The sequence below is a fragment of the Balaenoptera musculus genome, chromosome 4 (genome assembly GCF_009873245.2).
Source record: "Balaenoptera musculus isolate JJ_BM4_2016_0621 chromosome 4, mBalMus1.pri.v3, whole genome shotgun sequence".
In the NCBI taxonomy this organism is placed as follows: domain Eukaryota; kingdom Metazoa; phylum Chordata; class Mammalia; order Artiodactyla; family Balaenopteridae; genus Balaenoptera; species Balaenoptera musculus.
The window spans coordinates 108901660-109045838 of record NC_045788.1 but is presented as its reverse complement, the minus strand read 5'-3'; positions in this window follow the sequence as shown (position 1 = coordinate 109045838).

Sequence of the window (144179 nt, the reverse complement as noted above, 5' to 3'; positions counted from 1 at the left end):
AGATGAAAATAAGAGCACTACAAGTCATTTGGGGAAGACTGTAAAAATCCTTAACTAAAAATCATTTGTAAAGACTATATAAGGTTTTCATCAAGCTTCCCTGCATAAGGCCCACAGCCAGTGGCAAATTATACTAAAGAGATGGCCATGTGGTGTAGTCCTTCACCATATTTGAAGTATTATAAATATCCCTAGAAATAAATTAGAGCTGCAGTCTAAATTTTCACATAAGCAACCATCCTCTGAGTTAAACTTGCTTGGTCAAATGGTATAATTACAAGAAATGGCAGTGCTAGCTTCTCGTAAACAGCATACTTTAGACATTTTACCAAGGTCAACAGGGTTAAGATAGATTTAATTCCTTAGGGAAAAAAAGTCTTACTAACCAAATTCAAGTTACACATCAATAAATAGCAAGCATGAGGCATATTTATCAGTAGCAGCATCTTTAATTTTTGTCTTCAGTGTAGAATTAAAACTTCTCAGAATATAAAGGTATTTATTTCAGGCAGCTGAATAAGTTCATTTGTTTGTAATTCCAGAGCAGGTAAAAATAAAGTACTATCTAAGCAAAGATGCTGAACAGCATGGGATGCTAAGCATATGAAGAGTGATGGCAGAAATATTCAGAAGCACAGTCTCATCACAGCTATTTCTTCTAACCGCTTACTGGGTTTGCTTAATGCATTTTTTCTCTGAGCAACATTTACTAAAAACACATTTCACATTTACAAGGAATTACTATGTGCATAACAGGAATATTGACACATGCTGTTCCATATACTAAGCAGAAAGTAACCCTTCTCTGTGAGGCATGCACCAATGGCAATAAAAATTGTATTTGAGAATGAATGTATGTACTGTTTTCCTTTTTATGATTTAGTATGTAATCATTTTAATAATACCATAATTTTAATGACTAACATACTTAAGTAAAAACAATAAAAAAGATGAAAACTATTTTGTGAAAAAATTTAATCTCCAAAATATCACCATGCAGATGTAAACATTTTAAAATCATAGAAACATCATTGCCTCAAACTGATTTCCCAGTGCTATGCAGCAGTTTCTCACTAGCCATCCATTTTACATTTGCTATATGGCTGACAGGGTCTTGGTGTTCCGGCCGGGTGTCAGGCCTGAGCCTCTGAGGTGAGAGAGCCGAGTTCAGGACATTGGGCCACCAGAGACCTCCCAGCTCAATGTAACATCAATTGGTGAAAGCTCTCCCAGAGATCTCTGTTTCAATGCTAAGACCAGCTCCACTCAGTGACCAGCAAGCTCCAGTGCTAGCCACCCCATGCCAAACAACTAGCAAGACAGGAACACAACCCCACCCAATAGCAGAGAGGCTTCCTAAAATAAGTTCAGAGACACACCAAAACACACCACTGGATGAGGTCCTGCCCAACAGAAAGACAAGATCCAGCCTCATCCACCAGAACACCAGTCCCCTCCAGCAGGAAGCCTACATGAGCCACTGAACCAACCTTATCCACTGGGGGCAGACACCTAAAACAATGGGAACTATGAACATGTGGCCTGTAAAAAGAAGACCCCAAACACAGTAAATTAAGGAAAATGAGAAGACAGAGAAATACACAGCAGATGAAGGAGTAAGGTAAAAACCCACCAGACCAAACAAATGAAGAAGACATAAGAGTCTACCTGAAAAAGAATTCAGGGTAATGATAGCAAAGATGATCCAAAATCTTGAAAATAGAATGGAGAAAACACAAGAAATGTTTAATAAGGACCTAGAAGAACTAAAGAGCAAACAAACAGTGATGAACAACACAATAAATGAAATTAAAAATTCTCTAGAAGGAATCAATAGCAGAATAACTGAGGCAGAAGAACGGATAAGTGACCTGGAAGATAAAATAGTGGAAATAACTACCACAGAACAGAATAAAGAAAAATGAATGAAAAGAATTTAGTACAATTTCAGAGACTTCTGGGACAACATTAAATGCACCACCATTCGAATTATAGGGCTCCCAGAAGAAGAAGAGAAAAAGAAAGGGACTGAGAAAATATTTGAAGAGATAATAGTTGAAAACTTCCCTAACATGGGAAAGCAAATGATCAATCAAGTCCGGGGAGCACAGAGAGTCCCATACAGGACAAATCCTAGGAGAAAGACCAAGACACGTATTAATCAAACTATCAAAAATTAAATACAAAGAAAAAAATATTAAAAGCAGCAAGGGAAAAGCAACAAATAACATACAAGGGAATCCCCATAAGGTAAACAGCTGAACTTTCAGCAGAAACTCTGAAAGCCAGAATGGAGTGGCAGGATATATTTAAAGTGATGAAAGGGAAAAACCTACAACCAAGGTTATTCTACGTAGCAAGGATCTCATTCAGATTCAATAGAGAAATTCAGACCTTTACAGACAAGCAAAAGCTAAGAGAATTCAACATCACCAAACCAGCTTTATAACAAATGCTAAAGGAACTTCTCTAGGCAGGAAACACAAGAGAAGGAAAAGACCTACAATAACAAACCCAAAACAAGTAAGAAAATGGTAATAGGAACATACATATAAATAATTACCTTAAATGTAAATGGATTAAATGCTCCAACCAAAAGACACAGACTGGCTGAATGAATACAAAAACAAGAACCATATATATGCTGTCTACAAGAGACCCACTTCTGACCTAGGGACACATACAGACTGAAAGTGAGGGGATGGAAAAAATATTCCATGAAAATGGAAATCAAAAGAAAGCTGGAGTAGCATTTCTCATATCAGACAAAATAGAGTTTAAAATAAATACTATTACAAGAGACAAAGAAGGAGACTACATAATGATCAAGGGATCAATCCAGGAAGAAGATATAACAATTCTACATATTTATGCACCCAACATAGGAGCACCTGAATACATAAGGCAACTGCTAACAGCCATAAAATGGGAAATCAACAGTAACAGAATCATAATAGGGGACTTCAACACCCCACTTTCACCAATGGACAGATCAACCAAAATGGAAATAAATAAGGAAACACAAGCTTTAAATGACACAAAATCAGCAGAATACACTTTCTTCTGAAGTACTCTTGGAACATTCTTCAGGATAGATCATATCTTGGGTCACAAATCAAGCCTTCGTAAATTTAAGAAAATTGAAATCATATCAAGTATCTTTTCTGACCACAACGCCATGAGAATAGATATCAATTACAGGAAAATAACTGTAAAAAATACAAACACAAGGAGGCTACACAATACACTGCTAAAAAACCAAGAGATCACTGAAGAAATCAAAGAGGGAATAAAAAAATACCTAGAAACAAATGACAATGAAATCACGATGACCCAAAACCTATGGGATGCAGCAAATCAGTTCTAAGAGGGAAGTTTATAGCAATACAAACCTAATTCAAATAACAAGAAACATCACAAAAAAACAACCTAACCTTACACCTAAAGCAATTAGAGAAAGAAGAACAAAAAAACTGTAAAGTTAGCAGAGGGAAAGAAATAATAAAATCAGATCAGAAATAAATGAAAAAGAAATGAAGGCAATGATAGCAAAGATCAATAAAACTAAAAGCTGGTTCTTTGAGAAGATAAACAAAGTTGATAAACCATTAGCCAGACTCATGAAGAAAAAAAGAGAGAAGATTCAAATTAACAGAATTAGAAATGAAAAAGAAGTAACAACTTACACTGCAGAAGTATGAAAAATAATGAGAGATTACTACCAGCAACTATATGCCAGTAAAATGGACAACCTGGAAGAAATGGACAAATTCTTAGAAAAACACAACCTTCGGAGACTGAATCAGGAAGAAATAGAAAATATAAACAGAACAATCACAAGCACTGCAATTGAGACTGTGATTAAAAATCTTCCAACAAACAAAAGCCCAGGACCAGATGGCTTCACAGGCAAATTCTATCAAACATTTAGAGAAGAACTAACTCCTGTCCTTCTCAAACTCCTCCAAAATATACCAGAGGGAGGAACACTCCCAAACTCATTCTACGAGGCCACCATCACCCTGATACCAAAACCAGACAAAGATGTCCCCAAAAAAGAAAACTATAAGCCAATATCACTGATGAACATAGATTCAAAAATCCTCAACAAAATACTAGCAAACAGAATCCAACAACATATTAAATGGATCATACACCATGATCAAGTGGGGTTTATCCCAGGAATGCAAAGATTCTTCAATATACGCAAATCAAACAGTGTGATAAACCATATTAACAAATTGAAGGATAAAAATGATATGATCATCTCAATAGGTGCAGAAAAAGCTTTTGAGAAAATTCAACACCCATTTATGATAAAAACTCTCCAGAAAGTAGGCATAGAGGGAACTGACCTCAACATAATATAGGCCATATATGACAAACCCAGAGCTAACATTGTTCTCAATGGTGAAAAACTGAAAACTTTTCCACTAAGATCAGGAACAAGACAAGGTTGCCCACTCTCACCACTGTTATTTAACATAGTTTTGGAAGTTTTAGCCACAGCAATCAGAGAAGAAAAAGAAATAAAAGGAATTCAAATCAGAAAAGAAGAAATAAAACTTTCACTGTTTGCACATGACATGATACTATACATAGAGATTCCTAAAGCTGCTACCAGAAAACTAGTAGAGCTAATCAATGAATTTGGAAAAGTAGCAGGATACAAAATTAATGCACAGAAATCTCTTGCATTCCTATACTGTAATGATGAAAAATCTGAAAGAGAAATTAAGGAATCACTCCCATTTACCATTGCAACAAAAAGAATAAAATGCCTAGGAATAAACCTACCTAAGAAGACAAACGACCTGTATTCAGAAAACTATAAGACACTGATGAAAGAAATTAAAGATGATACAAACAGATGGAGAGATATACCATGTTCTTGGATTGGAAGAATCAACACTGTGAAAATGTGTTGGGTTGGAAGAATCAGCACTGTGACTATACTTCCCAAAGCAATCTACAGATTCAATGCAATCCCTATCAAACTACCAATGGCATTTTTCACAGAATTAGAACAAAAAATTTCACCATTTGTATGGAAACACAAAAGACCCCAAATAGCCAAAGCAATCTTGAGAAAGAAAAATAGAGCTGGAGGAATCAGGCTCCCTGGCTTCAGACTATACTACAAAGCTACAGTAACCAAGACAATATGGTACTGGCACAGAAACAGAAATATAGATCAATGCAACAGGATAGAAAGCCCAGAGATAAACCTATGCACATATGGTCACCTTATCTTTGGTAAAGGAGGGAAGAATATACAATGGAGAAAAGACAGCCTCTTCCATAAGTGGTGCTGGGAAAACTGGACAACTAGATATAAAAAAATGAAATTAGAACACTCCCTAACACCATACACAAAAATGAACTCAAAATGGATTAAAGACCTAAAGGTAAGGCCCAACACTATAAAACTCTTAGAGGAAAATATAAGCAGAACACTCCATGACATAAATCACAGCAAGATCCTTTTTGACCCACTTCCTAGAGAAATGGAAGTAAAAACAAAAATAAACAAATGGGACCTAATGAAACTTAAAAGGTTTTGCACAGCAAAGGAAACCATAAAAAAGATGAAAAGACAACCCTCAAAATGGGAGAAAATATTTGCAAACGAAGCAACTGACAAGGGTTTAATGTCGACAATATACAAGCAGTTCATGCAGCTCAATATCAATAAAACAAACAACCCAATCCAAAAATGGGCCAAAGACCTAAATAGACATTTCTCTAAAGAAGATATACAGATTGCCAACAAACACATGAAAGGATGCTCAATATCACTAATCATTAGAGAAATGCAAATCAAAACTATAATGAGGTATCACCTCACACTGTTCAGAATGGCCATCATCAAAAAATCTACAAACAATAAATGCTGGAGAGATTGTGGAGAAAAGGGAACTGTCTTGTACTGTTTGTAGGAATGTAAATTGATACAGTCACTATGGAGAACAGTATGGAGGTGCCTCAAAAAACTAAAAATAGAACTACCATATGACCCAGCAATCCCACTCCTGGGTATACACCCTGAGAAAACCATAATTCAAAAAAAGTCATGTACCACAATGTTCATTGCAGCAGTATTTGCAATAGCCAGGATATGGAAGCAACCTAAGTGTCCATCGACAGATTAATGGATAAAGATGTGGCACATATAACAATGGAATATTACTGAGCCATAAAAAGAAACGAAATTGAGTTATTTTTAGTGAGGTAGATGGACTTAGAGTCTGTCATACAGAATGAAGTAAGTCACAAAGAGAAAAACAAATACCATATGCTGACACATATATATGGAACCTAAAAAAAAAAAAAATTGTTCTGAAGAACCTAGGGGCAGGACAAGAATAAAGATGCAGACATAGAGTATGGACTTGAGGACAAGGGAGGGGGAAGGTTAAGCTTGAGATGAAGTGAGAGAGTGGCATTGAAATACATAGACTACCAAATGTAAAATAGATAGCTAGTGGGAAGCAGCTACATAGCACAGGGAGATCAGCTTGGTGCTTTGTGACCACTTAGAGGGGTGGGATAGGGAGGGTAAGGTGGAGGTGCAAGAGGGAGGGGATATGGGGATACATGTATACGTATAGGTGATTCACTTTGTTATGCAGCAGAAACTAACACAAATATGTAAAGCAATTATACTCCAATAAAGATGTTAATAAAATAAATAAAAATAAAAATAGAAAAATAATGAAAAAAATCATTGCAGATTCATATATATATATATGTGTATATATATATCTTTTTATAGTTGTATGGATATACAGCTAGAGGAATGAATACAAATGTGGATGAATGAGTGGAAGTGATAGAAAAATAAACAGTTATACAAAGCTGGATGGATATATATAGACAGAGAGAGAAAGAGGAATATACAGGCAGACAGATGAAATGGTTTTAGATGAATACTATGCATATATACTGGGATACGTAAGATATATATAATTTAACTTAAATGTAAAAAATATAATCACATGTATTAAAATATTCTATATTTAAATATTTAAAAATAATTATGAAAACATTACCTGATAGAGTATTTTTTGCACTGCAGTCTCCAAGTGAATATATTTTCTCTGTGTATTAAAAATAAAGAGCACAAATTTTTATCACCCATGTCCTACATGTTTTATCTCCAGTATTGTTCATATGTGTTTTTTTACTTTTTTACTTTTTGTTCTTCTTTATAATGTATCTTTTCTTATGAGAAATCTGCTCTGTTCTTACCTTTTGATTCCCTTACCTATTGTAAGGAATCAAACAGCTCCCCACACTGTTGTTTTTTTCTTTAAGTTACTTATCTTCAGTAATTTTACCATTATAGGCCTTGATGTCATGTTTCTTGTGGTTATCTTGTTTGGTCTTTATTGAAATTCCTGGATTTCTGGGCTTACAGTTTTTATGAAATTGGGAAAAAAATTTTGTCATTATTTATTCACGTATTTTTCTTACTCCCCCTCTGCCACTCCAATTACATGTACTTCTCTAGGATCACTGAGACTTTTTTCTGGTTATTTTTTTCATATGTGCTTCCGTTTGTATATATAAGCATTCATCCCTTCTGCATGTGCCTAATCTGGTGTTAGGCTCATTTAATTATTTTTTTTTAACAGTACATATTCAATTTTCACCTCTAGATTTTCTATTTTTATATCTTCTGCTTCTCTCCACATTTTGTTCATGTTTTCTCTTAAATCTTTCAGCTATGTACAATAGTGGCTTTAAAAAGCTTTGTCAGAGAACATCTTTCTTGTCATTTCTAGGTCTATCTTTTCCTAATGATAGATATTTCTACTGTCTGTGGATGAGTTTTTTCAGTTTCTTTGCATGTCGAGTAATCTTTGACTTGTTATTGGATATTAGGGAAGTTTCACTGTTGAGTATTTGATTTTGTTATCTTCCTTTAACCAAATGTTGAAATTTGTTTTGAGGCAGGTATATAAGAAACTTGCACATCAGCTTTCTTTTCTTTTCTTTTTTTTTTAATTTTGGGTTTATTTATTTATTTATTTTTATGGCTGTGTTGAGTCTTCCTTTCTGTGCGAGGGCTTTCTCTAGTTGCGGCAAGTGGGGGTCATTCTTCATCGCGGTGCGCGGGCCTCTCACTATCGCGGCCTCTCTTGTTGCGGAGCACAGGCTCCAGACGCGCAGGCTCAGTAATTGTGGCTCACGGGCCCAGTTGCTCCGAGGCATATGGGATCTTCCCAGACCAGGGCTCGAACCCATAGCTTCTGCATTGGCAGGCAGATTCTCAACCACTGAGCCACCAGGGAAGCCCCATCAGCTTTATTTTCAATTCCCTTTTAAAAGTTTTCTTAAGGTGGCACTTTATTGCCCTATAAAGCTAGTTTAGCCCAGTTATTGATGCACGAACATTTCGTAGTTTCTACTGAACACCCTGGATATTAAATCAGGACTCTTGACTCTGGCTTGTTGGAGTTTGAATTTTGATTGTAACGTGTGAAATCTGGAAATTGCTTAGTTTATAACTTCCTAGTACATCCCTACAAAGTCTTATGGAGTTTCATCAAGCCCATGATCAGCTTGTATTCAGCAAAGGCACTAGGATATTTCATGCCTATTTCTGGAGCTCTGTTTCTGCATAATTTCCTCCTGTTGTTTCTCTGCTCCACCAATTCCAGCTAACTAAGCCTTAACACATTCTATTCCCTTCCTTCTCAACTCAGCAAGACCACTATGCTTTATTTGGGTTCCTTTCTCCTGTGCTTAATTCTGGAAGATGACACCAGGAAAATACTGAGACAATCATTGGACGCAGCTCATTTGCTTCCCTTCTTCCATGCGTCACATTCACGTACTGCCTGCAGTCCAGGTAAGAAAATAACAGTTTCATGTGTCTCATCCAATTTTTTAGTGGAGAAAATAATTAGTAAAAGTAACAGCAATATTGCCAGAATTTGAAGTAAGGGTTTTTTTTCTAAACTCTTCTTTTTCCTATAAGCATTTAAACCCATAAATTTACTTTTCCCTGGTTAACTCTGTCTCACAAATTTTGATATACTATGTTGTAATACCATTCAATTTACAATATATGTCTACTGTGACTTATTTTTTGACCTTTGGTTATTTAGGAGTATGTTTTCTTAACTCCCCCAAATTTGAGAGCTTTATAAAATACCTTAATGTTACTGGATTGAATTATCTGTGGTAGATAATATGCTTTGCATAATTTCAACCTTCTAAAATTTGTATTGATGCATTTTTATGGTCCCCAAAATGGTCTATCTTGGTGAAAATTCCATGTGCACTTGAAAAGAATGCACATTCTGAAGTTGTTGTATGTACTATTATTCTGTCAATTATATAAAAATCATGTGATGGCATTACTTGCATTCTATAGCATTAATTATTAATTAATTTATTTGTTTGGTAATTTACTCTCAGTGTTATCAAAATCTACAATTATAATTTTGTCTATTTCTCTTTTCAGTTTGCTCAGTTTGGGTTTGTGTATTTTCAGCACTCTAGCACCTCTATTTCCTCTCACACCCATGACATCTGCATCTGATTTGCCTCATGATGTCTTGCCATTTGCATTCATAACCAAACCCTTAGCCAGAGACCCATAAGGTGCTGCCACACAGACTTGTAAAGCCTACATTTATGAGTTTTCCTCTCCTCTAATATCATGCCTCACAAATTCCAGTTGATTTAGAACTCCCACACTCTGATATCTGACTCTTCAGTTAAAAAAAAAAAAAACCAGAAATGCTTTACTTGTACCCAACTTCCCTCTACTGCAGTTGGAAAATTGTCCCAGACAGTGCTGAACTGTCTTAAGGCACTTACTTTAGACATGTCAGTCACGTATTAACAGCCAATGTCTATGAAATGTTATCTCATGTAATTATTATAATTGTTTATACAAAAAAGCTATCATTTACTCTTGTATTACTTATTCTGTCATGACCTGAATCAAAGTTCCCTTGTATTATGTTTGATGTTGAATAATTTTGCCTGGTATTAATAGATTTCATCAATTCTTTCAACTTGAAGATAATTTCTTCTTTTGGTTAAGAAACGATTTCTCCATTTAAAAAAGAAAAATCTGTTCTATTTCCAAGTTCTCTAACACAGTAAAAGTCTACTTTTCATTTATTGAATTATTTGTGTTACCTTTCATATTTACAAACTTCTCTATTTTTTCTCTAAATTTATAAGGCAATTTGAACTATTTTCTCCATGTTATTAATTTGATTTTCAGCTATGTTTGGTTAATTTTTATTATTTATATTTTCTTTAATAATTCTATATTGTTGCCCTTTGGATACCTTTTGTGTTTTTGACCTTAAAATCTCCATTGAATCTCTATTCAGTTGTCTTAACATTTATGTTTTACTTTATTTATTTATTTTGTCATTTAAGAATTTCTATGGTGAAAAAGAGTTTTGGAAAATTTCTCTTTTATTGTGTGTGTGTGTGTGTGTGTGTGTGTGTGTGTGTGTATGCGTATTCACATCATTTGCTGATCTCTCTTACCCTCAGTAGTTCACGTTTACCATATTTGTTTTTACTTTTACTCATATTTAACAAGAAGCCCTCTCTCTTGACTTACACTGATCTAAAGTTGGAGAATTCCTTTAGAACACATGTCCAACGTATCTAAAATTTGCTATTTTCCCCTTCAGCTCTTTACTTGAGAGCAGAGTACTGATTTCTGATTTGTTTTTCTGTTGTCCAACAGCACAGATAAAAAAGCTAATTCACTGGATTCTTGATAGATAAATATTTTTGATGTGAGAGGAAATATGTGGATAGTCATTTTTGTTAGATAGGAATGTTATTCTCTTTTATGCAATTTTGTTTAAATTCCTATACCAGGTTTTACTCCATGTATTCAGGGATATTTTATATCTATATTCAGTTAGATTATTTTCCTACTTCACTGGGAATTCCTGGTATCTCTGATTTAGAAATACTGTCAATTTCAATGAATTATCTTTCCTTTATCACTAAGTCTCTCCCTAGGAACTATACCCCACTTAAAAGCACAGCAGGTAAATGATGACTAACACTTTGGTTTGGGGCCACTGTCTATTAAGCCATAATGGAGCAAGGAAATGACAGCTTTCTTTTTCCTCAGGCTATCACCTTTCCTATTAGATACGTCATATTTATTTTTCCTTTAGGTTTTAGTTCTTATAAATCTATTTATTATTGAAAGTAATAGAATTTTGATTCATAAGGATAAATTGGAGCACTGACCTTTAAAAAGTACCTTTTTTCTAGAAAAATAGAAAATTTGGTGGGTATTAAGTGCTGCATTTTTTCCCTAGAATGTTGTATATTTTCCTAGCAACCATGTTAAGAACATAAGGCATCAAAGTATTTTGCCACTTCCTTTCTTTAATAGTTCTATTCATTTGTTTATATGTGTGTGATTTTTTTTGCTTTATTTATTTTTTTCTTTTATCAAGAGGTCTACTATCTAACTTTGCTTTGATATTTTATAAACTCAAAGTGTCATCTTTATAAATATACTCCTAGAGCCAGTTTATTAATTTTAAAAACTCATAACTTAATTCAGAGCATTTATTTAATTACTTTTGAAATTTTCATTCAAGTTACAAAAATATTTAAAATGATATGAATTCACCTATTTATAATTTAGTTGATTGAGTTTCCTCTTTGAAAGCATAAGCCACATTTCATAGAATGTTTTCCAATTATCAGTTCAAGGTCTTTTTAAACCATATTTTTAATATATTGGAAATGTCAAAAACCAAAGACTTATTTTTACTTATGTAATACTGATAATGCATTGAAAATTGTATTATGTCTTTGCAAATAAAATGTATTCTAATACCATACTATAGGTAGATCATCAAACAAAATTAAAACTACTTATTTGTGATTTTATAATTGTCTCATTATATAGGCCTCATATAAAATACAGAAGACTTATTTACTGAAATAATTTGATTTCTTTGTTCATGATTTATTATCTTGTCTTTTCAGAGAAATCAGAAAAGAAAGGTTGAAAGAATAATATATTTCTCCTGTGATAGACAGACTGCTAAGATGAATCCTGATCCCTGATTTCCTTGTGTATTCCTTTTCCCTTAGATGAATGTGGAACCCATGAATATGATGGGATATCACTCTCATGATTATGTTACATTATATGGTAAAATAGTATTTTTCAGAGGTAGTTAAATTCTCTGATCAGTGGGCTTTGTGTTAATCAAAAGGGAGATAATCCTAGATAGGCTTGATTTAATCAGATAAACCCTTAAAGTGGAAAGGAGCATCAGCAGAGCTCTGCTGTTGTCCTTGAAGAAGGAAATTCCCATGCTGTAGAGAGGGTCTTATGGCAGGGCAACCTCTAGTTATGAGATTCCCAGTTCTATGGATTTAAGGAATGGAATTCAACAGACAACCACTAAGCATGGAATAGGACTCCAACCTCAGTTCAGACTGCAGCCCTGGCCAATAACTTTAGTTCAGCGTGGTGATACCCTGATCATAAGACTCAATTAAACTCATACTCAGAATCCTGATCCAGGAAACTTTGAGATAATAAATGAGCATTTTTTTTAATACCATAAAGCTTGTGGAAATTTATTCCACAGCAATAGAAAACAAATAAAGGTTTTGACAAATATATTCTAGTTATACACTGATGCCTTCAAATCCATCTCCAGTCTCAACCTCTCCAAGAAGCTCCAGTCATATTTTGCAAGCATCTCAAATTAAAGTTCCTTTAAACTACATATGTGTGCCCCTATATTTTATTTTATTATTTATTTATTTTTATTTTTATTGAAGTATAGTTGATTTACAATGCTGTGCTAGTTTCTGATGTACAGCAAAGTGATTCAGTTATACATATATAAGAAATGTTCTTTTTTGTATTCTTATCCATTATGGTTTATTATAGGATATTAAATATAGACCTTGTTGTTTATCTATTTTATATATAGTACTTTGTATCTGCTAATCCCAAACTCCTAATTTATCCCTCCCCCACCCCTCTTCCTCTTTGGTAGCCATACGTTTGTCTTCTATGTCTGTGAGTCAGTTTCTATTTCGTAAGTAAGTTCATTTGTGTCATACATTAGATTCTGCGAATAAGTGATATCATATAGTGTTTGTCTTTCTCTTTCTGACTTACTTCATCTATTAGGCTAATCTCCAGGTCCATCAATGTTTCTGTAAATGGCATTTCCTTCTTTTTTAAGGCTGAGTCATATTCCATTGTGTATATAGACAACATATTTATCCATTCATCTGTTGATGGACATTTAGGTTGCTTCCATGTCTTGGCTGTTGTAAATAGCTCCACTATGAAAAATGGGGTGCATGTGTCTTTTCTAATTAGAATTTTCTTCAGATATATACCCAGGAGTGGGTTTGCTGGATAATATAGCAACTCTATTTTTAGTTTTTTGAAGAACCTCCATACTGTTTTCCATAGTGGCTGCACCATATTGGCTTGTAATTTCCTTTTTTGGTATTGTCTTTATCTGCTTTTGGTATCTGGGTGATGGTGGCTCATAGTATGACTTTGGGAGTGTTCCCTCCTCTTCAGTCTTTTGGAAAAGTTTGAGAAGGACTGGTATAATTTCTTCTTTTGCCCTGTATTTTAAATTGTCCAATATAGTAGCTCTTCGTGACTTTTTTCTCTTTTAGTTTTCTCTTTTTGTTAGTGGCACAAAGTTTTTTCCTGTCTACTGCACTAAAACTGTATGTTTCCTCTGCTTCAACACAATCTTTATAATCAATTCAGTATTTATTAAGATTATATATTTTAAACACTGTGGCAAAAGTAGGATGATCCAAAGAAAACACAAGACTCTTTTTATTAAACTTTGTTTTTTATAAAACACTTTACACTTATATCATCATATTTTGATTCTCAAGAGACCAAGTCTTGTTCCTAGTGTACAGATTAAGAAAATTGAAGCAGAGAGATTAAGTGATCTGATAAAGATCAAGAGACAGTAATTAGCAGAATTAAGAACAGAAATTAAGTGTTCTAACTCTAGGCTCAGTGATCTTTCTGTCACACCGTGTTCTATATCAAGGAGGAGATATAGCCTAAGGGTTTTAAAAGATAGACTTGGGAGACAGGGGATCTAATTTTGAACTCAGACTGAACGATTTGCTACCTCTGTTTAGCTGATCAACTTATCGAACTTCCTTGTGCCTCAATGTCTTCTGCTGAAGGTGACTAATAATAAAAATTGATTTATAGATTTTTTTGTGAAAATTAAATTAACTTTATATGCCAAACTCTCATATGTAACTCATTACATAGTATCAAGTGGTTCAATATTAGCTCCTATTATCATTGCAGTGTCTCCAGGAGTCATTTTTAAACCCTCATGAACCCCTTAGGAGATCTGAGACTTGTTGAAATCACCCACACTTGCAGAATTGTACTTCATGCTAAGAAGCAACATTTGTTGCTACTTATTTTTATCCAAACAATACTCAGAAAAACACAAGTAAGAGATTTGGAGCAAACCCTGCTTTAAGATCAAATGTCAGATACATTTCTTGTATGTTTGATAGAACAATTCACTTGTTCTGTTTATTAATCACTGTTCTCAGCTTCACTGGAAAATATATTCACTGTCTATACTGTCAAATTATAATCTATTGTATATTCCTGGCTAATTGGATGGATTTAGGAATATTAAATTTATTATTCTACATTCTGTATTTAGGATAAATTCATTTTTATCCTCAAATTAAGACAACGAAGACATATTTTTCTGTACTAATTGAAAGTTTGAATAAAGACTCTTTTGGTTGCAAGTATGATAAGCCCACTGCAAATAGCCCCAAGCAGAGATGAACATCTACCAAAGGGTAGCTTTCTTAAGGATCCAAATTAAGAAAAAGGGGGAAATTTAGCTAGACCTTGAAAGGACTGAAACTTGGGACAGGAAGATTGTCAGGAATCAGGCAGCCTCTTTTCTTCAGTTTCTCTCAGATCTGCTTCTCTCCACACAGGAGAATTTCAGCTTCCGAATTCTGTGTTCACTGGCTGTTTGTTGTTATTCCTGTTATTATGTGTTTGTATGCACATGGTTACAATAGAGTTTATGACTTAGACTTCTGTCCAAGCATGCTGAGTACATGGGTTCATATCACTCTTGTAATCATAGGTTGGTGAAGGTAATGGCCTTCTGGAATATACACTTCAAAGATATCACTGTAGTTTTGTACCAGTCAAGATTGCTAATTCTACACATTTTTGTAACTGATACAGTTTGGTGTGTGTGTGTGTGTGTACTAGTGCTAAATTTGTGGCTATAAAGAGCCAACTTCTCTTTAGCACTGCCAAAAATCTATTCCTTTATCTCCATCTACAGAAAGCCAATACCTTTAAAACTGTTGCTTGCTACTCTGGTTTTCAGATCCATCACACCTTAGAGCAACTCCCAATCATTCCTGTTATACAAATAAATACATTTTAATTGACACTTTCCTAAATAGTGTAATATGACTTTCTCTTTCTTTCATTGATTTTGCTAATTTGGTATTACTTGCTAAACTAATTATACCCTATTATTTCTTAGCATAGGAGTCCCTATTAAGAATATTTCCTTATGAAAAACTAATTATCTTTTTACCAAATGGAAGTTCTTTGTTATAAATTTTTTTCCAATCCATTTTGTCTGCTTCAAATTCTAGTTCAAAGACATTTTCTTTCATAAAATATAAACATTTATATTTTAATTTATCTTAAAAAAGTTAGTTCTAGATACTCATGAAAAATTGGTAATAAACTAAATGATTAATGATATATTTAAATATATGGTAAAATGCTCACTGCATGTTATTAAGTTTAAAAGGCCAGAAATAAACCTGCACTCAACTTATCATTTATTTTTTTCAAAGTCTTTCAGTCTTCCCTATCTAATTCTCTATATAAAAATACGACACAAAACCACACTACAAAAATCTACATATTAATATATTGGCAGTGTGTACATGTACAAATGATATGTTTTCATAATTTTATAGTAAGAAATAAAGAAATTTTATTACATTGTCAATTCCCTTTCCTGGGATATTGAGAGTTGTGCCAGTTGCTTGATGAGAAACACAGGTATACATTATGTAAAATATTTGAAACTAACAAGCAGGAATCATTGATGCATCATAAATTATGCATAAATGGTGTCTTATTAAAACAATGTATTATAATCAAAGTTTGTATTCAAACTTTCTTTCAAAATATTGTTTTGTATTTGTTTCCAAAGTCAAAAGATGGGCATTATTTTAGCTTTACTAATGCCCCATATAAAATAATTTAAATATATTTTATTATTAATTTTTATTTCCCTCATCCCCCATCCACCTCCCCTCTGGAAACAAGTTTTAAGTTCTCTATATCTATGACTCTGTTTCTGGTTTGTTCAGTTTTTTTGTTTTGTTTCTTTTATTGAGGTATAATTGGTTAACAGTATTATATTAGTTTCAGGTGTACAACATAGTCATTCAATATTTTTATAGATTATAGTCCATTTAAAGTTATTATAAAATACAGACTATATTCCCTGTGCTGTATAATATATACTTATATCTTATTTATTTTATACATAGTAGTTTGTACCTCTTAATCCCCTACCACTCTCCCTGCTGGTAACAAACCACTAGTTTGTTCTCTGTATGTGTGAGTCTGTTTCTGACAAGGGATTAACCTCCAAAATAGAAACAGCTCATGCATCTCAATATCAAAACAAAAAACAAACAAAAAAAAACAACAAACAACCCAATCAAAAAATGGGTGGAAGATCTAAATAAACATTTCTCCAAAGAAGACACACAGATGGCCAAAAAACACATGAAAAGATGCTCAACATCACTAATTATTAGAGAAATGCAAATCAAAACTTTGATGAGGTATCACCTCACACCAGTCAGAATGGCCACCATCAAAAAATCTACAAACAGTAAATGCTGGAGAGCGTGTGGAGAAAAGGGAACCCTCTTACACTGTTGGTGGGAATGTAAATTGATAGAGCTACTATGGAGAACAGTATAGAGGTACCTTAAAAAACTAAAAATAGAGATACCATATGATGCAACAAAACCACTCCTGGGCATATATCTGGAGAAAACCATAATTTTTTGTTACATTCATTTGTTTGTTTTGCTTCTTGGATTCCACATAAAAATGATAACATACTGTTATCTTTCTCTGTCTGACTTATTTCACTAAGAATTATATCCTCCACGTCCATCCATATTGTTGTAAATGACAGAATTTCATTCTTTTTTTACAGATGAACTGCTATTGCATTGTGTGTATGTGTGTGTGTGTGTGTGTGTGTGTGTGTATATATATATATATATATATATATATATATATATATATATATATATATATATATATATACCACATCTTCTTTATCCATTCATCTGTTGATAAACACTCAGTTGTTTTCCTACCTTGGCAGTTGTAAGTAATGCTGCTATGAATACTGAGGTACATGTATTTGTTCAAATTAATATTTTTGTATTCTTTAGATCTATACCCAAGGATTGAACTGTTGGATTATATTTCTATTTTTAGTTTTTAAAGGAACCTCCATACTATTTTCCTTAAGTTCACCAATTTACATTCACACCAACAATGTACAGGGATTCCCCTTTTTCCACATCCTTGCCAATATTTTTTATTTGTAGTCTTTTTGATGATAGCCATTCTGACAGATGTGAGATGATATTTCATTGTGGTTTCAACCTGCATTTCCCTAATAATTAATGGTGCTGAGCATTTATCATGTGCTTGTTGGCCATCTGTATATCTTCTTAAGAAAATTGTCTCTTTATGTCTTCTGCCCATTTTTTAACTGTTTGTTTTTTTTTGGTATTGAGTTACATGAACTGTATATATATTTTGAATATTAATCTCTTATTGGTCATGTCATTTGCAAATATTTTCTACCATTCAGTATGTTATCTTTTCATTTGTTGATGGATTTCTTTGCTGTGTCATTTAAGTTTAATTACATCCCATTTGTTCATTTTTCTCTTTTGTTTCCTTTGCCTTAGGAGACAGATACAAAAAAAATATTGCTACTTTTTCTGTCAAAGAGTGTTCTGCCTATGTTTTCTTCTAGGAGCTTTATGATTTTTTTGTCTTATAATTAGGTCTTTAGTCCATTTTGAGTTTATTTTTGTATATGGTGTGAGAAAATGTTCTAATTTTGTTGTTTTATATGTAGCTCTCCAGTTTTCCCACCACCATTTATTGAAGAGATTGCCTTTTCCCCATTGTATATTCTTGTCCCCTTTGTCATAATTAATTTACCATAACTGTATGGGTTTATTTCTGGGCTCCCTATTCTATTCTATTGATATGTTTCTGTTTTGGTGCCAGTACCATACAGTTTTGATTACTTTAGTTTTGTAGTATAGTGTAAAGTCAGGGAGTGTGAAACCTCCAGCTCTGTGTTTCTTTCTCAAGATTGCTTTGGTTATTCGTGGTATTTTGTGTTTCCAAACAAATTTTAGAACTATTTTTTCTGATTGTGAGAAAAATGCATTCAGTATTTTGAGAGGAATTGCATTGAATCCTTAGATAGCCTTGAGTAGTATGGTCATTTTAACAATATTAATTCTTCCAATCCAGGAACATGATATATCTTTCTATGTGTTTGTGTCATCTTCAGTTTCTTTCAGCATTGTCTTATATTTTTCCAAGTACACATCTTTTACCTCATTAGTTAGATTTATTCCCAGGTATTTTATTCTTTTTGATGAGATGATAAGTGTGATTGTTTTCTAAATTCCTTTTTCTCATAGTTTGTTATTAGCGTATAGAAATGAAACACACTTCTGTATATTAATTTTGTATCCTACAGCTTTACCAAATTCATTGATGAACTCTAGTAGTTTTTTTGTGGCATCTTTAGGATTTTCTAAGTGTAATATCATGTCTTCTGCAAATAGTGACAGTTTTACTTCTTCCTTTCCAATCTGGATTCCTTTTATTTCTTTTTGTTGTCTGATTGCTGTGTGTAGGACTACCAATATTGTGTCAGTGAAAGTAATGAGAGTGTCTTGTTCCTGACCTTACAGTATATGCTTTCAGCTTTTCACCACTGAGTATGTTGTTAGTTTTGGGCTTGTCATATATGGCCTTTATTATGTTGAGGCATGTTCCTCTATGCCTACCTTCTGAAGAGTTTTTAATGATAAATGGATGTTGAATTTTGTCAAAAGTTTTTTTCATCTATTGAGTTCATCATATGGTTTTTCTCATTTTGTTAATGTAGGGTATCACATTGATTGATTTTCAAATATTGAACAATCCTTGCATCTCTAGGATAAATTACACTTCTTCATGGTGTATGATCCTTTATATGTATTGTTGAATTCAGTTTGCTCATATGTTGTTGAGGAATTTTGCCTCTATGTTCATCAGTGATAATGGCCTGTAATTTTCTCTTTTTTTGTAGTATCTTTGTCTGATTTAGGTATTAGGGTGATGTTGGCCTTGTAGAATGAGTTCTGAAGTGTTGCTTCCTCTGCAATTTTTTGGAATCATTAGAGAAGAATAGGTGTTACTTATTCTCTAAATGTTTGATAGAATTCACCTGTGAAGCCATCTATTCCAAAATTTTTGTTTGTTGGGAAGATTTAAGGTTATTATTTAAATTTTATTACTGGTAATTGGTCTATTTATATTTTCTATTTCTTCCTGGTTCAGTCCTAGAAGTTTGTACATTTCTATATTGTTATGAATATGTCCATTTCTCCTAGGTTGTCCATTTTATTGATATATAGCTGTTCATATGATAGTCTCTTATGATAAGTCTCTCATAAGTCTCTTATGATACTTTGTATTTCTGTAGTGTCAATTGTAACTTCTCCTTCTTCATTACTGATATTATTGATTTAGTCCCTCTCTCTTTTTCCTTCTGGAGTCTTCTTGAGTCTAAAGGATTATCAGTTGTGCTTATATTTTCAAAGAAACAACTGTTTCATTAATGTTTTCTATTGTTTCTTAATCTCTCATTTATTTCTGCTCTGATCTTTATGATTTCTTTCCTTCTACAAACTTTGGGTTTTGCTTGTTTTTTCTAATTCCTTTAGGTGCTGGCTTAGGTTGTTTGAGATTTATATGGCTATAAACTCTCTTAGAACTGCTTTTGCTGTTTACCCATAGATTTTTGATCATTGTGTTTTCGTTTTCATTCATCTCCAGGTATTTTTTAATTTTGTCTTTGATTTCTTAAGTGATCCATTAGTTGTTTAGTAGCATACTGTTTAGCTTCCACGTTTGTGTTTTTTGCAGCTTTTTTTCCTGTAGTTGATTTCTAATCTATAGCATTATGGTCGGAAAAAATAGTTGATATGATTTCACTTTTTAAAAAATTTCCTGAGACTTGTTTTTTGGCCTAACATTTGATCTATCCTAGAGAATGGTCCATGTGCACATGAACAGAATGTGTATTCTGCTGCTTTTGGATGGAATCTTCTATATATTTGTATTAAGTCTATTTGTTCTAATGTGTTACTTTGACCAGTAATTCCTTATTGATTTACTATCTGGATGTTCCATTTATTAATGTAAGTGATGTGTTAAAGTCCACTATTATTGTTGTGTTACTCAGTTTCTCCCTTTATGTCTTTTAATATTAGCTTTATGTTCTTAGGGGCTCCTATGTTATGTACATATATATTTACAGTTGTTACATCTTCTTTGATTGATCACTTGAACATTATGTAACATCATTTGTCTCTTATTACAGTCTTTGTTTTAAAGTCTACTTTTTGATATGAGTATTGCTACCCCAGCTTTCTTTGATTTCCTTTTGCATGGAATACGTTTTCCATCCCTCACTTTCAGTCTGTGTGTGTCTTTAGATCTGATGTGAGTCTCTTGTAAGCCACATAGATATGGGTCTTATTTTTGTATCTATTCACCCACTCTTTTGACTGATCATTTAGTCCATTTACATTTAAAGTAATTATTGATAAGTATGTACTTACTGTCATTTTGTTACATTGTTTTGAGGTTGTTTTTGTAATTCTTTTTTGTTCCTTTCTTCTTTTGTTCTCCTTTCATGTGATTTGATGACTCTCTTCAGTGTTATGTTTGGATTCCTTTCTCTTTGTGTGTATGTACCTAGAATAGATTTTCTTTTGTGGTTACCACGAGGTTTGTATGTAGCGATATATATCTATGAGTATGTATATATGAGTATATATATGTATGTGTGTGTGTATATATATATATATATATATATACACACACACACACACACACACACACATGATTATTTTAAGTTGTTGATTTCTTTATTTCAAGTATGTTTTAATAACCCTGATTTTTACTCCCCTCCCCCATGATAACTGTTTTTGATATCATATTTTACATCCTTTTGTTTTATGTGTCCCTTAACTAATTATTTCTGATATAGATAATTTTACTACTTTTGTCTATTAATCTTTCTTCAAACTTTGTACATGGTTATCTACTACCTTTACTGTATGTTTGGCTTTACCAATTAGTGTGCTTTTTTTCACAATTTTTATGTTTCTAGTTGTGGCCTTTTCTTTTTTGCTTAGAGAATTCCTTTTAACCTTTCTTGTAAAGCTAGTGCGGTGGTGTAAAACTCATTTATCATTTGCTTGTCTTAAATCTTTTGATCTTTCCACAAAATCTGAATGAAAGCTTTGCTAAGAAGAATATTCTTTGTTGTAGGTTTTTCCCTTTCATCACTTTAAGTTTATTGTGCTACTCCTTTCTCACCTCTAGAATTTCTACTGAAAAGTCAGCTGATGGCCTTATGGGATTTCCCTTGTATGTAACTTGTTTTTCTCTTGCTGATTTTAATATTTTTTTTTATCTTTAATTTGTTCCATTTTAATTACAGTGTGTCTTTGTATAGTCCTCTTTGGGTTGATCCTGTTTGGGACTCTCTGCACTTTCTGTACCTGTATATCTGTTTCCTTTCCCAGGTTAGGGAAGTTTTCAGCTATTACGTTTTCAAATATATTTTCTGCCACTTTATCTGTCTTTCTTCTCCTTTTGGGAGCTTCATAATGCAAATATAGTATGCTTGATGTTGTCACAGAGATCTCTTGAACTGTCTTAATTTCTTTTTTTTTTTTTCTTTTATCTGTTCGGCTTCAGTGATTTCCATGACTCTTTTTTCCAACTCATTGAACTGTTCCTCTGTATCTTTTAACTACTGTTGTTTCCTACTAGTATATTTTCATTTCAGTTATTTTATTCTTCAGTTCTATTTGGTTTTTCTTCATATTTTCCAACTCTTTGTTAAAAATGTTATCTTCTCACCCTCTTCATCCTTTCTTCTCCTGAGTTCTTCAGTCATCTTTATGATCGTTACCTTGAATTCTTTATTGGGTAGATTGCCTATTTCCACTTCATTAGTTCTTCTGGGATTTTATCTTCTTCCTTCATTTGGAGTATATCCCTCTGTTGCCTCATTTTACCTAATTTGCTGTTTTTATTTCTATGTATCAGGTAGGTTGATTAAGTTTCCCAGTCTTGGAGAACTGACTTTTTGTAAGAAATGTCCTATGTTTCCAAGTGCATGATTCCCTCTAGTCACCAAAGCTAGAGGTGTACCATATATGGACTGCATGTGTCCTTTTATTGTGGCTGGCTGATTACTGTAGGCAATCTGGCAGGCATGACTGGCCCCTGGTTTGTTTGGTTGCCAGGCCCTGAATTTTGTGGAGGTTGCTGGCTGCTGATTGGTGGGGCCAGGTCATAATACAAATAGCTGGGGAACCCCAGTGGGTCCCAGGGCCAGTGCCAGCTCAATGGTAGGCAGAGCCTCATCCTGGGGTTGCTGGCTACAGGGCCTTGGGGATCCTGAATCTCTTGTTAGCCTTTTGGTGTGCAGGGCTGGATCCCACAGCCATTGGCTTTGGGGCCCAAGGTGTCCCTGAGCTGTCATGGCTTGCTGGTGGGCAGGGCCTGGGCCCAGGTAGTCCCAGGGCTGATGCCAGCTTGCTGGTGTGTTGGCTGGGGTCTGACAAGGCAGGCTTTGGGACTGTAGTGTCCTGGTTATGGAGTCCACCTGCTGGAGGGTGGAGCCAAGGTCCAGGGGGTCCTGGGCCTAGTGCCAGCTCACCAATGGGCAGAGCCATGTCCCAGGATCTCTGGTTGCACTGCCCTGGGTAATCTGTAGTTGGTGTGTCTGCTCACTGGTAGAAGGGCTGGAGCCTCGGTTTTCTTGGGACTTGTGCCTGTCCACTGCTGAGCAGAGCTGGGCCTCAGGGTCTCCTGCTACAGGGCCCTGGGGGTCCTAAGACTAGTGTCTGCTTATTGGTGTGTGGTGCTTGGTTCTGGGACCACTTGTGGACAGTGCCATGTCCTAGGGCAGCTGTGGGCTCAGGGGCAGCATGACTGCTCATGGGTGGAGATGTGTCACCATCCAGATTGTTGCTTGGCCTGAAGTGTCCAAGTACTAGTGCAGACAAGCTGGAGGGTGGGGATGAGTTCAGTTGCTAATAAGCTAGAGGGAAGATTCCAAAATGCCACTTTCTATCATCAGTGTTCTTGTGGTAGAATGAGTTCCTCAAAAGGGATGCCACAAATCTATGTGTCTTTGGGGTGAGCTCCAGTTGTTTCCTGCCTCTCCAGTGAGTCTCCAAGATGAGGAGGTGGGTCTGACTCAGGCTCCTTTTAAATTACTGCTTCTGCTCTGGGTCCCAGAGCATATGAAATTTTGTGTGTGCCCTTTAAGAAAGGAATCTATCTCCCACAGACCCTGGGGCTCCTGAAAGTTAGCCCTGCTGGCCTTTAAATCCAAATTTCTGGGGGCTCAACTTCCCAGTGAAGGACTTCTAGGCTAAGTAGCCTGATGTGGGACTCAGACACGTTGTTCCTTGGGGAGAATATTTTGTTCTTTAGATCCCACATATAAGTGGAATCATTTTTTCTATTTGCCTTTTTATGAGTAATTTCATTTAGCATAATACATAACATAGGTCCATCCATGTTATCACAAATGGCAAAATTTCACTCTTATCTATGGCTGATTAATATTCCATTGTGTGTATGTGTGTGATATATGTATGCCACATCTTCTTTATTCATTCTTCTATCAATTGGCAGATATAGTTCGCTTCCATATCTTGGCTATTGTGAATAATTCTGTAATGAACATATGGGTGCATATATCTTTGAAAATTAGCATTTTGGGTTTTTTTTTTTTTGAAGAATACCCAGAAGTAGAATTGCTTAATTATATGGTAGTGTTCTTTTTAATTTTTGAGGAAACTCCATAGAGGCTGCACCAATTTACGTTCTCACCAACAGTGCATAAGGATTCCCTTTTCTCCACATCCTTGCCAACACTTGTTATTTCTTGTCTTTTTGATAATAACCATTCTGAGAGGTGTGAGGTGGTATCTCATTGAGGTTTTGATTTTATTTCCCTGATGATTAGTGATGTTGAGAATCTTTTCATGTATTTGTTGGCTATCTGTATCTCTTCTTTGGAAAAATGTCCAAGTGCATGATTCCCTCTAGTCACCAAAGGGACCTGAATGGTCCTCTGCCCATTTTTTAATCAAGTTGTTTCTTTTTTTTGATGTTGAGTTGCATGAATTATTTGTATATTTTAGATATTATCCCCTTATCAGATATATTGTTTGTAAAAAATTTTCCCATCTACTAGGCAGCCTTTTCGTTTTGTTAGTAGTTTTCTTTGATGTGCAAACACTTTTTAGTTTGATATCCTCTTTATTTACTTTTTCTTTTGCATCTGTTTTTCTTGTTTGCCTGAGGAAACATATCCAAAAAATATTGCTAAGACTTATATCAAAGAGCTTACTGCCTATGTTTTCTTCTAGGAGTTGTATTGTTTCACATCCTACATTTAATCCATTTTGAGTTTATTTCTGTATCTGATATGAGAAATTAGTCCAGTTTGATTCTTTGCATGTAGCTATCCAGTTTTCCCAACACCATTTATTGAAGAAGTTGTCTTTTACCCACTGAATATTCTTGCCTCCTTTGTTGTAGATTAATTGACCATATAAATGTTGGTTCATTTCTGGGATCTCTCTTCTGTTTCATTGATCTATGTATCTGCTTTTCTGCCAGTACCATGCTTTGTAGTATAGTTTGAATTAGGGGGCACATTACCTCTATCTTTGTTCTTCTTTCTCAAGATTGTTTATATTTTATTTATTTTAAAGTAATTTTAGGAGATTTAAAAATCTCATACCCAGAAAATTATTTTTCAATTATGACTCCAATGACTGTTTATTTAGAATCATTCATTGTTTCACTAAATATTAATTTAGAATTTTAACTTAAATCCTTTTGGAACACTCAGTGTAATATATTTTTCATGTTTTATTGTTTGGATACTGCTATCACTTTTTAAAATGGCTTTCTTTATATCAACTTTCCCACAATAAAAATGGTTGCTTCCCTCTCTGTTTTTGCTTTTAAGCTTCACTTTAGCTTTAAAAAAGTAAACAAGCTGCTCAGTTTCATGCCTCCTTGGGCTAGTACGACTAAGCAAAAGCAATCAAATACAAAGGTTGAAATAAAAGAAACTGATCCAGAATGGAGTCAGATTTTTTCTTCCCGATTACACATTGAGTTTCTGTGATGGATCAGGCATTGTAATAGGCACTAGAGAAACAAGGATGTTCCCTGTTCTCAAGGATCTTCCCTTCTATTTTGCGAGGAAACGTTCTGGAGGCTGGGAAGTCTAAGATGAAAAGTAAGTTAAGGAAAATAAGAAGACACAGAAAAATGCAGCAGATGAAGGAGCAAGGTAAAAATGCACCAGAACAAACAAATGAAGTTGAAATAGGCCGTCTACCTGAAAAAGAATTCAGAGTAATGAGTGTAAAGATGTTCCAAAATCTTGGAAATAGAATGGAGAAAATACAGGAAACATTTAACAAGGACCGAGAAGAACTAAAGAGCAAAAAAACAGTGATGAACAAAACAATAAATGAAATTAAAAATTCTCTAGAAGGAATCAATAGCAGAATAACTGAGGCAGAAGAATGGATAAGTGACCTGGAAGATAAAATAGTGGAAATAACTACTGCAGAGCAGAATAAAGAAAAAAGAATGAAAAGAATTGAGGAAGGTCTCAGAGACCTCTGGGACAACATTAAACGCACCAACATTCGAATTACAGGGCTCCCAGAAGAAGAAGAGAAACAGAAAGGGACTAAGAAAATATTTGAAGAGATTATAGTTGAAAACTTCCCTAACATGGGAAAGGAAATGGTCAATCAACTCCAGGAAGCAAAAAGAGTCCCATACACGATAAATCCTAGGAGAAACACACCAAGACATATATTATTCAAACTATAGAAAGTTAAATACAAAGAAAAAACATTGAAAGCAGCAAGGGAAAAGCAACATATAACTTGCAAAGGAATCCCCATAAGGTTAACATCTGATCTTTCAGCAGAAACTCTGCAAGCCAGAAGGCAGTGGCAGGACATATTTAAAGTGATGAAAGGGAAAAATCTAAAACCAAGGTTACTTTACCCAGCAAGGATCTCATTCAGATTCCACAGAGAAATTAACATTTTACAGACAAGCAAAACTTAAGAGAATTCAGCACCACCAAACCAGTTTTACAAAAAATGCTAAAGGAACTTCTCTAGGAAGGAAACACAAGAGAAGGAAAAGACCTACAAAAACAAACCCAAAGCAATTAAGAAAAAGGTAATAGAAACATACATATCGATGATAACCTTAAATGTAAATGGATTAAATGCTCCAACCAAAAGATATAGACTGGCTGAATGGATAGAAAAACAAGACCCATACATATGCTGTCTACAAGAGACGCACTTCAGATCTAGGGACACATACAGATTGAAAGTGAGGGAATGGAAAAAGATATTCCACGCAAATGGAAATCAAAAGAAAGATGGAGTAGCAATTCTCATATGAGACAAAATAGACTTTAAAATAAAGACTATTACAAGAGAAAAAGAAGGACATTACATAATGATCAAGGGATCGATCCAAGAAGAAGATATAACAATTGTAAATATATATGCACCCAACATAGGAGCACCTCAGTACATAAGGCAAATGTTAACATCCATAAAATGGGAAATTGACAGTAACACAATAACAGTACCCCACCCCACTTTCAGCAATGGACAGATCAATCAAAATGAAAATAAACAAGGAAAGACAAGCTTTAAATGACACATTAAACAAGATGGACTTAATTGATATTTATAGGACATTCCATCCAAAAACAACAGAATATACTTTCTTCTCAAGTGCTCATGGAACATTCTCCAAGATAGATCATATCTTGAGTCAAAAATCAAGACTTGGGAAATTTAAGAAAATTAAAACCATATCATGTATCTTTTCCAACTACAATGCTATGAGACTAGATAGCAATTACAGGAAAAAAACTGTAAAAAATACAAACACAGGGAAGCTAAACAATATGCTACTAAATAACCAAGAGATCACTGAAGAAATCAAAGAAGAAATCTAAAAATGCCTAGACACAAATGACAATGAAAACACGATGACCCAAAATCTATGGGATGCAGCAAAAGTAGTTCTAAGAGGGAAGTTTATAACAATACATTCCTACCTCATGAGAAAAGAAAAATCTCAAATAAAAAACCTAACTTTACACCTAAAGCAATTAGAGAAAGGGAAAAAAAAATACTCCATAGTTAGCAGAAGGAAAGAAATCATAAAGATCAGAAATAAATGAAATAGAAATTAAGGAAACAATAACAAAGGTCAATAAAAGTAAAAGTTGGTTCTTTGAGAAGATAAAGAAAATTGCTAAACCAATAGGCAGACTCATCAAGAAAGAGAAGGAGAAGACTCAAATCAACAGGATTAGAAATGAAAAAGAAGTAACAACTGACCCTGCAGAAACACAAAGGATCATGAGAGATTACTACCAGCAACTATGTGCCAGTAAAATGGACAACCTGGAAGAAATGGATAAATTCTTAGAAAAGCACAACCTTCCGAGACTGAATCAGGAAGAAATAGAAAATATAAACAGACCAATCACAAGCACTGAAATTGAGACTGTGATTAAAAATATTCCAACAAATGAAAGCCCAGGACCAGATGGCTTCACAGGCAAATTCTATCAAACATTTAGAGAAGAGTTAACACCGATCCTTCTCAAAATCTTCCAAATATAGCAGAGGGAGGAACACTCCCAAACTCATTCTATGAGGCCACCATCACCCTGACACCAAAACCAGACAAAGATGTCACAAAGAAAGAAAACTACAGGCCAATATCACTGATGAAAATAGATGCAAAAATCCTCACCAAAATACTAGCAAACAGAATCCAACAGCACATTAAACAGATCATACACCATGACCAAGTGGGGTTTATTCCAGGAATGCAAGGATTCTTCAATACACGCAAATCAATCAATGTGATACACCGTATTAACAAACTGAAGGATAAAATAATATGATAATCTCAATAGATGCAGAAAAAATGTTTTGACAAAATTCAACACCCATTTATGATAAAAGCTCTCCAGAAAGTAGGCATAGAGGGAACTTACCTCAACATAATAAAGCCCATATATGACAAACCCACAGCCAACATCATTCTCAATGATGAAAATTTGAAACCATTTCCACTAAGATCAGGAACAAGACAAGGTTACCCACTCTCACCACTATTATTCAACATAGTTTTGGAAGTTTGAGCCAAAGCAATCAGAGAAGAAAAAGAAATAAAAGGAATCCAAATCAGAAAGAAGAAGTTAAGCTGTCACTCTTTGCAGATGACATGATACTACACATAGAGAATCCTAAAGATGCTACCAGAAAACTACTAGAGCTAATCAATGAATTTGGTAACATAGCAGGATACGAAATTAGTGCACAGAAATCTCTTGCATGCCTATACACTAATGATGAAAAATCTGAAAGAGAAATTAAGGAAACAGTCCCATTTGACATTGCAACAAACAGAGTAAAATACCTAGGAATAAACCTAAGGAGACAAAAGACCTGTATGCAGAATACTCTAAGACACTGATGAATGTAATTAAATATGATACAACCAGATGGAGAGATATACCATGTTCTTGGATAGAAAGAATCAACATTGTGAAAATGACTATACTACCCAAAGCAATCTACAGATTCAATGCAATCCTATCAAACAACCAATGGCATTTTTCACAGAAGTAGAACAGAAAATTTTACAATTTGTTCGGAAACACAAAAGAACCCAAATAGCCAAAGCAGTCTTGAGAAAGAGAAACAAAGGTGGAGGAATCAGGCTCCCGGACTTCAGACTATACTATAAAGATACAGTAATCAAGACAGTATGGTAGTGGCACAAAAACAGAAATATAGATCAATGGAACAGGATAGAAAGCCCAAAGATAAACCCATGCACATATGGTCACCTTGTCTTTGATAAAGGAGGCAAGAGTATTCAATGGAGAAAAGACAGCCTCTTCAATAAGTGGTGCTGGGAAAACTGGACAGCTATATGTAAAAGAATGAAATTAGAACACTCCCTAACAGCATACACAAAAATAAACTGAAACTGGATTAAAGACCTAAATGTAAGGCCGGACACTAGAAAACTGTTAGAGGAAAACATAGGCAGAATACTCTATGACCCTATGACATAAATCGCAGCAAGATCCTTTTTGACCCACCTCCTAGAGAAATGGAAATAAAACAAAAATAAACAAATGAGACCTAATGAAACTTAAAAGCTTTTGCATAGCAAAGAATCCATAAACAAGACTAAAAGGCAACCCTCAGAATTGGACAAAATATTTGCAAATGAAGCAACTGACAAAGGATTAATCTCCAAAATATACAAGCAGTCCATGCAGCTCAATGTCAAAAAAACAAAAAACCCAATCCAAAAAGGGGCAGAAGACCTAAATAGATGTTTCTCCAAAGAAGATATACAGATTGCCAACAAATACATGAAAGGATGCTCAACATCACTAATCATTAGAGAAATGCAAAGCAAAACTATAGTGAGGTATCACCTCACACCAGTCAGAATGGCCATCATCAAAAAATCTACAAACAATATATGCTGGAGAGGATGTGGAGAAAAGGGAACTGTCTTGCACTATTGGTGAGTATGTAAATTGATACAGTCACTATGGAGAACAGTATGGAGTTTCCTTAAAAAACAAAAAATAGTATTACCATATGACCCAGCAATCCCACTGCAGGGCATATACCCTGAGAAAACCATAATTCAAAGAGTCATGTACTACAATGTTCATTGCAGCACTATTTACAATAGCCAGGACATGGAAGCAACCTAAGTGCCCATCAACAGATGAAGGGGTACAGAAGATGTGGCACATATATACAATGGAATATTACTCAGCCATAAAAAGATATGAAATTGATTTATTTGTAGTGAGGTGGATGGACCTAAAGTCTGTCATACAAAGTGAAGTAAGTCAGAAAGAGAAAAACAAATACCGTATGCTAACACATATATATGGAATCTAAAAGAAAAAAGAAAAAAAATGGTTTTGAAGAACCTAGGGGCAGGACAGGAATAAACATGCAGAAGTAGGAATGGACTTGAGGACACGGGGAGTGGGAAGGGTAAGCTGGGACGAAGTGAGAGAGTTGCATTGACATATATACACTACCAAATGTAAAATAGATAGCTAGTGGGAAGCAATCGCATAGCACGGGGAGACCACCTCAGTGCTTTGTGTCCACCTAGAGGCGTGGGATAAGGAGGGTAGGAGGGAGATGCAAGAGGGAGCAGTTATGGGGATATATGTATACTTACAGCTGATTCACTTTGTTATACAGCAGAAACTAACACAACAGTGTAAAGCAATTATACTCCAATCAAGGTGTTAAAAAACAAAAAGCAAAAAACAAATATTTTATTCCAGATGCTATTGACATCGTCTTAGAGTCTAAGTTATTTTCTTTTCAAACTTTCTTGAAACAGCTTCTAAGGTCTTAATTTAGGAGTTGTCATTTTCTAGTTCTTTTTGTGCTTAAACTCTCTTCCATTTATGTATAAAGTTCAATGAAGTTGATTTTTTTTCCTGCAGAAATTTTGAACTAGGTGATCACAGAATTGTCTCATTGTCTAATTTAAGTAACTTATTCACATTATTATCTATCCTTTAAAGAGTTGGAAATACGTCATGTAACTGCCAGGGGAAAAAATGACTATTCAAGGTTAAAATTAGGCAATGATATGTTGGTTTCCTTGTTTCTTTGCATTTTATTTTGATAGCCAGTAAATTTAGTGTCTCTCAGAAGTATGGTTGAATACCTCAAAACTGATTATACCTAAAAATCTTACCAGCTCATTTTGAAATATAAGCTTTAAAAATCTGTGATTACAATTTAATATTATACCTATAAGATTATAATGTTGCTTTACAGAGAGGGTAGTTATATATTTGTAATGTTTTCAACTTTATTTTGTTTGCATGATTTAACTTAATGTCTTTTTTATCCAGCTATTCAAAAAAATTATCATAGCATTACTTGTATTTTGTGGGATTTCAGTTTTAGCAGTTAGACTGTATTTTTCTTCAAGGAACCAGCTCAGTTATCCTCAACAATAAAAATTTCTAATACAATTTCTATTGCTCTAAGGATGTGATGTATAATGTGTGTATATATAATTTTTAAAGGGCAACTTTCTAAAGACTATTGGTGTAGAAATAATAGATTCTATTACAGTAGTTGTGACAGTGAGCAGAGTTACTTCTTTGAGGTTCTGATGAGTCCTCAGAGGTATATCTGAAAAACAATGCCAGATGGCTCTAGAAGAGATCATTGCAGTGATACTTATATAGTTAACCCTTCATTGTTCATCAACATGGCAATGCCCATCTGCATTCTATAAACTCTATGACCTGGACTGGCCCCATACTCTCATTTTTATTTGTAAGAATCAACTTTATTTTGCCAAGGCAAGTCTAGAAAAAGACCTATTCATGTGCAAATAAGCAAAACCTTGGTACAAATAATTATCTGAAATCCATTTTGATTGTCCTGGTAATTCCTCCATAACTATACATAATCTTGAGAATGGCCATTTTTGTCAACCTTAGGTACTTTGTTTAAACCACACAATTCTTACTTGTCTAATTTTCTCCAATTGTCTTATTCAAGACATCTTACTCTTCCTTACAATCATTCACATTCATGAGATCAGTTAATAAATTTCAATCCACATTTCAATTCAGCCCAAGTAACATTCATGTTAGCCAAAATTACAGTGTAGAAATTACATATAAATGAATGTTCCCTTTCATTTATGCTGCTATTACAACTCTGCCCATTATAATCTATTAAGCCAAAATATGAACATTTTCTAAATATTGAAATATTGCCCTGAAAGTACAGTATAAATTCATTTCATTATTACACTAAAATTCTTTTCTTATTGCATATGCCACATAGAGAGTGGTCAATGAATAGCATCACCAGTGACCTTTGATTTGTCTGTATAACAATATATATTAAATAATTTTATGCAAGTATATTTTCTCAGAGTGATATTCTTACTTAATCTTGTTATTTGAAACACTACTTAAAATTATGCAAAGGATATCTCTTATACCCCTAAGAATATCTGGGGAACATAAAGAGTTAAGGAAAAAGAAAATCCATTTCTTATTTTCCATACATTTGAGATGTGATAATATTTTTTTCATCCAACCTGTTCTTCCATGCCAACTGAAAATTCCATACTACCTATAACATTTTCTTGATTTTACCCATTAGGGAAATCTCTCACTATATTGAACTCCTAGGGTATTTAAAATAAATATTTGCCTTGCTTTTGTAGCATATTGATTTTTATTTTTAACTAGTTATTTTTGTATCTAGTTCTTTACTTTGAAAATCGAAGATACTTTAAGCTTAGAGTCTGGGACTTCTTTGTATCTTTCATAATAGTTCTCATGGATGTTTGGCATTTATTATATGTCCAACAAATGACTCCTGAATAATAAAGCAACAAATATATTTGCAAAATCATGTTTAAGAGATGAAGATTTGTAGGATGTGAGGTATGAGGATGAAAGAGGCAAGATATAGAAGGTCTTTCAGTTATGGTAAGGGATTTAGATTTTAACTCCTTGGGAAACAGAAGCCATTGGAAAATGAAAGGAAAAGAGTGACATGTGATTTATGTTTTAGAAGAACATTGGATGTAGTTTGAGGAATACATAATAGTGGAGCAAGAGAACAAAAGGGAGTTCATTTAGTGGGATATTGTCATAGACAACATGGAGATGATAATAGTTTGATCCAGGTAGTAATTGTGAAGTTGCTGAGTCATAGTTAATAGTAGTTAGAATATGGGTATTTGGGGGGGAAAACACATGATCATCTCAATAGATGCAAAAATATTTGATAAAACACAGCACTATTTCTTGATAAAAACACCCAACATACTAGAAATAAAATGAAAAATTTTCAACCTGAAAAAGTGCATACAAGAAAAACTCACAAACTAAGGTATACTTCATGGAGCAAGACTGAAGCTTTTCCTCTAAGTCAGGAACAAGACAAGAAAGTCCTCTCTGGTACTGAGTTTTTCGTTTTGTTTTTGTTTATTTTGCTGTTGGAAATGTTCTATAATTAGATAGTGATGATGGTTGTACAACTTTTGAATATACTAAAAACCACTAAATTGTATAACTTGAAAAAAATGAACTTTATGGTATGTGGATTATATCTCAATTTTTTAAAATGGATATTTTCAAAAGTTAAAATTTCTGGAACTTACTATTAGGATATTATAGGGATAGAAGCAAGTAATAGTTCAAGATTTCAACTTGAACAACTGGCAAATAGACTTGTCATTTATTAAATTTAGAAAAACTGGAAGGAGTATTAACATTGTTATTATTTTTGTTATTTATATATTTATTTTTGCAGACAAAAATCAGTTTCAAATTTGATTTGCCTATTAATCCAGTGGATGACAAGTAGGTGAATTTGGTAGTTATTTTATTTAATTTTTAATTGGGATATTATTTGTATACTATAAAAATCACCTTGATAATAAATCTATGATTCAATGATTTTTATTATTTTCACAAAGTTGCACCACCATCACTGTTATGTAATTCCAGAACATTTTTCTTGGCCAATTAAAGAGACCGAATACCCACTAACAATCACTGTCCATTTCAACCTCCCTTCTCCAGCCTTTTTTCACTATTAATGTACTATCTGCCCCTATGGACTTACCTGTTCTGGACATTTCATATTAAAGTAATCATATAATATATGGTCTTTTTTTTTGGATTCTTTCACTTAGTATAGTGTTTTCAAGATTTGTCCATGTTCCAGTAGGTATTTGTTCCTTTTTATAGCTGAAATATATATTCTGTTGTATGAATATATTATATATAAGTATGTATTTATCAATCTTTACTTTTTGGCCATTATGAATATTGCCGTTATAAATATTTGTGTACAAGTTTTTGCATAGACTTACATTTTCAGTTCTCCTGGGTATGTACCTAGAAATAGAATTGCTGGGCCATATGGTACTTCATGTTTATCTTTTTGAGGAACTGCTCGACTGTTTTCCAAAGCAACTGAATCATTTTACATTCCTACCAGCAATATCTGAGGGTTCCAACTCCCACATGTTTTCTAACACTTTCTATTTTCTGTCTTTTTGAATAAAGCCATCCTAGTGGGTGTGAAGTGGTATCTCATTCTGGTTTTAACTTACATTTGTCTAATGACACTTATGTTAAGCAACTTTTTGTCCTATTTGGCCATGTACATATATATTAACATAATTATATTAACATGTATAATATATATATTTATTAAAGACCACATACATGTATTTACATATATATAAATATGTTTTCAATTTATTTGACCATTTTTAATAAAATAAACAATATGTGACATTATGTAAATTTAAGGTATACAACATGTTTGATACATTTATATATTATAATATTATTGCCAAAGTAGTGATTTATCACATTACATAATTATAGTACAGTATCATTATCTACATTCATTGCATTGTGCCTTAGATCTCTATGGCTTATTTACTGCTTGTTACAAGTTTGTATCCTAAACACCATCACTCTTATCCACTCCCTTCCATCTCCTGGTGACCACAATTTTACTCTCTGTTTTTTCCAAGTTTAACTTTTTTAGATTCCACATATGAGTGATATAATACAGTATTTGTCTTTCTCTGTCTGACTTACCCTGCTTAACATAAGGTGCTCAAGGTCAACCAATGTTGTCACAAATGGAAGGACAGTCTCCTTTCTCATAACTGAATAATATTTATTGTGACTATGTACCACATCTTTTTTATCCATTCATATGTTGATGAGTATGTGGGTTGTTTCCACATCTTGGCAATTGTGAGTAATCATGCAATAAACGTGGGAGTGCATATATCTCACCCAAATCCTGTTTTGTTTTTTTTTTAAGATTTATTTATTTATTGATTGATTGATTGCTATGTTGGGTCTTCGTTTCTGTGCTAGGGCTTTCTCTAGTTGTGGCAAGCAGGGACCACTCTTCATCGCGGTGTGCGGGCCTCTCACTGTTGCGGCCTCTCTTGTTGAGGAGCACAGGCTCCAGACGCGCAGGCTCAGTAGTTGTGGCTCACGGGCCTAGTTGCTCCATGGCATGTGGGATCCTCCCAGACCAGGGCTCGAACCCACGTACCCTGCATTAGCAGGCAGATTCTCAACCACTGCGCCACCAGGGAAGCTCCCAAATCCTGTTTTAATTTCCTTTGTGTATATACCCAGAAGTGAAATCTCGAGATCATATGGTAGATTGATTTGTAATTTTGTGAAAGCTCCATATTGTTTACTAGAATGATTGACCAATTTACATTCTCACCTACAATGTATAAGTGTTCCCTTTATACTACATTTTTCCAGTGCCTGTTGTGTCTTGTCTTCTTGAAATAGCCATTCTAACTGTTGTGAAATAATATCTTACTGTGGTTTTGATTTGCATTTCCCTGATGGTTAATGATGTTGAGGATCTTTTCATGTGTCTATCGGCCATTTTGATATACTCTTTGGAAAAATACCAATTTACTTCTTCTATTTTTTTAACTGGATTATTTCTTTTGTTGTTGTTGTTACTAAGTTGACTGAGTTCTTTATATATTTTGAATATTAACTTCTTATCCTATACATGGTTTGCAAAAATTTTCTCCCATTCTGTAGGTTGTCTTTTTATTTTGTTAATTATTTATTTTGCTGTGCAGAAAATTTGAGTTTGACATAGTTTTATTTGTTGATTTTTGCTTTCATTGTTTGTGCTTTTGGCACCATGTTCAAAAATCATTACCACAGCCAATATCAAAGAACTTCTTCCCTAAGTTTTTCTCTAGGGATTTTATGGTATCAGGTTTTATGTTTAAGTCTTTGATTCATTTTGAGTTAATTTTTGTGAGTGATTTGAGATAGGGGTCCAATTTCATTGTTCTGCCTGTATTTCTCCAATTTTCCCAGCACCATTTGTTGAAGAGACTGTCCTCTCACTGCATGGGTATTCTTGGCTCCCTTGTCAAGTATTGTTGACTGTATATGCTGGGATTTAATCCTGGGATATCTATTCTGTTCTATTAGTCAATATGTCTATTTTTTCCAGTACCATACTATTTTGATTACTATGGCTTTTTAGTATAGTTTGAAATCATGAAGCATAATACTTCTGAATTTTTTCTTTCTTCTCAGGGTTGCTTTGGCTATTCAGGGTTTTTTGTGGTTCCACACAAATTTTAAGATTATTTCTTCTATTTCTGTGAAGAATGCTTTTGGTATTTTGATGGGGATTACATTGAACCTGTAGATGGCTTTGGGTAATATGGCCATTTTAACAATAATAATTATTATAATCTAAGAGCATAGGATGTCTTTCCATTTGTTTGTGTCTTCAGTTTCTTTCAGCAGAGACTTGTAGTTTTCATTGCACAGATCTTCACTTCCTTGGTTAAATTTATTCCTAAGTATTATATATTTTCTTGATGCTATTGTGAATGGGATAGTTCTCATTTCTTTTTCAATTGCTTCGTCATTAGTGTAAAGGAGTGCAATTGATTTATGTATCTTGATTTTATAGCCTGCCACTTTACTGAAAATGTTGATTATTTTTGACTAACTCTGGGATTTTCTATGTATAAGATCATATTATCAGGAAATAGTGATAATTTTACATCATCCTTTCTGATTTGGATGCCTTTTATTTCTTTATCTTACCTAATTGCCCTAGCTACCACTAGTCAGTACTATATTGAATAAGAGTCATGAGAGTGGCCATGGTTTTCTTGTTTCTGATCTTACATGAAACCCTTTCTATTTTTCTCCATTTAGTATGATGTTAGCTGTAGATTTGTTATATATGGCCATTATTATGTTGAGGTATGTTCCTTCTATACCCAGTCTGTTAAAGGGTTTTTATTATGAAAGGATGTTGTATTTTGTCAAACGTTTTTTTCTGCATTTACTAAAATGATCATGTAATTTTTGTTTTTAATTTTATTGATGTGATATATTATACTTAATTTTTTCCCAATGTTGTGAGGTTTTATTTTTATTTATTTATTTACTTTAACATTGTTATTGGAGTATAATTGCTTTACAATGATGTTAGTTTCTGCTTTATAACAAAGTGAATCAGCTATACACATACATAAACCATCCTTGTATCTCAGGGATAAATCCAACTTCGTTGTGGTCTGTAATCTTTTTAACGTGTGTTCTTGGATTTGGTGCACAAATATTTTGTTGAGAACTTTTGCATCTATACTTATAGGGGATATTTTTCTATAGTTTCTTTAATTATGGCATCTTTATCTGGTTTTGGTATCAAAGTAATCTTAGCTTTGAAAAATGAGTTTGAAAGTGTTCCCTTATCAGTAGTTTGGAAGAGTTTGGGGAGGATTGGTCTTAATTCTTCTTTAAATGTTTGGTAGAATTTTCCAGTGAAGCCGTTCAGTTCTGGAGTTTTCTGTGTTGGGAGATTTTTGATTACAGGTTCAATCGTTTTACTCATTATTGGTCAGTTCAAATTTTCTATTTATTCCTGATTCAGTCTTGGTAGGTTTTGTGTTTCTAAAAATGTATACATTCTTTCTAGGTTATGTAATTTATTGACATATAATTGTCCATAGTCTATATGATCCTATGTCTTTCCGTGGTATCAGTTGTACTATCTCCTCTTTCATTTCCAATTTTATTTGAATCATCTCTCTCTTTTTCTTAATTAGTCTAGTTAAAGATTGGCAAATTTTGTTTATCTTTTCAAAGAAACTCTTTTTAATTTTGTTGATTTTTTTCTATTGTTTTTCTGTTATCTATTTTACCATTTCTCTGAACTTTATCATTTCCATCCTTTTGTTAATTTGCACTTAATTTTTTCTCCTTTTTCTAGATCCTTCAAATGTAAAGTTAGGTTGTTTATTTGATATCCTTCTAATTTCTTAATATATCAGATTATTGCTATAAACTCTCCTCTCAGAACTGCATTTGCTGCATCCCATGATGGTTGATATGCTGTATTTCTATTTTCATTTCATTTCATTGTCTTGATATTTTAAAAAAATTATTGGATTTTTCTTGACTGAATGGTTGTATAGAAATGTGTTGTTCATTTTCCAAATATTTGTAGATCTCACTTTATTCTTGTTGTTGATTTCTGGTTTCACACCACTGTGGTCAGAGAAGATAGTTGGTATGATTACAGTCTTCTTAAATTTGCTAAGATTTGTTTTGTTGCCTATCGTATGGTGTATCCTGGAGAATGTTCCATGTGCACTTGAGAAGAATGTGTATTATGCTGCTATTGGGTGGAATGCTCTGTGTATGTCTATTAAGTCCATTTCTTCTAAAGTGTGGTTCAGTCCAACTTTGCCTTGTTGATTTTCTGTCTGGTCAAACTATCCATTGCTGACAGTGGGATACTGAAGTCTCCTATAATTATTGTATTGGTGTCTATTTCTCTTTTAAGTTCTTTTATTTTTGAATAATATATTTCAACGCTCAAGTTTTGGGAGCATATATATTTACAATTGCTATTTCTTCTTGATGTACTGACCCCTTTATCAGTATATAATGCCCTTTTTTGTCTCTTGTTATATTTTTGGCTTGAAGGCTATTTGGTCTGATATAAGGCTACACCTGACTTCTTTTGGTTTCTGTTGGCTTGGAATTTTATCTTCCATGCTTTCACTTTGTGCCTGTGTGTGTCCTTAGAGCTTAAATGAGTCTCTTGTGGGCAGCATATACTTGGGTCTTGTTTTTATCCATCTAGCCACTCTGTGCCTTTTGATTGGTGAGTTCAAACCATTTACATTTAGGGTGATTATTGTTATGTAAGAATTTACTACTGCCATTTTATCTTTTGCCTTATGATTATTTTGTCTCTCCATTGTTTCTTTTTCCTTCTGTTTCTGTCTACCTTTGCAAGTTGGTGGCTTTCCATGATAATTTGGTCAGTCTTCCTTTTTGTTTTGTTTTTTGTTGTTGTTTTGTCTCTCCTCTAGAATTTTGCTTTGTGGTTATCATGAGGTTTATATAAAGCAACTCATGGGTAAAATAGCTCTTTTCCTGCTGATAACAATTTATCTTTACTTGTCTATAAAGGTTCCATCCTTTTATTCTTCTTCCCCTTTTATGTTTTTGATGTCACCAGTTTTCTCTTCATGCTGTGATTTTATTGTCAATTTGTAGTAACTATACTTATTTTTAATGTTCTTTTCCTTTAAAATTTATGCTATAGTTAAGAGTTTAATATACTATTCTAAAAAACAGTTACATTTTTAAAATTCTGACTATCACTTTAATCAGAGTTTTGTGTGATTTCAGCTTTTTGTTTCAGCTTGAAAAACTCCTTTCAACATTTCTTGTAAGGCAGGTCCAGTGTTGGTGAACTCCCTCAGTTTTTGTTAGTCTGAGAAAGCCTTTATTTCTCCTTTATATCTGAAGGATAACTTTGACTGATAGAGTATTCTTGGCTGGCAGTTTTTCTCCTGGCCTGTAGAGTTTCTGTTGAGAAATCTGCTGATAACCTAAGGGGGGGTTCCTTTGTAAATTACTGTCCTTTCCTCCATGGTTGTCTTTAAAATACTTTATTTATTATTGATTTTTGACAGTTTTTTAAAATATAATATGTCTTAGAGAAGGTCTTTTACATGGAGATAATGTGTTCTATTGCTTTGTGCACTTATATGTCAAGTTCCTTCTTCATGTTTGGGGAGTTCTCACCTATTATTTCTTTAAATATGTTCTCTCTTTTCTTAGCCCTTCTTCTTTTTCTACTAAATCCATTATTTTATGTTGGCTTTCCTAATGGAGTCAGATAGATCTTGTAGGGTTTCTTAGCTTTTTAAAATTTTAGCTGTCTCTCCTCTTAAAACTGAATCATTTTTATAATCCTATCCTTGAGCTTAGTTATTTTCTCTTCCATCTGATCTGCTCTACTTCTAATGCATTTGAATGCAGTCTTCTTCTCAATTATTTATATGAGCTATTCAGCTCCACAATTTCTGTTTGGTTCTTTTTTTTATAATTTTGGTAGAGTACTCATTCCATTTGTTAGTTTTATTCATGAGATAATTATTTTGCCTTTCTGAGTTGCTTGCTGACTTTCTTTATAACAGCTATTTTTAATTCTTTGTCAGATCACAGTATTCAGAGTCTTTTGGGTTTGGTTGCTGGAAAATTGTTATTTTCTTTTTTTGATATTCTATTGCCATGATTTTTTCATGGTATTTGATAAAAAGGGTCTCTGCTGCCACATTTGAAGTAACAAAATCCTTTCTTATTTAGGCAAGACTTTCTTTACTTTGGTTCTAACAGTTCAACAGGTTGGTAATTAGAGCCTTTCCAGAAAGTGGTGATATACACAAGTTTTTGGTTTCTCTTGCTGGAGCTGACTTGATGTTAACATTGAAGTATGTGCATAAAAAAGAAAAAGCTGGTGGAGGGGGGAAAAAGGGGGTGTAGTGGTATAGAGGGGCTAAGTGTGTACTTAGCACTTGGAGTTTTTGGAGTGCCAATGACCTAGTAAGGGTATCCTCAACTTGGGGGGATTCCAGAGTTCTATGGGTGGTCCTCTTGCCAGAATCTAAGGCCAAACAGCAGAACACACCTTCCTTCACTTTTCTTGGTCTGCCTAACTCTCTTTCCTTTTCTTCCTCCCCGTCACTGTGGTTTTTTTCCTCAGGGAGAGCAATGGGTCCCTCCAGCTGCAGCACACGGGGCCAGGCAGACCCCCACTTCCTCTTTCACTCACCACCTCCTCTGTCAGAAAGGTCATTTTGGACAGGTGCCAGACCTGCCACCACCTTCTCTGCGGAGGCTGCTTCTGCTACCACTTCTCTCACTCAACTGCCTCCTCTGGGTTCTAATCTACCCACTTTCAGGTACACAGATGGATGGATATCTCTAGTGTCCTGGTATGCTATACAGAGCTGCTTTTTTTCAGTTATGGACGTCCAATTAGTGTAAATTCAAGGGGAAATAAAAAGAAACTCATGCCTCCTGTTGCTGACATCTCACTGCCTATTTTTAATTGTTTATTTGACTTTTTCTTGTTTTTGTTTTGAAGGTTCTTTATATATTCTGGACATTAGTTCTTTATAAGATATATGATTTTCAAATATTTTCTCCTGTTTTGTCAGCTACTTTTCCTTTGAGGTATGGTTTTAATTTTGATGAAGTTCAATTTGTCTATTTTTCTGATTTTTTAAAATTTCATTAAAGCTTGCTTATTTTAATTTATTAAATTGGTTTCACAATCCACTAATGTAAGGAGATCTGCATTTTGACAAAAGCAGTTTTATAGAACACATTTAGAACCCCAGTATTCATTAAGATCATCACAGAAGTGAGTGTGCATAAAGGGTACAATGGAATAAGCCCTTACACTTTCCAAAATTCAGTGGTCGTGAGATATGGAAGAACAATTAAAGTAGACCTAGGAGTGTCCTAAGCACTCAAGCTGGTGATAACCAAGAGAAAATATTGTTCTGAGAACCAAGAATTAAAAGAGTTTCAATAAAAATGCATTATCAACTCTGTTAAAATTTTGTCAAATAGGATAAGAACTTAGAACTAATCATCTTCCCTCATGATCTCCAGAATTAACATTATTCCTTCATTTGACTGGAAGCAAAAGGAAAACAAAATATTAGTCATAAAGCCACATTTGTTATTTTATAACTTCACATAATATACTGCTAACTCTTTCACCATGAATCCTCCTTGTAATTTATTTCTATATTTAATTTGCTAAACTAATATTTTTTCTTTTCCTTTTTTGCTGTGTGGCAGAAGGAAATATTTTCAAGCTTCATAGGCATCTTTTTTTATTAGATATTTTTTAGGTGGTTAGATAACTGGTAACTTGCTTTATGGCTTCTTTATTGTGATTAAAAATGGTGACAAAAATATAAACCTAACAGTATCATTTGTCAAATTCCAGTTCTCTTCAGCTATCTTTCACAGTTTCCATTTTCATCATGCATAAAACTTATGAATTTCACCTAGTAATAAGCAAGATTTATTTGTCTTTTAAATAAATCAAATAAAATTTTGTAGGTAGAAGGGGTGCTTTACCCAGGTAACAATTATAAAAAACAAAACAGAGCAAATCTGGTTGGTATTGTTGGGTCATATTCCTGTCTATGGCACTGATCTATGTTTCTCTGCAGTGCCTCTCACTATGGAAGTTAGGCACTTGACAGAAATATTGGACTGTAAAAATAATAAATGGGTAGTGAAACTTCTTCCCTATCTTTAGTATATAGTGCCTGTGGCATGTTGAACACCAAAGGAATCAAGTTCCACGAAGCCTGTGAATAAAATTAAAGGTTGGTTCAAACTGATGAAGTTTAATTCATGTATCATTTCTTAATTATTTCTATACCTCTTCTTCAACTATTTTTAAGAGTAGAACTAATGGACAAATCACAAATTAATTTTGTTATATCTTATTTTTAGGGTTATTTTATTTTAGAGAAGAAGATACAGTTTTTGCTGTTTATATCAATGGAATAAAATAATTCTACTTACTTTGTGATAAATTTAAGCCTGTTAGTATTTAGATTTAAAGACTACAGGCATTGAGAGTTTTCTGTGTTAATATTACTTGCCAAAATTAATGAAGCTGTTTGCTTAAATGCTTAAGAAAACTACAAAATAGGTTAAAAATGGTGACGACTATTGGAGAAGTGAGAGGTGCACATTTTGTTTTTTTCATTGTGAACATGAGCTAATGTGATATGGGAAGCAGCAGTTGGAGGCAAGGTCAGCAAGATTGGAGTATCATAGGCCAACTCTACCTAGCAATGAGATACAGCATAGCTGTAATTTTCATATAAAATTTTGTGCCAAACACAAATAAAAGAGGTCAGCTAGATGTGAAAAATCCACTAATAACTACTATAAGCTCTTCACTGGCAACATTTTTCTTCATGAAGAGCATGGCAGAGTGAGATGGGATGTTATAAGACATAAGATCAATAACGAATCTGGGCAAAAATACTCATGTTCTATGCTCGGTCATTTTACTCAGTGGTAATCTGGTCTAGATCCTTCCAAACTAAAGACTTGTGTTAGTTTAATATTGGTGATAGATATATTTATGATTGATTGGATTAACTGCCTGATGTATTTTAATAATAAATTTTTGAGACTGTAATATCATAAAAATGGAAATTCTGAAGAAACTCTTAAAAATTCAAGTTGGACCATCATAGAACATGCAATCATGCAAGCAATTTTGGTTTAAAAGAGCAGTAACTATACATATTACTGTGTATATGTGTGATTCTCTATTTGCAACATTTGTTTTAACCAGAGTTATAACTTATCTATAGTTCATTATTTAAATACCTTGTGGTTCTAATTTAATGCCATATACCAGGCTAGCTGTTAAAGATATTTCAGTCTCTCATTTTTACCAAACCTTATAATGTATTTGAAGAATTTGATGTGTGATTTTTATGGTCCAGACCCTGTATTAGGGGTAGTAATACAACAGTGAACAAAACCTGACTTGGTCTCTGCCCCATTAGAGTCATCATTATAATGAACTAGACAGAAATTCATGAAATAATGATAAAAAAGTAGCTAAGTCTTACGGATTGTAAAGAAATCTCCCCAAAGTACACATTTAGGAAGTTGCTGAGTGAATAGAGAAAGCCAGTCTGTCTCATTCCAGACCCCATGCTCTAACCACTGCATTATGATAGTTTCTACTTCCATTGAACAGTTATCCTGTTCATTGCAAGTATAAATACAAATCTAATTGCTCAACTTTACAAATGTGATTTTTCATTTTACAAGAAAATATTTGAAATTTAGCTACTCCAATTCTAAAAACATATTTTTACCACTAGTAATTTTAATGATAACTTTAAATACAAATTCTTAGGTAAAGTTTGTCATACATTATTAAGAGTTAAAATTTGATATTTATAGCTAAGCTTTACTTTTCCCTGCCTCACACAATTAAACAAATTTCAATTTAGACATTTAACAATAAGGGCTAATCAACTGCAAATTTATATTAGAATAACCTAGGTGATTCTGTTATTGTGGTAATAAATAAATAATATATTATTTCCATAGATGAACATAAAGTTCATTTCTCCATCACATCAAAATCAGATATGGGTCAAGATGCTCTTTAAGTGTTGACTCAGTTATCCAGGTTTTATCTTGTGACACTTGCATTAAAAACAATAAGGACAGTTTTGCATAGGGTTTTGTGATGAAGCCTGAGAATAATATGTTTCACTTCCTCCAGTCACATTGGCCAGAACCCAGACACATGACTTTAATCTTAGTGTAAGTGAGGCTGGAAATTATCTTCTTGTGTGTCCAGAAAGAAAACTATAACACAGATTTGAAACACAGTGTTTCCATTGCAACTTAATATTTTGGTAACATTGATAAGTACCTTCAATTTTTAAAAATTTATTTTATACACACTGTTATCGTAGTAAAAAAAGAATAATTATTTAACATACCTCCAATTATTTGGTAGTTTTATCCTCAACCAATTTGAAATACTGATCACTCTACAAATATTAGTAATTCAACTATTCAATGCAAATATAGCTGAAATATGGGGAGAAAAACTGGTCATAGCATAGATACAAGGAACCTTCTGAAAGTCCACTGAGTAGGCAATGCACTAATCCGGCCACATGTATCAAAATTTTCCAAGGTATATATTATGGTCTTATTTGGGACGAATGAATGAACCAGAACAATACAACTCAAAAAGAAGTGCCAGCTACTCTTTGCAATGTGGTCTACTTTGGATCTGGAGCATATATACTGAGTACGAGTCATTGTTTGCTTTTTGTTGTTATTGCTTTCAACATAATTGTATTGCCATTTTGATTCATTATATATGAACTTTAATGGAATTTTCCCAGATGTTGAAGTACTTCTTTCCTCTTTAATTTACGTATGTCTCAAGAAATATCTAGTAAAATAACTGAGTGTAAAAATGTTTTCAGATATTTTATATATAAGTATATCTCAGTAAAATATTCCAGATTCCAGTACATGAGAGGACTTAGATATTGGCTATTGATAGATATTGGCTATTGATATTTATAGTACTTGCTTAACAGCCAAGAAACCCCAAATTTTACTAAGTTAAAAATTAAACAGAAATTACTGACCATTTGCATTAGTAATTTCCCTAAATACGTTTTAGGAAATCAGTGGCCATCCCTCAGAGAATGGATGACTGAAATGTTGTTTTCATATTTGTTTCATTCATATTTATATTCATATAATGCAGTACCACATTGAAGATAAAACTTATGGCTTAAATTTATATATGTCAACATGTAAACATCTTATAAAGTTTACTCAAAAGCAGTTGCTGAATGATTCATGAAAAAACATACTATTATGTACATTTTAAAAATAGTTAATTACAATATTTATATATGTAAAATAAATATTATCCTGGTTACCTGACTTATGTAGATGAATTTGGGAATGGTGCTGGGATGAGTGCCAAAGCAAACTTTTTTTTTAAATTAATTAATTAATTAACTTATTTTTTGGCTGTGCCACATGGCATGCTGGATCTTAGTTCCCCAACCAGGGATTGAACCCGTGCCCCCTGCAGTGGAAGCACAGAGTCCTAACCACTGGACCACCAGGAAATTCCCCCAAAGCAAACTTTAAATTTAACTGAATAGTTTATTTTACAGGTATAAAGAAAATAGTAGATAACAAGTATAAATAGTAGAAAACAAGTAAAAATTATAAATAATGAATAAATATCTTTTTGGTTATTTTTTATATTTTTCTGTATTTAAAAAAATTATCATTTTAAGGAATAACATTGAAAAAATTCCCCCAAAATATTTACTTGTGAATTTATGGAAATATTTGTATGTAATACACGTTGGTACCAAGGGAACTTTGGTTAAAATTCTGTATGTAATTATAGGCCAAAAAAATGAGCTTTGTTAAAGTGAAAAGTATTAATATATTAGATAAATCCATTTCTAAGATTCTGGCCAATAAGTAGAAGTTTAAAGGCATCTCTGCTAATGCCACAGGAGATGGCAATCAGGAGGAGAAGTGTGTATTGAGTTTTGTATATTTCAAGAGATTAAAGCTATTGAAATTGTAGCAATAAAGCTGGGATGAGCAAATAAGCTGATTTATTCTTACCATTAGATGAAAGAATCTAATTTAGTATGAATAGACTCCGTGGATTGAAGAGTAATGGAAGGGAAATATTTGGGAAGCTTTTTATCTTTTAAAGTAGGTTGGAATGAGAGTATATTAACTGAGGTCAAAGAAAAGAGAAATTGTCAGCCTTGCTAATTTTGTAGACAGGTCTTTACTCCCTGAGAGAACAGCCATCTGGTGAGGAGATTCTTTTCATCATATTACAATCCTTTAATTTAGTACCTTTCTCAGGAGTGTGAAGTTATTACTTACATTATGATTAATAATATTTCTAAACACCTATGAAGATATGGGCATTGATATATTAAGCAAAGTACATTTAGGTAAGATTGAGCAAAGGAAACTGTTATCATTTACCTTGAAGACCTGAGGTATGTGTATGTGTGTAAAACACTTATTTTAATTTCTATTTTCAGATACATGAACTGAGGTTCTAAGATGTTAAGGAACTTGATCATGTCACATATAGAAACCTGAAGAGCTGAATAGAATTGTAGACTTTACCAACTGACCAAGAAACCCATCCTCAAATTCGAAGGTAATCATATTTTGCTTAAAGACATTTTAAGCATAACTGAGGTGAGAAATGATATTATAAGTACATGGATTAGTATTAATGAAGAGGTGTTTTTCTTTTTTCTTTTTTAAGGGGCACTTTAGGTATAGCAGGATGTAATGAAAAGAATATGGGCTCTGATATAAAAGAGGTTCACATTAGAATTCCTAAAAATTAACTTTCAATCTAAATCTCAGATCTTAGTTTTCTATTCGCTAAAATGGAGGATGTCAAAATTACCTCATAGGATTATAGTGAGGATAAAATTAATAAACAGACGTCACTCAACCTACACACAAATGGCATTTAGCAAAACAGCAGAAATAGAATATGGGCTCAGACACTTATATTGATACTTCAGTTAACTTTTCCTCAAGATATTCTTGACCGCTGACCTGCCTTAATATTCTTCTTTTTAAGGATATTAGCCCTGCTGTGGGGTCTGAGTTTTTAGACTTCTCTAAATTTATCTGAAAATGTAAGCCATTTTTAACCTAGCTATGGTCTCTAAATCAATGATATGACAAAGCCTGGGAACAAGAAAAGATATGATTAGAAGAATTATGTTGTTAAATAAATATGTATATTGATACTCATTCTCACCTATACTGTTAAATAAGAACTTTATAAACCTGTTCACAGATACTGTAGGAATCAGAAAACCATGATCTATTTCCTGATTTACCACTAATTCACTGTATGGGTGCAAGCTATTAAATTATCCTTTCTCTATTTTTGATTTTGCTACATATTAAAAAAATAATTTCAGCATACCTTAATTCTGTTGCGTTGATCTTCTTCCTTTTCCATGGAAATTACATTGATTTTCATACACATGAAATCAGCATTAATTTAAAGCATTTAAAAAATCATTTGCCAACTTTTAATGTTTATCATTTCCTTTTACTCATTGACCTATAGGATTGATTAATTATTCAAACTTGTATATTGTTCCAATAACAGAAAGATGATCTGATAGTTTAATTTTTTCAAAGCTATTTTCAGAATTGTTCTTCTTAATTGTCTCTTTTAAAATATTTTTAGAGGAAGTGGATGTCTTCATCCTGAGACAGGATGAAAAAAATGTCACTAGGGTCCTAAAGGCAAGGGCATAGTAGTGCTAGGGACATTGACAGAGTAACATGATTTAGAATGAAACAGAACAGCTGGGCCACCCAGGCAGTGTCTGAGCTGGTAGAGCAGACTTCTTACATATTTGGCATGTATCTTACATATTTGGCATGGGACAGATTATAAAGAATTCGGATAGCAGGTATTATTCCAGATGATTTGACCAAATAGGCATTTTTCAGGGGATGTCTTGCAGTCTGTAGAAGAAGAACTAATAAGAGATAGGAAGACTGTCAATAATCAAACATATACAATGAGATCAAAGTGGGGGAAAAAAACACTTTACATTGTTAAATTAGAATAAGTTGTATGTGTTACATCAAAACTTAAATATGATAGAAATTACTGAAAGGGTGTTTGAGGTAAGCTTTTGAAGCTCTATATCCAGGATTAAGTTGTCAACTAAAGTGAGAGGGTATTGGATAAGTCCAGGAATTCTGAGTGAGACTTTAAATCCTTGATATGGGAGGACAACTTGCTTATAGGTATAACTGAATATGGGGCTAGAAGCAAAGACATTCTCATATATTCTCAAACATCTTCAAAATGTACACTTTTGTATTCTTATCTCTAACAAAGACATTGCTTTACTTGAAATACCCGAAGTGGAGGTTTCTCATTCTTCCCCACTCTGCACAAGGCATAACATTTTATAAATAGTTTATTCCCTGTTACTGTTTCCAGATAGTTACTTGTACTATTTCATGCAGATTTTTCTTTAGTCAAAATTCATGAAATTTCACTATACCATTCTCTTCTCTGTTTGTGGCAGTCATATGGTGCCCTCCTCATTTCTCAATCATATATTCATTGAGAATTTTGGCAACATACTCCCCTGTGTTACTAAAAGTCCCATCATCATTTTACATCACTTTAATGCTCATAACAATGGCCTTATAAAAATATTAGCTTCAAAGCCTCTTGGTGTCAACAGTTCTTCAGTTTATACATCCATTTCCAAAATCAGATCCAGAAAATTATCATCATTCTCAGCAATATTGTATAAAGATTGACTAATATCCATGAGAACACTCTTATAATAACTAAAATAACAATTTAACAACTTAGTACATGTATTGATATTGTATAACTAACATACAATAAACTGCATATATTTAATGTACAATATGTGATAAATTTTGATATATGTATACATCATAAAAATATCAGCACAATCAAAATAATAAACATATCCATCACCCTCAAAATTTTCCTCATGCCTCTTTGTAATCTCTCTCTGTTGACCTTCCCCATACCTTCATCTCCAGGCAATCATTTATCTGCTTTCTGTCCTTGCATATTTGATTGCATATTATATAGTTTTATAAATATATAGTATTTGTTCTTTATTTTTGTCTGGCTTCTTTCATTCAGAGTAATTATTTTGAATTCAACATGTTATTGTGTGTACAGATAATATATTCCTTTTTATTGTTAAGCAATATTCCATTGTAAAATATACAGAAATTTCTTTATTCTTCACATCTTGATGGACTTTGCTTTCTTTATAGTTTTGGCTGTTAGACATAAAGTTGTTCTATCAGTTACATGAGATGATTGAGAATGTTGTTCAAGTCTTCGGTATCCTCACTGCGTTTTTGTCTGTTTGTCATATCAATTATTCAGAGAATAGTATTGAAATCTTCAACTATATTTGTGGATTTTTCTATTTGAAGTACTACTAATTTTTGCTATGTGTATTTTGAAGCTCTATTAATAGGTGCATACATATTTTGGATTATTGTGTTCTCATCATGAAATTACCTTTTTATCATCATAAAGTGACCTATCTTATCACTGTCATTATTCTTTGCTCTGCAATCTAATTTTTCTAATATAAATATAACTATTCCAGCTTTCTTTTGATTAGTGTTAGTATATCTTTCTTCATTATTTTACTTTTAACCTATGTTATTCTTTATATGTAAACAGATAGTTGGGTTTTGCTTTCTTATTCATCTGATAATCTCTGATATTTAATGAAGTGTTATATCACATATATTTAATGTGATTATTGATATAATCATGTTTAAATATTAAATACTTCTATCTGGTTTCTATTAATTCCATTCTTTGTCCCTTTTTCCATATTTTTCTGACTTCTTTTCGGTTAATTTACTACATTTTAAAATTCAACTTAATTTTTTGTTGGCTCATTAGCTAACACTGTTGATCAAGAAGATACGTTTTGTTATTTTAGTAGTTGCTTTTGGGTGATAGTATAGGTCTTTCGCTTATCACAGTCTATTTCAAGCATTGTGTAAGAATCTTGAAGTAGTATTCATTTAATTATCACCTCTAGGCTTTCTTGCTTTTGTTGTCATACATTTTACTTCTACCTATGGTATAAATACCAAACTTCTTATTTTGCAGACATTTTATTTACATGAGAAAGCATTTTAAAATGTTATATGCTCTTCTTGTAATTTGGAATATGAAAATCATACTGTCTGAGTACACACAGAAAGAAAAAAGAAGAGGTAGTACAACTGTGGCTCTGACTGGCTCTGGAATATTCAGAGTTGAGTGATGATATCTGGTATATTATTCTTTTCCAAGAGCTAGAAACAGATAAGGACATGATTCAATGTTCCCCTTCTGAGGTTTGGCATTGTTTTAGGGCTTACAGGAAAAAACTTGATAATTTATCTGCAATGTTAATGTTATTGGCAGAAATTTTTATTCACTTTTCCCACGTTTTAAGTTTATCTTTATTTCCTGGTTTTAGTTCTGTTGCAGTCATCATCCCTATTTGGTATTCTATTATATTATACAAGGTAGTACAATTATTTATTACTGTCGCTTAATGAATCTATGAGACTGCATTTTAAGAGTAAAGTCTTGTTTTTCATTTAGAATTTTTAGTTTTATTGTTATTGAAGGATAACTTTTACACATTTTTTAGATTGTTTTAATCGTGTATGCATGTATATATAGGAATATATACATAGGAATGATAGTACAAGTGAAATAAATAGGGTTGAACAAAGCTCAAACTTTCAAAAGTCTGAGGTCTCAGTTTGTCAAATCTCTTTTCTGCTCAGTTATCAATGTTTATCATTAAAAGAGCTCTATACCTTCAAGGATATTAATGATGATTGATTTCAAGTTATTAAAATATGAAAGAAAACACACAGTTCATAATTGAGTAAATGCAGTCTTAGTTGTGTAATTCAAAATGTTTTATTGAATATCTCATTTGTATCAGACCAATACTAAGAACAGGAGACATGGCAGTGATCAAGAAAAATTCAGTCACTCCTTTCATGGACTTGTGGGCAGGTGATATTTGCCCATTTTATTCATCTTTTTATTTTTAAAACTTGGTATACTGTATTACATTGGCTCATCATAAGGATTAAAATGCTAGAATTTACACAAAACTTTGGATAGTACTGAAATTCGAGATCATCCTTGAAATTATTTGTTTAGTTCTAGGGAAGTTATAAACAAAGACTGATAATTAGCACAGTCTCAGTTAATATCATCTAATATTTTTCTAACCATTTATAATTTTATTATTTACATGAACACTGATATTATGTTCCTTGATAGAGAAGATAACACTGTTGATCAAGAAGATATGGTAAATCAAAGATATATCTGTAAACTCAAAATAATCACATACTTTCCCAATATCTATACAAATAAGGAAGTTATCAATGAAATATCAGTAACGTTCCTTCTCTTTTTTGTATTTGAAAATAAGTTAATATGTGGAATCTAAAAAAATAATACAATTGAATCTATATATAAAACAGAAACGGACTCACAGACATAGAAAACAAACTTATGGTTACCAAAGGGGAAAGGGAGTGCAGGAGGGAAAAATTAGGAGGTTGGGATCAGATACAAGGTACTATACATAAAATAGATAAGTAACAAGGATTTACTGTATAACAAAGGATTTACTGTATAACAAATATTCATTATCTTATAAGAAGCTATAATGGAAAATAGTCTAATATATATATATTTATATATATTTTATATATATAACTGGATCACTTTGTTGTACACCTGAAATAAACACAATATTGTAAACCAACTATACTGCAATTTAAAAAAAAAAGAGAAAGTCAATGAAGCAGTTTACCTGTTATTGTTGTTGAGACAGTTCAAAAAACTTCTATTTGTCACATAGTTATAAAAGCAAAAACTTAAAGGGATATTCAAAACTATCTTTTCTATCATTTTCAATATTAAATTACTGTGGAGGATCTTCAACTGATAAATTTCGCCATGTATATCCTGCTCCATTTGTAGTTCAGGGAGATTGGATAATATACTATGATTATGTACTTGGAAGAAAAATTTTACTTTTTTCCATAGAATTTATAAACTATTCTATAAACACAGCTCTATTTTTCCATTGATTTCCCTAAACTCTCCCTAGAATCACATTTGTTTTTATTCTGAGAAAGAAGTTTAACGTCTGGTTTTCCAGAGTTGCCAAGAAGAGTAATATTTACTCTTCATATTATATAGTTTCCTTCTCAGTGAAGGCTTTGATTAAATAATTTAATGTGTGATAGGAGATAAACTTTGAAATGCATAGAGACCAATGCATACCTAACCAGGGAAAGAAGGATTTCCAGCCTTCTTTGAGGACTAGGTCATCCTCTTAACTGGCCCACTAGTATTGCTCCTTTATACTTCTTGTGTAAATAAACCATTAACAAGAGATAAAAAATAGAAGACTCATTTAACATAAGCAAAGACATCAAAAATACAATGGGAATAAACTCTAGTATACAATTTCAAATCACGTATTCAGATGTGAAATACATGTTTTCTATAATTTATCTTGGTTTCTGAATCTATTCTGAATTCTCCTTTGCCTGTTGGCAGTAAATATTCTTATGAGCAACTCTCTTGTTTCCTCAGCCACTTCAGATTTAAACTGACAATTCAGAATTTACCCCTAGGCATGAATGTAAGACCCGTTTGTGTCTTTTGTCTATCTCTGTCATGTCTCACAGGATATTCCAGGGCTGCTGGAAGCAAGGCTGCTCTGCCCCTGACGTACCCCTCAGTTATGCCTATTCTCCTGCTCGTATGCCATATCATTGCGGGAAATTCTGAGTGCACACACTTCTCAGAGTACCAGATGGGAAGTTCATTACAGGTTATATCACTGTCAAATTACTAGTTGTATCCAGATGTTCAATATCACCACACTTTTGGATATCACTTGGTATAGGTATATGGAAAAGGTAGAGAAATGCTTTTAGAGACCCTTCTCAATATCTGACTTTGTCTCTTCCGCCAACAAAAAAGGTCAGTATCTAGGATGGAGAAAAATAGAAGTGTCTACTTAAGTAAAATGGACTGGGGGAGGGAGAAATGGGTTTTCTTAATAAGACGTTCTACCCAAATCTCTTTGTCTTATACCTGGATTATGGGTTTTATCTTAAAGCTAAGAATGCCATTACTGTTTTGTTTGGTGGAAAACTCATTTTAGGGGAAATTACAGCCTTATATATTACTGTTCAGAGAAGTGCCAAAGGTTTAAAAGGACATGTGGAAAGGTGGTATGGGAAACTACCCACTAATATTTCTCAGTTTTATCCTGATAATTTTTAAAAAGTTGAACTAATTCACAGTATTTGGGTTTATTGAAGTTTGAGGTTCAGCAGACTATAAACACTCCTAATATTTGAGTTAAATTTCTAGATAGTCAATACTTTGTGTAATATTTTAAGTAGGAAAAGATAGCACAGTTGATATATATGCAGATCCCAAGATCTAAAAAGCAATGCCAATTAATCAATCTGGGGTTTGACATGGCGGATTGCATACATGGTTCTTCCCATTGGATGCAATGGGATTAGAATCAATGTCTTTCCCTGACTTTCAGCTCTTTTGAAACTTGACATATTCTTCTGCTCTTATTTCTTCTTTTACCAGGGCCATTATGCTTTAATTTATTCTAGACTATGCCTGGGAATTTTCTGGAATTTTGGTATCTTTAAAGAATATGGTGATTTTTCATCTTGTTTGAATGCTCTCAGTGTCTGCATTTTCTAGTAGAGTTACAATAAATCATAACATTTTATCCAAATCTGTTTCACTCTAATAGAATGACCTAATAAACGTTGGGACCAAGTAGAACTAATGGCTATGTTTTCAGTGTTTCAGGTTTAAGAACTATGAGGATCAATTTTATTTAATATGAGGAACACCTACATAGGAGTCTTTAAATTTCTGTAAATCTTCTTTTATCAAACCCCTCTGTCTCTAGAAACAAAAGTAATTGAAGACTTCCCAAAACTCCTTTATGTTTCACTCATTAGCATGAATTTCAATTTGTCCAATTTTGCTGGATTTGAGGAATGCCCTTTAAGACTTCTTTATTCATGAAACTTGAGGACTACAGCAGGAGAGGATGGCAGGAATGAGTAACAGTAGAGAAATGTAGAACTTTAAGTGATTGCTTATCTGAAACTGAACATCTCCATTCCCAGCTACAGTCATTTGAGTCTGAGATTACTACCCTAATAATGTACAGCTGGAGATTAAGCCAATCATGAACTTGACAGCAGGCTTCCTTAAAGGGCCAGGATTGACATGTTGACATGTTAACGTTTTTGTCTACTTCTGCGTCTCCTTTATTCCATTGTGTGTGTGGATTTTTTTTTTCTGATTCTAAGCCATCTGTTCCTCTATCAGAAGCCAAGAGGCTAAAGAAGATTTTCTTGCTGAATGAAAGACCCCAAATTGTGTGACATTGCAGAATTGACATTGCACGTATGAGTACTGCGTATATCAGAAAGTTGTGGTCTAGGAAAATAATGAAATAATTAGAAAACATAAAGAAACTTGGGAAATATTATCCAAAGAAAAAATCTTAAATTACTAAGAAACAAGGTACAGATCAGTGCTGTCATAACATAAATTACCTGGTTATTCAATAAGAGTGACAGTGGGATGCTTCCTATACAGTGAAGTATGACCTTTGCTTCCTAGTCAATAAGAATGACCTTTGCTTCCTAGTCTGACTGTGTGTGTGTATGTGTGTGTGTGTGTTTATTGATTGATTAATAGACTGATTGGGCAAAGGCATCATGTAACGATCTGTGTGACTCTGAGATGTTCTACTTGTATACCAATGACAGCAAACACTTACATAGAATTAGCTCTGGTCATCCAGATTTGTTTTTTCCTAATGTCAGATAAATCACATTATATGACTTGAACTTCTTGTCCAAAGTTCGTTAGGTATTGTGTTTCATGTACCTAACCTATGTACATTTCCTTGCTAACAAACATTTATTTACTGGAACACATGAAAATATTCATTTTAATTTAAAAGTTTTAGCTGTCAAAAGCCATTAAATCTTTTGAAGGATCACCGTGATTTCTACATCAACTCAGTACATGTGCCATTTTCTGGTGGATTTATCAAACTCGTTAAATTTTATAAAACTAATACAATAAAAATAAAATCATTTTTCAACTCATATGGTTTGATAAAGATGGATTATAAGTGTAGGCATGTAGTAATTGATGGCTTTTTCCTGAAAGAAAGATGTCTTTTTGGTCATTAACCTGCAAAAATAAATCAAGTATACAAATATTTTACTTCTAAAACCCCTTTATTGTATCTTTCTATGGTAACCATCAGATTTTATAAGATGAATGTCATATTGTATTTAATAATTTTTAGTTTCTAAATAGACATTATATTTTAGTTTTTGTATGATAGTGCCCTTAGTTAATATCAATATAATGAATAGTATTAAGATAATTTAATCTTTAGGCAATAAACTCTAATTTATTAATGAAATTTGAATTTTAATTGGTTTATATTAGTCAACTATTTTGGATTTATTATTATATTTAATTATATCAATATATAATTAAATATAATAATATTTAATTATAGAGGAAGATAAATGCACATTGTGAAAATTGGGTAAAACATTTTTTTCTGTTATAACTCTAATTTTTTTTAAGTATAGTAATCCTCAAGAGCATAAAAAAGTTCACTTTTAGCTTGAGAAGCTTTTGTATAGTTCATTTTTTAGTTTCTTACATACAATGTGGGTCACTTTGTTGTTGAAATAGCATCTTGGCAGGTCTAGCACTCTGTCTAATAAATGATTTACTTGAACACAAAAAGACATAGTCTCTTTTACTCAGTGATACATCTAAATCAAATTTATTTTCTAAAACAACCAATTAACATTATACTATTATTGCTGTAGGTAATTTTTTCTTGTCACTATCTTACAGCTACAGATTGATCCTCCTCACCTTTTTCTGCCTTCATTTTCTTGACTAATCTGCAGTTACCATATATACTCTATTTAAAGCTAGGAAAATAATTCTTAGTTATCATCATTATAAAATCAGATTTTAAAATGAATAGTAATTATCGACCATCTGCAAATATACTCAAGCTGTCAAAAAATATGTGGATGATTCCACTATACAGTATTTCAATTACTGTGGGAAAGAAGATTTGGTCAATGGAATATATGTATTTAGACTTAGACATTTAGAAATTAGTTTAGGATGTAAATAATCTCTCTAAATAATAGAAAAAACAAAATTCAATGTGAATGAAAGTTTTATTTTAAGACATTTTAGTAGGGTGAAGATTAACTGACTACAGTGTGTGAATTAATATAGGACAATAGAAATGATAGAATAGATTAGAAAACGCCCAGCAGAGCAGTAAAATGCATCATGTAACTATGAAAATAAAGAGAAAACAAGCAAAGGCCACATAGATGGGAATAGATAAACATGTAACATAGACTTCTTGGAGCAATTAAAGATGTGGAGAGTTCCATTGAAAGCAACCGTACCCATTCTGTGCCTGTTTTGCTACACTTGGCTCTGTGTTTCCTGGCAACAAAGTCTTTTGAGTCCCCTGTTGGGGACAAAGCTGGTATTAAGCAATATTCCATGTCTAACAACCTGGCTCTGTTTCTAGTGGTTCAACTAAAAAAACACAAACACATTCACTTGCCCACAAATCTAGATGTAGTTATTTTTCTTCCTGTTGCCTTTTGTTACATACAAGAACTACCTACTTCTGAAGGATGAAAGACACATTTTTTGTGTATATGTGGAAGGAAAGTAAATATTAGATAGAAAGGTATGCATTACAAATGTGAATGTTTTTGATAAATGGTCAGTATACTTAAGATGTATATAAAGTACACTTTAATAGTATAGTAACTGGACATGCATATTCGTGCCACAGGGTCAATACATTCTAAGACGAGTATTTGTTTTAAAGACATTAATACAATATTTAACAAATAATTGTTGAATGAACAGATCAGCCGTATATATTTCCCTCGTGTAAGATTTGCACAAGGAACTTAACTTTTTTTTTGCTAATAAATTTTCATTAAATTGCAAACATGAAAAATAATATCAATGATAGTTTTCTGAAATCTGTGCATTCTATCAAGTCTGAATTTTATTAATTTGATGTATCCAGAAATAAAGATATTTCTATATTTAAACCAAATTAATTTCTAACACAATCAAATGTGCCGACTATTGCTTTGTATTGCATTATGGCTTATAATAGCATTAAGCCATAAGAAATCACTATTGCGTTTGTAATAAGGATAATTTCAAGATCACTGCTCACATTACTGTAGAATGACCTATTTAAAAGGGCTCACAGGAGACCCTTCTCACTTCTCATTACCAGAAAAGCTGTGTTTTTCCTAATAAAATTGATGGATATTATAAATCCTTCTGTCAATCATATAACATTCCATAATTTATCTTCATTCTGGCTACTAAGAAGTTCAAAACAAATCCATGGCTTATCTCAATGATACAGTACTTAACATATGCATTTTTAATAAACATACCATATGACTTAAATTAATTTTTCTCTATTTACTGGCCCTGTATCTCCTTTTCCTCATGTTTATTTTTTTTTAATATATTTTTGCATGTGCATAGCTGGAAGCTGCCTCAAATCCTTTACCAGAATAATACATGATATAAATAGTAAATAAATGCATACATAAATATAAATCATGCATAATATATTAAACATGGTAAGATCTTAATAAAGATTGAATTGAATAACTTAGAAGGTATCTAAAATTATCTATAGTATCTTAAAGGGTAAACCTTACTCATTAGACTTCAACAATGGATACGGACTTTGGAATAAGGCATGTTGAAACAAAGTTCACTTAAGAGAATATTTTTCTTACCCAGCCACACAATATTTTATATATATATTATATATATATATATATATATAATATATATATATATATTATATATATATATAATATATATATATATATATATATATATATATAATTGTGTTTTTCTAAATCCTGTTATATTAAAAAAATTCTCAGCCATTAAAGTATACAACCATGGACAAAATACACAAGCAACATATTTTAGGAAAAAAAAAATAAATGTAGTTTACAAAACAACTAGCAATGTAAATTTTGCTCAATCAATGTATTGATTTTTTAGAGAATATTTTTTCATTTATACCATATTGTTATAATTAGGTAACTTTGCTTAATCAATGAATATAATAAAAAGAAAGAAGTATTTATTGGGCTCCTACCATGTTCCAAATTATTCTACATATTTTTGTATCAGTTAATTATTATACCAATAATGCTGCTTAACTAACCATCTGAAAAGTTAGTGACCAAAAAAAAGGGCAAAGATTATTCTCACTCATGAATGTGCAGTCTGTGTGGGTTGGTAAATTTTTGGTAGGATTGACTAGGATGGCTCCAAGCTACAGGTTCAATCTAGGTCTTCACATGTCTCTCATGCTCTTTGGACCAGCAGGCCGGGCAGAGCAACATTCTTTGTTTTTTTCAATGTGATGATAAAAGTACAAGATGATGAGCCCCATCATGCATGCATATTTCAAGCCTCTGCTTAAAATACATGTTTACATATTTTATATCTATGTAGATATATAAAAATATATTTTATATCTATATATTTAATAAATATATTATATCTTTTATATTGTGTAGCTGTCTGGGTGAGAAAAAAAATTTTCTTGCGTACATTTTGTCCCATTTTGTAATCAGTGCTCTCAAGTTCATCTTATTCCAAAGTCCCTATTCATTAGCAAAGTCCACTTATCACCCATCTGCTAAAGAAAATCATATGGCCAACATGAAATTCAGTCATGGGGAAGTACCCTCTGCCTCTAATGAGAGAAATTGTAAACTCACATGGCAAAGAATGTAGATTAATGATAAATGAATATTTGAGAACAATAATTTTATTTTCCACAATCTGCCCTCTTTGTTACACTTAGTCACATCTCTCATATTACAAAATGCATCACCCCCTTCTCAATAACCATCAGAGTTGTCATCCAATCAAAATATTAGTTTTTTGTTCATTGAGATATAATTGACATGACATTAGTTTCAGATGTACAACATAGTGATTTGATAATTGTATATATTGTGAAATGTAAGTCTAGTTAGTCTACTTAACAACCATCACCATGTACAGTTACAAAATTTTTTTCTTGTGATGAAAACTTTTAAGACCTACTCTCTTAGCAACTTTCAAATATACACATACAGTATTATTAACTATAGTCACCATGCTGTATATTACATCCCTATGATATCTATTTTATAGCTGGAAGTTTTTATTTTTTAACTCTCTTTACAATTTTGCCCATTTCCCCAATCCCCTGTCTCTTTTCTTTCTCTCTTCCTTTCTGATTTTCCATAGTCATGTGCTTTGATTTCTTTCTCTCCATATTTTGTGTATCTACTATAGGTTTTTGCTTTGTGGTTACCGTGAGGCTTACATACAACAACTTGTATTTAAAACAATCTGTTTTAGTTGATAATTGCTTAAGTTTGATCACATTCTAAAGCTCTACAATTTTACTCCCCCTCCAATATATTGTGTTTCTGATGTCACAACTTAGATCTTTTCATCTCATATATGAAAAAGTGGTATAGTTGAGTTATAGTTAAACTTGTTACTTTTGTCTTTCAATCTTCATACTAGCTTTTTAAGTGAGTAATCCACCTCCTTTATCACATTAGATTATTCTGCATTTTACTATACATTTACCTCTACCAGTAAGATTTATATTTTCATGTTTTTCTGTTACTAAGTAGAGTCCTATCATTTCAGCTTAAACAAGCCCGTTTAACATTTCTTGTAAGGCCAGTCTAGTGGTGATGAACTCCTTTGGCTTTTGCTTGTTTGGAAAATTCTATCTCTCTTTCAATTCTGAATGACAACTTTACAGGGTAGAATATTCTTTTTTTTTTCCCAGCATTTTGACTGTATCATGCCACTTCCTTCTGGCCTGCTGTGTTTCTGCTGAAAAATCTGCTGATAATCTTATGGGGGTTCCCTTGTACATAACAAGTTGTTTTTTTCTTGCTGCTTTTAAGATTCTGTCTTTGTTTTTATATTTTTACATTTTAATTATAATATGTCTTAATGTGAGTCTCTTTGAGTTCCTCTTATTTGGAGCACTCTGGGTTTCTTAGATCTGGATATCTGTTTCCTTTCTTGGGTTAGGGAATTTTCAGCCATTAATATATTCAAATAATTTGCTGTCCCTTTCTTTTTTCTTCTTCTGAGGCCTCTATAATGCTAATGTTGATCCACTTGATGTTGTCCCATAAGTCCCTTAAGCTATATTCATTTTTTTTCATTCTTTTTCTTTCCTATTCTTTTTTTTTTTTTGCTCTGATTAGGTGAATTCCACTGTCGTGTCTTCAAGTTCACTCATCCTTTCTTCTGCTTCATCTCATTTATTTTTGAACACTCCAGTGTATTTTTCAGGTCAGATATTGTATCCTTCAGCTCTGCAACTTCTATTCTTCTTCTTCTATATACTTTTATATATTTCATCTCTCTTTATTAATGTTCTTACTGTGTTCATCCATTCATCTTCCAAGCTGGGTGAGCTCTTCGTGATTTTTTTTTCTCTCTTTATCAATTAAATTACTTATCTCCATTTTGTTAAGGACTGTTTCTGAGGTTTTATCTTGTTCTTTGTTTTGGGTATGTTTCAGCCTGCTGTCTGTGCTATGTCCTGGGTTGGTAACCAGCTAAGAACTGTCTCTCCATTTGTTAGAGTCCCATGGGACCCAGGACCACAAGCCCAGCTGGACACCAGAGCCAAGTGGTCATGGGGTCTCCCCTGGGAAGTAGCCATGAAAAAAATGAAGCACCAGACATAAAAACTAAGACACCAGATACATGTAAATGCTTCCTTCTGAAAGATATTGGCACTCTTGAGTGCAGCATAGGGAGACTGAAAAGGTAGAACCTGTCTTCTGAGGTATCTGAAACAGATTACGGTCAACCCTTAGATATGTGTTTTATTAGAAGATTACCCTTAAGACTGCAGCTATGTAGATATGCTAATAGGCCTCTTACACAGAAAGACAGGCTTCCTTGGACTGTTGCCTCTTGCTGGTCCCCTGGTGGGTGATAGTCATTTAAGAACAATTCCTCTGTTGGTTATGGTCCTCTGGGACCCATGAGCATACGCCCCACTGGCCATTATAACCAGGCAATCTAGAGGTGTCCCCTGGCAGCAACTATGATAATCAAGGTGACTGACAAGGGTATAAACTTTATTCTGGTAGATAACAGCAAGCTGGAGCAAGGCAAATAAAGACCACAGAGTTGATGTCCACTGGCCTCTGTTCCCTGAGAGCCCCGCTGTAGGCTCCTTGGTCTGTGTCAAACCCAAAGCCTGTGCCTTAGGCAGAAGGTCCAGGACAAGCCAATAGGCCTTTTTTGACAGAGAGACGGGAGGTGTGTTTCAGTCGGTTGTCTGTGCCCTGGTTTTGGTAGCCAGCCAAGAATTGTCTCTCCGATTGTTGTAATCCCATGGGACCCAGGATTGCAGGCCAGGCTGGCCACTAGAGCCAGGTGATCAAGGGGTCTCCCCTAGGTGGCAACCACAAAAAATGGGGAACCAGACACATGTAAAATCACCCCTAGGGAGATACTGGTGCTCTGGAGCACATCAGAGGGAGAGTGTAAAGATGGCACTCCTGAAGGTGAAAAAGCCTATGATTTAGAAAAAAAAAAGGGCCCCACTTCTGAAGTGAGGTAGACAGTGCAAAAATGGCTCCTGCCAGCCCCTGTTCCTGGATGTTATCCCAGCAGTCCTCTAGATGTGTGTTAAGTTAGATGCCTGCCCCTTGGGCCAACACTTTATGGTAAGCAAATAAACCTATTTCACAGAGTATCTGAGTGCTTTTCAAATAACTGCTTCTGTACTGGGACCTGGGGTGGGTTGAGAACCACATCTCAGTTCACTATAGCCTTGTGAGTCTCATGTATGTGAGCCTCACTGGTTTTCAATGGTAGATGTTCTGAGTGCTCATCTCTCAGGGGCAGGTCTTAAAAGTTGGAGTGCAGGTCTTAAAAGTTTGCTGCTCGGGGAGGAGCTCCAGGTTTTGAGTCCCTTCCAGATTGTGGGTCTCCAAGCTGGGGGCAGTGTTTATGATGATATTATGTCTCAGCCTTTCCTAATCATTTCAGTGTAGGTTTTTCTTGTTCTTTTAATGTGTAGCAGTTGCTCAGCTAGTTTTTGGGTTTTTTCAGAGGAAATTGTTCCATATGTAGCAGTACATTCAGTGTGTCTCTGGGAGTAAGGTAGTTCGAGATATTTTTATGCTGCCATCTTGAACTTGCCCCCAAATATAACTTTCTCACAATTCTTCTCTTGAAGTCTAGTATCCCTTGATCAACACTATGTTTGTTTGTAATTTCTTTTTTTTTTTTTTTTAAACATCTTTATTGAAGTATAATTGCCTTACAATGGTGTGTTAGCTTCTGCTTTATAACAAAGTTAATCAGTTATACATATACAATATGTTCCCATATCTCTTCCCTCTTGCATCTCCCTCCCTCCCACCCTCCCCATCCCACCCCTCTAGGTGGTCACAAAGCACCGAGCTGATCTCCCTGTGCTATGCGGCTGCTTCCCACTAGCTATCTATTTTACATTTGGTAGTGTATATATGTCCATGACACTCTCTCACCCTGTCACATCTCACCCCACCCCCTCCCCATATCCTCAAGTCCATTCTCTAGTAGGTCTGTGTCTTCATTCCCGTCTTGCCACTAGGTTCTTCATGGCTTTTTTTTTTTCTTAGATTCCATATATATGTGTTAGCATACTGTATTTGTTTTTCTCTTTCTGACTTACTTCACTCTGTATGACAGACTCTAACTCCATCCACCTCATTACAAATACCTCCATTTCATTTCTTTTTATGGCTGAGTAATATTCCATTGTATATATGTGCCACATCTTCTTTATCCATTCATCTGTCGATGGACATTTAGGTTGCTTCCATGTCCTGGCTATTGTAAATAGAGCTGCAAATGAACATTTTGGGTACATGACTCTTTTTGAACTATGGTTTTCACAGGGTATATGCCCAGTAGTGGGATTGCTGGATCGTATGGTAGTTCTATTTGTAGTTTTTTAAGGAACCTCCATACTGTTCTCCATAGTGGCTGTATCAATTTACATTCCCACCAACAGTGCAAGAGAGTTCCCTTTCCTCCACACCCTCTCCAGCATTTATTGTTTCTAGATTTTTTGATGATGGCCATTCTGACCGGTGTGAGATGATATCTCATTGTAGTTTTGATTTGCATTTCTCTAATGATTAATGATGTTGAGCATTCTTTCATGTGTCTATAGGCCATCTGTATATCTTCTTTGGAGAAATGTCTATTTAGGTCTTCTGCCCATTTTTGGATTGGGGTTGTTCGTTTTTTTTGTTATTGAGCTGCATGTGCTGCTTGTAAATCTTGGAGATTAATCCTTTGTTCAGTTTGCTTCATTTGCAAATATTTTCTCCATTCTGATGGTTGTCTTTTGGTCTTGTTATGGTTTCCTTTGCTGTGCAAAAGCTTTTAAGTTTCATTAGGTCCCATTTGTTTATTTGTGTTCTTATTTCCATTTCTCTGGGAGCTGGGTCAAAAAGAATCTTGCTGTGATGTATGTCATAGAGTGTTCTGCCTATGTTTTCCTCTAAGAGTTTGATAGTGTCTGGTCTTACACTTAGGTCTTTAATCCATTTTGAGTTTATTTTTGTGCATGGTGTCAGGGAGTGTTCTAATTTCATACTTTTACATGTACCTGTCCAATTTTCCCAGCACCACTTATTGAAGAGGCTGTCTTTTCTCCACTGTATATGCTTGCCTCCTTTATCAAAGATAAGGTGGCCATATGTGCGTGGGTTTATCTCTGGGCTTTCTATCCTGTTCCATTGATCAATATTTCTGTTTTTGTGCCAGTACCAAACTGTCTTGATTACTGTAGCTTTGTAATATAGTCTGAAGTCAGGGAGCCTGATTCCCCCAGCTCCATTTTTCGTTCTCAAGATTGCTTTGGCTATTCGGGGTCTTTTGTGTTTCCATACAAATTGTGAAATTTTTTGTTCTAGTTCTGTGAAAAATGCCAGTGGTAGTTTGATAGAGATTGCATTGAATCTGTAGATTGCTTTGGGTAGTAGAGTCATTTTCACAATGTTGATTCTTCCAATCCAGGAACATGGTATATCTTTCCATCTATTTGTATCATCTTTAATTTCTTTCATCAGTGTCTTATAATTTTCTGCATACAGGTCTTTTGTCTCCTTAGGTAGGTTTATTCCTAGATATTTGATTCTTTTTGTTGCAATGGTAAACGGGAGTGTTTTCTTAATTTCACTTTCAGATTTTTCGTCATTAGTGTATAGAAATGCAAGAGATTTCTGTGCATTAATTTTGTATCCTGCTACTTTACCAAATTCATTGATTAGCTCTAGGAGTTTTCTGGTAGCATCTTTAGGATTCTCTATGTATAGTATCATGTCATCTGCAAACAGTGACAGCTTTACTTCTTCTTTTCCGGTTTGGATTCCTTTTATTTCTTTGTCTTCTCTGATTGCTGTGGCTAACACTTCCAAAACTATGTTGAATAATAGTGGTGAGAGTGGGCAACCTTGTCTTGTTCCTGATCTTAGTGGAAATGGTTTCAGTTTTTCACCATTGAGGACAATGTTGGCTGTGGGTTTGTCATATATGGCCTTTATTATGTTGAGGAAAGTTCCCTCTATGCCTACTTTCTGCAGGGCTTTTATCATAAATGGGTGTTGAATTTTGTCGAAAGCTTTCTCTGCATCTATTGAGATGATCATATGGTTTTTCTCCTTCAATTTGTTAATATGGTGCATCACATTGATTGATTTACGTATATTGAAGAATCCTTGCATTCCTGGGATAAACCCCACTTGATCATGGTGTATGATCCTTTTAATGTGCTGTTGGATTCTGTTTGCGAGTATTTTGTTGAGGATTTTTGCATCTATGTTCATCAGTGATATTGGCCTGTAGTTTTCTTTCTTTGTGACATCTTTGTGTGGTTTTGGTATCAGGGTGATGGTGGCCTCGTAGAATGAGTTTGGGAGTGTTCCTCCCTCTGCAATATTTTGGAAGAGTTTGAGAAGGATAGGTGTTAGCTCTTCTCTAAATGTTTGCTAGAATTCACCTGTGAAGCCATCTGGTCCTGGGCTTTTGTTTGTTGGAAGGTTTTTAATCACAGTTTCAATTTCAGTGCTTGTGATTGGTCTGTTCATATTTCTATTTCTTCCTGGTTCAGTCTCGGCAGTTTGTGCATTTCTAAGAATCTGTCCATTTCTTCCAGGTTGTCCATTTTATTGGCGTAGAGTTGCTTGTAGTAATCTCTCATGATCTTTTGTATTTCTGCAGTGTCAGTGGTTACTTCTCCTTTTTCATTTCTAATTCTATTGATTTGAGTCTTCTCCCTTTTTCTCTTGATGAGTCTGGCTAATGGTTTATCAATTTTGTTTATCTTCTCAAAGAACCAGCTTTTAGTTTTATTGATTTTTGCTATTGTTTCCTTCATTTCTTTTTCATTTATTTCTGACCTGATCTTTATGATTTCTTTTCCTTCTGCTAGCTTTGGGGTTTTTTTGTTCTTCTTTCTCTAATTGCTTTAGGTGCAAGGTTAGGTTGTTTATTCGAGATGTTTCCTGTTTCTTGAGGTAGGCTTGTATTGCTATAAACTTCCCTCTTAGCACTGCTTTTGCAGCGTCCCATAGCTTTTGGGTCGTCGTGTTTTCATTGTCATTTGTTTCTAGGTATTTTTTGATTTCCCCTTTGATTTCTTCAGTGATCACTTCGTTATTAAGTAGTGTATTGTGTAGCCTCCATGTGTTTGTATTTTTTACACATCTTTTCCTGTAATTGATATCTAGTCTCATAGCGTTGTGGTCGGAAAAGATACTTGATACGATTTCAATTTTCTTAAATTTACCAAGGCTTGATTTGTGACCCAAGATATGATCTATCCTGGAGAATGTTCCATGAGCACTTGAGAAAAATGTGCATTCTCTTGTTTTTGGGTGGAATGTCCTATAAATATCAATTAAGTCCATCTTGTTTAATGTATCATTTAAAGCTTGTGTTTCCTTATTTATTTTCATTTTGGATGATCTGTCCATTGGTGAAAGTGGGGTGTTAAAGTCCCCTACTATGATTGTGTTGCTGTCAATTTCCCTGTAATTTCTTTTAACATAGAAAAACAGACATTACCTTGGATTTTGATTATCTATACATTTTTCTTTCAATCAAGCAGGCAGAATCAGGCAGGCAGAAAATTTTATTTGACTTCCAATATTCAGAGACAGGTAGAATGATGACTCTCAATGGAGCATTTCTGTATAATACATGCTTTAGAGTATGCACCCAACAAAGTGCCTTGAATATTTGTTAATTACATGTTAATTCACATGTGTTAGTTTCCAGATAATTTATTGAATGGATTGGAACATAGTCTGAGGATAAAGAAAATTAATTCTGCTAGACTGAATGTAACTCTAACATTTTATATAAAAGGTAGGGGACAGGAAAAAAGTATATGTCAGTCAGCAAGCTGGAAATTTTTGTATAGCATATTTTTATATATTTTTTTTTCTTTAGAAGAGGAAAAGGCAAATGGAGAGCTATAGGAATTGAATGTATTTAAATTTAAGATATACATTAAATCTGAGATAGTACTGTCCTGAGTAACATGACTTGACTCAGGAGAATGAGTTTGATTTAACAAACTTGTCTTGCTATATAAAATAAAGAAATTGGGCCACTAATAGTCTCTTGAAGTGGGCATAAAGATAAAATAACTCAAGAAAAATACAGCATTTTAAAGAAGATGTGTAAGAACTTTGTCCTGCATTGACAGAATTAGAAGTGCATTACAATGCACTGAGGAATGGGGGTAATGGTTGCCATAAAGGGTCTGAGAAACTAGTTTGAGACTAATGCAGTTTTAGTGTTCACATCCATCCTCTTTGGAAAATTATCTGAGAACATACCCAAGTTCTCTGACTTTCCTCTGACAAGACTTAGTGTATACTCAGTGGAGGTTAATCTTTGCCAAGAAAGTTCATTTCTGTTGTGACATACCTTCAGGTATATACCTCTGTAAAAATCATCTTTGTGTACTCATCATGTATTACCACAAATACTCCTAGTTTTATTTATACCCTGGAAATACTTTTCCAGAAAGCAAAACATAAAGATGGAAAATTATCTTTATTATCCATCCAAAAACTTTTAAAAAAAATTTTCTTCTTCCTGGAAAGCTCTTGGCCCACATACCTATGCATCTCACTCCTTTCTGACCTCTGCTTACATCTCACTTTCTAAAACAGACCTTCTCTTTTTCATAGGAAAGGACATTCTACCATTACTGTCACTTTCAATTTCTTTACCTTCCTTTGTTCTTCCTCACGGCACTTATCCCCGCTTGACATAGGCGTATTTCTTGTTTATGGTGCCTGCCCCACTTGGACATAAGCTCCATAAAAACAAAGTATTTGTCTGTTTTGATTCATGGTTGTTCTGCTGTACGAGCACAGTGTCTGACCTTTGTTGAACAAATGAATGGAATTCCTCCTTTCCTCTGTGTTCAGAGGACATGTTTGCCTAAGGGTTCCCTGTATTAAGTTTGAGGTATTACTTATTCCATTAAATTGGTCCAGTACTATGTGTATTTTATTAGAATTTCTAAATGAATATCAATACCCACAAAATTTTTAATACCTAAGGCAGACGCTTAAATGATAGAATTTCAAACAGTAGAGAAAAATATATTTTGAATATTTTTGGTACTAACCAAAATTCAACACTTTTTTTTTTTATTGGTTAATCACAAAGCAACAGCCTGAGTATTATGCACTAAAAATTGGAAAATTTGACATTTGATTATTAGCATATCACCTTATTCTCCTTAATAAAAAAGCAAAATTACAGGAAAATGAAATTAAAAGATACATAAAAAGCAAAGTGTTTACAAATATATGAATTATTAGTGCATTATTAATTAACAAGATTTTTGAATTGCTTGTGTACATGTAACAATCTTCCTAAAAGAAAGGCCATATTATGTTTACTGGAAAAGATATAACTTACTACTCCTCCCCTGTAAGATTAAGTAACTACTAATACAAAGAAAGAAGTGTAATCTCTACAACACTGATACTGACACTTTATACTATGCCTTTTAAATTACTGTGTGGCTAATAATTTTTAACATTACCACAAAAGTTAAGATTTATTGGTTAGCCTAGGTAAAAACCATTTTTGCATAAATGGTTTAAAATTAGAAGTAAATTAATCCTCTGAATAGGCTGAAGCTATCTGAAAAGACATTAAATCATCAGTTGACCTCTTTTTTATTGTTTATAAAATGGAAATGTAGAATCAATGATAAATAAATATTTAGAATCAATATGAGATGATAGTTTAAAAGAATTGTGTGTGTGTATCTATATTTCATATATATATGTATACTCACATACACATACCTAGGAAATATATGTAAAATATAATAATCTCATCAAATCACTGACTGTATATATGTGTAAAACTATTTTATATAGTAGCAAAACATGCCAGGAAATGTCCTAGGCACTGATTACACAAAGTTCCAGTTATAATAAATAATTATAATCTTTTAGGTGAAAAATAAGCAATAGTTTTATTTATATATGTGCATATTTTAATAGAATAATAGCTACCTAAAGATGTATATGTCCTAAGCCTTAGCTTAACATATTAAAATAACTTATTTTAAGCTACTATATTTGTGGTAATTTGTTACACATCAATAAAAAATACTAATATACATGTATACATGTATATATATTCCTAGAAATTCATTTATGTTTATTTACATATATATGAACACACACATCTATATAATGTTAATAAATATATCTTTAAATGAGAAAAATAAAGTTAGATAAGGGAAATAGGGATTGTAGAGGGGAAAGGAATTGCTATATTTAAAGGGTAATGATAAAAGAAAAGGTGATTTTTAAAAGCTCTTTGATGAGGTGACATTTGAGTAGAGACCTAAGTGAGGTGAAAGATTAAGCCTTAAGGATATCTGGGACAAGACTATTTCAGTCAGAGCTACCTGAGATGAGAATGCCCTTGAGGAGTTTGAAGACTATCAAGGGGCCAGTGAGACTCAAGCAGAGCAAGCAAGGAACAGGGTGGTAGGAAATCTGAGAGCTTCTCAAACTCTCTGTGGTTAAAAAATTGTTCAATTGGAGTTTTTTGTCACAAGCTGATACTTCTTTTGTAAAATATAATTAAAATGATTTGCTAGAAACATAAATTTAAAGTGTAGATCTATAAAATGCAACCCAAATTTTGGAGTCAACATAAAAAATAAATTTTAATAAATATAACAAACATAACATAGGAAAAAAGAAAAAAGTTACAAAATCCATATTCTGTTAATGAAAATGGCATGAACAGTAAACAATAATTTGTGGACTACAGACCCCACTTTGAATTGCTCTGATGTCTATGGACCATTTAAGGAAACTTCTTTTTTTCTGAGTGATACTGGAAACCACTGTAAGGTTTTGAACAGAGACGCTTTTCAATTTGTGTTTTATAAGTATTATTCTATCTGTGGACAATAGATTTTTGTAGGCACATATAATAGCAGCCAAAGCAGTTTGGAAATTACTGAAAGAATCCAAAGAAGGAATGAAGGCGGCAATAACCCAAGTGGTGGTCTAAAGGGTAAGATATGCTGGAATTATGGACATATTTAGAAGGGGTAAGATATGCTGGAATTACGGGCATCTTTAGAAGATAGAGCCAACAAGTTTACAGATGAACTTCGTAAAATATGAAATATTGAGTAAAATTAAAGTTGAATAAAGATTTTGGGATCTTAGTATGTTGAAATATGGAGTTACCTGAGGAAAAGTGGGGGAGGAGCAGATTTGACATTTAAGGGTGGAGAGTCAAGAGTTTATTTTCAACCTTTTACATATTATTAGATTTTTAGCTCTGTGTAACAAATTGCTACAGACTTAGCATCTAAGAACACCAACCATTCATTATCCTACAGTTACTGTAGGTCAGAACTTTGGGCTTGACTTGGCAGGATTCTCTGCTCAGGGTCTCATAAGGCTGAAATCAAAGTGTCCGCCACTCTGGGATTCTCATCTAGAGCACAGCACACTCTTAAGTTTATTCAGGCAGAATTCAGTTCCTTGAACTCTAGGCCCATGTGCTGCTCTTGTTGTCTGTGAACCCAAGGCCATTCTCAGCACCTAGAATCCATGTGCCATTCCATGCCAGGTGGTCTTCTGAATGACAAGGCAATTGCTTGTTCAAGACCAGTAGGAGAATCCCCCTAAGTCAGCTACCAGGCAATCCTCTGTGAAGTAACATAATCATGGAGTGACTACCCCATCATCTTGATAATATATCATAGCCTAATCAATGGAGCAACTATCACATCACATTCCTAGGACCCTCCACAGTCAAGAGGAGGGGATTATTCAGGTCAAATACACCAGAGAGCAGGAAACTTGGGGACCATCTTAGAATTCTGTGTACCACAGAGACCTATTTGGTATCTGAGTGGAAGCATCAAGTAAATAGTTAAATATAGATGTCTGAAATTCAGAGGGGAGATCCGAGTTGGAGATACACATTTGAAAGTTACACTGACTCTTTTACACTTACTACCCTCTCCTCCTATTTGTATTCTCATCTTTGCTGTCCTGTTCTGTACCACAGGAGACTAACTTTTTTTTTTTTTAATCAGTCATCAATTTATACACATCACTGTATACATGTCAATCCCAATCGCCCAATTCAGCACACCACCATCCCCACCCCACCGCAGTTTTCCCCCCTTGGTGTCCATACGTTTGTTCTCTACATCTGTGTTTCAACTTCTGCCCTGCAACCCGGTTCATCTGTACCATTTTTCTAGGTTCCACATACATGCATTAATATACGATATTTGTTTTTCTCTTTCTGACTTACTTCACTCTGTATGACAGTCTCTAGATCCATCCACGTCTCAACAAATGACTCAATTTCATTCCTTTTTATGTCTGAGTAATATTCCATTGTATATATGTACCACATCTTCTTTATCCATTCATCTGTCGATGGGCATTTAGGTTGCTTCCATGACCTGGCTATTGTAAATAGTGCTGCAGTGAACATTGGGGTGCATGTGTCTTTTTGAATTATGGTTTTCTCTGGGTATATGCCCAGTAGTGGGATTGCTGGGTCATATGGTAATTCTATTTTTAGTTTTTTAAGGAACCTCCATATTGTTCTCCATAGTGGCTGTATCAATTTACATTCCCACCAACAGTGCAAGAGGGTTCCCTTTTCTCCACACCCTCTCCAGCATTTGTTGTTTGCAGATTTTCTGATGATGCCCATTCTAACTGGTGTGAGGTGATACCTCATTATAGTTTTGATTTGCATTTCTTTAATAATTAGTGATATTGAGCATCTTTACATGTGTTTTGTGGCTGTCTGTATGTCTTCTTTGGAGAAATGTCTATTTAGGTCTTCTGCCCATTTTTGGATTGGGTTGTTTGTTTCTTTAATATTGAGCTGAATGAGCTGTTTATATATTTTGGAGATTAATCCTTTGTCCGTTGATTCATTTGCAAATATTTTCTCCCATTCTGAGGGTTGTCTTTTTGTCTTGTTTATGGTTTCCTTTGCTGTGCAAAAGCTTTGAAGTTTCATTAGGTCCCATTTGTTTATTTTTGTTTTTATTTCCATTACTCTAGGAGGTGGATCAAAAAAGATCTTGCTATGATTTATGTCAAAGAGTGTTCTTCCTATGTTTTCCTCTAAGAGTTTTATAGTGTCCAGTCTGACATTTAGGTCTCTAATCCATTGTGAGTTTATTTTTGTGTATGGTGTTAGGGAGTATTCTAATTTCATTCTTTTACATGTTGCTGTCCAGTTTTCCCAGCACTACTTATTGAAGAGACTGTCTTTTCTCCATTGTATATCTTTGCCTCCTTTGTCATAGATTAGTTGACCATAGGTGCGTGGGTTTATCTCTGGGCTTTCTACCTTGTTCCATTGATTTATGTTTCTGTTTTTGTGGCTATACCATATTGTCTTGATTACTGTAGCTCTGTAGTATAGTCTGAAGTCAGGGAGTCTGATTCCTCCAGCTCCGTATTTTCCCTCAAGACTACTTTGACTATTCGGGGTCTTTTGTGTGTCCATACAAATTTTAAGAGGATTTGTTCTAGCTCCATAAAAAATGCCATTGGTAATTTGATAGGGATTGCATTGAATCTGTAGATTGCTTTGGGTAGTATAGTCATTTTCACAATATTGATTCTTCCAATCCAAGAACATGGTATATCTCTCCATCTGTTGGTATCATCTTTAATTTCTTTCATCAGTGTCTTATAGTTTTCTGCGTACAGGTCTTTTGTCTCCCTAGGTATTTTATTCTTTTTGTTGCAATGGTAAATGGGAGTGTTTCCATAATTTCTCTTTCAGATTTTTCATCATTAGTGTATAGGAATGCAAGAGATTTCTATGCATTAATTTTGTATCCTGCAACTTTACCAAATTCATTAATTAGCTCTAGTAGTTTTCTGGTGGCAGTTTTAGGATTCTCTATGTATAGTATCATGTCATCTGCAAACAGTGACAGTTATACTTCTTCTTTTCCAATTTGTATTCCTTTTATTTCTTTTTCTTCTCTGATTGCCATGGCAAGGACTTCCAAAACTATGTTGAATAATAGTGGTGAGAGTGGACATCCTTGTCTCGTTCCTGATCTTAGAGGAAATGCTTTCAGTTTTTCACCATTGAGAAGGATGTTTGCTGTGGGTTTGTCGTATATGGCCTTTATTATGTTGAGGTAGGTTCCCTCTATGCCCACTTTCTGGAGAGTTTTTATCAGAAATGGGTGTTGAATTTTGTCAAAAGCTTTTTCTGCATCTATTGAGATGATCATATGGTTTTTATTCTTCAATTTGTTAATAGGGTGTATCACATTGATTGATTTGCATATATTGAAGAATCCTTGCATCCCTGGGAAAAATCCCACTTCATCGTGGTGTATGATCCTTTTAATGTGTTGTTGGATTATTTTTGCTAGTATTTTCTTGAGGATTTTTGCATCTATATTCATCAGTGATATCGATCTGTAATTTTCTTTTTTTGTAGTATCTTTGTCTGGTTTTGGTATCAGGGTGATTGTGGCCTTGCAGAATGAGTTTGGGAGTGTTCCTTCCTCTGCAATGTTTTGGAAGAGTTTGAGAAGGATGGATGTTAGCTCTTCTCTAAATGTTTGATAGAATTCACCTGTGAAGCCATCTGGTCCTGGACTTTTGTTTTTTGGAAGATTTTTAATCACAGTTTCAAGTTCATTACTTGTGATTGGTCTGTTCATATTTTCTATTTCTTCCTTGTTCAGTCTTGGAAGGTTATACCTTTCTAAGAATTTGTCCATTTCTTCCAGGTTGTCCATTTTATTGGCCTAGAGTTGCTTGTAGTAGTCTCTTAGGATGCTTTGTATTTCTGTGGTGTCTGTTGTAACTTCTCCTTTTTCATTTCTGATTTTATTGATTTGAGTCCTCTCCCTCTTTTTCTTGATGAGTCTGGCTAATGGCTTATCAATTTTGTTTATCTTCTCAAAGAACCAGCTTTTAGTTTTATTGATCTTTGCTACTGTTTTCTTTGTTTCTATTTCATTTATTTCTGCTCTGATCTTTATGATTTCTTTCCTTCTGCCAACTTTGGGTTTTGTTTGTTCTTCTTTCTCTAGTTTCTTTAAGTGTAAGGTTAGATTGTTTACTTGAGATTTTTCTTGTTTCTTTAGGTAGGCTTGTATAGCTATAAACTTCCCTCTTAGAACGGCTTTTGCTGCATCCCATAGGTTTTGGGTCATCGTATTTTCATTGTCATTTGTCTCTAGGTATTTTTTGATTTCCTCTTTGATTTCTTCAGTGATATCTTGGTTATTTAGTAACGTATTGTTTAGCCTCCATGTGTTTGTGTTTTTTACGTTTTTTTCCCTGTAATTCATTTCTAATCTCATAGCGTTCTGGTCAGAAAAGATGCTTGATATGATTTCAATTTTCTTAAATTTACTGAGGCTTGATTTGTGACCCAAGATGTGATCTATCCTGGAGAATGTTCCATGCACACTTGAGAAGAAAGTGTAATCTGCTGTTTTTGGATGGAATGTCCTATAAATATCAATTAAATCTATCTGGTCTAATGTGTCATTTAAAGCTCTTGTTTCCTTATTTATTTTCATTTTGGATGATCTGTCCATTGGTGTAAGTGAGGTGTTAAAGTCCTCCACTATTATTGTGTTACTGTCGATTTCCTCTTTTATAGCTGCTAGCAGTTGCCTTATGTATTGAGGTGCTCCTATGTTGAGTGCATATATATTTATAATTGTTATATCTTCTTCTTGGATTGATCCCTTGATCATTATGTAGTGTCCTTCCTTGTCTCTTGTAACATTCTTTATTTTAAAGTCTATTTTATCTGATATGAGTATAGCTACTCCAGCTTTCTTTTGATTTCCATTTGCATGGAATATCTTTTTCCATGCCCTCACTTTCAGTCTGTGTGTGTCCCTAGGTCTAAATTGGGTCTCTTGTAGACAGCATATATATGGGTCTTGTTTTTGTATCCATTCAGCAAGCCTGTGTCTTTTGGTTGGAGCATTTAATCCATTCATGTTTAAGGTAAGTATCGACATGTATGTCCCTTTGACCATTTTCTCAATTGTTTTGGGTTTGTTTTTGTAGGTCCTTTTCTTCTCTTGTGTTTCCCACTTAGAGAAGTTCCTTTAGCATTTGTTGTAAAGCTGGTTTGGTGGTGCTGAATTCTCTTAGCTTTTGCTTGTCTGTAAAGCTTTTGATTTCTCCATCAAATCTAAATGAGATCCTTAGGTAGAGTAATCTTGGTTGTAGGTTCTTCCCTTTCATCACTTTAAGTATATCATGCCACTCCCTTCTGGCTTGTAGAATTTCTGCTGAGAAATCAGCTGTTAACCTTATGGGAGTTCCCTTGTATGTTATTTGTCATTTTTCCCTTGCTGCTTTCAATAATTTTTCTTTGTCTTTAATTTTTGCCAATCTGATTACTATGTGTCTTGGTGTGTTTCTCCTTGGGTTTATCCTGTATAGGACTCTGCACTTCCTGGACTTGGGTGGCTATTTCCTTTCCCATGTTAGGGAAATTTTCGACTATAATCTCTTCAAATATTTTCTCTGGTCCTTTCTCTCTCTCTTCTCCTTCTGGGACCCCTATAATGCGAATGTTGTTGTGTTTAATGTTGTCCCAGAGGTCTATTAGTCTGTCTTCATTTCTTTTCATTCTTTTTTCTTTAGTCTGTTCCGCAGCAGTGAATTCCACCATTCTGTCTTCCAGGTCACTTATCCATTCTTCTGCCTCAGTTATGCTGCTATTGATTCCATCTAGTGTATTTTTCATTTCAGTTATTGTATTGTTCATCTCTGTTTGTTTGTTCTTTAATTCTTCTAGGTCTTTGTTAATCATTTCTTGTATCTTCTCAATCTTTGCCTCCATTCTTATTCCGAGGTCCTGGATCATCTTCACTATCATTATTCTGAATTCTTTTTCTGGGAGGTTGCCTATCTCCACTTCATTTAGTTGTTTTTCTGGGGTTTTTTCTTGTTCCTTCATCTGGTATATAGCCCTCTGCCTTTTCATCTTGTCTATCTTTCTGTGAATGTGGTTTTTGTCCCACAGGCTGCAGGATTGTAGTTTTTCTTGCTTCTGCTGTCTGCCCTCTGGTGGTTGAGGCTATCTAAGAGGCTTGATGGGAGGGACTGGTGGTGGGTAGAGCTCAGTAAAACTTTAATCCACTTGACTGTTGATGGGTGGGGCTGGTTTCCCGCCCTGTTGGTTGTTTTGCCTGAGGCAACCCAACACTGGAGCCTACCTGGGCTCTTTGGTGGGGCTAATGACAGACTCTGGGAGGGCTCATGCCAAGGAGTACTTCCCAGAACTTCTGCTGCCAGTGTCCTTGTCCCCACAGTGAAACAGAGCCACCCTCCACCTCTGCAGTAGACCTTCCAACACTAGCAGGTAGGTCTGGTTCAGTCTCCCCCAGGGTCACTGCTCCTTCCTTTGGTTCCCGATGCACATACTATTTTGTGTGCGCCCTCCAATAGTGGGGTCTCTGTTTCCCCCAGTCCTGTCGAAGTCCTGCAATCAATTCCCACTAGGCTTCAACGTCTGATTCTCTATGAATTCCTCCTCCTGTTGCCAGACTCCCAGCTTGGGAAGCCTGACGTGGGGCTCAGAACCTTCACTGCAGTGGGTGGACTTCTGTGGTATAAGTGTTCGCCAGCCTGTGAGTCAACCACCCACCAGTTATGAGATTTGATTTTACTCTGATTGCGCCCCTCCTACCATCTCATTGTGGCTTCTCCTTTGTCTTTGGATGTGGGGTATCTTTTTTGGTGAGTTCCAGTGTCTTCCTGTCAATGATTGTCCAGCAGCTATTTGTGATTCTGGTGTTCTCGCAAGAGGGAGTGAAAGTACGTCCTTCTACTCTGCCATCTTGGTTCCTCTGGATTTTTTTTTCAAGACTAACTTTTATAGACAATGTTTCCTGGGCTCCTGCCTCTGACTCCAAGCTTCCTTCAGTCAATGGAAAGCAGAGGCTTTCAGAATGGCAGAGAGCCTGGACATTTCTCAGACATTGGCTTCCAGCCTCTACTGCCAAAGCTCCTTTTGGGGTGCTCCTCTTCTATTGTTCCAGTTATCCAAGGATCTAATGACACTATTTTTTCCCCTATTTTCCCCTTCAGCCTGGGGTTAATAATAGCTCTCTACTCTTGCTAGTCATTTGCATGCTTCCCCATTCCCTCATCATTTGTTTAAATGTTTCGTAAATAGTCCTTTGGCTAAACTACCTTTTTCTATCCCTTTGAATTTTTGGTCTTCCCCACCAATACCACAATAGCATGGGTATCAACAGACAAAGATAAAGAAAATAACTGTCTGAAATAATTTAATTCACTAGTGGAAGAAATAACATAATTCTTAAGTGAGCATCTTTTCAGATATCTGAGGCTGCTGTGGTCAAGCTGAAATTAGAGCTCATCACCAAGTTGAAGGCTTTTCAAAAAGGCCTTATCATAGTTTAGTTAAATGGTTGTATTATATCTGTGATATGAAATATACTCAAAAAGCAATTGAAAAACAGATAAACCACTCTATCAAAGACTTAAAAAAAGAAAAACAGATCAGTAAGCCTTTTACATCTTTAGCACAGACATTGGGTTAAAGGGTGTTGAATGGGGAAAATACTTAGAGATGATCTTAAAAGGCCACGTGAAGACTCAGCCAAGGAGGAATGATGAAAGAGGAAGTGACAGTAACAGTATGCTAAGTACATATTTCCCTGACTAGTTCTGAGAATAACATCAAGTAAAAATTTGTTTGGATTTAGAGGCTGCTCTCAACAGTATCTAAATAACTTGAGGTTTCTGTCTTAAGTATCAATATGACAATATCTAGGTCGAAGGCATAGTTTGTGATTAATAAACTGACTTTTTACTTCAACCAGGACAAATATTCCCCATCCCCTCAAGAAGGAAGAAAGATTTCATGACATCGATTGATCAGTGACACTGTGTGAATGGTAAAGTTTGACGTGGTAGTTATAACTGACTGGTTGTTTGAATTCCACGGCTTCCATGTAATCTCTGTACAAATATATATATTGTTTAATATCTGTGAGCTTCTGTTTACTAATATGCAAAATAAAAAATAATATTACCCACCTCAATATTGTGTTATGAAGGTTATATAAGATAATGCATGTCAAGTGTCAGGCACAAGGTAGATGTTCAACAAATCTCCTCTTCTTCAGTTTTTTGAATTAAATCATAATTATAATAACTCAAACTATCATATAAAAATATTCTTAGATATTTTGGATGGGTGCCACTGCCAATAAATTCTGTGAAAATATAAAATATAAACAATTATATATACAATCTTTCATGCAATTATATTGAATTCGAAAGGGATATTAGAAGCATTTGCCTTAGTGCAGCACAGGGATATTAAAAAATAATAAGCACTTGATATAAATCCATATATAAAATAATTTTCTTCATCCATTAACATTTCAGACTTTAGGAACAACTTAAATGGATTCACCTTTCCTCAGTTTGTGACCAGCATTTATAGAAACACAGATTAGAATAGACCATAAACCTATGGGAGAATTTAGTGAGTTACAATTTACAGTGCAGAATTAGAGTCTTCTGCAAATTCTCTAAACATACTAAGTACTGGCATAAGAAAAACTGCTAATCTAGAAAGTGCTAGTGTACATGGTGTACTAGTGTAGAAAATTATCATCACTGATGACAAGTCTGACCACAGACAGTCCCGCACCATAGTAAATGAGGATATTTCTTTTATTAACCCGTATATCCCCTACCATAGAACAAGCCAATACAATGGGAAGAAATAAAAATATCTTCATGCCTTCTAAGAGCCAGAAGTTAAAATGCTTTTCCAAATTCAAATTGTAACCTCATTTTTTCTATATTTTGAAATATGAGCAAAGTAAACTTCCACTAGTCTTTTGAAAGTCCCTCTGGCCTTTTCCCAGTGGTTTTGTCCCCTGTGCTGTGAACTGTTTTTCCCAGCAATGATAGAAATGCCTTTTCCCCTCAGAGATGGAGGAAACAGGTAGAATTCTTCAGTGAGTGGAAGAGAACTGACTGATACTGAGCCAAATTTAGAAAATAGTACTGAGAAATAGGGAGCTTAATGAAGTATAGAAAAAGCTGGCTAGCTCTTGCCTGGGGCTGGGTCCTCAGAGGCCTGAATTAATATACAGGAAGATACAGAAAAAAAGATATAGGAACCAATAAGAATTGAGTAAAGATAATATATTTATAAACAAATTCTCTCGGGTGTGAAACCATTATCTTTTTGACTCATATAGCTATATATTACTGGGTAAAAAATTTAATTTGTCATTCAGATGTTATCTGACTTGAAATATAATCTGTAAAATTGTGAGAAATACCCATGTACACATACACAGACTTGGTTTTATTATGTAATTATTGAACACTACATGAGGGTAGGCTAAATAATATCCAAGCAAGTAATTTACTTTTTTCAACGTATGGTAGTTGACTCACGCAGGGATTCAAGTGTATTTGGAAGGAAGCATTATTTTGGTAATTCTGTAAGAACCAGTGGGAATTTCTCTGTAGTCATGTTACACTTTTAAAATATGTAAACTAAATTAAACCTACACTGCAACTGCAGCTATAACATATCTGCCTAAGACAAAGGTCATAAGGAAATTTGTTTATTTTCTTTTATTCATAAGCAGGTGGAATTAAATAATATTTCTACAACTGCTCTTTTATCATTTCTACTTTAAGTTATTGCCCGATTATCTCCTGAAAAAATGCTTGATTATCCTTTGGGACAGCTTTATATTATGTGCAGATTTTACTATAAATGGTTAAGTATTCATTTAATTTAATCATATTAACATTGCCTTTATCATCAGGTTATTGTTAAGGCAAATTTTGAGTGTCTGGGGTTTTTTTGCAACGTTATAAAAGTACTAAATGCTTAGGATACCTTCACTAACATACTTAAGAATTTCTTAATTCTCTAATCTCTCTTTGCTTATAATGTCATCCCTAACTGAGGGAGCTATTTTGCCTTAGAAATAAAAATGTTATAAATGGGATGTATGGTAAGAATTTATTTTTTTAAACTCACTGTTGTGATTTAAAACTTTTGGGTCATATAAATGTTGATGGTATTGTCATCTCTTTTCTACTACATGAGCTCCTAGATAGAAAACTGATCTATTCAAGGGATTTATTATATTGTCTTGGAATACTTTTCATTTAAGGCACAAGATTTGGAGTCATAGGTATATATCTGCCCTCTTCTCTCTTCCTGCATGCACAACTATGTATCTGCCATTCCTGCTTTCACACACTGCTTATATATAAAATATATGGAAAATATTAATTAGCAAATATATTCCCCCTTGTTGTCTTTTGTAATCCTAACCTAAGGGGAGAGGTACCCTAGTTAATTTTTTTAATGCTTGACAATCTTTGTATTACATTCTCTAAAATTATTAAAACCTTAGACCACTATCTACATTGACATCTGGGAGATTATCAATTATGCTCATACTTTACTGTCCTTAAAGTTTCCTTAGAAGCTCTTTGTTTCATTAAGCTAGGCACTGCATGGAATAACTTTATCTCACATTTTACAGTCTCCAAGAATATTTAAGTATCCAGATATTAGCTAGAATTTTCATATTTTGTGTTTGAGAATTTCTGCTTCAAGTAAGGCAAATACTGTTTCTTTTTTGTGATTACATTCAATTTTTATATCCTAATAATACCTGCTCTTACCTGTCAGTTTTTCACTTGAAGTGCCCTAAGTGAGGAATGAGAGTGCCCTAAGTGTAACATAAGTTCAATTTCTGTCATTTTATACAGGCCTTTCCTGGATATACTCTATTTGTACTTCTTCCCATAAAAGTCTTCGAGAAAGGGGTAGCTTAGAGTCATTACTGTTTCCTAAGGGAAACTGACAGAATATCCACGGTGAACATGTTGCTTTATCTTTCTTCTGGGCTTGAGAACTTGCTTTTCTCTTGTTCCCCAAGGCTGTAACAAAACCATATCTTGATCTTTTTTTTCTGATGAATTTGTCATTTCGAATTGTTTTGGGGGCTGCTGGATTCTAAACTTGATTTATTGCTAAAGTTGGCTTCTGGCTATAAAATTACAGATCCAAAAGTTTAATGTTGACGGGACCTGAGAACACAGAGCAATATAATCCTTAACAATCCATATGCCAGATTTGGAAATTTTTCTTTCCTGTTTTACAAATATTGAAAGTGAGAGGACCCTGATATCTTTTATATAATACACTTTATATTTAAATCATTTTAATGAGAAATGTGTCCAAAGAGAGTAGTTTAGAGATTGTTTGGATATATAAAATATACTTTATATGATTCTTTGTAAAATATACATATAGCTTTGGGTTTCAGATGATATCTGTTTTATGAAATGAAAGAAATAATCAAGATAGTAAAGTTTTATTTTTTATTTTCATTACAAGTGGCATCTTTATCTCTGGAATTGATGAGTAAGTGAAATAATGCTTCATTTGATATAAGGTGTCTTAAAGTGTAAGAGCTGAGTCATGATTTTAGTAAGAAATGAATCCAAAACTAGAGTTATTGAAATCACCAGTTGTAGGAAGTATTTTAGTGATAAATATTTAGTGATTATATTTATTCATTAATTTAATCCAAAGTAAATGTGCTTTCTGTCCTCCACACTCAGGGTTAAAATTTCTTTGGTACTTCTTGTTTGTAATTTGCTTCCAAATAATTGAAAACTATAATTTCTACTATCAACAATGGTATGGGTGCAAAAGGTGAAGAAATAAATTTTATTAAATTTTAGAGGAATAAAATGCCTCTGTTTTCATAGAAAAACATTTTATTTTTGAAGCAGGGAAATGATATTTAAATATCTGCATCTGAATTTTGGGGAAAATTTTCAGCAAATAACAAAAAAACTCTGAAAAAAATTACAGAAAGTCAAATTGTATATTAAATGTCCCAAGAATTATTAATGTGGAGAAATTTTCTTTAATAATGGCATTATTAATACAACAATATTTCTATAAATAGTTCTTGATGATCCATATATTGGACTTCTCTGGTGATATAATAAGGTACTAGAAAGTATGAAACTATTCTATTTCCTCAAATTAAAATCTCACTGAACCATTGGCCAACCATTGACCAGGCTCTTAGTAAATATGACAGATTAATCAAATATCATTCACATCTCCCAATCCACACTAAATAAATCACATATGAATTAAGTTCCTGTAAATACATATGAACAAAAAAGGGTGTGGTTAAATGACAACAAAATGTATTTCGAGGAAGGAAATCCAAGAGGCTATAACTGATTGGAAGGGCAGAGGGGCTAGAACATAAAGTACTTGCTGAAATAAGAAGTGTGTGGACTCACCTCATGGAGCCATGAGAGTCTGAAATCACTAATCATCATGGAAAATTGGGATGACTCATGGGGCTAAAACAATGAGTCTGAGTAACCGTCTACATGTAAAATCACTATAACACCAAGTTTCCTCCTTCAGTATGTGAAGCCACAAAATTGAGCCTTCCCATTCTCTTCAAGAAAACTGGATGCAAGTCTTCATTAACACAGACCCAGAGAGACTCTCGAATGAGACAGCCAGGCAGAGCAGAGGTCAGGGGTGAGAGCTGGAAGACCAAATAAAAAATGCATGCCAACGAGCCAAACTTTCTTTTTTTTTTTGTGTCCCTTTCAGGGTCCCACTCTGGGCCCCCATCCCCACCCCGGGGCCCAGGCATCTCTCTCTCTCCTCCTCAGCCCCAGCAGAGAAACCCGACGTGCACTTTCTGGAGCCTCTGGAGTCCAATCGCCCCACAAACTTGACCTGCTGCCTGTCACTAGTCTCTCATGAGGGACAACCTCTCGTGTTCTCCTGGGTGGGGATGCCCTTGACACCATGGACCCAGAGACCCTCCATTCCTCGGTGCTCACCCTCACCCTGAGTCCCTAGGACCAAGGCACCAACCTCACGTGTTAGGTGAAACTCTAAGGAGCTCAGGTGACCATGGAGAGAACCATCCAGCTCAATGTCTCCTGTGAGTGTGGAGGGGCTGCTGGGTCCCTGAGGGCAGTGGTGAGCCAAACTTTCAATTTCTTCAGCTCAGCTGCTAATGTATCGACATCCAGATATAGCCTGTTCGGACAAATGGAGGATTGTTGGCCTAAAAACTGAAAGACCCGAATGAAATGCTCTGACATACTAGTATCCTCTTATAAAAAGAGGAAAGATCATTGCTGACCAGATCACCACAAGATACACCAGTCACAAGCTCCTGGGCATGCCTCAACCTTCAATGAAAGCAATGATCACCATCATGAAATCCTGTAGTGCAAAATAGAAAGTCAGAAGCTAGAACAAACCCAGACAAGGATGACAGGAATAAGAATGGAAAAAGAGAAATGGAACCATACTCTAATGTCCTCAATGAGATGTCAGTCCTTGACAGAATAAGAGGGGAAGAAGGGGATAATAGAAATAGAAGAATCCTTCTTGAAGAAGGGTATTTGAAAAAAGAACAGAAGGTATGATCTGGAAATATCATTGGGGAGTAATGAGGTCATTGTGCTAATAGCCTAAGCCTAACATATAAAAAGTATTTAAAAAAACACATACACATAGCCTGAAAAAACACCTTGTGAAGCAATTTTGCTCCAATAAAAAAAAAAAAGTATTCTCTAAAGAGACTGTTCACGCGAATTACTGGATTGGTCTGAATTTATCAAACTGGACTAAATCTAACACCCGCCCCCCCCCCAACTCTGTCCCTCTAGCTTGATTGAAGTTTCCTTAGGCAGATCACATCACCTATTTTACACATCCGAATATAGTGTGTAAATTCTGCTGCAATATGAAAATTCCTACAGAACAGGGACAAGTCAGTTTAATTTTCCTAATAAAAACAAGAACTAGGTGTTCATTTAATACATATTATTTGCTACCACATGAATCTTGCTGTTTTGTATATAAGATTTCTGATTGTCCTTATTACAAAGTAATGTGACCTATAATTTCTAATTACCTACTTATATCCTGGATTTACATATAAAAATTATACTTTAAAAAAGTAGAAATGCTTCAAAGTTAAAACAATTTGGACACAGTGCATGTGGGGGACAGGAATGCTATACATTTTGCAAGATTTCAAGTTTATAACCCTGAAACTGAGTTTGAAATACAATAGCATATCCATTTGACAGATGAATGCATAAGCTAAATGTAGTATATAAATATAACAGAATATTATTCAGCTTTAAAAAGGAAAGAAATTCTAACAAATGCTACAAGATGAATGAAACTTGAGGACATTATGCTAAGTGTAATAAGACAGTCACAAAAGGACAAATACTGTATGTCTCTACTTAATGTGAATCACCTAGAGTAGCCAAATTCATAGAGACAGAAAGAGAATGGTGACTGCCAGGGTCTAGGGGGGAGGGAGTCATAGAGGATTTATTTTTTAATGGATACAAAGTTTCAGTTCAGGGAGATGAAAAAAGTTCTGAAGATGGATCATGGTTATGGTTGCACAACAATATGAATGTACTTAATGCCACTGAACTGCACACTTAAAAAGTGTTAGATAGTAAGTTATATGCTATATATATTTTACCACAATGCAAATTGATTTAAAAAAACAGATTTTTAAAAGCATCTTGAGATTAGTTAAATCTCCACTCTATATTTGATACATTATAGGAGACCATGGCCTGGCATCAGAGACAAGGAAAGATATTTACCACCACCAGCTTTTTTGATTGCAAAGTTAAGCTGTCTAAGAAAATTCTTTCCTGAATTAGTTCCCTATGAAAAATGAGTTAAGCTATTTCAGTAATTTGAGAAAACTGAATAATTTCAACCTGAGCAAAAGTTACAGAATTAGTTAAAAATCCCTTAAACTACTTTAGCCTTTCTTTTTATTTTGCCCTTGGCAATACAGCATAATCAGACAACCTGCTTTTGAAGAAAGGATTATTTGCATATTTTAGAAAGGATCATGTACAGGTAAAACCCAAGAAATGGGTATTAGGTCTAAATTATTTGCTAAAAGAAGGGAAAGGGAGAGAATGTGATTCTATTAAGCTATTGGGAAATGCTCCAGTGACCCCATTATTATTTTTAAAAGTGCTAAGTCTACTATAACAAATGACCAGAGGTGAATATGAGAACTAGGACCCAATCTATGCAGGAGAATCTGAAAACTTCATGAATAGTCATATTTTTAAAGACTTATCTCTCTTGTAGCCATTAAAACAAGACAGGATTTTATCAGCCTGTCCAATGGCTCTGTGTGTTTGTATGTTTGTGTGTGTGTGTGTGTTGAGACAGAGAGACAGAGAGAGAGAAACTCTATAAAAGGAGAAAAAAAAGTACATGAATTTATTCACCTAAAAGATAATTTTGACAGAGACTAGATAGAGAAGTGTATCTCTTAGACAACTAGATTGGAGTACAAACAAGATGAAAATATGTCACTCATATTAATTGAAGAAATAGATATTATTAATTATGCTTTTTTCCTTTAATGTCGAGATTTTTCCTCTAGTGGTCTAAGTAAATTCTTTTCGTGCCTTGCCACTTGGGACCTGTGCTTTCTGCTTAGTTTACAGAGCACATGGCTAAAATGAGGAGACTCAAATGCACTCTGCACATGCTTTCTCCAAATTATCCTAAAGTTTATTATACTTAAAGCAGAAATAATTGCCATAGATATCCACCTATCCCCTTTTGTACTGCACAGTGGGTCCTGTACAGTGATAGACATTGCAATGCCCCTATTATAAGTAGCTATCACTTTTTAAAAAATGGAACAGATATTTGATGATCTGCCAAAAGCATCTTTGTGAGTCTTAAAGATATTCACACTGTGAAAAATATTCATATAACAAAAGATATATGGAAAAGCAGATAAGTAATTGGTTGCATGCCTGGGACTGCCCGCAGGGTTTTGTTTTGTTTAAAAAGCAAAACCTCTCACTCTGTTCTCCTGAATAATGTTTCTCGTAGTGCGAGTTTTAAAATGTAGTTTGCTTTTTTAATACATGGAAAAATGTCATAAGGATAGCAAGTTATTAAAAAAAAGAAAGAGAATTAAAAATAAAACAAACCAAAATCAAAAACAATCAAAAGCTCAACTTAAAAATGTGAAAATATATTTTTTTAAATATATAACATTTCTTACTCCATTGTAGTCTGTCTTCTATTTTCTTAAGCATGATAACAGTGGTACAATGACACTGGTGTTATATGTTCAGATTACCTGAGCAGTCTGCATAAATGCTTTATATGCTTCCCAATTAGTCTGTTTGAAATTTTCTAGACCAGGAGCAGACTAGAAAATGCACTTTGAGTGAATCCCACTAAATCTTGTCACTTAGTCATGAAAATCCAGACATTCAGCTTTTCCACTCTGAGTATACCATTTTGATTTTTAAAGATATTTTATAATTCTTCTGGTTCACTTTAATTTGTGCCTTTTATAAAGAGTGTTCTGCTGAGTGTGGTATCTTAACTTTCATAATTTCCATAAACACCTCTGCAAAGTGTAGTCATTAGAAAGTTTAAAACCAATTTTAACAACAAAGGACTGTTATTCTTAGAGGCTCTCTATCCTAAAATTACTTGTTGTTGTTGTTAATGTATTTGGGCTCCAGAAGTACTTTCATTGACCACATTTTTTACAATATTATATTTATGCTTATGAAATTACTTATTGAATCTTATAGTACCTCTCAATTAAGCTATGAGGTAGGAGGTTTTTGAAGTAGGAAAAGTAATGTTCAGAAGCATAGTTACTTGTTCAACATAATAAAATTAGTAATGTGAAGACAAATTCAAAGAAAAATTTATCTGATTCTAAAGTCTATCAACTTCTCACTAGGCTGGAATAGGAAACCATTCCTCATCTATGTTTTATAATATATTCCATGCCCCAAATTTTCACGCTGAGACCAGCAGACTCAGATACATGAGCAGTAAAGTGTGTAAAAGAGTAGAAATGGTCTTACCATTTCAAATGATAAATGTCATAGGAGTTTGCTTCTTGTAGAAAATACACACAAAAAATTCTAACATTCTTGCCTCTTACATGGATGCCGCCTGACTATTTGAAAAGCTATTTTTTTCTCTTATCTAACAACAATAAGACCATTTTTTAAATAGGAATGATTTCAAGTCAATCAGACTTTGGATAATGGGAAGCAGGTCCAATGCAATAATTCATTCAGTCTACAGATTTTTACTGAGTATCTGTCTACTGTGTACCCAGCAGTCAGCTAACACCTTCTTTACTGAGATGGGAAGCACAGGGAGGAAGAGTATTCAAGGGAAACAATTTATCAATGCATTTAATTTTGAATGTGGATGAAGTGCCTGTAAAACTTCTAAGTAGAGATGTTAGGAAGGTAATAGGATATGCAGTAATGGAGCTAAAAGAAGCCTGAGCCAGAGATTAAAATTTGGGAGTGATAATCATATGCATGGTAATTGAGGTCAATGGAATGAATGAAAGTCATTACAGAGGGCATGTAGGAGAAAGAAGAACGGAGGCCTAAGACTGAGTCCTGAGTCTCCTATGTTTATAATGAGAGTAGATTAAAAATTCAGCAAAGGAGGTTAATACAAGGTGAGAGAAGGGAGAAGATAATAGTATATAAAGAAATATAATAGATGGCATCTTTGTCCATATTCTTATTGAGTCTAAATATAAACATTGACCTTGTATGCTTTATGATTAATTTTGACATTATAATTCATAATTTCAAAATAAAATATTTTCAGTATTTTAACCATATTCTCATATGTTCATTATATGGAGATATTCAGCACAAAGTTCTGAAAAACATAAAATTATAGAGAAATTAGATAGTAACTTTGATGTAAACATTTTCAATAATCACTATTATCTCATGAGGGTAAACATGACTACACAGGTAAATGTGTGACAACTATTATCTAAATATACTATGGTAAATCTGCCTTATATAGTGAAGTAATAGTGAAGGTTCCTGTACTTCATAATTACCACAATTTCAAAAGGACTTACTGCATAATAGCTGGGCAATTTCTTTCAAATTATAAGTAGTGTTACATATTACATAACATCACTGTATCTAGGATACAAGGTGGCATTTTTTCATCTTAGACATTCAATGCAGTTAGTGGGATAAATAAAAACACCTGCCTAGAACATTTTATCCATTTGCATTTCAGCAGCTTCTTTTGTGGTTTCAAGTTTTGTTTAACAAAAGGAAGGAGAGAGACAGGTGTGTAGAGAAGCAAAAATTAGAAAGTAAAAAGCAGCTGAACAGCGAGAAAAAGTAAATATCTTAATGAACAGTCAAAACAGGAAAAATAGGAAAAGGTAAGGAATTTACTCTAAAACTGTTCCTAAGATATTTTATCTTAGAAATGGTATATCAGATACTCTATTTTAAAATTGTGTCTTACATAGAGAATGGACTTGAGGACACAGGGTGGGGAAAGGGTAAGCTGGGACGAAGTGAGAGAGTGGCATGGACATATATACACTACCAAATGTAAAATAGATAGCTAGTGGGAAGCAGCTACCTAGCACAGGGAGATCAGCTCAGTGCTTTGTGACCACCTAGAGGGGTAGGATAGGGAGGGTGGGAGGGAGATGGAAGAGGGAGGAGATATGGGGATGTATGTATATGTATAGCTGATTCACTTTGTTATACAACAGAAACTAACACCATTGTAAAGCAATTATATTCCAATAAAGATGCTAATAAAAAAAGAATAAAATAAAATAAAATTGAGTCTTAAAAGTTTAAAAATCAAGTTTATCCCAAAATTTTGCATTTATTTCTTTTATTACAGTGAATTAAGTGAAATCTTCTTTTAAGACTAAAACTTATTGCAAGTGATAATCATGTAATCTTACTTGAGTCAGGATAAAAGCTACATGAAACTGCTGTAGGGGTCATTTCAGAGAACCACGCAAATGTTCTACCAGGTTAAGTCACTGCATTTGTCTGCTCTATTTAATTAATTCTTTCTTCTTTCTCTTAAATTATTCCTGTTATTTCTATACCATGTCTTTACAGACTAATCAGTAACTGATGAACCTCCTTCATTTCTTCTATCTGGATCAGAGAAGGATGTCTTCTTTTTTAAATTTGATTCCTAAATAACTTTACTATCTCCTTATAAAGCTGAACATTTCTATGGCATTTAACCTGTGTGGGTTAAAAGAGAAAAAAATAACATGTACAAAGCTAAGTTGGTTGAAGTCAAAGAGAAATTGTACCACACTTGTTAAAAATGGCAAGACAGATTTTGTTTGAGATACTGCAGTGGGAGAGAGAAACTTCAGTATAGAACATAGCTCAACTCTGATTATGGCCAGGACAGGTGGGGATTTGCAGCAAATGGGCAGAATGAGGGGGTCAGTGGATGGAAAATTACTAAGAGGAACTTGATTATATACAAAGGTAGGGTGGTGAGGAGATTGATTTTATATTAAGGGTGATTTTATATTGATTTTATATTTTTGTATTCAGTAAGTGGACAATAAATATAAAATATTAAAATCAAAATAGGTCTGTTTTAAAATTGCAGAATAATAGTTTCTGTGATTACAATCAAGAGAAAATATTCTGATGGTATAATTTTTAACTTCAGTCAATCAAAGTCAGAAAAAGAGAACAGAAAAGGTCAAAAAACCCTTACAATGCATAAAATTTTAAATCAGGGATAGCCCATGTAAGTCATTCAAGTGTTTAATTTGAATGTTTCATGCAGTTTCTCCAAACTAAACAAATTGCTTCAGCAGATTAATTCAACTACATGACTTTACATTAGATATTCAGAACTGTCCTACTGTTTCAAGGGTTTTAGTTTTCTCTCTGCAGTCATTGAGTCACTAGTTGATCCCTTCAAGGCATGGAAGAGAAGAATGTTAGCCCTAACACTCTCCATTCTAAACTCTCTCTCACTACCACCATCACTGTTAATGATATTTCAACTGTTGTCTTAGAAAAAGTAAGGAGGAATGAATTTACAAAGTGAATATTTGGTAATCTCTCTCCTTGATCATACTGCCTCTAGTATGACTTTTTCTCCTGTCTCTATGCCATATCACCTCAGTCAGAACCAAGCATATGACCTTGAAACTTGGTGATAAAGTAACAACTTAAATTTTGATATACTTATGATTGCTGTTTTCTTAAATAACTTCCTTATTCTTCATAGGTCATAGGTCATGCTGTGTTTTGTTGAAGTTCAATAACTCAATCAGTGAATCAAGAGCTGAAATCTTCTATCCATCTACACTTTCTTGATAGATAGTAGGCTGAGGTAATAAATAGTTTAAAATAAATAAATGCAAAATAAATTCATTTTTACTTAGTATCTCTCTAATCAAAAGCCCTCAAGTTACACAGAAATGATCAGAGGGTGGGAGGAATCAATATAAAAATTATCATGCAAATCAATATACACTTAATTGATAAATTATATGGCTTCCCTTCTTTCATCAAGCATTTATTTTATACAGTTATGCCTTAGGTGCTCTGCTATGTGTTGTAATAGTATTGATGAACACGACATATTGCAACCCTGAAAAAGCTCATAGTTTTATGGGACTACTATGAATTATAATAGTTGATCCCAGATGCTCCTTTGGGAAAAGGAACAGCAACCTACCACAGGCTTCATAAAGAATATGTGTGTGGCTGTGTCTGTGTATATCTGTGTGTGTGTGTGTGTGTGTGTGTGTGTGTGTGTATGTGTGTGTGTATGGTGGGATAAGGTGATTGACAGTGGGAGTAAAGATAATGTAGGCAGATGTAATACACACTACATTGCAAGGGATGTGATGTGGACTACAAATTCTTTAGAACTTCAGAGAAAGAAAATATTAAATTAGACCCGTCTGAATGGGATTGATTTAATCAGTGTGATTTCTGGTTCAGCATCTGGATTCTGGCCTATTCTTGCAGACATGTATGCTTTTCTTGTGCTTCTTACTTATATAATTTTTATCTTTCTGTAAGTTTTAATTCAAATTCCACTACTTTAAGAAATTTCTTAAAGTTTGGTATCCATGAGTATCACTTGTCAGGCTTGTAAGAGCAGATTGTTCTGACTGTGTAGAGTGGGATCATAAATGTTCATTTCTAAAAGTTTTCATTTGATACTGCTGTTGTTGGTCCAGGGAACCTACTTTGAAAATCACCATCTTGGAAAAAAGCCTCTTAAATTTCTCTGAAGACAAGAAGTACCTGCAGTTTTTTGACACACACAGATTTTTCAGTTTTAGACTAAACCTAGTAAATCAGAAGGTTCTCATAATTTGGCTGATAATTAAATCTATATATTTAACAAATATCCTAGTAGGACACTCTTCAAAAATCCTAAAATTATTTTCCTTTTACTGTTTTCTTGCCTCTTATCCTCACAGTAGTATTTGATATTTTCTTCTCTTTGCCCGAGTGTCATCACATTCCTCACTGTCTGTGTCTCCTTTAGTCTTTTAAATTGTGTGTGTGTGTGTGTGTGAATCCTCATCCTCTCCTTGAATCTTAAATGTCAGGAAAGTAAGAACAACCCAGGGTTTGGCCCTGATCATTAAGTGACCTCTTCCATCTTGTGGTATGTTAATTTTAGGGATTCTGGATATTATTTTTTCCAAAATTCATCTTTCAAAAATATAGGTAATTGAAATTTAAAAATAGTAAAACAAGCACTAATAGATTTAACAATTGTTAATATTTGCTATTTTTTTCCTCTTTTTGTTTTTCTGCATTATTTGAAAATGAGTTATAGAAATCATGATAATCTACCACTAGATAATTTAGCACACACCCCATATGAACAGGCATACATACCTACGATGCCATTTTCACACATAAGAAAATTTAAAATAATTATATAATCTCATGTAATATCCATTTTATATTGACATTTCAGCAACTGTTTTTCCCCAAAAAGTCTGTGAAGTGTTTATTTCTCCTAATTCAGGATTTGGTCAAGGTTCAAGAGTTGCATTTTTGAAGGGTAATGTCTTCATAGTTGCTTTTAATCTAGAACATTCCCATCCCTTACATATTTTATTTCACCGACACTTTAAGAATCTAGGACAATTTTCTTGTAGAATATTCCACTTTCTGAAATTTTTCTCATTGTATCTCTTAATTTTGGCAGGAATACTTTATAGGTGATGTAAGTTTCATGTTAATCAGGATGCACATAATGCCAGGATGCTCCAATACTGATAATTCTAAGTTTGATCATTTGGTTAAATAATAACCACCAATTCTCCAGTATGTTTCTTTTTTTCACTTTGTGAAGAGTATAATAATCTATATAGTAGTGCTTTGAAACTTTCTGAATATCTTGTTATTCAAAAGGTTTTCACCCATTTTATTTGAAAATCTATTAATACTCCCTGCTTGAATTAATTCTTATAATGGGGATTTCGAAATTAATGACTTTCTGATTGTATCAGAAATACACAGTGAATAGTACCAGATACTATGGTCCTCTTCACCTTTATGTGGATGTAATCACTATGTTATCTCTTCAGCCCCCATTATTAATAATTTTCTAATATGATCTATTCACACTTTATCATACTCTAGGCTGGCCTTGAACACAATACTTCCTGAGATATTTGCCTGAAATAAGTCTTGCTACAAATGCAAAACTAAGACCAATTCAAAGAACTTGAATTTATGATAAACTTGACACTGTTTATCATATCCTACTATTAAAAAAATTACTTTTGGACTATATTACAGCAGATAGTGTTTTGGATAGCATAATGGACTCTGCTAAGCATTTGAAATACATGATTTCAATTTTTTCCTTAAAATGACCCAATAAATATTAATAAAATTCCCATTTTATAGATGAGAAAATGGAGACTGTAAAAAAGCAGTAACTTATCTTAGGTCATATAGCCATTAAGTGAATGCAGGCAGAATTTAATTTCAAATAATTCTCACTCTAGTGACGGCATCCTTAGCCATCATGCTTTACTGTTTTACTTGGCCTCTCTACTTTGACATCATACAAATATCTTTAGAAGATGATTTCAAAATTGAACAAGTATCTTCCCCAAATAAGTTACTCCTATATTTCTGGCAAAACATACAGGATCTCGTTTTCCCTTTCCTTCCACAAGCAGTACGTCATATAAACTCCAAAATATTTGCCTATCTACTAATCCCCTATACTACTCTCCTACTGTCACTTTTTTGCCTCTTTTTTTTTTAACCTCCTATCCCAGTCATGTTTATGTGTGGGTACTATTTTTGCTGTTCCCTTTAAAAAAAATTTATTTCATCCACATCTGAATCTGAAAAGATTGGTTACAAAATATTTAACACATCTTATCTCCCTCAAACTTAATGGTGCTCTACTGCCTAACAGATATTAGAAGCTCTGTCTTCTAGGAAGTTTGGGAGGTAACAGTTGTTTCAGAATTTGGAGACTGTGAAACACCTCCTATTGCACAATAGGATGTTTTTGGGACATCTAAGCCTTTGTGAGTCCTCCTGTGACAAGTATAAAACAAACAGAAAAACACAATGTTAATCATAAGGGAGAAAAATATAGAAATGTAAACCCTGATAATTAGCTTTCTTTTGTAAAAATCAAAGCTTATGGCCTACGATGGTTTTCACGGCAACATAATGAAAACAGATGGCTAACACAGATTTGTTATGTAAGCATATTTCCATTTTCATTTTGTCTTGTAGAATTGTACATGAATTCGGACCTACATAACATTCTATTATTTTTTACTATTCTTCCTCCATTGTCTCTATTCTCTAGTTACAAACAGAAACACTTTATCTCAGTCCAAATCACTTTCAGTTCATTGGAATTTCTCTAAATACAACTACTGAATTCTTACTCATAAACCAAGAGCCATATTAAATATTGCCTATATAAGGCCTGTATAAGAGAAATCCCTTCGTTTATGTCATCCTTATAATAGGACCTCTGCTTCTCAAAATTTGGTTTGTAGATGGTGTAATAAAGAACTTGCCTGACCTTTGTCTCTGGTTTCTAGAAGGTAACTTCCAAACCTTTCGACTTTACAGAGTAGTGAGTCTCTTTATTAGTCATGGTGGGCCCCTTTAGACCAAACCACACAAGATGGTTTACACCAAAAAAGTGGGTCATGATGGGCACCTAGATGGTTTATGCTAAAGAGATGACTCAGGATGGGGCAGGCAACAGCAGAGAGACCATTCATGTTAATAGAGGGTTGGAGCTTTGAGCCATGTGAGGGCACTAGGCAGAGACTGAGTTAAACCACATAGTGATGATTCGATCAGTCATGCCTAGTGATGAAGCCCCAATAAAAATTATGAACACTGAAACTTGGATGAATTTCCTTGGTTGGCAATCCTTGTGTATTGTCACATATCAGTGTACTGGGAGGATAACACATCTCTTAGGAGGATGGGAACTTCACATTTAAAACCTTCTCAGGCCTCATCCTCTATCTCTCACTTTGATAGGATTTGATTTGTATCCTTTGCTATAACTATAGCCATAATTATAGCCACTTTCCTGAGTTCTATGAGTTGTTCTAGTGAATTATGAAACTTGATATAGTCCATGAGGACCCTCAAATTTGTAGCCAGCTGGTCAGAAGTGAGAGTGGCCCTAGGGACATTCAAACCTGTGGCTGGTATTTGAAGTGAGGGCAGTCTTTTAGAAGACTATGCCCTTAACCTTAAGTTTGGCAAATTCATTGTAGGAACCAATTGCATCAGATTAACATGGGATATCTGAAAAATATCCTGTCCCCACATGTATGCTAGATCAAGATTACCTGTGTATGACCCAGCAGTCTTTAATTTAGCCATGATCCCTCAAGCCTCTAAGGTATGAGATCAATTGCCCCAGTGTATATCTCTAGTTAATTATCAAATACTTATAACAATATATCAAAATTATTTTATTAAATATCTATAATCCATAATATCAGTTTTTTATGACAGGGACTATGTCTTATGCATATCCATATTCCAATTATCTAGTAGTGTGTCCAGCATATTGTCAAGGGCTTCAGGAATATCTGTTTACATTTTATATTTATATTTATGTATGTTTTATATATGTATATATATCATTTCTCTATAATTAATTAGCCAATTTGAATATATAAATTATGCAATACTTATTTTGCTCTCAAATACCTAGCATAGTTATTAAACAAATAATAACTAATATGTCATAGCATTGCTGAACTTTGAATTTATTATGGTAGTGTTTTATTTAAATGATAGATATTGACAAACAAAATTCAGAATTTTAATTTCTATCTCAACACAAACATAAATGGTACTTGGGGAATAAAATTTCTCAGCTACAAATAAATACTTTTAGAACCCTGACATTTCATCTCGTGTAAACATTTCACAAATCCTGTGGATTGCTCTGTACCAATTGTTCTTTAGTGACAGTTCTTTCAGTAGTCTTAGGTGTTCTCACAACTTTGATTGCATGTCAAGAATTTCAGTCTGGAGAAACGTTTCTTTCAAGATGATGTCTCTGAGTCCAAGACAATAAAATCTACCAGCAATCACTTCCATGATGACTGACAGAATTGATTGTCTATCAACATCATCATGGTACTCATCAGAAATAGAATGTACAGTCAGTCCAGCATCTGTCATAGTAGGAATTTCAATGGTTGTTTTCTTCAGTTTTTGTTGACCTATGTATATGAACTATTGTCAGTCTTCTCATTAATCTGCATCTTCAAAATGCATATTTGAAAGGTAACTTGTATTTTGTCCTTATTAATTATACACCCTGCAAGATAGGTAAAATATTTTATATATGCTCACTAAAATCATTAGGATTATAATTCTATATATATTTCAATGTCTTCTGCATATGTCTATCACCTGTATAGCACTTTGGCTCTTTTTTATTGGTAGGTGCCAAAAGACGTTTTTCAAAATAAAATCTAAGGGTTTTTTTTTTGTTGTTTAGTTAATAATACTGGCATTAATGTGTTTATATTTATATATAATAAAATGAAAGGTGAAACCAAATTTCTTAAATTCCTTTTTTCAAATATAATTTCTCAACACTTTCCATAGTTACCTAACTGATGTGAACACTGTACTCATACATAATATCTTTCCTCTGGAGATTTAAATTCATTCTATGTTAAGAGAGTCATGGCCTGAACTAGGTTTTCCTCTTGCATTTCATTTGTGGACAGAGTCATCTTTTTCTTACTGTAAGCTATTCTCAGGAAATGTTTCTTGTCCAATCATCTTGTTTTTGTGGGAAAGTGATCTTTTAGCTCCAAAGTAGTAATCAAAAACATTCACTTGCAGTTATTTCCACCTTTTGAAGCAGGCTTTGATGCCAGTGACTTTTTACTCATGAGTCAGCATGTTTCACTGTAAGAACAAATCTGGGCACTATTCATGGGGATTATAAATATGAAGATTAATTCTTACATAGAAGATGCTTAAAAATCAGTCTCAAGCATATTCCCTTTGTAGTGCTTTTATGGACAGATTTTTAATTCATGTTGCTGTATGGGTTTTACAGTATATTAGAGCAGAGTTTCAAAAGTGACATCACTGTCAGTCAACTTATTATGTAATGTGACCCTGAAAGACATCATGGAAGTCCTATATTTTACAGTAATACTTCTTACATTAACATTAACTAATCACGTGGTACCTAGATAAATTAAAAAAAATTAAGACTATGCAGGGGCCATTTATCACACCCAGGAAGACCTAGAGTTAACATCCATACAATACTAATGGTTAATGTCAAATTGAGATGTTCGTTTATGTATTGTATGCCTTGTGTCTCTTACTAAAGGAACAAAACTAATGTCAACTTGAGGATTTTTACTGCCCTAGGCAATCTGAAAAATGTCTCCTCCTTCTAGCAAGTAATCACTCACATAATAAACAGTCACAAAACACTTTACTCTTCTAATATTTTGCTGCCCCAGGCAACCAGCTGTTCTACCTATATGGTACAGCCAGTCATAACTACTGTGCATGTGCAGTTACAGTGGCTTAATGTAATAGTAATAAAGACACATAATATATTCTGACTCACAGCCTTGAAGAACTGCCAAGTACAGGGCAAGATTCTCATTATTTGAATTTTGACTTTATAGCTATTAAAAATGCCTTCATAAGGGAAATGGATTATATTATTCACAGCAGTTGTTTGAGGTATAAGGTAATTTGCTTTCAGATTTTTCTGATAGTTTTGGGATTAATAAATAAATAACTTATACAAACTATGCTTTGTTAATGAAAATAATTATTTAATCATTCTGGACATAAGGCAATATTTATTTGCTGATTTGAAGACTTTATCAATATTTCTCTGTATCATGAATAGCAGTATTTTTGAATTATATGAAAAAACAGATAAGTAAAGTTGTAATTTATGAATATAAGTTATTTGTGAAAGAACAAATTTATACAATTACAATATGATTATAAATGAATTGTTATAAAATAAAAACATATCCTTATATTTCTATTATGTTTTATAATATTTACTATGTGCTATAATTGATCTTTTTTGTTTTTTTAATTTTTTCCTGGTTCTCTTATTAGATTGTAAGTGCTTTCAAGTCATGGTCCTGCCTTACATTACTTATAGCTAAGTTCTACAAAGTATGCAGTCAGTAAGTGATGTTGATAAAGTTATTATTGATAATGGTTATTGTATTACTAATAGATTGCTAAATTTAGAACTTGAGCATAATACTGAAATTTTCCCCAAACTGCCAATGTGAAAACAGCGCTTCTTGCACTTAAAAAAAATGGGTATTTCATTGGAGAAAAACATAATAATAATTAAAGTAGGACCATAATAATGACTAGTCCAGATATAATCTACAGCCAGAGTCTTACAAAGTGACAAGAATACAGAGAATGTTCCATTGGTCTTTTGTTAATCTCAATAGAAGGGATCAAAGAACAAATTCATTGCTGTAAATATAATTGTTATCTGAGGTATAAGTAAGTTTCAGAGATTTCATGGAGGTAAAATTATCTTGGAAGAGGACCATTGCTGAGTAAAGCTTGAGATTATGTCCCCATCCTCACCAATAAGTAAGGTGGCATTGTAGAATAGTTTTTGTATGTGGTGAATTGTGTTTAAGTTAATTATATCCATCTTACAAACTTGATTTTCCTGTTTCAAAAAGTGTGAAAGAGAAAAAAAGGACTTATAATATTATGACACCTGGCTTCAAGAGATGTATCAGAGTTCAAATTTCTAAGAACATATGGAGATATCTGTCATCTATTGTCAGTCTTTGGGGTCTACAGTTTGAGATTTCCAGAACTCACTAAAATGTCAGATTTCAAAGAAATTGTCATTACTTCCAAAATCTCTGTACTTGCTGAAAATCAGTTACTCAGTTCCCTAACTTTTTCAAAAGCAAAGTTTTAAGAGCAAATTAATTAACTCTTTCATTCATAGAGATATTTCCAATAGCTACCTCTCCACTGCTCTCCACTTCCTCCCCACCCCCTCTCTCTATCTCTCTCTCCTTCTCCTGAGATATGAGAACTACTTCTATGTTTGACTTCATCTCCCATTCTTTACAAATCCCTAGGCAGATAAACACATAAGTCTCTCATTTTTTCTCACTTCCTAGGAAGAATGAAAGGTACTCAGTAAGGGAGAAAGCTAGTTAGTATTCTTTAGTCTTGGGTACTACATACCTTTACCAATTATAATTTCATTGTTTGCCGGGAAATTCTATTTTATTTATTTTTTCTGTGATTTTTAAATTTTATTTTATTTTACACAATTTTTAAAGTTTGCACTCCATTTATGGTTATTACAAAATATTAGCTATATTCACCATATTGTATAATAATCCTTGTAGCCTGTCTTACACACTATAGTTTGTAACTCCCACTATCCCACTCCTATATTGTTACTCACCTCTCTACTGGTAACCACTAGTTTGTTCTCCATATACGTGAGTCTGCTTCTTCTTTGATATATTCACTAGTTTGTTGTATTTTTTAGATTCCATATGTAAGTGATATCATACAGTATTTGTATTTCTCTGGTGTATTTTACTTAGCATAATGTCCTCCAAGTTCATCAATGTTGCCACAAATAGCAAAATTTCATTCTTTTTTATGGATGAGTAGTATTCCATTGTATATACATACCACATCTTCCTTATCTATTCTTCTGTTGATGGACATTTAGGTTGCGTTAATACCTTGGCAATTGTAAACAGTGCTACTATGAACATTGGGGAGCATGTACCTTTTCAAATTAGTGTTTTTGCTTTTTTTTTTTGGATATATACCCAAGAGTAGAATTGCTGGGTCATATGGCAGTTCTAATTTAGTTTTTTTGTGACATTTCCATAACATTTTCCACAGTGGCTGCACTAATTTACATTCCCACCAACAGTGTAGGAAGGTTCCCTTTTCTCCATATCCTTGCCAATCGTTGTTATTTGTGTTCTTTTTGATGATAGCCATTCTGACAGGTGTGAGGTGGGATCCCATTGTGGTTTTGATTTTTATTTCCCTGATGATTAGTGATGAGCGTCTTTTCATGTGTCTGTTGTCCACCTGCATGCCTTCTTTAGAAGAATGTCTAATCATTTCTTATTTTTAATTTGGGATGTTTGATTTTTTGGGTGTTGAATTGTATGGGCTGTTTTTATATGTTGGATATTAATCCCTATGGGTTATATCATTTGCTAATATTTTCTCCCATTCAGTAGACTGTCTTTTCATTTTGTCGATAGTTTCCTTTGTGGTGCAAAAGTTTTTAAGTTTAATTAGGTCCCATTTATTTATTTTTGCTTTTATTTCCTTTACCTTAGGAGATGGATGCAAAAAAATAATATTGTGATTTATGTCAAAGAGTGTTCAGCCTATGTTTTCCTCTAGGAATGTTATAGTATCTGATCTTACATGCTCTTTAATCCATTTTGAGTTTATTTTTGTATATAGTGTTAGACAATGTTCTAATTTAATTCTTTTTCATGTAGCTGTCCAGTTTTCCCAGCACAACTTATTGAAGAGACTGCTTTTCTCCATTGTATATTCTTGCCTCCTTTGTTGTAGATTAATTTACCATAAGTGCTTGAATTTATTTCTGGGCTCTTGATCCTCTTCCACTAATATACATGTCTGTTTTTGTGTTAGTACCATACTCTTTTGGTTACTGTAGCTTTGTAGTATAGTCTGAAGACAGGGAGTGTGATTCCTCCAGGTCTGTTCTTTATTTCAAGTTGTTTTGGCTTTGTGTTCCCATACAAATTTTTAAATTATTCTAAAATTTGTTCTAGTTCTGTGAAAAATGCCATGGGTAATTTGATAGGGATTGCATTGAATCTGTAGATTGCCTTGGCTACTGTGACCATTTTAACAATATTGATTCCTCCAATCGAAGAACACAGTATATCTTTCCATCTGTTTGTGTCACCTTCAATTACTTTCATCAGAGTATTATAGTTTTGGGAGTACAGACCTTTGCCTCCTTAGGTAGGTTTATTCCTAGGTATTTTATTCTTCTTGATGAGATGGTAAATAGGATTGTTTCCTTAATTTATCTTTCTGATACCTCATTTTTAGTGTATAGAAATGCAGCAGATTTCTGTATAATTGATATATATATAGAGAGAGAGCAGTCCATCAGAAAGCAGCAAAATACACATTATTTTCAAGGGCACATAGAATACTCTCCAGGTTAGATCAGATCCTAGGCCACAAAACAAGGCTTGGTAAATTTAAGAAAATTGAAATCACATCAAGCATCTTTTCCAACCACAAATCTATAAGACTAGAAATCAACTACAAGAAAAAAAAACCTGCAAAAGACAAAAACATGTGGAGGCTAAAGAATATGCTACTAAATAACCAATGGATCACTGAAGAAATCAAAGAGGATATAAAAGAAATACCTAAAGGAAAATGAAAGTGAAAAGAAAATAATCCAAAACCTATGGGATGCACCAAAAGCAGTTCTAAGAGGGCAGTTTATAGTGATACAAGCTTACCTCAGGAAACAAGAAAAAGCTCAAATAAACAACCTAACCTTAGACCTAAAGCAACTAAAGAAAGAAGAACAAACTAAACACAAAGTTAGAGAAGGAAAGAAATGATAAATATCAGAACAGAAATAAATGAAATAGAGGCTAAGAAAATAATAGAATAGATCAATGAAACTAAAACCTGGCTCTTTGAAAAGATAAACAAAATTGATAAACCTTTAGCCACACTCTTCAAGAAAAAAAGGGAGAGAGCCCAAGTCAATAAAATCATAATGAAAAAGTGGAAGTTACAATTGACACCACAAAAATACAAAGGATCATATGAGACTACTACAAAAAACTATATGCCAATAAAATGGATAATCTAGAAGAAATAGACAAATTTTTAAAAAGGTACAATATCCCAAGAATGAACCAAGAAGAAATAGAAATTATGAACATATCAATGACCAGTAATGAAATTGTATCAGTGATTTTAAAACTCCCAAAAAACAAAAATCCAGGACCAGATGGCTTCACAGGTGAATTCTACCAAACATTTAGAAAAGAGTTAACACCTATCCTTCTGAAAGTATTCTGAAAAATTGCAGAGGAAGGAACACTTCCAAACTCATTCTAATTGGCCAGCATCACCCTGATACCAAAACCAAACAAAGATATCACAAAAAAATAAAATTAGAGGTCAATACCACTGATGAACATAGATGCAAAAATTCTCAACAGAATACCAGCAAACCAAATCCAAAAATATATTAAAATGATCATTCACCATTATAAAGTGGGATTTATCCCAGGGATGCAAGGATTTTTCAATATCCACAAATCAATCAATGTAATACACATATTAAAAAATTGAAGAATAAAAAACCATATGAGCATTTCAATAGATGCAGAAAAAACTTTTGAAAAATTCAACGTCCATTTATGATAAAAACTCTCCAGAAAGTGGGCATAGAGCAAACATAACTCAACATAATAAAGGCCATATATGACACACCCACAGCTAACATCATACTCAATGGTGAAAAGCTGAAATCATTTCCTCTAAGATCAGGAACAAGACAAGGATGCCTACTCTTGCTCCTTTAATTCAATATAATTTTTGAAGGCCTAGCCACTGCAATCAGAGAAGAAAAAGAAATAAAAGGAATCCAAATTGGAAAGGAAGAGGTAAATCTGTCACTGTTTGCAGATGACATGACACTATACATAGAAAATCCTAAAGATGCTACTGGAAAACTACTAGAGCTCATCAAGAATTCAGTAAAGTTGCAGGATCAGTTCCTTATTTTTTAATGTGGAAAAAACACAAGAAAAATATATTTATATATTTTAAAATGTAAATGTACTGTCAAATTTTCCACTGTATGTCAAGAAGGTTGAAAAATGGTTTTACTTCTGAGGGACATAAGTAAAGCTAGGAGGGACACAGAGCCCTATGTCTATGCATAAGAGCAACATAATTCTCCCTCTTGCATAAGAGACCACTAGACATCAAATATATTTCTTGTACCTTCTTACTTTATCTGGATATATTTTAATTCATGAGAGAATGACTTAATGAAACATGTAATAATATATAGCTCTGAATTATATAAATTCACTTTAATTCAACTGGTGGTATTTGCAGTAGAAATCATGAAAGTATGCTTTTAAGAAATATTTCATGATATAGAAATTTTAAATAAAATGTTAAAGCAAACAATGTCACAAAACTACACAAACACATACACACCAGAACAAAGTATCCCAAGTAAATATTTATATTTTTACTGTTAGTACATTGAATATGAATGGGGGTGGGACACTTCGCTTCATACAGAAACTCATAAAGTATCTTTGTTTTCATATACTCTGGAATACAAAGGCTTCACATTTAACAACACAAGAATATAGTGGATAAAAACTCATGGGCTTTACAATTTCTCAGTCCAGTAGTTACAGGTGGTACATTTTTATCCAGCTTCATTGAGGTATAATTGACAAATTAAAATTGTATATAAGTATGATGTACAACTAGATGTTTTGATATATGTATACATTGTGAAATAATCTCTATAATCAAGCTAATTAACATATCCATAACTTCCCATAGTTACCATTTTCTTGTTTGTGTGTGTGTGTGTGTGTGTGTGTGTGCCATTGATAATACTTAAGATCTATCTACTTAGCAGATTTCAAGTATACAATTTGGTATTTTCTCTACATTAGATGTCCAGAATGTATTCATCTTACATAACTGAAACTTTGAACCCTTGACTAACATCTCCCCATCCTCCCTTCCCCCCATTGTATATCATTGGTCAGGGATAGTTACATGACCTCTCGTAGTTGTGAGGGGTCCGGGAAATACAGGATAGGAAGTGGAATATTTGGTGTGCATTACTACCTCTGCCAAAACCTCAACATGCAGAGAAAAGTCTGGAAACAAATAAAATATTAACAGTGATTAAATCTGTCTGATTGAAATAAAGATGACTTTTATTTATTTTCTTATGCTTTTCAGTATTCTTAAAACTTCTAAACTAAGCATATGTATAATAACAAAAGATCATAATATATTTTATTTTAATAATTAAACAAAGCATAATTAGATTTCAAAATGAACAAATTTGTTCATCTAAATGTAGAAAGTAGTACAGACTTAAAAGTAGAAATGTCTTCGTAAAGTCTTGGATGTATGTGGTTTCAATATGATTTTGGACAGGGAAAATTCATGTTCAAAGGCATAAAAGTAGAAGTTGATTAAATATTTTATTAAACAGTGCCAGGTCCATTTTGACTTTTATAAAGAACTTACAGTGTTTGGTAGAAGAAAAAGGTATAAAAATAGTTGAAATCAAGAGTCCTAAATAATGTTCCTAGTTTGTGAACAAATAATGAAATTGGTTTGAATTGAGTTTGATATGACACATAAATACTTAGGAGAAGAGAAAGAGTAGCTAAATATTATTTACTTTCAAAAACATATGTATGAATCTTTCTCTATTCAGGTGTGCTATGTTCTAATAATTATACAACTAAGTCATGTTATTCTCATAGCACCTCTGTAAAATAGGTACAATCTCATAGTATTCTCATAGTAACTGTATATTAGATAGAGAAGAGTAAACTGCCCAAGATTATGTAAATAGTAAGGAGCAAAACTAGGATTTGAAGTTAGGCTGTCAAGCTCCAAAATATCTTAACCATTATGCTGCTGAAATTTAGAGCTTGAAAAATGGGTCTGCAAAGATATTATGATATAGATTTTATCTGATGCCTTTGGAGTACATGAGCTTGGTAAAGGAAAAGTAGCAACAAAGATAAAATGAAAATAGGATTGAAAGTGTAGGATAATTATTTATAAAGGCGAGGATACTTATTTATAAAAATGAGGTATATATATATATATATATATTTTTTTTTTTCTTCCCTCAAGTATCGAATGAATGAGGAAATGAGAGAATAAGACCACAGAAAGATTTTTAGGTAGAGACTAAAGATGTAATGCCATCTGCTGAGAGTGATTATGGTAAAGGAAGACTTTATGCATTCAAAGGAAAGGTCTTAAAAAAGAGCCATCTCCAAAGATGATATACAAATGGCCCATGAGCCCATGAAATTACGCCCAGCATCATTAAGCATTAGGGAAATGCAAATCAAAACCAGAATGAGACATCACCTCATACCCATTAGGATGGCTATTAGAAAAAAGAAAAAGGCAGATAACAACTGTTGGTGAGGACATGGAGAAATTGTTTGGAACCCTTATTCACTGTTGATGAGAATGTAAAATGGTACAGCTGCTATGAAAAACAGTATGATGGCTCCTCAAAAAATTAAAAATAGAATTACTATATGATCTACCAATTCCACTTCTTGGTATATATCCAAAAGAACTGAAAGAATCTTGAAGAGATATTTGCATACCCATGTTCATAGCAGCGCTATTCACAAGAGCCAAGAGGTAGAAGCATGAAAGCACTAAATATGTCCATTGATGGATGAACAAATAAATGAAATGTGTTATATCCATACAAAGGAACATAATTCATCCTTTAACAGGAAGGAAACTCTGACATAAGCTACAACATGGATGAATCTTGAGGACATTATGTTAAGTAAAATAAACCAGTCACAGAAGGACAAATACTGCATGATTCCATTTAGAGTAGTCATATGAGGTATTTAGAGTAGTCATAGAAATAGAAAGTAGAATGGTGGTTGTCAGGGGCTGCAGGGAGAGGGAAATGGGGAATTGTTGTTTAATGGATATAGAGTTTCAGTTTTGCAAGATGAAAAAGTTCTGGAGATTGGTAACACAACAATGTGAATATACTTAACAATACTGAAATGTACACCTAAAAAGGGTAAGATGGAAAATTTTATGTTATGTGTTTTATTTTTTAACAATTTTTTTAAAGCAGCCACAATAAATGGAACAAAAAGTCAGTGTGTATGAATACTAGGATTATGCTGCATCATTGAAAATACAAGCTAGGTAGGATAGTTCATTAATATTAATACTGGGTTCAATCATACTTACTGGAACTGCACTCATAAACTGATTTCATCAGAATGGAAAAAGCAGATGGTATCTGAAAATATCTGGCAATATTTGTATTAGTTTTCTATTAGTGTGTAACAAATTATCACAGATTTAGCAACCTAAAACAACATCCATTTATTATCTCATGGTTCTATAGGTCAGAAGTCTGGGGGGTTTTGACTGAGTCCACTACCCATGGTCTCAAAAAGCTAAAATCATGGTGTCAACTGAACTGACCTCGTATCTGGAGATTTTGGGGGAAAATTCACTTCCATGCTCATTCAGGTTGTTGGCAGAATACATTTCTGTTCTGCTGTAAGACAAAGGTTCTAGTTTCCTTGCTGGCTGTTATCTGGAGGCCTTTCTCAGCTCCTATAGGCTGATTTCCAGTCCTTGCACATGGCTGTTTCCACCTTCAAGCTAGTGGTACATTATACTCCTGCTTCAAATCTCTCTGAATTCTCCTTCTGTTATCAGCCAGAGAAAACTCTTTGCTTTTACAGTGTTCATGTTATTGGATTGGGCCCACCCTGATAATCTTCCCATTTTAAGGTGAACTGATTAGTGATCTTAATTTCTTCCCCCCAAATCCACTTTCACATGTAATATATTGTAGCATAATCAAGGGGTGACATTTCATTGTATTCAAGGTTGTGAGGTTAAGAAGAGGAAGTCTTGGGGTGGATGGTGGAGGTGGGTTTTCCAATTCTGCCTACCTACATAGCCAAGGCAAGAAGAAAGAAAAGGAGGCTGACAAGTAATGCTCAGATTTTGATAAATAATTCTTATGCATTTTCTAACTTAATCATCACTATAGATCTGTTTCTAATATTTGTGGGAGCATTAGATAATCCAATACATCTGATTGACAAATATTTCTTTTTTCTTTCTGAAGCACCGTTTTTATGTGTGCTTGATCTCAGTCCAGAAAGTTAGGAGTGAATGAAAGATTTTGTTTTTATTTCTTACCAATAAATCTATTGTAATGTTGGCTTTGAGCTTCTTTCATACCACTCTTATGATAAATTCAGCCTTAAGCTGTGTACCCAGGATTTCTTTCAAGTGCCCTGGACTTTGGCCTTGTTAAGTCAACAGACTTCTTACATTACCTAAGTTCTTTTATACAGGTGTCTCTTCATTTTGAGCTATGCATGGGTCACGAGAATCTTTTGTAGCTAAATCCAGCATTCCTGATACAAAGCAGGGTGATTCTGAGTTCATGCCCCATCATCATGATACTGCCTGAGAGCAGGACTCAGGGTCCCCAACTTTAGGTGCCAAGGAGTACTTGTCTGACCCCAAACCCAGGGAAATAAAGATTTCTAATTTAAGGGAAATGTCTTTTATGCAAACTCAGTCTGCCTCTAATGCCTTTCTCCTTAAACTTTGTTCTTAACTGGTGTGTGTAAAATTTTGGAAAGAAACTCTAGCTAGGCCTACTCCCCAGCATGTCCTAAGATGTATAAATACAGAGATTTTACTTTCTTGGGTCTATACAACCTGAGTAGAAAACAAAAGAAGAAATAATAAATCAATAAAAAACCTTATTCTATGTAAATATATGTATAAATCATAGCTCAAAAGTCATTGTTTTTATTATTAATATTATTAACCCTTGCATTTTTAGACAAGGTTGAAAAAAGCTTCTTTATTCACAATTTGTTCACAATTTCTGACATTACTGTGACATCTTATTGTTAGTGGCTGTGCGTGAGTGGGAGGAAAGTGTGTGAAAAATATTTTCCTTTGTAGTTATTTTCTCAATTTGTGAATTTGCTTATCTAAGATGGCTTTAAGGTAAAAATAATATTGAAACAAAGGGCTATACATTGAGTCACTGCCTTTATAATTTTAACTCTAAAGAAGAATACTGATCATAATTAAACCTTGTGTAAATCATTTGGTGTAATAACTTTAATTGTAGAGAATATTTGGTGCTTCTGTGCTGAAGATTTATGCTCCATTCTTCTAGATAAAATTTCTTACCATGTGCTCAGCCTGGCTGAATCCAGTACTTTATGTTCTGTGGTGTCAAACACATACAGACAGAGCAGTAGTCTATGGGCTCATTAACTAGTATTTCTGATTTTAAAAAAAGTAACAGATGATTTAAATTCCATATATGCATTTATTTTATCATATTTTGATTTTTTTAAAAATATGCATGGGGGCTGGAAGGAGAGGTATAAGACATTTTGGCATTTTTTTCTCAATCAGGAACTCAACTGCTTGACATTTTTGATTTTGTAAATAAATAAGCATGAGTTAACAAATTTCAATGGCCCTCCTCTTCCATGTAAAAAGAATGCTAAAGGGGGGAATGACTAATTTTTTTATTTGGTTGTAATGTTTTTTTTCTTGTGATGGGAACTTTGAAGATCTACTCTCTTAGAAACTTTCAAATATGCAATACAGTATTATTAACTATAGTCACCAGGCTATACATTATATCCCCGTGACTAACTTATTTTATAACTGGAAGTTTGTTCCCTTTGATCCCTTTTGTTTACACCTCAACCCCCACCATCACCTCTGACAACCGCCAGTCAGTTCTCTGTATTTATGGGCTTGTTCATTTTGGTTTTTTTTTTCTTTTCTGGATTTCACATATAAGTCAGATCATAAGGTATTTGTCCTCATCTGACTTATTTCACTTAGCATAATGCCCTCAGGGTCCATCCATGTTGTCACAAGTGGTGAAATTGGCTGAATAATATTATACTGCATGTGTGTGTGTATGTGTTTTTATGTGTGATATATATATTCACAATTTCTTTTTTTAACCATTTTTATTGAAGTATAGTTAATTTACAATGTTGTGTTAGTTTCAGGTGTATGTACCGTAAAGTAATTCAGTTTTACATACTTATATACATATAAATATACATATACGTATATACTTTTTCAGATTCTTTTCCATTATAGGTTATTACAAGATATTGAATATAGTATCCTGTGCTATATACTAGGTTCTTGTTGTTTATCTATTTCATATATAGTAGTATGTATCTGTTAACCCCAAAATCCTAATTTTTCTCCACCTACTGCTATTCCCTTTGGTAATCATAAGTTTGTTTCCTATGTCTGTGAGTCTATTTCTGTTTTATAAATATGTTCATTTGTATAATTTTTTTAGATTCTACATAAAGTGATATCATATGATATTTGTCTTTCTCTGACTTACTTAACGTAGTATAATAATCTCTAGGTCCATCCGTGTTGCTGCAAATGGCATTATTTCATTGTTTTTTATGGCTGAGTAATATTCCATTGCATATATATATATATATATATATATATACCACATCTTCTTTATCCATTCATCTGTCAATGGACATTTAGATTGCTTCAATGTCTTGGCTATTGTAAATAGTGCTACTGTGAATATTGGGGTGCGTGTATATTTTCGAATTATAGTTTTCTCTGGATATATGCCCAGGAATGGGATTGCAGTATCATATGGTAGCTCTACTTTTAGTTTTTAAGGAACTTCCATACTGTTTTCTATAGTGGCTGCACCAATTAACATTCCTACCAACAGTGTAGGATGGGTCCTTTATCTCTACACCCTCTACAGCACTTATTATTTGTAGATATTTTAATGAAGACCATTCCGATTGGTGAGAGGCGATACCTCATTGTAGTTTTGATTTGCATTTATCTAACAATTAGCATATATCACAACTTCTTTACCATTCTTCTATCGATGGCAGTTAGGTTGCTTCAATATCTTGTCTACTGTAAACAGTGCTGCAATGATTATGGGGGTGTATATATCTTTTTGATTTAGTGGGTTTGTTTTCTTTGGATAAATACCCAGAAGTGGAATTGCTGAGTAATTTGGCAGCTGTATTTTTAATTTTTTGAGTAACCTCCATACTGTTTTCCATAGTGGATGCACCAAAATGCACAGAGTTTCCTTTTCTCTATATCTTTTCCAAGACTTACTATTTTTTGTCATTTTGACAATAGCCATTCTAACAAGTATGAGATATAATCTTGCTGTGGCTTTGATTTGCATTTCCCTGATAATTAATGTTGCTGAGTACTTTTTTTAGGTACATGTTGGCCATCTGTGTGTCTTCTTTGAAAAAGTGTCTTATTCAGAACTTCTATCCATTTTTTAAATCAGATTGTTTCTTTTGGTTTTGTTGCTGTTGAGCTGTATGAGTTGTTAATATATTTTTGATATTAATCACTTATATATATATATGATTTGCAAATCTTCTCTCCCATTTGGTAGGTTGCCTTTTCATTTTGTTGATTGTTTTCTTTGCTATGCAGAAGCTTCTTAGTTAACTCTTTATAGAAATTAAGAAAATATATGGTGATGGCAATTCAACAATGACTTTTTCAATTATGTGATCTAAACGTCTCTAAAAACATTTTATGTTAAAGACATAAACTTAGAAGATTGAGCAACTTGAAAATTTCTGTTAAAAAATGAGGGGGTTAGGTTATATGTTCACGAAATTTCAAAAAGCAAATCAGAAGCATCTTGGGTGTCATTGTTTACTTAAATAAACTATCAACTTTTATAAATCAAAGAATTTAAAAAAATGAAAAACCCTGAAGACATATCTCTAATATTTGATCTGTTGTTTTGAAAAGTTTGTTTCATTACATAATCAACATCTCCAAATTGTCCTTGCAACTCCTTGGCTACTCCTCAATGCGACCTCTCATTTGTCTTTAAACTTGATTCCTCTATTTTTTTAAAATATGTGTCTTTATTCTCACTTTTCAGAAATAGAACTTCAAAAGGGAGAACATTCAAACTTGTACATGTGTTTTGTTTTTTTTTTTTATTTGGATTCTATAAAATCAGGAATTAAGTTATTTTATGTGCTTTTAATTATTTGTGTATTTATTTAATATATAAAATTCACATTCTCATATGTTTTAAAAGATCATGGTCAATTGAATGCTGATGTGAATTCCTCTCATAATTTAATAAGCAAAATACAATACTGCAAAAGAAGAATGTTATTAAAATATTTTAATATCAAGGCATTTTTAATATATTTCTACACTTCTTTATGTTCCTTCAAATTGATTTTTGCCTGCATTCAGTCATGATCATAAACAGACTTTAGAATGTATTTATCTGTATCTCTAAGTTGAAAACACCACTAACAATGAGAAAATTTCAGTAATTTCTATATTTAAATGATACTATGTTATAAGCAAGTAATGTTATAACATATTTTAAATTACCATATAATGTAACAAGCATGCAGAATTTTTCTAAAAATTGATGAATAGCTTAATGCATTATTTTGAATTGAACCCCCATATAACCATCACCCAGGTCAAGAAATAGAATATTGCATTATAATTTAGCTTTTGAGACTAACAACTTTTTTCTATAAAAATAAATGCATTTCAGAACACAGCCTTTATGATAGCTGAGTTTAATTTCTCTTCTAAGCAATCTTTGAAATATTGTAGCTAACATATTCACATGAAAAAGTATATAAACTTCAAACAACATACTTTCACAAGTCCTTGTTTTCCCTGTAGGAAGCCTGAAAACCTGATTTAAGGAATTGTAAAACTTGTTTTGCTTTGTCTAAGAAAAATATTAAGGCTCTCATGGCAAGGAACATAGTCTTACCAGAGTAACCATTTATATTGTAATGTTAGCAGAAGCACAAAGCAATGATACCTCAGATCATTTTTTTAAAAATTTTATTGAAGTATGGTTGATTTACAGTGTTGTGTTAATTTCTGCTGTACAGCAAAGTGACTCCATTATATATATATATATATTCTTTTTCATATTCTTTTCTATTATGGTTTATCACAGGATATTGAATATACTCCTCTGTGCTATACAGTAGGACCTTGTCTTTATACATCCTATATATAATAGTTTGCCTCTGCTAAACCCAAACTCCCAGTCCTTCCCTCCCCCACTCTCTCCCCCCTTTGGCAACCACAATTCTGTTCTCTATATCTGTGAGTCTGTTTTTTTTCATAGATATGTTGATTTGTGTCATATTTTAGATTCCACATATAAGTGATATCATATGGTATTTGTCTTTCTCTTTCTGACTTACTTCACTTAATATGATAATCTCTATCTCCATCCATGTTGCTGCAAATGGCATTATTTCATTCTTTTTTATGGCTGAGTAATATTCCTTTGTATATACATACCACATCTTCTTTATCCATTCACCTGCTGATGGACATTTAGGTTGCTTCCATGTCTTGGCTATTGTAAACAGTGCTGTTATGAACATAGGGATGTATGTATCTTTTTCAATTACAGTTTTGTCTGGGTATATGCCCAGGAGTGGGATTGCTGGATCATATGACAGCTCTATTTTTAGTGTTTTGAGGAACCTCCATACTGTTCTCCATAGTGACTGCACCAATTTACATTCCCACCAACAGTGTAGGATGGTTCCTTTTTCTTCACACTCTCTCCAACATTTATTATATGTAAACTTTTTAATGATGACCATTCTGATTGGTGTGAGGTGGTACCTCATTGTAGTTTTGATTTTCATTTCTATAATAATTAGCTATGATGAGTATTTTTTCATGTGCCTATTGGCCATCTGTAGATCAGTTTTTAATTGTGGTGAAAAATTATTCACTAATAGCTACTCAAGTACAAAACTAATAAAGAGAAATGGATCCATCCTCCATCCCAAATAATGCAAAACTGTGGAAGAAAATAATGGAAAGGGAAACATAAGAAAACCACATATAAATTACCAAACCCAGGAAATTCTGGGATTGATAATTCTGATGATTTGTCCTGTGAATATGTACAAGGGCAGATGACAGCCACATCTTTGTGACTGTTGTTCAATTGAAAGAGAAATTCTGAAGTTCAAATATCAAGGAACTATATTATAAATTTAAATTGTCCATGCTTTCTCTTTTAACACTTTGTTGCCATTGTTGTTAGACTACTCTGTTTGCTAAGAAAATAATTTCATCAATAACTTCCTTACTTCCTTATATAACATAGTCTTTAGATCAGAATACATAATCCTAGTCTTTCTACACTCTTGCTCTGAATGTATTTAAGTCCCCTTCTATTTTTCTTCAGTGTTTTCTATTCTCTGCCTTTAACTAAAACCTAAGCAAGTCTTTCTCATGACTACCTACTGCTAGATTGTGTCTTTGTTTATTGTTCAAATTGAGTATCTTTGAGTTTTTTCTTTTTACTCTCCTGCTTATACTTTATTAATCTGCCTTACCATTCCCATTTATCTAGTTCTTCATTTTGATTTACCTGCTTTACATTGTCTTCCAGATGATGGCTATCATTCAGTCCTTCATTTTTAACTACTGACCATTTTTCACGTTGTTAAAATATTCATAGAAGGCAGAATAGAAGAGGATTAAGGAAAGTAAAGTGAATGAGAAATAAAATGAGGGATTCTTCAGAAATATTGTTGGCTAAATGATTGACATTAATTCGTTTTAAAAGTCAATGGTAAATAACTAATTGAATCAAGTGTCAAACAAGTGCAAACAACTGTATTAGTTAGAATGGAAATACACATTTTAATTTTAGTTGGAAAAGTCAACTTTGTGAATGAACAAGTGGTGAAAGTGGTGGTTATAGAACATTTACCAAATGACAGTAAACATGTAGCATATATTACAGTTTCATCTCTGAAAATCCTATATGCCTTCAATTCATCTTCTCACTAGTGTTAAAGCAATCCTTATAAAAGCAAAACTTAGGTTACTTCAATATAATCTTAATGTAGTACAGCTGCTTCCAGGTGGCTGGTTGATCTCACTAGAGAACAATGCCTATCAGGTAATCAGTAATGGACATTCAACAGAGACTATAGCCAGAAAGTAGCCCTTAGTGAATGGATGTCCATGTATTTGAGCCCAGGCTCTGTATTTCTGCCATTTTTAATGAATTTATTGACGAGAATGGGTGGTTAGGGGAAAAGGTGGATTGATGTCCACATAGTAGATTATCTGATCTACCTGGTTCTGTAGATTCTTTTCTGCTGAGGTGCTTTTTGTTAATCATTTACCTAATATTCAACATTTTGCTGTCTAACCACATATGTCATCCCACCAAACTTCCAATCATTTTCCTTTAAAGTCCGTCACCCAGCCATACAATAAGCTACTGTCCATGAATAATTATAGATCTGAATTTTCAGGTTAAATGGAAAAACATCTGCCCACGAAGTGGATTTTCCTTCACTACTGCCTTTAAGGGTCACCATGGAGTAAGATTGTAGTGCTACAGTGGATCTTTTTGTTAGTTTCACCATATTGTTCAGGACCATTAAGAAATTAGGTTTAAACTATTTCCTCTTCCATAATTTGTTTATAGTAAATTCCCTTAAAGCAATACATTCAGGTTGAGAAAGAAAAGCAACATATTAGGAATAAGTGTCATGGATTAGCACCACTTGTTCAAGTAACTTATTCATGATGTCAGGACCTGCTTAAGCCTGACTTTGTATACACCAAGTCCATTTCATGGAAGTTTGTTCTGCATGGCTGCTCTGCATGTCCATCTTTATGGCTTAGTAGGTGAAAGCACGCACAGTTTACGATGGGCAACTAAAGTTGTATGGTAACTTGGTAGTTAATGACCACATAGTCAATTTACTAACCCTCAATTACTAGCTAAAAGTTGTTTCTCAAAAGTAGACTAATCACCTATAGAAGATGGCATAGTTTTGTTCCAAAATCTTAAAGGCTTATGGAATTGTGAACTACTAGAAAAGGAAGCAGTGATTTGTGGGATCCAATATAGGTTCAGTATGATTCACCTCTTGCAGACTGTTTGGTTTCCTATTGCTGATGTAACAAATGACCACAAAGTTAGTGGCTTAAAACAATGCAAATTTGTTTCTTATTGTATAGATTTACAAGTTAGAAGTCAGGTCTCATTGGACAAAAATCATAGTGTCAGTAGGCCTGTCTAGAGGCTTAAAGGGGAAATTTTCCTTGCATTTTACGGTACTAGAGGCCGCCATATTCTTTGGCTTGTGTCCTTTCTCCATCTTCAAAGCCAGAAATGGCTGGTGGAGTCCTCTATCATAACTTTTTTTTAATTCTTCTGCTATATCACATCTCTCACTGAAAAGAAATGTTCTCCACTTTAAAGAGCTCATGTGACTAAATTGGGCCCACTTTGGTTAATTCATATATTTCCATCTCAACATCTGTAACACTAATCATATCTGCAGTGTTCCTGCTGCCATGTAAAGTAATATATTCACAGGTCCTAGGGTTTAGGGTGTGGATATTTTTGGATGGCCATTTTTTTTTTTTTTTTTTTGCCTAACTCAAGAAAGTTTATAGAGAGAGGGTCAAGATGGCTATGTAATATTTTTCTTATAAACTAGGAATTAATGTTTGAGTTCACTTGCTTTAACTTCTTCCCAGCAAATCGAGACAAGCAGTTGAGAGGTTTCCCATAAAAAATATATATATATATTTCCTACCGCTACAGAGAAATATTGTTTCTAGAATATGTGCTTTGTTTTCATGATTCCTTGTTTAACTCCTCTTCTGATTGTCAGACCCAAAGCAAGTCTAGGGAATCTCCATTGGCTGCCCATGTGTCTCATTCCCACTGTTGTTAACATGGGATATAGGTGTTGCACTTTAGGATATGAGTTTTAGCTAAAAAATATGGACTTTGTAGGCTCTTTATGAGATCCAGAGGCACAGCAGCTTCTACCTGTTGCCTCCAAAACACAGTTGCTCAATCTTCATTCCTTTCATAAATGCTTCTGACTATTTTATCATTTAAGATTTGACTGCCACGTTTCTCTCTTATAACGAAGTTTTTATTTTTGTTTCTCATACTCTTTGTTGTCCTGATATGATTTATAAATCCAATATGTTGATTCGTACCACCATCTCTACAGTGGCGCTCCATGCTTGCCCTTTGATACTGCAATTGAACTGTCAACATTCTATTCATAGTGATCACAAAACTATACCAAGAAATCTGTGAGGTTTCATTTAGTTTTAGATGTTAAAAATTACATTCTATCAATGAATATGTATGTGTTAATATGGAAGAATCTCCAAGATATATTAAAAAGTTTAAAAAAAAAACATGAAGAATCATATTTAAAGTATGTTTATGTTTAACGAGGTGCACACATGTGTACGTGTGTATACATATTGCAGGAAGAATCTAAAAAAAAATCTGTTATCAGAGGTATATTTAGGGGAAACTGCTAGAGGATAAAGAGGAATAGTTTTAGTATTTTTTCCTTTATTCTCAGAAAAATATAAAATAAAGATAAAAATGATCTTTTGCCCACGTGTACATATCACTTCTTTGAAAAAAAAAAATAAAATAAAAAGAAACCTAGTGTCATTATTCTTGGGGGCATTTTAGACATGGATCAGAAGGAAATTGTGTTGGTTACATTGCCCCTTTCAATCAAAATGCAGAGTTCTCAGCATGTGTAATATAGTTCTGTTAAATCTCTCTGGTTACGGACCTCATTGTAAATCAATTTTCCCTGAAAATTGAAGTAATTCATTTAGCAACCAACTTTCAAATTCTCTCCCTTGATATGAATCAATGTAGGCAGGAAACCCATAAACAGAGGATTTTTTTTTTTTCATGATGCCCATATAAGGGTGGGCATATAGGTGTGACAGCCACTAGTGGGTAACACTTGACATAATGAGAAGAGAGAGAAGCCAGAGTATGTTTCATAAATTCTCACTTTATAAGTCTATTTGCAAAAGTTCTAAGCATATGATTTGGGGGCTGTGCTGATTTGAACAGTATCTTAAGAAGCTGCACTTGAAAACAATGTTTCCTATTAAAATCATTGAACACAGATGTCACATTAGCTTTAACAACATTTGCCATCTTGGCCCAGAAGAATCACACTTTAATTATTTATAGCAGCTGTTCTCTCTCCTAGTGTCCATTTTCTCAAAAAACAATACATAACAAGAAGAAAAATGATAAAATTACACAAAATGCTCCGCTTTAGTATAGCTTAAAGAAAGACTGAGAATATTTTTGCTTAAAAGTAACCATGATATATCAGCATGGGGGTCACAGATTCTTATTTTACTTTTTAGATTAGATTCTGATACATTATTTTGTTCTTGTCAAAATTACTCTAGCTTTGGCCTTTGGCAGCTCAGTAATTAAAATAAAACAAGTGTTACTTTAAGCCAGTCACTGAGTTATGGACAGGTTTGTTACACAGCAATAGCTAGCTGACACAATCCATGTTACCATATTCCAGTTGTTCAGAGGGCTGACACCCTAAAGAATTATGTCAGAAAAGCTACTCATTACTTTAGCCAATCTCATAGTTTGGCACAATAAAAGCATGCCAACTGCATGGCTGAACTTTTGGGATGGTTTTATTATAATTATTAGAGTTTAAAATAAAGTATTTTAGGTAAGTCACTGTGACATTGTTGTCAAGAATACTTTAAGCGTGTGTGGATAAAAGAGAAAAAGAGAAAAAGAGAAAAAGGGGTGGGCGAGCTTCCCCTTATACTCTCTTCCTTGTAGAAGCTGCTTTCCAAAGTTCTCTGGCCAGAAATATGTTTCCCCTCTGGGTTTTTCATGTTCATGCTTATTGGGCAGTTCTGCACTGGGCCACCCTTGAACTAGCTAAATGTCCTCTCGCTGTCTGTGGCTATGAACTGATTTCATACATACCATTACATAGTCTTGTAAGGACCATATCCTTCAGGCTCTGACAAGTGTCCGGTGCTTCAGGATTTAAAATGAATTTATACAATCCATCATCATGACTATAGTCTTAGTGTAGGAACAGAAGGCATCCTGCCCCTCAATTCCCAAATAGGAGGAAATGTCCTGTGCGAAGAAACAATGCAGTAAAGCTGTCAAAGAATGTATGAAATCATTTATGTAAATTGGAAAATATAAGCTATAATTCTTGATTGTGTAACAAGGTAAATATAGCAGGCTTTCAAATATGGAACTTCAAACTTTAAAGAAAACCCTGAGTTCATTGGTATAACTTATTTGAAAGTAACTGTTCATTTATGATATATTTGCTTGGTATTGTTTTGCCTCCTCTCCTGTCTTGTTTGTTCATGTAAGTATGTCTGTCGTAGTTCAGGCTGCTATAACAAAATACCACAAACTGGGTGGCTTATATGCAGCAGAAATTTATTTCTCACAGTTCTGGAGGCTGGAAGTCTGAGATCAGGGTGCCAGCATGGTTGAGTGAAGGTACTCTCCCAGGTTGCAGATTTCTCATTGTAACCTCACATGACAGAAGGGGCTAGGGAGCTTTGGGGGTTCTCTTTTATAAGAGCACTAATCCCATTCATGAAGACTCCACCCTCCTGACCTAATCACCACACAAAGCACCCACCTCCTAACACCATCACATGGGGTGTTAGGGTTCCAACATATGAATTTTGGGGGACACAAGCATTCAGACAATAGCAATCTCTTTATCATTTGATACTAAAATTACTACTCCATTTTAGTCATTTCCTACTTATCATGCTATTAATGTTTCCATTGCATTGATAACAACAGTTATTCAAAATTATGTTATAATAAACATCTGTATTATGATGTTTTGTCACAGGATGCCCATGAGTTTCCTAAACATTACGGTATTTGAATGCAGAAGCTGAAATTTTTTATTATTATGAAAAATTAATCAGTATAGTTTTATCCCCAATTTAGATATAGCATATGATACAGTTCAAAGCCAGAATTCTGACCCCTTTTAAATTTGTGAATGTAAGTGACTATCAAACAATATCAACCTTCTAAGTACATAAAATATATGGCTGGAGTATACTGTTATAAATGATGAAACACTTTAATTCATATGGAAGGTAATAAATCAAAGTTTAGTTATTGAAAAGACTTTAATAGCTCAAGAAATTTCTATTTGCAAAAAACTGGTAAAATTCAGAAAGAAAAAAATTGCATTTTAAATAGTTGAAAATATGGTATGAATATTGATTTTCCCATAAACTGGCTGATGAATTTGCTTATTTGAAATGAGTTGAAAATATTAAATTCATAGATAACACCAAATAAAATTTTAAATTTCTTATAAGACACTGTTTTCTGTTATAAGACAGGGTTAATCAGTTTTACTTGTGAACAAAAAATAGTTTGAAATCAGAAAATAAAGGAGTATATATCTTTCAGGAATCAATATTATGAGTTAATTTGCATCAATAGTTACAAAGTTTAAACTTAGTAGCTGGAAAACAATCCTGTTAGGCAGAATGGCCCTCCAAAAGTGTCCATATCCTAACACTGGAATACAGTTAGTCTTTTGACTTACATGGAAAAAGGAAATTTGCAAATGTAGTTAAATTAAGAAATTTGAGATGAAGAGATTATTCTGGATGACCTGGGTGGGCCCAGTATAATCACAAGAGTCCTTACAGGTGTAAGAGGAAGGCAGGAGGATCAGAGACAGGGAAGATGTGACAGGGAAGCAGAGGATGGAGGGATGAAAATAGCTAACTTGGAAGATGGAAGGGGGACATAAGCCAAGGAGTGCAGGCAGCCTCTAAAGGGTGGAAGACTCAAGGAAAGGGTTTCCTCCCCCCCTCCCCTCAGAGCATCTAGAAGGAGCACATCATGATGAAACCTTGATTTTGAAGCCCAGTGTGATAATTTCTGACTTCTAAACTCTGATACTATTTGGTAATAAATTAATGTTTAAGCCTCTAAATCTGTGGTAATTTATCACATTGGTGTGGGAAACTTTGCATATGTGAAGGCAATTAAAGAACAGATAACTTGGACAGTTGTCTAAACTTAAGATGGATCCTTGGTTTTCTTTGATATTTAAAGCAGAACTAAGTCTAATTTCACCATCATTTTAAAAAATTCCCTGAATAGAATCTCCTTTGATTTGTATTAAGGGTGAAGCTGAAACTCATGGAAAATTTGATGTAGCTGCAGTAAAATTTGGGGTGAGACAGGACATTTATGTCCTTTTTTTGGATTTAATTATTTTGTGAGAAAGTAAAAGATTTCTGAAGTAGTTTGTCCTTTTATTGTATGTGTTGTTCATGCATTTTAGATTGAGTGGAACATTTTAGAAATATCACTAAGCTCAGAAAGGAATAGTATGAAGAAAATGATGTAGTTAATTTTTAAAAGTGTTAGCCAATACATCAATGTGCACTATTAATGATGATAGGTGAGCTCCTGAAGGTTATTTTGAGATTGGAAGTTCTATCAAATGATTACTCAAAATCACAGGCAGTCAAGGATTCAAATGGTTTTATCAAAATTGGTTTCCAAACTTGAAGTTTGTGTTTTTCAAATATCTAGTGTTTCAGAAAGTAATACTTTAAAAACTGTAACTACTATTACTAAACTAGCATTATTCAATATGGATTATGAGGATGGCTAACAGTAGGAGAATGCTTCTACATGTCCCATAGTGTGATAAGAACTGATATGAGCTTTCTGACTCAGTATCCACAATAATTTTATGAGATAAGCATTGTTATTTGTTCCATTTTACAGATGAAGAAAATGAGGCTTAATGTGGATAAATCACTTGTTTAAATTTCCATGGTTAATAAATGGCAATGCTGAGAGATGAACCCCAGAAATAAGATTTTACCACTCATCCTTGTAACCAGTCCAAAATATTGCTTCTCTAGTAGATAGAAGAAATAATCAGTGTATTTATTTTCTGGAGAATATATTTCAAATGTATTTTGGGCACAGTCAATTAATTTTTTAAAAAAATTCTATATATTTCCAATCAAATATTTTAATTTTTGGAGGAAAATAATTCTGAAAAGAATTAGGTTAGCAATTTGGATATTGTTTTTCCTAATTTGTCAGAAAAACTGCATAAAATACATGTTTTAGTTAGGATTTACCATTAATTCACTAAATATATGTTTATCACCTATATAATGCTTGTTATTATAAAAAAATAAAATCTACAACTAATTTTATTTAGAAAAAGCCACTGATATGAAGTAATGCTTAAAAGCTTCAACTTTTTAGAGATTCGATATAAGGAGAAATAAAGAAATTTGTCATTGCAAATGATATGACTGATAAGGGGTTACTATCCAAAAATATATAAACAGCTTATACAGCTCAATATCAAAAAAACAAGCAACCCAATTAAAAAACAGACAGAATACCTGAATAGACATTTTTCCAAAGAAGACATACAGATGGCCAAGGGGCACATAAAAAATTCTCAACATACCTAATCATCAGAGAAATGCAAATCAAAACCATAATGAGATATTACCTCACACCTGTCAGAATAGCTAGCATGAAAAAGTTTACAAATAACAAATGTTGGTGAGGATGTGAAGAAAAGTAAACTCTACTACACAGTTGGTGGAAATGTAAATTGGTGCAGCCACTGTGGAAAACAGTATGGAGGTTCCTCAAAAAAACAAAAATAAATCTACCATATGACCTGGCAGTTCCACTCCTGGGTATATATCCAAAGAAAATGAAAACACTAATTCAAAAAGATACACGCAAGTCAGTCAGAGAAGGACAAATATCATATGATACCACTTATATGTGGAATCTAAAAAAATGGTACAAATGAACTTATTTACAAAACAGAAACAGAGTTACGGACATAGAAAACAATCTTGTGGTTACTGGGGGGAAAGAGGGGAAGGGATAAATTGGGAGATTGGGATTGACATATACACACTACTACATATAAAATAGATAACTAATAAGGACTACTGTATAGCACAGGGAACTCTACTCAATACTTTGTAATGACCTATATGAGAAAAGAATCCAAAAAATACTGGGTATATGTATATGTATAACTGATTCACTTTGCTGTACAGTAGAAAGTAACAACATTGTAAATCAACTATACTCCAATAAAATAAAATAAAAAAAAATACATGCACCCCAATGTTCATAGTAGCATTGCTTAAATAGCCAAGATACGGAAGCAACCTAAGTGCCCATCAACAGCTGAATAAAGAAGATGTGATATATATACATATATCACATATATATTTTGTATATATATATATGTAATTCCAGTATATAATTTTAGCAGTTTACTACATCATTATGAGGTGTGTGTGTGTGTGTGTGTGTGTGTGTGTATATATATATATATATATATATATATATCACAGTGGTATATTACTCAGCCATAAGAATGAAACAACATGGATGGACCTAGAGACTTTTATGCTTAGTGAAATAAGCCAGACAGAGAAAGACAAATACTATATGTTATCACTTATTTGTAAAATCTAAAAAATAAAACAAATGAATATAGCAAAACAAAAAGTGACTCACGGGTATAATAGAGAACAGACTCATGGTTACTAGTAGGAAGAGAGAAGAGAGGAAGACACAGAATGAGGGTAGGGGATTGAGAGGTATAAACTACTATATATAAAATGGATAGGTTACAGGGATGAATTATACAGCACAGGGAAATATAGCCATTACTTTGTGGTGACTTTAAATGAAATACAATCTAAAAAATGTTGAATTGCTATGTTGTATACCTGAAACAAACATAATGTTATAAATCAACTATATTTCAATTAAAAAAAAATCGTTGGTGTTACAGGTTCTATACAAAGTAAAACTTTGTGTAAAAACTATTTTGTCTTGTATTGATTATTTTAGCAATATATTTTTCTTAATCACAATCCCATAGATGCTCACGTAATCTAAAAATATTAGAATTTCATTAGTTTATTCGATGATTGCAGACATTTCAGATAGATTATTCTCAAATTTGCATAGCTAGACATGTTTCTATGCGATCATATAGAGGAATGGACACAGAGTTATCAGGCACTAGTGTCTGTAAATCACTAATGGAATAAAGGCTGATGAAGCCTGAAAGATCAAATGGAATTTTAGCATAGTTTGCTACATCACTATGAGATATTTAATACCTCATTAAAACAGTCTCACATATAAACAATTCACAGTTTTGTGGGTGTGCTTTTATTTTTGAAACTTTTACTTATCGTGGTTTGCTTTATTTTAGTGAAAAATATAATAAAAATATAATTTAATAAGAAAATTATTGTTTCACTAATAAAATGAATAATGAGAATAACATATTTAAAATTATTCACATGGCATTTGCTATAAAGCCTTTCATTGGTTACTTAAGTTTAATATCTACAAGGATATAACCCTATACATGACATACTAACTTGTACAAATTCTCTCACTCTGAAGAATCTGTAGCAGCTTCAGGCATATATGGATATGGATAATTTTATCCTGCATCTGTATTAAGTTCTTTGTTTAAAAATTGTGGCATCATAAATCAGGTTATTTTTTTCACTAGTAACCAGTGGGGTTATTGGTGGCAATTTTGATCTTATAGTCCTTTCCTAGTCTCTGCCTTTTATTAGAGTTACTTCCTATAGTTAGTATTTCTAGTCTTCAGTACTTTTAAACTGTTTAATTTCTCTCTCTCTCCCCTTCCCTTCTTGCTTCCTCCCTCCTTCCTTCCCTCTCTCCCTCCCTTCCTTCCTTTTTCCTTCTATCTTTTTCTTTTTCTTTTTTCTTTTTACTTTACCATTCTCCCTTCCCCTCCTCCTCCTCATTCTTTTCTCTCTCCACCTTTCTTTTTTTGCATATTGCAAACATATTAGAGTTACGGTTTATATCAGAAAGTCTTCATTTGTGCATTACATCAGATTTTTATGATTTTTACAATGTACTAAGTTTAAAAACATTGTTTTTGATACGAGAGTATTCAGCTCCATGTAGAATGAATAATAGTAACTTCATGTCTCTCTCTTGTAATTTCCCCCTTTTTATTACATTTCATATTAACCTTTGTTCTCAAGTGGTTTCTGGAAGATATTTCACTGATAATAATGCTACTATCACTCAAAGTGTGTGAGGAAAGAAAAGCAATGACGAGATCACCCTGATACCTTAAGATTCTGGAGGGAAATTAAATTTCTCTATGATATTCTTTGCTACTGGTTGCTAATAGTGCTAGCTATGGTTCCCTATAAAGTCCTGTTTTCCACTATTATAAGCTTTCAATAGAAACTGCAGTTCTTGTAAAATTGTACTTTTATCTCCCCAGATTTATAGTAATTTAAATTTTAGGTTTCATTCTTATAAAGGGTTTATAAACTTAGTCAAGGACAAAGCCAGTTTTAAACAAGTAATTGCTGGGCTCCATAGTGTGCAAAAATGCTTCTTGATTATTAGTAAAATGGAAAGATTGTGTGTATACCTGTTTTTATTTCATATTTAGCAGACTTTTTTCACTAGCTTCCCTTTTTTGGAGCTCATTGACCGTTTTCACTAAGCTGGTTCTCTGGGCATCATGCCCAGCTTGGATTAATGTTTGTTTATTATAATTTACATTATGTAGGATAGTGTTTTTAGCTGGTGCCTTAGAAATGATTATAATTAAGTAGCAACAAATACATTTATTAAGCATATAAGTACATTAGGTCATCAAACATGTTTTTCACCCATCAGTACAAATAATAGGTTTATATATAAAGTATTTTGTGATTTTGTAACCTGGTAACCTTTTTGTCTTTAAGCCATTTTAGACTGTTCCATGTCTAGGTGAATTAACTTTCTCTTCCTTTTATTCCAAGAGCAACCATCTATTAATATCCCTTATTCCACACCTTTAAATGACAAAGGAGACTATGAGCTTTAAGTGACATGTACCTCAGATAAAAGAAGGTGACTAGATGAGTGTAAGCTAATGAGATGACTTAAATACCATATTAGTAATAATTTTCTCAATGAAACAGAAAATACTCTAGAAGGAAGGGATATAGTATAGGGGATTAAAAGCTAACACATCATGTACTGAATAGAGAGAAAAAAGATCAGGAAGAAGAACTCCTGATTTTCAGAAAATCAGGAAAAATGGAGAAGGAAACTGCAACAAAATTTTTATGTACAAGTTAAATGAAAATGGTAAATTTGTAAATTATACTTCTCACCATCAAGAGTATATCTATTTCCTAGATATTGCTGCTTAAGAGTTAAAGCAGCAATAACTGGAGGAACTGTAATCTAGAGCTGTAGTGCTATTGTAATTCAAAAAAAAAAGAAAACAATGAATACAGGCAGCCACTTCTGGGATGAAATCTTAATTTTAAATTTGAACAAGGTATCTAGAACTACAAAATAAAATGACAGACAATCATCAGAGATATGACATTAATGAGTAAATTACTTATGTTAGAAGAAACTGTTAATAAAGCAATATAAGTAAGGACTTTAATAATTTGTATACTAAAGTAAAAAGAGAAACCAGGTGGCTACAGAAAAATTACTCTGGATTGAGTGAAAAGCATGGAAAAGTAAAGTGATTGCAAATAATACAAGAAATATAAAGAAAATAGAAATTTATAGCTACAGGGATTTTTTGGTTTTAATTTAATTTTTATTTAATATTGGAGTATAGTTGATTTACAATTTTGTGTTAGTTTCAGGTGTACAGCAAAGTGATTAAGTTATGAATATACATATATCCATTGTTTTTCAGATTCTATTCCCATAAATGTTATAACAGAATATTGAGTAGAGTTCCCTGTGCTATACAGTAGATACTTGTTGATTATTTTATATATAGTAGTGTGTATATGTTAATCTCAAGCTCCCAATTTATCCCTCCCTCCACCTTTCTCCTTTGGTAACCATAAGTTTGTTTTTGAAGTCTGTGAGTCTATTTCTGTTTTGTAAATAAGTTCTTTTGTATCATTTTTTTAGTTTCCACAAATAAGTAATATCATATATTTGTTTTTGTCTCTCTGACTTACTTCACTTAGTATGATAATGTCTAGATCCATCCATGTTGCTGAAAATGTCATTATTTTGTTCTTTCTTATGGCTGAGTTTATTTTTGTTTTTATTTTCACTACTCTAGGAGGTGAGTCCAAAGAGTGTTCTGCCTATGTTTGTGTCTAAGAGTTTTATAGTATATGGCCTTACATTTAGGTCTTTAATCCATTTTGAGTTTATTTTTGTATACGGTGTTAGAGAATGTTCTAATTTTATTCTTTTACATGTAGCTGTCCAGTTTTCCCAGCACCACTTATTAAAGAGACTGTCTTTTCTCTATTGTATATACTTGCCTCCTTGTCATAGATTAGTTGACTATAGATGTGTGGGTTTATTTCTGGACTTTCTATCCTGTTCCATTGATCTATCTTTCTGTTTTTGTGCCAGTACCATACTGTTTTGGTTTCTCTAGATTTGTAGTATAGTCTGAAGTCAGGGAGCCTGATCCCTCCAGATCCATTTTTCTTTCTCAGGATTGCTTTAGCTATTGGGTCTTTTGTCTTTCCATACAAAGTTAAAAAATATTTGTTCTAGTTCTGTGAAAAATGCCATTGGTAATTTGATAGGGATTGCATTGAATCTGTAGATTGCCATAGGTAGTATTTGACAATATTTGGCAATATTGATTCTTCCAATCCAAGAACATGGTATATATTTCCATCTGTTTGTGTCATCTTTGATTTCTTTCATCAGTATCTTATAGTTTTCTGAGTACAGGTCTTTTGCTTCCTTAAGTAGGTTTATTCTTTTTGATACAATGGTAAATGGGATTGTTTCCTTAATTTCTCTTTCTGACCTTTCATTGTTAGTGTATAGAAATGCAAGAGATTTCTGTGTATTAATGTTGTATCCTTCCTCTTTACCAAATTCATTGATGAGTTCTAGTAGCGTTCTGGTAGCATCTTTAGGATTTTCTATGTATAGAATCATGTCATCTGCAAACATTGACAGTTTTATTTCTTATTTTCCAGTTTGGATTTTTTAAAACTTGGCTTTGTTTTAAAAGTGGTGCACAATAAAAGTAGGCAAGAGGAAAAGTACAAAAATGATACATATTAACAGGCAGTTTTTAAAAAATTTCCCCAGAACATGTTATTTTCCTTTGAAAATCCTCAATATTGAAAAACTATTTTTTAAAAAAGCATTCAATAGTCACTTTTCTATAATCATTTTGGTAATAGTCTATCAAACATGCAAAATTGTGTATATATTCTATGAGCTATATATGTATGTTAATATATGTGTAAATTAAATTGAATGACTATCACCCAGTTCCTCTATTTACTTGGTCATACTTTGTATATTTGGTGTATCTGGCTTAAAATAGCAGTATATAAATTTCTAGTTAGGTTTTTATGTCATATTTCTTTTACCTTTTTAAAATTCTAGTATATATTAATGTTTGCTATTAATTTCAAGTGCCTATTTATTTTCTTATATTCTGGTTACTTTCGTGTCCATGAAGATAAAGCTTACAATCATCCACTTTCACTTTATTGAACCTCTCTTCTTCAATCATCTTTCCATCTTACCTTAGTCATTACCTCTTATGGTCATCCTCAAACCTGTGTTTATACCAACAGCAGCACTCTCAAAAATCTGTCTCAGGTCCTCCTATCTCTAATGATCATATTCTAGTTTTTTCCAGCTCACATCCTTCAGTACCTCAACTCCATTAATACTTATACTTTACCAAGACTTAAAATTCAGTGATTCTACCACTTTATCCTTCTTTCTCTTGCCTTTTACATCTCTTGTTTTATAGCCAACCTATTATAATCTCTCCCATACATATATTTTCAGCTCTTTTGACTATTTTGTTTTCCTGGAAATTTAGCCTTTGGTAAACTCTGAACCTTGTCTATTCCATATCTGTACCTCTGCAGCTGAATGTAACTAGAGAAAGTCAGACCTGCTGAGTAGCTTCCCTTTAAATTCATGACCAGTACCCTTAGGCATGTTCTTATTTATTTAGCAGGATATCATGGTTATATTTAGAATAACTATGAAATCTGCAAAATTTCAGATATATTTTCCTGTTGTTTCTCCATCCTTGTACCTTGTTTCCTCATGAATACAATAATTTTCTCTGTACCCTTGAACAGTTACAGATGATTCTAATATTATTTGTAAACAAGATAGAACCGTTTCTTCCTTTCAGGTGCTTTGCTTCACACAATACACTATTCAAGCTCCCACATACTATGTACACATAAAAAGATTAGGTGACATTTACCTTCCTTCCTCTGTTTCCCTCCTTTGTTGTTTGCTTAATGAGGTTCTTGAAAGCTTTCCTGTAACCCTCCTTCTTCACCTCCTAAATTTTGCTAAGTCAGTTATGCAGTTATTATCATTTTATTTTTACTATGTCCCTTCTATTTATGTAATTCTGACATATCTTTAAATTCACCTATATCTATATCTATATCTATCTTACAGCTGTAGAGCTAGAGATATGCAAATGTATGTATATCAAGATTCATTTATCTCCATGCTTTGTTCTTCATTTCTTTTGAGGTCATTTGTTGTTTTATTAGCTATTTCAGGAATGTATGCCTCAGTTCAGGTACTTGGGTGACAGAAAATCTGAATTTTTGTCTATGATGGTTTTCTTTCTAACAGAATAATTGTACCTTAGCTAGTCTTATAATTTTTAGAGCGAGTTACTGTATCTTAGAATACAGAAGTCATTTCCTTCAATTTCACCTCCCAATGTTGTGGGTGGAAGTCTAATGATAAAAGAAACCTTTTACTTTGCAGAAAATTTCTACTTTCTCTCTAGAAACATATGATTTACTCTTTATGCTTAGAGTTCATAAAACTTTAACAAAAATGCCCAGGTATATCTTTTCTTATTAATCTACTCTTGAAACTTACTGAGCCCTTTCAATGCATACTCAGTCAGGTCTTTCCTCAGATCAATACAATATTCTTATATTTGTTTAGTTTTTCTTTCTCTCATAATTGTGTCTGTCTGTTCTCCTGGAAAACCATATGTTTTTATATTAGTTATTTTTTTTCTGGTTTCTTTTCTCTTTTCACATTGACTTAAAGACATGGCATCAGGATGGACTTCTATAAGAAAATTCTAATTTTACAAGTGACAACATGTACCATCTCTAAGGGCTCTCCCTGAGGGGAAAAGAGTATGACAATCTGAAAGATTTGCCAGTTGCACTGGTGAGTTCTGACATTGCTGCTTTTGTTGATTCTCAGCAGTGGGTGACTGTCCCAGATTGTCAGATGATGTGCTTCAGTGAGCACTTACAGTGAGCTGAATGGCTGATACTCTCAGGTGATCCCAAACAAGTTACACTCTATAGCATTTCTTCTTTCTTGCTGATGTCCAGACCAGTCCACCTATTCACATCCAAAACATATATTAGTAGAAAGAAATAGTCACTATACTTTTGTAAATTTATTTATTTATGGCTGCATTGGGTCTTCATTGCTGTGCAAGGGCTTTCTCTAGTTGCGGCGAGCGGGGACTACTCTTTGTTGAGGTGTGCGGGCTTCTCACTGCAGTGGCTTCTCTTGTTGCAGTGCATGGGCTCTAGGTGCACGGGGTTAGTAGTTGTGGCTTGCGGGCTCTATAGTGCAGGCTCAGTAATTGTGGCGCTCAGGCTTAGTGGCTCCGTGGCATGTGGGATCTTCCCGGACCAGGGCTCGAACCTGTGTTCCCTGCATTGGCAGGTGGATTCTTAACCACTGTGCCACCAGGGAAGAACCACTATACTTTTGGAATATGGATAGACTCAAGGATTTATTGCTGACCAGTTGATAGATTAATTATTAGGGATTTTTGTAAATTTGACATTTTAAAGATGCCTATTGCATATAGAGTATGAAAATAAATCATGACATTACTAAAATATTAAACTATGCCAAGAAGCTATTCCTTTAAACAAATTCCAACCTAATAATATAGGTGTTTGTTTTGATAACACTGACATACTTTTAATGTTGAGGAAACTTGTACATAGGTGTACAATAAATCAAAGAGTTTAAACAATTAGAATAATATAAAACCTGCCACTGCACATGAATGTCTCAGATGTGTAGAAACACATATTTCTGATTTCAGAAAATCCATCAAATCTGTGTAGTACCCACATTTGTATTTTTTACAAGGCCTCTTTATAGCAAGAAGTGAAAGTAATGGAAAATCATTAGTAACTATTTTAAAATGCTTTTTAAAATTCAGTAACAAATAATCATTAGGTAAATTTTCCAAAATGAAAAATACTCAAATGTCTATTTTTCATTCCATTGAATACAATATTTAAGAAATAAATTTAAGAAGTTGTGGGGCACGTGTTTTCAAAGAGTATCAAACTATTCTTTCAAGAAAAGACTTTCCCTATCTCTATTATTCACGAACAAAGAATATCAATTATGTTATCATAGCTTATCTTATTAAATACTACCAGAGAATTTTTCACTTAATGTGGAAAGACATATTATGAAAGACAGTGTATAGAGCAAATAAAAAGGGGAACTAATTTCTATTTTAGCAGTATTAGAACTATGAACAAATTTGATGTTTTCAAAGTAATTTTGCCTTTTTTTAAACATCTTTATTGGAGTATAACTGCTTTACAGTGTTGTATTAATTTCTGCTGTATAACAAAGTGAATCAGCTATATGTATATTTTGCCTTTTAATAAAGTAAAATATAAGCTATTTTGTAGAAAACTATTGTGGATATCATATGTCTTCTTAACTTTAGGGAGGTTAATATCTAAAGGCACACAATGTTGGCAATATCAAAATATGTTTCACAAACTCTTAACAATACTTTATACCTAAACTGACTACGGACTGAAAAGCTAAACCTAAAATGTTTTATTACATATAATTAAACTCTTAATTATTTCAATTTAGATTCAGACTGATAATCCATCTGGTTTAATTATACATTTAGCTGATATTCATTCCATATTACATATTCTTTGTATATCTACTGGAGCACATAAGACATTGGTGAGGGTGCTAATATTTTAACATTGAGGAAATGTCCTTATTCACATATGGGCAGCTGAAATTTTTTAATATGAAGAATTGTTCTAATTTGGTCCCAATAACACCTGATAAACCCTGACATAGTTTTCACTATCACCTATTATTGGCTTTCTGCATCAATATTTTAAAGTGCGCAAACTATTGCCTACAGCAAATATATTGAGTTCACTTGTAGTAACACAAATCTTTTCATAAACATAATGGTAAAACAAAAGAAACTGAAAGTTTAAAGCATACTAAAATTTCTTTTAGGTCTCTGAATTAATGCACTTTAGAGAAGTATTTGATCTTCGTTAAAGTCTTCATTGCTTCTCCTAGATGTTTATATAGTTTCATTCACATATAATACAAAAACTTAACAGCAACCAGACTTCATTCATATTATGCTTTTTAGTTTTTAAAATCTGCTTACACGCAGCATATGATTTTATCAGAAGATCCTATTTAGTGAGCAATAACTTAAAATAAGCAAACTACAGAGTGTTTTTTATAGTTTGGAGGCAATATGGGGTTTCATAAGAACTCTCGTAGTGTCTAATAGTTGTTATGAACATTTCCCTTTGAAACTTTTATATCTAAGATTATTGGCATTCACTTGTAGGTGTGTGTCTGTGTCTGTGCACGTGTTTAGGTATTTCAAAAGTTAATGGAGAAATTCTTGCTTATAACACCTGTCAAGAACTCTCACATAAGGCAGCTTCTGTTTTTTACCCCAAGAAATATATAAAGTGCTTTCTATTTGAGGAAGACCTTACTTTTCTTCAAAGCAACACTTTTGCCTAAGACTTCATAGAATCACTTGGAAAGATTCTGAAACCACAGATTCCTTGATCATACCCTTAAGATTCTGATTCAGCAGGTTTGCAGTGGGCTTGAGAATTTACATTTGCAATAAACCAGAATTAATTCTGTTGCCGCTTGCTGAGGAACACACCTGGAGATAGCCAGAGTATAATTCCATTGCCTTAATTTTTCGATTTGATACCCATATGTATTTCTCTATTTTGCTAATGCCTTAAATTCTACTTATATGACCAGGGCTTATTTATTATTCTTATAAAAGTTATAAACTAGAGCTTAGCGTTCTCTGAACTCTTAGCAACTATATCTTCCCTCAAGAGGCATTGACTTTTCTTGCCCAGATTTTAAAAACTTTCTTCCCCTCATGATAGGTAAGCTCATGGCTCCATAAGAAAATGTTATTCCTTTCCATAAGTCAATTTTTATACCTATGGATCCTCATTATCTTTCAGAGAATCTTCACCCCTCACCTTCTGCCCATATCATATCTGCAAGATAAAAATATTTCATTGAAATGCTATGCTATTTGCCTCATGTAATGAGTATGATCACACAATGAGGTAGAATGCTTAGATTCACCTCCTAGTTCTGCTACTTATAAACTCGGTGACCTTGAGCAATTAACTTTTATGACTTGTGTTTAGAATCATTCACTCTAAAATTGTCAGGGAAATAATAAGATCCATCTCATATCTTAAACAATATATGCTTTATGGAAAGTGTTATATAAGTTTTTGTTATCATTTTTAAAATCTACTTTTTTCCTAGTTTAAGCAACAAAATCTTGACACGGGAACTAGTTAACGGTTTAACAGTTCTAGTCTCCATCTAGGAATCTATCTTTTTTAAACATCTTTATTGGAGTATAATTGCTTTACAATGTTGTGTTAGTTTCTGCTGTATAACAGAGTGAATCAGCTACACGTATACATATATCCCCATATCCCCTCCCTGTTACGCCTCCCTCCCATCCTCCTTATCCCACCCTTCTAGGTGGTCACAAAGCACCGAGCTGCTCTCCCTGTGCTATGTGGCTGTTTCCCACTAGCTATCTATTCTACATTTGGTAGTGTATATATGTCCATGCCACTCTCTCATTTAGTCCCAGCTTACCCTTCCCCCTCCCCGTGTCCTCAAGTCCATTCTCTACATCTGCATCTTTATTCCTGTCCTGCCCCTAGGTTCATCAGAACCATTTTTTAATTTAGATTCCATATATATGTGTTAGCATATGGTATTTGTTTCTCTCTTTCTGAATTACTTCACTCTGAGTGAAGTAGGATTCTATTTGAAAAAAAAATCCTTTAATTTAGGACTCTATAAGACAGCAAAAGATTGTTGGCTTTTTAAGATCCCCATTATATAAAACGTAGTATGTAGATAACATACCCTTAATTGCAACCAATCCTGTAATATAGTGAATAATTTCTGATATCAATTTGCAATTATTTTAGCTAAGAATTCAATGATTTGTTGACTAGTATGACTAAGAGAAGAGCTGTGGTCCTCATTAATGCATATTCTTTGCTCATATTCAAAGCAATATGGACTGTGCATGATTATAATTCTCTTTGAGAAGAGACTTCTGTGTCTTAGCATTCACAATGGCAACATATCTCTACTTTGAAATATGTGGATGCCACATTACTTTGAGGAACACTATTTATTATTACCCCAAAGTAGAATGTGTATGTGATTTCTATTCCTTTACTTAATGCATTATATCATATAGCTGATGTTGCTATAAATACATTATTCTTTTAAAAATCATCTTGAGATGTAGATGTAATTTATCCGAGTAATGCTTAGAGATATTAGAAATTGGTTAATATCAATTTATTCATATGAAGTCTTATATATGCTAAATTAAATGCTTAAACCCACAAGACAACTATAATATACTTAGAAGGGATCCAAAATTTTGGAATTATACCTTCATTTCTAATGTTGTAGCCCTAAGTATAGGATCCATGAAGATGAAGCCCTTCTCTGATGGTCAGGAGCTGAGGGAGATGTGCTATAAATAATCTGATCTCAAGTCACATGCTAATTAATTTTAAAGATTAAATTTGTGTTATAACCACTCTGTTTGGATGAGAGGGGTTATCTCTACTCCTCCATATTTATCAGATAAATAATCAAGGGTACTCAAGCAGCACTGGCAAATTGGAGCTTTTAGTAGTACCCCTGCTATAAGCTACAACCACCCTGTAAGAAAGAAAGCTTGATTGTAAGAGTGATTGAAGTGCACCCAAAGTTTAGAGAAATCATAGATGCATATTCCATAACATCATACAATATAAGATAAAATGTGATTCATTTCTTTTTAGAAGTTTTTTTAATTAAAAAAACCCACTTTATGCAGATAATACTTTATCTAGGAAGAATTAAAACATACCATATATAAATTAATCAAGCTCATCTAGAAATCTTTTTGAAAATGCATACTGTCCGATTGTATATCACAGTTTACTTACTCTGCCTTCCTTTTTAATGAAAACTACCACGTGTTTGTTTATTTGATCAATAGTCTAATGTAGGAACTTTTCTCATGTCCGTTAAAGAACCACATTCTCATAATTTGTAAGAAATTGTCCTTTGTAACCATATTATTTATTTTTCTGTGGCTCTGTTGTACTTTAATATCTGGTTATCAGGTATTTTAATTATACCTTCACTTTAGTACACATGGTAAATATTAGATGTTTTTCTGTACATAATGCCATGGTCTACAAGGTAATTTTGTTTGCTGAGTGAGTTGATACAATCATTCTACATGCTTTCTTTCATATCCTCCAAAAGGAGCATGTTAATATAAATTGCTAAAACAAAGACACTTCTTTCCCAAATTTGATAAATCATAATGAAAAATAATAAAGTTTTAGAGCAGCACACACATTCAGTGGATATGGATTCTCTTTGTTAAAAAAAAAAACAACCAAGTACACATCAATGAAGTAAGATATATTTCAACCTAACAAGAATGTGTGTTTGATAAGAATACCTTCTAAAGCATTGTTTTATAACCTCAGAAACTAATATTCAAAACATCCTCATAAAATCTAAAATAAGTGCAGACACTGAAATAAGATACATATTATGTAGTACTGCTATATATTTTGCAAAACAAAAAAAACAAAAAAAAAACCAGATTCTTGAAGCCCTTTTGATTTGTAATAATTTTCTGCATTTCTTATATATATAATATTGATTCACATAATATTTTACGATATTTCTTTTCGTTTGGGAATTGGCTGGAGCATTTTCTTTGAAACAATGTTACTTCTTCCTAATTGTTTCAGATTTGTGAATGTAAATTTGTATTTATGTTATACAATAGGTAAGCATTGTTATGTCTATATAATTATCATTTTCCTTGGGGTATTATGGAAATCCATATCTGAATTTCACTCTAATAGCTCAGTTTATCTTTGATGTAAGTTACTGACAGAGAGAGAAGGGGAGAGGGAGAGGTAAAGTGAGGCAAGACAAGGTGAAGAGAAAGGATACTCTGTTTTCTAAGTGAAGAATAGACTGTGTGGTGGCTAACAGTAGATGCAACATTAAGAAAAAACTGCATAACTTTCTGGTTACAGTAATTACAAAGGAATGGAAAATTAACACTTGAAAATCAGTCAATAAAGGAAAGACAATCTTGTGATTATTTAAATAAACACAGCTGTAGACAGAGATTACCACACAATGCTTAATACAATAAGATTAATATGTTATTTAAAATAAAGGAAAACTATAATGGTTAAGCACAGCCCTTTAAAAAAGAGTAGACTTCTAATTTTTTATGAATATTTTGGTTAACAATTGCTTTCAGGCTGGTTGTGCTGTGGCAGGAGGAAACTGATGTTAGCCTAGGCAGAGCTGTCGTTTGGTGAGACTGTTATTATTTACTAGTTTCAGAAGGTTGTTCACAGGAATGAGTCCACTGTTGATTCGTTTGCCTTCAAAATTTCGAGCCTGGCATTGATTGGTTGGCTTTTAGATTCATGTGTACTGAAGTAAGTTTTTCATTGATCAATTAACTTTAGGGAAGTTTTATTTGATTCACAGATTAAAACTGATTTTAGCATTATGTATCTGGCTATAAAAGTGTTTTTCTGGAAATATGATAATATACAAATGCATTTACAAAAGATAAAAACTCCTCTGGCAAATGAGGAATAGAAGAAACTTCTGGATATGATAATATTTACAGAGGATATCAGGTTAACAACATACTTAGCAGTGAAATGTTAGTAGTATTTGCCATAAAATAGGAATGAGACAATGATGACTGCCAGAGTTGCTTCTAGTCAATATTGTACTTTAGGTCCAAGCTAGTGTAATAAATCAAGAAAAAATATATATGTTTATAGACACACATATAAATGTGTGTGTAACTATATACAGCACACACTTTAAATGGATACGGATTTTGTCAAAAAAAGCGAGCACATGTCAATGAAGATATATTTCACCCTAACAAGAATATATTTATAAAGTTGTATTTAAAACAACCACCAAGGGGGTATAGTTCAGAGCTAGAGCATTTGACTGCAAAACCACCACAACAAACTGGATACAATTGACATCTACAGACTACTTCATCCAACCAGCAGAATACACATTTTTTTTGAAGTTCATGAAGAACATTCAACAAAACAGACCATGTTCTCTGGTCCACAAAATATACCTTAACGAATTTAGAAGAATATAAATAATATAATATCTGCTCTCAGGTCACCATGGAATTAATTAAAGCACAAACCAATAACAAAAGAATAACTGGAAAGTCCCCAAATACATGGAGATTAAAAACATATTTTTAAATAACACATGGATCAAAGAAGAAATTTCAAAATAAAATAAATATTTTAAACTAAATGAAAACATAATTTATCAAAATTTGTGAGATGCAGAAGCAGTCTTTCTTACAGGGAAAATTATAGATTGAATGTATGTGTTAGAAAAGAAGAAATACCTAAAAATATCTAAATTTACATCATAGAAAACTAGAAAAACAAGAATAACTCCAAATTGAAGATAAAAAAGAAAAAACAAGAATTAGAGAAGTCAATGAAATTGAAAATAAATAGAAAATAAATACAGGAATTCAACCTGAATAAATGCAGCTTCTTTAAAATGATCAATAAAATCAGTAAACCTCTAGCCAGGATAACAAAAAAAGAGAGAGTATATAATTACCAAAAATGTCAGAAAAATGTCAGAAAGCAGAGAGGATACATCAACACAGATTATTTGGCCATTTAAGGATAATAAGGGAGGTACTATGATCAACTCTATTCCCACAACTTTGATAACCCAGATGAAATAAACCAGCTCCTTGAAAGACACAATTTGCCAAAACTCATACAAGAAGAAATAGACAATTGAAATAGGCCTATATCTAACAAATTAAAACAATAATTTATAACCTGGGGCTTCCCTAGTGGCAGTGGTTAAGAATCCTCTTGCCAATGCAGGGGACATGGGTTCGAGACCTGGTCTGGGAAGATCCCACATGCCACAGAGCAACTAAGCCTGTATGCACAACTACTGAGCCTGCACACCTAGACCCCGTGCTCCACAACAAGAAAAGCCACCAAAATGAGAAGCCCGTGCACCACAATGAGCAGTAGCCCCTGCTCACCGCAACTAGAGAAAGCCTGCACACAGCAACAAAGACCCAATGCAGCCAAAAATAAATAAATAAATACATTTATAAAATAATAATAATAATAATAATAATAATAATAATTTATAACCTTCTAAAACAGAAAGCACCAGGACCAGATGTGTTCACTGGTAAATTCTACCAAACATTTAAGAAAGAAATTATACAAAGTCTCCACAATCTTTTTCTGAAGAAAGTAGAGAGATACTTTCTCTTTCTATGAGGCAAGTATTATCCTAATATCAAAACCAGAAAAAGACATTAACAGAAAAGAAAACTATACAACAAAATCTCTCATGAACATAGATGTAAAATTTCTCAAAAATTAGTAAATGAAATCCAACAATATACAAAAAGAATTATAAACCACAAACAAGAGAGATTTATATTAGATGTGCAGGGCTTGGACAACATTTGAACATTAATTAATGTAATCTATGACATCAGCAGGCTAAAAAAGAAAAAGTACATGATCATATCACTAGATGCAGAGAAAACATTTGACAAAATCCAACACCCAATCATGATAGAAACTCTCAGTAAACTATGAATAGAAAGGAACTCCCTTAGCTTATAAAGAATAGCTATAAAAAAAACCCTACAGCTGATATCATACTTAATGTTGAGAAACTCATCCCTTCTTTTCAACATTGTACTGGAAGTGCTTGTAAAGCAATAAGGGAAGAAAAGGAAATTAAAGGTATAAAGATTAGAAAGAAAGGCATAAAACTGTCTTCATTTACATATGACATGAATTGTTATGTAGAAAATCTTAAAGAATCAACAACAACAAAAAAACTCCCAGAACTAATAAACTATTATAACAAGGTTGCAGGATACAAGGTTAATGTACAAAATTCAATTGATTTCCTATATACCAGAAATAAACTAGTGAAATTTGAAAGTTAAAACAATACTATTTACATTAGCACCTACAAAAATTAAATACTTAGGCATATCTGACAAAAAAATGTATGAGGTTGTTATGAAGAAAGCTACAAAACTCTGGTGAATGAAATCAAAGAAATAAATAAATGGAGAGATATTCCATGCTCATGGATAAGAAGACTGCCCTATATCATCAATATTGTCAAGGCAACAGTTTTTTCCAACTAGATCTATAGATTCAATGCAATCCCAATCAAAATATCAGCAAGTTACTTTGTGGATATCGACAAGTGATTCTAAAGTTTATATGGATAAAGAAAGACCCAGAATAACGAATATAATGTTTAAGAAGAATAGAGTTGGAGGATTGATACTGCCTAACTATAAGAGTTACTGTAAAGCTGCAGTAATAAAGACTATATAGTTAGGGTGAAAGAACAGACAGAAAGACCAATGAAATGTAGAGATCCCAGAAATTGACCCACATATATAGTCAACTGTTCTTTTCAAAGGAGCAAAGGCAATACAATTGGGCATATACAGTCTTATCAACCAATGGTGTAGAACAACTGGACATCCACATGCAAAGAAAATGAATCTAGACACAGACCTCATATCCTTCACAAAAAGTAATACAAAATGTAATACAGACCTAAACGTAAGATGCAAAACTATGAAACTCCTAAGGTATGATGATTTTTTTAGATACAATGCAATGGCATACTCCATAAAAGAAGTAATTGGTATGCTGGACTACATTAAAATTAAAAACTGCTGCTCTGTGAAAGACAATTTCAAGAGAATGAGAAGACAAACCAAAAACTGGGAAAAAATATTTGCAAAAGACACATCTGATAAAAGACTGTTATCCAAAATATACAAAGAACACTTATAAATCAACAGTAACAAAACAAACAACCCCATCAAAAATGGGCCAAAGACCTTAACAGACACCTTACCAAAGAAGATATGCAAATGGCAAATAAGGATATGAAAAGATGCTCCACATCATATATCATCAAAAAAATGCCAAATAAGGCAAAAATGAGATGCCATTACATAGCTGTTAGAATGGCCAAAATCCGAAACACTAAAAACACCAAATGGTGACAAGGACGTGGAACAACAGGAACTCTCATTTTTTGCTGGCGGGATTGCAAAATGGTACAGCCACTTTGGAAGAGAGTTTGATGGTTTCTTACAAAACTAAACATACTCTTATGATACCATCCTCTTCTTTGGAGCTTATCCAATGAGTTTAAAGATTATGTTCACACAAAAACTTGCACACAGATGTTTATCACATATTAATTCATAATTGTCAAAACTTGGAAGCAAACTAGATGTTCTGTGATTTATAGGTAAATGGATTGGATAAACTATGGTATATCCAGACAATGGAATATTATTCAGTGCTAAAAAAGCACTTTGAAGGAATGAAAATATATGAAAGAACCATAAATTCATATTACTAAGTGAAAGAAGCCAGTCTAAAGAGGCTATATACTATATGATTCCAACTATAGGATGTTCTGGAAAAGGCAAAACTAAGGAGATGCTAAAAATGTCTAAAGAGGTTGCTAGGGGTTAGAGGAGAGGGAGAGAGAAATAGGTGGAGCACAGAGGATTCATAGGGCAGTGGAACTACTCTATATGGTACTATAATGGTAGATACATCTCATTATAAATTTGTCTAAATCCATAGAATGTACAGCATCAAGAGAGTACTTTAAATGATGGACTTTGGGTAATTATGATATATCAATGGAGGTTCATCATTTGTAATAAATATGCTACTCTGTTGGGAGATGGTGATAATGGGGAAAGCCATGCATGTGTGAGGGTAGGAAGTATATGAAAAATCTCTGTACCTTCATCTTAATTTTGCTGTGAATCAAAACAGCTCTGAAAAAATTAAAGGAATAAATAGGAAAGATATTTGCAGCACTTTTATCAAAAATTATATTATTCAAATGAGAACACCTGTAAGTCAACTAGAAAACACCCAAAAAATAAACAACTATGAAAATGGGTTCAAAAGACCCAGACAGAAATATTACAAGTCAAATAGTCAATAGCTTTGAAAAAAATAACCTTATTAGTATTATGAGAAACACAAATTAAAACAGTATGATGCAAATATATACCCATTAGAATAGCTAAAATAAAAATAATGTTAATACCAAGTTTAGACAAGGATATAGAGCATCACAAGCTCTAATAAGCAGCTGGTGGATTTGTAGATTATACCACTTTTTAAAATTTGAGGCAAAATGTGATAAGTTCATCACAGGCATTTCCCAAGACATGCTAATTCTTCTGGATATGTCTCTGACAAAATATGTGCTACAAAGATTTATGTGTATATAACTGATCATAGCAGCACTACTGGTAATAGTCAAAGTTAGAAACAACTCAAAATTATATAATCTATGTAATGAATAAAAATATTGTAGTATTCTTAGACCATAGAACAATATACAGACAACAATAACAATGAAACTATACAACTGTACAAAATAAGATGGATGGCCCTCACAAATGTCATAATAAGGAAAATAATCCAGACACAGTAGTACATTCTGTATGATTCCATTTATGTATAAAGTTTATTATAGGGAAAATTCTTCATTGCTAAGGTGTATCTTTGAGGAATGAAGAGGGAGCAATACTGACTGTGAAAGGGAAAAAGAGAGCCTTCAAGGTGCTGGTAATATTATTGTGTCATAAAAGTGGTTATACAGATTGTTCTCTCTGTAAAAAGTTTAACACAATATGTGTAGTTTTGATTTGCATTTATATTTTATTAAAATGTTTAATAAATAAGGCAAGACATTAATGTAGCTTATGCTATAGTAATAAGAATGATACAAAAAGGGTTCAGCATGTAACTTGAAGTTAGACCTGACAGAATTTCCTGATAGATTAAAATAGGGGTGCAAGAGAGTAGTTAACACTGACTCAAAATTTTGTAGAGAAAAATATAATTGCTGGTTTTTAAGATGGAGATCAGGAACAGGATTGATGTTGAGAAATCATGAATTGAATATTGACATATTAAAATTGGATGCCTATTAAACATCTAAGTGGAAATTCTGAGTAACAGCTGATTATACATTTTGCTCTCAGGGAAGTTGCCTAGGCTAATGATATGAATAAGAGAGTTTTAGCATATATTTATAGGTAATAGTTTTCAGTATATTTATAACAGTAGTCAATATCATTGTCTGCCAATTTTATCATTTGTGTCATTTGGGGATTATTTCTATTGGCTGCTTTTTCTTCTGACTATAGGTAGTTTTCTTTGTTGACTCCTTTTCCACCATATTTTTAAAAATTGGATCGTGTGCTTTCTGAATTTTTCGTGGATTTGGTTTCATTCCTTTAAACAACATTGGGATTTTTTTTCTTTGATGAAGCTATGGAATTCCTTTGATTCTTCCAGAAGTTGCCTTTAAATTTTATGGAGTAGGTTTAGGACAGCCTGCATCAAGAGCAATTCAGTCTCACTAATAAGACAACACCATTCTGCAAACACTACTCATCATTGTATACATTAAGAGGTCTTGCTGTTTGGAATACAAACAATCACCAACCATGTTTGAGGTCTGGGGATTGTTCTACCTACAACTTTCAGGTAGTCCTTCACTGGTATTAGATAGTTCATCCTCACACAAATACTGATCAATCCTCAAAGACTTTAGTGACTTCTTCTGCACTCCTTTTTGAGCTTCATCATTCTGTGGCTCTTTTATCTCTGGTAATCTTTGTCCTACAAATTCTAGCTGCTTTGGGCTCTCTAATGAATGGACTCTGTCTCCTCAATTCAGGGAGACCACTGGGCTCTGACTGGGTTCTGTTTCCTTGTAGCCTGGAATCTCGCTCTAGGCAGTATACTGGAACAATCATAGGACTCACCCCCCTTTGTTTTGCTTTACTCAGACTCATTCTGAGCTGTCTGTTCTCCATTCTTAAAATTATTATTTCATGTTTGTCTTACAGATTTCTGTACACTTAATAGAAGAAGGATAAAGGTAAGTTTTTTCTCTATTATTGTATCATGGTATAAATTTGGTATTTCAATAGACATATAGTTTTTAATAAAGGGTAAACAGCCTACTTGCAATACATTCATAGAAGGATGTCTAAGTAGCACAAAGTTTGGAAAAAACATAACAATACATACATAAATAGTAGGCCAGGGCAAGATTTGGTTATTGGCAATACAAGTGTAAACATATATAAAGCAGAAAGTACCCATTCTAATAAAGGAAAATCATAAAAATAATATGAAAAAAGAATAAAAGAAGATCTAAGAAAAACCCATCAAAACAGTATCTTTTGTAGAATTAGCCCTACCCAGAGGACTCAACCTTTCATATTTTAATGAAAATAGGTTATCCTTACTCAAGGTCATTGAATGTATAACTCCAATATACATTATGTAAAGAGTTCTTGTTCTAATTCTAGGAATACCAAAGCAATCATCTAAGTATGATTTGTCTCACCTTAAGATTTTTTTATCAGATTTAAGTCAACAGATTAGTTAGCTATTATATTTCTTAGAAAATTATATTTTTTATTCAGCAACTGGTATTTCTTTTATATCATAACAAGGAAATTTTGTGTATTTATACCTGAAAAATTGATTCATTTTAGTACCTAATACAATAAAAAATAAGTTGTCTCCCAAAAGTAGGGAGAGGAGAAAAGTTATTTAAAACATGAAGTGCTTTCTGCATACTTTTTAAAGGATAAATCTATCAAACATGCAAATATATCGGCTTTACACATGTAAATGTTCTTTGCACAATATATATATCCCAGGGAATACTTACACTTTTTCCATTCTTTACATTGATAAGGATTTATCATGGCATATAGGTGAACAAAGTAGCAAAAGAAAGCATTGATAACAGTCTGGTCCTTAATAAAATATACTGCATTTCCAGGGATAATAATCAAGAAGCCTATAAATTCTAAAAAGTCACAAATTGATTATGACAGTAATTTTGTATCTTTCCATTAGCATAATATTTGCAACATAATGCACTTACTAAATGTTTACTGAATTTCAATGATGTACAATGAACTAAATTCTAGTAGCAGTCTGACTTTGGTTACGAACAGCTAGGTAGTGTGCCTTGAACACTTAACATTTACAGATTATAAACTCAACAGGAGTCCATACCAATCTTTCAGAACCCTGTTATACTCCTGGATGAGTGTCTACATACACTGAACTAAATCACACTCCCACTCAATATATGATATTAATCAAACAGTAGGGTTCTATAGACTATTTACCCTATTCTTGTTTATCATTTCTGATTTTCACCATGTCCAATTAATAGCATGGAAGAGGTGAAAGCATTGCCAACATTTTATCATAAAAAGAATCCCTGAATCCTCAGTATTTTATATATAATGTATATTATAGAATTATAAGATATATTCAAAATTTTCCAAGACAATATCTGTTATAGACAATATCTGTCATATCATTAGTAGTGCATTCTTCCTTATAAGCTACACAAGTGGTTCCCTCCTATTAGGGTTCTCCAAGTAATCTGATTTAGTAGGATTTCAGTGTAACACCAACAAACTATTTTATACCTTACTGAATCACTGATTATTGTTATAGAGATCCTAAATAAAAGTCAATTGTTGTTTTATATTAAAATAAGAAATTAATTCTGTCCCAAATAGGTTCATGACAGGTTCCTTAATCTCCTAAAGATATGTGCTAAAGTACATTCACATTTCTGTGTGTAATTGTTTTTACCATGCAAATCTTCCATTTGTAAGGCAAAATATTTTTTGAAGATTTTATGGAGCTCGTGATTTTAAACATGTTATCCGGTCATCATGACCAAATAATTTTTACATGGTACTTGGAAGCCATCTTTAGAAAGTTGATGCCTAGGCTTAGAAAGTTAGAAAAATAACTTGATCCTATTACAATCTGGGTTTGTTTATCTGTATCAAAGAAAAT